At 42.8% G+C, this 144,179-nt stretch overlaps 4 protein-coding genes and 3 long non-coding RNA genes across 9 annotated transcripts; all 7 read left to right on the forward strand.

The window, feature by feature from the left end:
• The first annotated feature begins 5,237 nt into the window (after positions 1-5,237).
• LOC121844809 (B-cell receptor CD22-like) lies at positions 5,238-15,918 on the forward strand. Of its 3 annotated transcripts, XM_042315357.1 has the most exons (10): positions 5,238-5,306; positions 10,567-10,644; positions 10,927-11,031; positions 11,645-11,872; positions 12,485-12,754; positions 12,994-13,257; positions 13,462-13,543; positions 13,633-13,687; positions 13,781-14,015; positions 15,712-15,918. In XM_042315357.1, exons 2-9 carry the CDS (start codon positions 10,590-10,592, stop codon positions 13,985-13,987), a joined length of 1,266 nt encoding a protein of 421 aa, XP_042171291.1. In that variant the 5' UTR covers positions 5,238-5,306; positions 10,567-10,589; the 3' UTR covers positions 13,988-14,015; positions 15,712-15,918. The 3 variants fall into 3 exon arrangements, with proteins under 3 accessions (XP_042171291.1, XP_042171290.1, XP_042171292.1); XM_042315356.1 differs by lacking the exons at positions 5,238-5,306; positions 10,567-10,644; positions 10,927-11,031 and adding an exon at positions 11,038-11,271; XM_042315358.1 differs by lacking the exons at positions 5,238-5,306; positions 10,567-10,644; positions 10,927-11,031; positions 12,485-12,754 and adding an exon at positions 11,038-11,271.
• A 7,452-nt stretch (positions 15,919-23,370) lies between these two features.
• LOC121844808 (sialoadhesin-like) lies at positions 23,371-53,641 on the forward strand. Its single transcript, XM_042315355.1, has 7 exons — positions 23,371-23,423; positions 51,142-51,219; positions 51,316-51,663; positions 51,752-51,866; positions 52,093-52,394; positions 52,699-52,954; positions 53,171-53,641. The coding sequence occupies exons 2-7, from the start codon at positions 51,165-51,167 to the stop codon at positions 53,442-53,444; spliced, it is 1,350 nt and encodes a 449-aa protein (XP_042171289.1). The 5' UTR covers positions 23,371-23,423; positions 51,142-51,164; the 3' UTR covers positions 53,445-53,641.
• Positions 53,642-57,503: 3,862 nt separating this feature from the next.
• LOC121844806 lies at positions 57,504-58,791 on the forward strand. Its single transcript, XR_006082198.1, has 3 exons — positions 57,504-58,269; positions 58,451-58,544; positions 58,653-58,791. It is a non-coding gene; the product is annotated as an uncharacterized LOC121844806 (long non-coding RNA).
• A 9,794-nt stretch (positions 58,792-68,585) lies between these two features.
• LOC121844805 lies at positions 68,586-102,807 on the forward strand. Its single transcript, XR_006082197.1, has 3 exons — positions 68,586-69,055; positions 69,893-69,970; positions 102,762-102,807. It is a non-coding gene; the product is annotated as an uncharacterized LOC121844805 (long non-coding RNA).
• A 753-nt stretch (positions 102,808-103,560) lies between these two features.
• Positions 103,561-104,439, forward strand: LOC121844804. Its single transcript, XR_006082196.1, has 3 exons — positions 103,561-103,787; positions 103,943-104,275; positions 104,353-104,439. It is a non-coding gene; the product is annotated as an uncharacterized LOC121844804 (long non-coding RNA).
• A 354-nt stretch (positions 104,440-104,793) lies between these two features.
• On the forward strand, positions 104,794-107,738 carry LOC121844801 (B-cell receptor CD22-like). Its single transcript, XM_042315351.1, has 6 exons — positions 104,794-105,115; positions 105,801-106,064; positions 106,273-106,363; positions 106,467-106,521; positions 107,045-107,265; positions 107,605-107,738. The coding sequence occupies exons 1-6, from the start codon at positions 104,794-104,796 to the stop codon at positions 107,690-107,692; spliced, it is 1,041 nt and encodes a 346-aa protein (XP_042171285.1). The 3' UTR covers positions 107,693-107,738.
• A 22,836-nt stretch (positions 107,739-130,574) lies between these two features.
• Positions 130,575-133,037, forward strand: LOC121844802 (junctional adhesion molecule A-like). The gene is made up of 8 exons (XM_042315352.1): positions 130,575-130,704; positions 130,787-130,867; positions 130,993-131,028; positions 131,307-131,570; positions 131,890-131,980; positions 132,138-132,177; positions 132,307-132,387; positions 132,491-133,037. Exons 1-8 carry the CDS (start codon positions 130,575-130,577, stop codon positions 132,584-132,586), a joined length of 819 nt encoding a protein of 272 aa, XP_042171286.1. The 3' UTR covers positions 132,587-133,037.
• Positions 133,038-144,179: the final 11,142 nt, after the last annotated feature.

The following is a 144,179-nucleotide window of genomic DNA, read 5'->3' on the forward strand; positions in this document are numbered from 1 at the left end:
AGTGATCATAGCTTTCACCTGGATTCACCTGGTCATTTATGTTATAGAAATAGCAGGTATTCCTAATATTTTGTACACACAGTGTTCGCTCGGTGGACTAAAACATGTCTGTTCAGTGGACTAGTACATGTCTGTTCAGTGGACTAGTACATGTCTGTTCAGTGGACTAGTACATGTCTGTTCAGTGGACTAGTACATGTCTGTTCAGTGGACTAGTACATGTCTGTTCAGTGGACTAGTACATGTCTGTTCAGTGGACTAGTACATGTCTGTTCAGTGGACTAGTACATGTCTGTTCAGTGGACTAGTACATGTCTGTTCAGTGGACTAGTACATGTCTGTTCAGTGGACTAGTACATGTCTGTTCAGTGGACTAGTACATGTCTGTTCAGTGGACTAATTAAATTCAAGTGGACTAATACATGTCTGTTCAGTGGACTAGTACATGTCTGTTTAGTGGACTAGTACATGTCTGTTCAGTGGACTAGTACATGTCTGTTCAGTGGACTAGTACATGTCTGTTCAGTGGACTAGTACATGTCTGTTCAGTGGACTAGTACATGTCTGTTCAGTGGACTAATTAAATTCAAGTGGACTAAAGTGACAATATGAGGAGCACAGAATGACTGTTTCAGAGCATCAATGTAAAAAGACAATCTGTCTGTATCCTCTCAGCATGTGGGGGAGCTGAGTGTACAAATGACTTAGTGTTTTATTATGTCAATCAGTTGTATTCATTCATAATAAAATACAGTTTAATCAAATCGGATGAAGTTTCATTATTAAATGTAAATTTTATCTGCTGCCACGTGTTGTATATTTATATGTACGTTTCCCTCTGATTGGATTGTCTGAATTCACTTGTCGAGTGACAATTAAAGAAAAAAAACGACATTGATGAAAGATGTGAATCCCTCTACCCTGGCAAAGACAGACTGTATCTAGGAAAACGATTTAGGCTTTGCCTGTTCCTCTCTGCCCCTGTTTCTCTCTGCCCCTGTTCCTCTCTGCCCCCTGTTCCTCTCTGCCCCCTGTTCCTCTCTGCCCCCTGTTCCTCTCTGCCCCCTGTTCCTGTCTGCCCCTGTTTCTCTCTGCCCCTGTTCCTCTCTGCCCCTGTTCCTCTCTGCCCCTGTTTCTCTCTGCCCCTGTTCCTCTCTGCCCCTGTTTCTCTCTGCCCCGTTCCTCTCTGCCCCTGTTTCTCCCTGCCCCTGGCCCCAGTCCTTTTTTGACTGCGTCCCTTTTCTCCACCCTTCCCGAAGTGTGCACTAACAATCACCAATCACACACACACACAGAGGCAGTGTTAACTGAGTTGTCTCATTTCAGGTGGAGAGTTCAGACCCTGTGAAGAAGAAGGGAGCTTCACTAACAGGTGACATGAACACAATTGTCTCAGAATGATTATTTCTATTCACTGAAATGACCCCAGTTTAACACTGTATGTGTGTGTTCTCCTTCAGAGAAGGGTATTCAGTTGTTTAAGCAGGGCCAGTACTCTCAGGATGTGGACATGTTCTCTGAGGCTATCCACTGTGACCCCAAACACCACAGGCACACAACATAAAATACCACAATACTCACAAATTAGATTTGTGTAATCTTGTCCAAACTCTCTCTCTCTCTCTCTCTCTCTCTCTCTCTCTCTCTCACTCTCTCTCTAGTTCTTTGGGAATAATTGATACAGCTAAGGGTGTTTGGAGATCTACTCCTCTGACTCATCACATGCTCAGACGTCCATCCAGCTTTCTCCTGATTGGCCAAAGTGATGCTTCCACAAAGGGAGTGCACTAACAGTGTTGAAGGTCACTATCTGAGCTATCTACTGTGAATGTGCACAATGCTTTGTGTGTCTGTCTGTCAGAATTCTGACTCTCTCGCCATCTTTCTTCCTCTCCCCTCCCTCTTCTCTCCAGCGGTATGGTGAGGCAGAGAGGGCCATGTAACAGAGTGGAGGCTCCTCAGAGGAGGAAGGGGAGGGACATCCCCTTTAGTGAATTTAAAAAGTTATCCTTTTTAGATGAAACTATGTAATCAAATAAATGATTAAAACACACTATTTTGCAATGAAGGTCTATAGTAGCCTCAACAGCACTCTGTAGGGTAGCACCATGGTGTAGCTGGAGGACAGCTAGCTGCCGTGCCCTGGTACATTGATTTCCATACAAAACCTAGGAGGCTCATGGTTCTCGCCCCTTCCATAGACTTACACAGTAATTATGACAAGTTCCAGAGCATGTCCTCCAACCTGACATTTTGACATTTTGAAAGCATAAGCTGCAGCTAGCTAGCACTGCAGTGCATACAATGTGGTGAGTAGTTGACTCAGAGAGAAAGACAATAGTTGAACAGTTTTGAACAAACACAGAGCGATAGATCAAACACCCTGCTCAAACAGAGGGATGCTATATTAGCTAGCTGGCTATGATGATCCAACACAACACTGGAACTCTCCTTCATTTATTTGGCGTGGGCTACGGCCAAACTGTAGCCTGTGTGGAGTTGGGTTAATAAAACGTACATTCGTAAACTCAATCCTCTGTCTGGACAATTGTTCCTTTATGATCTAGCCAGGTCATTGCACTATGTTGACTAGGACATTACTTTAGCTAATATGGTGACAACGATATAGAGTGTGTGTAGTAGTTTGACTTGGAAAGGTTTTTCCGCCTGGTCACATACAGCTGGTGTGTTGTACATTGCTACTATAACAACCTCCACTCTTCTGGGAAGGCTTTCCACTAGATGTTGGAACATTGCTACAAGCATTTCGCTACAGCATTTGGCTAACACCCGCAATAACATCTGCTAAACACGTGTATTTGACAAATACAATTTGATTTGATTGCTGTGGGGACTTGCTTCCCTTCAGCCACAAGAGCATTAGTGAGCTTAGGCAGTGATGTTTGGCGATTAGGCCTGGCTTGCAGTCGGTGTTCCAAAGATCCCAAAGGTTTTCGATGGGGTTGAGGTCTGGGCTCTGTGCAGGCCATTTAAGATCTTCCACCCCGATCTCGCCAAACCATTTCTGTATGGATCTTGCTTTGTACACGGGGGCATTGTCATGCTGAAACAGGAAAGTGACTTTCCCAAACTGTTTCCACAAAGTTGGAAGCACAGAATCGTATAGAATATCATTGTTTGCTGTCGCGTTAACATTTCCCTTCACTGGAATTAAGGGATCTAGCCTAAACCAAGAAAAACAGCCCCAGACCATTATTCCTCCTCACCAAACTTTACAGTTGGCACTGTGCATTGGGGCAGGTAACGTTCTCCTGGCATCCGCCAAACCCAGATACGTCCGTAAAAATGGAAATCCATTTCATGAAGCCCCCGACGAACAGTTCTTGTGCTGAAGTTGCTTCCAGTCGCAGTTCGGAGCTCGGTAGTGAGTGTTGCAGCCGAGGACAGATGATTTCTACACGCTACGTGCTTCAGCACTCAGCGGACCCCATTCTGTGAGCTTGTGTGGCCTACCACTTCACGGCTGAGCCGTTGTTGCTCCTAGACGTTACCACTTCATAATAACAGCATTTACAGTTGACCAGGGCAGCTCTAGCAGGGCAGAAATTTTACAAACAGACTTGTTGTAAAGGTGGCATCCTATGAAGGTGCCATGTTGAAAGTCACTGAGCTCTTCAGTAAGGCCATTCTACTGCCAATGTTATGGAGTTTGCATGGCTGTGTGCTCGATTTTATACATCTGTCAGTAATGGGTGTGGCTGAAATAAACTAATCCGTTAATTTGAAGGGATGTTCACATACTTTTGTATTGTGTATGTGTCCCAAAAAAAAGCACATTTTGTTATATCTCCTAGATATAGGACAGCCACTTCAAAATATTACGTCTTTTTTAAATTTAGCCATTTATGAATGTGTTACTCAATGTGTTTATATGGGCTACAGCAGTAAAGGACTAATTCAATATTTTATCAAATCATTTTTATGTATTTTTTTTTACCTAAAGGGGTACTATATTTCAAAATCAAATAGCTAAATGATCCATGGTATGACCACCTTAAAACAATTCCAGATGTCAGCTAGTAGAACCCCCAAACGGCTCAGACATTTAGAGGTTCAGAAACCGAGTGTCAGAGGGAGCAATGACCAGCACCAAAACACACAAATCAAATCTAATTGTATTTGTCACATGCACCAAATACAACAGGTGTAGACCTTGAAGTGAAATGGTTTACTGACAAGCCCTTAACTAACAAAATAATAGATTTCTTAAATGATAAAAATGATTTAAAAAATGAATCACACAATAAAATAACAATAACGAAGCAGCAATAAACAACTACATGAAAGATTATTCATTGTCATTTAAAAACATGCATCAGTCAGACACAATAAGACTCAATAATCCCAGACAGACAGACAGGCAGACAGTTATATGCATGTCAGGGTTCACTTTGGGTCCATTGTTCTGAAGATCAGTGAGCTGAAGACATCTCTTTCACACAAGAACACAGTGGATATACAGAGCAGCTTGCCTTGGCCTTGGCATAATGACAGCTCACTGTTGTCTGTTGTTTCTAGCTAGCTAATGTTGGTAGCTAAATGACAGCTAACTAACTAGGTCACTAGCTAACTATGGGGTCTAGCTAACTATGGGGTCTTGCTGTAATTCAGTGGCAGCGCATCATATTGTTCACAATCCAGTACATTCAGAGTAGCTGTGTGATGCACAAAAATGCTTGTTTATCACTGAATAACAGCAGCTTCATGTAGCTAACAAGATAGCTGAGATCACTAATTTGCTCAATTCAAATAACACAGTATTTTTACGTGCATGCCTGGTTTATTCTATATAAATATTTTTAATTTTCAAATGTTATTTTACCTTCTATTTTAGATATTTTCATCGGACTAGTAGGGACATATGAAGCCTGGAGGCTGCAGTAATGATGAGATGTCAGTAGGGAGAGCTCTAGTCTAGAACACTGGTACCAAAGATACTCCCCTTTCATCTGTTCTGGAACCTTCAGTACCAGCTGATGAGGAGATGGGAATGGGTCACATGTTGTCTCTTGTAAAACATGTAGGTCCACTCCTCATATAAAGAAATGTAACTACAGTATTCTGACTTTAGACCATTTTCTATTTAGATACAGTAACATCCCTTATGTGACATGCTGTTGCTGCATGTTAATGACCTGACTAGGCTACTTTAAATGTGTCAACCACAGAACTCACACTTAGGCTACGCCTGTTTCTACTAACACTTACAGTAGATTACTTCTTGTTTCCTCACAGTGACAGTAAGTTGACTAACTGTTCAAGACCTCTCCCCTTCACTTCACTCTGTAAGTACACTTGATGATATCTTGGAATATAGTTTTAGTTTTGATGTTTTTATCCAAACATCACATGACTTCCTGTATCTTTGTACTTGTTGGTTTATTTTGAACTGTGTTTTGGTTGTTACATCAGGGCCTGTATTCATAAAGTGTCTCAGACGGTCCATATAATTATGATCTAAAAGGCTAAACTGATCCCAGATCAGCTCTCCTACTCTGATACACTTTGTGAATACTGACCCTGGACTGGGGTTTCATGGCAAATGCCAAACGTCCTGCACGGTGTTGGGCTGTAAGCACAACCCCCACCTGTGGACGTTGGGCCCCATACCACCTTCATGGAGTCTGTTTCTGACCGTTTGAGCAGACACATGCACATTTGTGGCCTGCTGGAGGTCATTTTGCAGGGCTCTGGCAGTGCTCCTCCTGCTCCCCCTTGCACAAAGGCGGAGGTAGCGGTCCTGCTGCTGGGTTGTTGCCCTCCTTCTGCCTCCTCTACGTCTTCTGATGTACTGGCCTGTCTCCTGGTAGCGCCTCCATGCTCTGGACACTATTTTGACAGACACAGCAAACCTTCTTGCCACAGCTCGCATTGATGTGCCATCCTGGATGAGCTGCACTACCTGAGCCACTTGTGTGGTTTGTAGACTCTGTCTCATGCTACCACTAGAGTGAAAGCACCGCCAGCATTCAAAAGTGACCAAAACATCAGCCAGGAAACATAGGAACTGAGAAGTGGTCTGTGGTCCCCATCTGCAGAACCACTCCTTTATTGGGGGTGTCTTGCTAATTGCCTATAATTTCCACCTGTTGTCTATTCCATTTGCACAACAGCGACAAGACAACACATTCTAATATATTATAAACATTCCATATAGAATAGTTAACATATAACATGTATTTAAATTAAAGTGGAAATGGGTGACATTTTGTCAATTTTAGAAATGTAGGGCCCATTTTAATACAGTAACCTCCCTTCTCTGACATGCTGTTCTGGTCCTCATGCATGTTAATGTATTAAAGAGGAAGGAAAGGACAGTTCTGTATCCGCTACTTGTGTCCTAACTACATAAATATGTATCAACCACAGAACTGACACTTACTGTCTGTCTCCACACACTATCTGTAAGTTAACTCACTGTACAAGACTCTCCTTCACTTCACTCTGTAAGTACTCTTGACAATATCTTGAAATACATTTTCTGGTTATTTGTTTTTAGTCATTTGTCATATACTTGAGGGTAATGTATAATTTTACTTGTCGTTGTGTTTTGGTTGTTACATCAGGGTCAGTATTCATAAAGTGTCTCAGTGTAGGAGTGTTGATCTACATAGTGATGAGATGATTAACCAGGGTAAAATAGACATGTAAACAAACATTTGAATGCCTGCTCAGTGTGTGGACTCCTGTGTGTGTGTGTGTGTGTGTGTGTGTGTGTGTGTGTGTGTGTGTGTGTGTGTGTGTGTGTGTGTGTGTGTGAATGACACAGTGGATTTAGCTGAGGGCCCTTCAGGACTGATGGGGAGGAGGGTTGACATCTATACTGTGTAGGATGTGTGTTTTAACTTTTCTACATCCATAACAACCAGCTCTCTAGACTTTAATACAGACCCCATGGGCCTTATGAGCCTTCCCTGCAGATGCTTGTTGTATATTTGTAAGTGTGTGTGTACGTGCGTGCGTGTGTGTGTCTGTCTGTGCCTACGTGTGTTTGTGTGCAAGTTTGTTGTGTGTGTGTGTGTGTGTGTGAGTTTGTGTGTGTGTGTGTGTGTGTGTGTGTGTGTGTGTGTGCATGTGTGTGTGAGTCACTTGCTATTCATTCTCACAGCTTGGGGATAGGAGCTGTTGAACCTGGACTGAAGTAAATAGTATTAACATGAGACACAGTGATGGTGGGTTGTGTTTAGGAGTAGTATTAACATGAGACACAGTGATGGTGGGTTGTGTTTAGGAGTAGTATTAACATGAGACACAGTGATGGTGGGTTGTGTTTAGGAGTAGTATTAACATGAGACACAGTGATGGTGGGTTGTGTTTAGGAGTAGTATTAACATGAGACACAGTGATGGTGGGTTGTGTTTAGGAGTAGTATTAACATGAGACACAGTGATGGTGGGTTGTGTTTAGGAGTAGTATTAACATGAGACACAGTGATGGTGGGTTGTGTTTAGGAGTAGTATTAACATGACACAGTGATGGTGGGTTGTGTTTAGGAGTAGTATTAACATGAGACAGTGATGGTGGTTTGTGTTTAGGAGTAGTATGAACATGAGAAAGTGATGGTGGGTTGTGTTTAGGAGTAGTATTAACATGAGACACAGTGATGGTGGGTTGTGTTTAGGAGTAATATTAACATGAGACAATGATGGTAGGTTGTGTTTAGGAGTAGTATTAACATGACACAGTGATGGTGGGTTGTGTTTATGAGTAGTATTAACATGAGACACAGTGATGGTGGGTTGTGTTTAGGAGTAGTATTAACATGAGACACAGTGATGGTGGGTTGTGTTTAGGAGTAGTATGAACATGAGACAGTGATGGTGGGTTGTGTTTAGGAGTAGTATTAACATGAGACACAGTGATGGTGGGTTGTGTTTAGGAGTAATATTAACATGAGACAGTGATGGTGGGTTATGTTTAGGAGTAGTATTAACATGAGACACAGTGATGGTGGGTTATGTTTAGGAGTAGTATTAACATGAGACACAGTGATGGTGGGTTATGTTTAGGAGTAGTATTAACATGAGACACAGTGATGGTGGGTTGTGTTTAGGAGTAGTATTAACATGAGACACAGTGATGGTGGGTTGTGTTTAGGAGTAGTATTAACATGAGACACAGTGATGGTGGGTTGTGTTTAGGAGTAGTATTAACATGAGACACAGTGATGGTGGGTTGTGTTTAGGAGTAGTATTAACATGAGACAGTGATGGTGGGTTGTGTTTAGGAGTAGTATTAACATGAGACAGTGATGGTGGGTTGTGTTTAGGAGTAATATTATGAGACACAGTGATGGTGGGTTGTGTTTAGGAGTAGTATTAACATGAGACACAGTGATGATGGGTTGTGTTTAGGAGTATTATTAACATGAGACACAGTGATGGTGGGTTGTGTTTAGGAGTAGTATTAACAAGAGACACAGTGATGGTGGGTTGTGTTTAGGAGTAGTATTAACATGAGACACAGTGATGGTGGGTTGTGTTTAGGAGTAGTATTAACATGAGACACAGTGATGGTGGGTTGTGTTTAGGAGTAGTATTAACATGAGACACAGTGATGTTGGTTTAGATAAAATGCATATTAGACTTTATAGAATATGGTCCTCTGTACCTCAGTTGGCACGTAATGGGATGCACATATAACTAACTGTAAGTCACTTTGGATAAAAGCATCTGCTAAATGACATTATTTATGGACAGCAGACTACAACACACTACACAGTCAATACAGCAGGCTATGGTGATGTTCATGGATGCCGCTGATAGATTAAGATACTACTAGTACTGTACAACAGAGGAGGCTGGTGGGCAGAGCTATAGGAGGAATGACTGGAATGAATGGAACAGTATCCATTCATTCTGTTCATATTACTGCACAAATGAATAAGGACATCAGGACTGGAGGCTGCAGTAATGTTGAGATGCCAGTAGGGAGAACTCTAGTCTAGAACACTGGAACCTTCAGTACCACTTTGATGCAGCTGATGAGGAGTGTAAATTGAATGTGTTTGTAGAATAGAATGAATGACATCATGGAACTGACCAAATGTAAATGGAACTTTTACCTGTTCCATGTAGAACTCAGAGGGACCAGGCCAACACATTCTAAGATATTATAAACATTCCATATAGAATAGTCAACATAGTGTTAACATGGTTCTGTATTTAAATGTAAATGGAACTTTGACCTGTTCCATGTAGAACTCAGAGGGACAAGGCAACACATTCTAAGATATTATAAACATTCCATATAGAATAGTCAACATATTAAGATGGTTCTGTACTTTTACTGAAAACTGGAAATGGGTGACATTTTGTCCATTATAGAAATGTAGGGCCCACTCTAATACAGTAACTGTTACGGTTTTCTTCCGTCGAAGGAGAGTCGGACCAAAATGCAGCGTGGTTAAATCGAGACATCCTTAATGACGATGAATACGAACAATACAAAACAACAAATGGAATGTGAAAACCTATACAGCCTGTCTGGTGACAACTAACACAGAGACAGGAACAATCACCCACAAAACACTCAAAGAATATGGCTGCCTAAATATGGTTCCCAATCAGAGACGACGAGAATCACCTGCCTCTGATTGAGAACCGCCTCAGGCAACCATAGACTTTGCTAGAACACCCCACTAAGCCACAATCCCAAAACCTACGAAAAACCCCCATATATAAACACAACACAAAATAAACCCATGTCACACCCTGGCCTGACCAAATAAATATATAAACACAAAATACTAAGACCAGGGCGTGACAGTAACCTCCCTTTCTGACATGCTGTTCTGGTCCTCATGCATGTTAATGTCTTAAAGAGGAAGGAGAGGACAGTTCTGTATCAGATACATGTGTCCTGACAACTTTACATATTAGTCAATCACTGAACTGCCACTCACTACCAGTAAGTTGACTAACTGTACAAGACCTCTCCCCTTCACTTCACTCTGTAACTACTCTTGACAATATCTTGAAATATAGTTTTGGGTTATTTGTTTTTGTAATAAGTCATATTCTTGAAGGTAATGTATCATTTTACTTCTTGTTTTGAGCTGTGTTTTGGTTGTTACATCAGGCCAGTATTCATAAAGTGTCTCAGTGTAGGAGTGTTGATCTACATAGGGATGAGATGATTAACCAGGGTAAAATAGACATGTAAACAAACATTTGAATGCCTGCTCAGTGTAACTGCACTGTTTGCGTGTGTGTGTGTGTGTGTGTGTGTGTGTGTGTGTGTGTGTGTGTGTGTGTGTGTGTGTGTGTGTGTGTGTGTGTGTGTGTGTGCATGTGTGTGTGTCACTTGCTGTTTAGCCTCACAGATTGGTGATAGGAGTTATCATTGAACCTGGTGGTCAGTCTTTAGGCTGCTGTACAGCTTGATGGACTGTAGAGGATTGAACATTTATCCTTCTATATTTGGGGTTCTGAGAATAAAACAGCTTCAGAATAATCAATGTAGAAATATGTGTTTACAGTAATACAATGTATCAGGTGGAGTTAATCAACAGCTATAGAGTGAGTTGTTGTTTATGTTTCTAAGACTGCAGGGTGGGAGATGCAACAATGTCCTTGAGAACAGCAGGAAGTGTATTGGTGGTATTTCTCTGGTCTGTGACAGGTATGGTCTCATTCATAACTTATATGTTTGTCAATCTACAGACTTTTGTAAAATATTAAAATGACATTTGTGTTTTATTATTCTGTTGTGTTCTGTTAGGAGTCTCCAGTTCACTTCAGTAGTTATCTTTCACACCTCTGTTACCTTACTGAGTGATGCGTATGTGTTTTCTCATCACACTCAACTCAACTCAGCAACTATGGCAACAAAGTATGGACAAAGCCTACAGTCAGTGTGAGCCAATGGCTTAATGTAATACCCTTGTGTTCTGTGACTGTTCAGTTGTACTGGGGCAGAATGGCTGGAGAGTGACTTACACCACTCAGAGTATCTGTACCTTGAAGGGGTCAACAGTGGAGCTGACCTGCTCTTACACATATCCCAGAGGTAAAGTCACAACAACCTTCTGGTTCACTAAAATGGAGGCTGGTAAAGGACCTAAAGATCTAGGTCAGGACCCAGAGTATGCAGGTCGTCTGGAGTATCATGGAGATAAGAAGAAAGACTGTACCCTGAAAATCACAGACCTGAGAGAGAGAGACTCAGCTACGTACAAGTTCAGATTATTAACAGATCAGACCAGAGGGAAATATTATGGACGTCCTGGAGTCACTCTGTCTGTCACAGGTACAGTTACATTCTATATACTGGTGACCCTGGAGTCACTCTGTCTGTTACAGGTACAGTAACATTCTATATACTGGTGACCCTGGAGTCACTCTGTCTGTCACAGGTACAGTTACATTCTATATACTGGTGACCCTGGAGTCACTCTGTCTGTCACAGGTACAGTTACATTCTATATACTGGTGACCCTGGAGTCACTCTGTCTGTCACAGGTACAGTTACATTCAATATAGTTAAACTGTTGAATTCCATTTAGTTCAGGAAAATTGTCTGGTTTGTTTTTATGTCTGTATAACATAGGATTTCTTCCTTATTTGTATTAGAGTGATAAGTCAGTGATAAAGGGATTTACAGTGATATTGTTTTTCTCCAGGTCTTCAGGTGAAGGTGACTGGTGGACATCAGGATAAGACACTGACCTGTAGCACCACCTGTACTCTGACTGACAACCCCACCTACATCTGGTACAAGAACGGACACAAAGTAAAGGAGGACACTTCCAGCCTGGACTCAGACTCAGACTCAGACTCAGACTTTAGTGATGCAGACAGTTACTCCTGTGCTGTAAAAGGCCATGAGGATCTCCTCTCTCCTGCAGTGTGTGAGTGTGGACTTTTTTATACACATTTCATATAAATACAATTTGCTTCAGGTCGAGACTTTTGTCAATAAATCAATAAATATTGATCATTATTTAAAAATGATGGTTTTCACTACTGTAAACTGGTTAACTAGTTGTATTCTACTTCATAAACAACATCAGTGTATACTGGAAGGTATTGTAATAAAATATTTATGAGATGTTATATTGTATTTTTGTATTTAAGGTCAGAAGTGTTGGAGTGTGACTTACACCCATCAGAGTATCTGTACCTTGAAGGGGTCAACAGTGAACATATCCTGCTCTTACACATATCCCAGTTATCATGAGATCAAACAAGCTTTCTGGTTTACTAAATGGTCTGGTATGGAGGCTGAAGATCTGAGCTCAGTGCCAGAGTATGAGGGTCATATAGAGTACCTTGGGGATAGTTTGGTATATTAACATTGTAGTGACAGATATTGGCTCCACATGATACTTGAATGGATCATCTTCAATAAGAGGATGGATCTAAAAGTCATTGTGTGGAAAAGTACATTTGTGGAAAGTTTGTAATATTTTTACCTGATTTCATTTGTACTATTTTTAAAAATCCACTGTCTTTTACATCAGATGGACCAAGGAACACCTCAGTGTCAGTTAGTCCCTCTGGTGAAATAGTGGAGGGCAGTTCAGTGACTCTAACCTGCAGCAGTGATGCCAACCCACCTGTCCAGAGTTACACCTGGTGGTACAAGAAGAATGGAGGTGACTATCAGAGTATGACAGGACCACAGCATGTCTTCAACCAAATCCAGTCATCTGACACTGGAGAGTACTACTGTGTGTCCCAGAATGAGATGGGGACAGACATGTCTAGGACCATAAACATGGATGTGAAGTGTGAGTAAAGTACAGCTCAGTGTTTGAATGAGAAGGTAGCTAAACAATTGTAATTAAATGAAGTCGTTTTAAAGTACAGGATCTCCAAATGTATATATGTTAACTTTTTGTGTTAGTCAGAGTTTCAGATCTCTGACTTAACATATCATTTATTTTTGACACGGCATGTCATTTGTAAATATACTACTGTCATAAATATGCTACTGTCCTTTCCCCTCTGACAAATTATCCTTTACCAGATGGACCAAAGAACACCTCAGTGTCAGTCAGTCCCTCTGGTGAAATAGTGGAGGGCAGTTCAGTGACTCTGACCTGCAGCAGTGATGCCAACCCACCTGTGGACAAATACACCTGGTACTTTCAAAATGAGACTTTTCTAAATGGATGTGGACAGATGTACAACATCAGTAACTTCAGGTCTGAGGACAGTGGACATTACCACTGTGAGGCCTGGAATAGAAGAGGATCTAGGAACTCTACAGCTCTGATGATCATTTTACCAGGTGAAGTTCCATCTTATATATTTCAATACAAAATTACATTTCAAGCTATTATTAATAGTAATACATTGGCTTATTGTACTTTGTTTAATAATTATATATACGTTGAGATTAGATCAGTTAACAAATGTTGTATTATTGTCCTGGACTATGTTTATTTTCACTTTATAAAATGCCAGTACTCATATCATCCATATTTTATTTTAGGGAAACAAACATCAGTTCTGACTGCAGCTGTAGGAATCATAGTGGTTGTTCTGGTTCTCATCCTCTGTTTCTCTGGCTTCATGTGAGTGATTCTTTTAAAGATTATTTCACCCCAACACTTTTTATTAACTTAACTTGTTTCAAGAATAAATTAATTCATGTACAAAACAGGAAGAAGAACTCCACATCCACCTCCAACACAAGAGACACAGCAGATGATGGACAGGTGAGTCTGTTGGAATCAGAAGGTGACTGTGATGACTGTATTCTTTGTGGAACATTTCTACTCCTCATGTTGTCTGTTCTCTCTCTCCATCAGGGAGACTCTAGTCCAGTGTATGACAACATCTCAAACATGGACATGACCCTACTGCAGCACAGACAGCTGACACAGATGACCAGGATGATGTTCACTACGCCAGCGTCCACTTTTCTCGCTCCAGATACCAGGAAATGCCTCTGTCCTCCACCGTCCAGCTGCCTCAACCCCAGATACAAGACGAAGATGTCCAATACGCCGCTGTGAAATTCAACCTCCCCGGTGCTGCCACCCAGTGAGCATATTCTGCCATTACAACAACATAGAGTAAATACTATAACATTGTGAACACCTAGCATTAAAGGAGAAGTTTGCTTGTTTACAACCAAATCTGGGTGTCCAGTATGCTGCTGGGGGGCATTATCACCTTGGCTGCTGTGGGTTATTTCACCTCAGACTACCTACAATCACATAGCCTATTAGTTATAATGTTGTAATGTTATACACCTGAAAGGGAGGAAATATGGGAATGATTCACACTGACACACTAATCACAGAAGACACAAAAACCTGTGACATTTTTAGAACTGTGTTGTTTGCATGTTGATAGTATTATAATGTAGGACGATAGGGAAGATAGGTCCTGTGGTGATGTTTTTTTATGTTCCTAAATTGTTTGATTAGATTAGTACAGACTTTCTCAGGGGACCCCATACGGGTCCCCGACCCCAAGTTTGGGAACCACTGTAATAACCTCTCCCTCTGCTTCCTTCCTTCCTCTCTCTCTCTGTCTCCTCTACTTCTGCCTGCATTGCAGCCTGCCTCAGCCTCTCCACTGATTGCCACATCACTGTCTGTCTCAGTAGCCTGCTCTCTGTAAAGGACTTAGCAGCGTATTTGTTTCTCCTGCTGAGGTCGGCTCCGTTTAACCTTAGCGTCTTACTTCATCCTTCTAGCTGGCTAAGTAACACTAACCAGACCCCTTCAATGTTACTGCAATAGAAGTGTCTTCCGGTAGCTATCCTCCAACCTGACTGAATCTATAAGAGACTATTTACCAGCTGTGATCTCATTCTCTGAGAGTGATGTTTTGATTGGTTGATGTCTTTAGGCACGGTGGGATGGTTTTAAAAATGGCCTTTTGTCCGGCATCTGGCAAACACACTGTTAGCAGAGCAACCTGCAGCCTGGTGGAGTGCGTTTCACGTCGCCCTCGGCCTGTGCCGCGAGAAGGGGAATTATTATCCTTCTGAGAAAATGGTGAATGTGCTGCTGAAAATCAAGGAGGCAAATCCAGGGGACGCAGGAGAACATAACAATCAAACCATTGTTCAGAATTCCACTCGTTCACAAAGAGGCAGGCGCGATTAGTCAGATCAAGAATATAAGAGTTCTGAGCTTTGACCATCACTGGGAGCAATATTTAGACGTTGATCCGTAATTCATTTTCTTTATTATATACATTATTTGTATTAGAATGTGATTATATTTAAATTAGAAAATAATTACTTGGTCTGAACCTCAGTGTTCTCATATGTAGTTATGGCCATATGCTCATTGGAGGAGTAGACAATGATGATGCCATCAATAATGCATATTCTGCATTAAGGTAATTCATGCCTCAACACCAGAAACAGGACAAGGATCTGCAATAAGCTGTTGTGAATTGTAACCGCCTCACTGCTGTCTCCCAGGTGATATTCTGCATTAAGGTCATTCATATGCTGCTGCTTATTGTAGGAGATGTCATCAATAAGCAAAACAGTTGACCCCTAGTGGCCACTTTTGATGTTATATCCTTAAACTATGAACCCGACAATGGACATCTCAAGACAATTACTATGACAATAGTGAGGGAGTGATGTCATGATGATTTTTAGAATGTGTTCTCTCTTTGCGTTCCAAATGGCACACTGTTCCCTATTTAGTGCGCTCCTTTTGACCTGAGTTGGGATGCGGATTTTGTTTAATTTCTGTTTCTCTCTCTTCAGACCCGTGGTGGCACAAACAGCTGAGAAGGACCCCTCTGAGATCTACAGTAGAATCAACAAACCCAGAACCAAGAAGACCTGAACACAACAAATTCAGAACCAAGAAGACCTGAACACAACAAACCCAGATCCAAGAAGACCTGAACTCAACAAACCAAGAACCAAGAAGACCTGAACACAACAAACCCCGAACCAAGAAGACCTGAACACAACAAACCCAGAACCAAGAAGACCTGAACACAACAAACCCCGAACCAAGAAGACCTGAACACAACAAACCCCGAACCAAGAAGACCTGAACTCAACAAACCAAGAAGACCTGAACACAACAAACCCAGAACCAAGAACACCTGAACTCAACAAACCAAGAAGACCTGACCTCAACAAACCCAGAACCAAGAACGCCTGAACACAACAAACCCAGAAGACCTGAACTCAACAAACCCAGAATCAAGAAGACCTGAAAACAAAAAGTTGAACAAAAACCATGTACACTATATATTCAAAAGTGGACATCCCTTCAAATTAGTGGATTTGGCTATTTCAGCCACACCCGTTGCTGACAGATGTATAAAATCGAGCACACAGCCATTCAATCTCCATAAACAAACATTGGCAGTAGAATGGCCTTAATGAAGAGCTCAGTGACTTTCAACGTAGCACCGTCAAAAGATGCCTCCTTTTCAACAAATCGTAAATTGTAAAATTTCTGCCCTGCTGGAGCTGCCCCGGTCGACTGTAGGTGCTGTTATTGTGAAGTGGAAACATCTGAGAGCAACAACTGCTCAGTTGCAAAGTGGTAGGCCACACAGCCGCAAAGTGGTAGGCCACACAGCCACAAAGTGGTAGGCCACACAGCCGCAAAGTGGTAGGCCACACAGCCGCAAAGTGGTAGGCCACACAGCCGCAAAGTGGTAGGCCACACAGCCGCAAAGTGGCAGGCCACACAGGTGCAAAGTGGTAGGCCACACAGCCGCAAAGTGGTAGCGCATAGCGTGTAAAAATCGCCTGTCCTCGGTTGCAACACTCCCTACCGAGTTCCAAACTGTCTCTGGAAGCAACGTCAGCACAACAACTGTTCGTAGGGAGCTTCATGAAATGGGTTTCCAAGGCCAAGCAGCTGCACACAAGCCTAAGATCACCATGTGCAATGCCAAGCGTCGGCTGGAGTGGTGTAAAGCTCGCCACCATTGGACTCTGGAGACATTGACTCTGTTGCACAAACACCATTGCACATTGACTCTGTACCGGTACCCCCTGTATATAGCCCCCGCTATTGTTATTTACTGCTGCTCTTTTATTATTTATTTTTCTTATCGCTTACTTTTTACTTTGTGCACGGGGGCATTGTCATGCTGAAACAGGAAAGGGCCTTCCCAAAATGTTGCCACAAAGTTGGAAGCACAGAATTGTCTAGAATGTCGTTCTATGCTGTAGCGTTATGATTTCCTTCACTGGAACGAAGGGGCTTAGCAAAAACCATGAAAAACAGGCCCAGTGTCATAGAGGTGTCACGCCCTGCCCCATGCCACAAGGCTAGGATTGTCCAGTGACAGTGAACTGACGGGGAGTTCAGCTGTTGGCTGGAAGTGGATCTTTACTCCGAATAGCTTGTTTCATCTCATCCTACAGATGCTCAATTGAATTGAGACCTGGTGACTGGCCAGGCTACTGAGTAAGCAGAACTCCCCGTCAGTTCACTGTCACTGGACAATCCTAGCCTTGTACCATGGGGCATTATCCTGCTGAAAAATATATATTTGCAGATGGATACACTGGTGCCATGAAGGAATGCACCTGATTGGCAATGATGAGGTTCAGATATCCTGTGGCATTGAAACATTGCTCCACTTTTATCAAGGGGCCCAATGTGTACTGTGAAACCACACCCCACACCATCACACCACCACCACCAGCCTGTGATGTTGACACGCAGCATGATGGCTGCATGTACTCATGTGGTTCTCTCCATACCCTAGTCCTCCCATCAGCGTGAAACAGCAAGAGCCAGGATTCATCAAACCCAGCAGCGTTGCAGTTCTTGACACACTCAAACTGGTGCGCCTGGCACCTACTACCCTGTTCAAATAAATATGTTGTCTTGCCCATTCACCCTCAATGGCACACATACACAATCCATGTCTCAATTGTCTCAAGGCATAAAACCCTTTTCCTCTCCTTCATCTACAAGTGACATCAATAAGGGATCATAGCTTTCACCTGGACTCACCTTGTTAGTCTATGTTTTGTACACTCAGTTTATACAGATATATGTAATTAAGCAATAAGGCCAAAGGTATATTGGCCAATTTACTGTCCCACGGTTAATGACTCCTCTTAGGCAACGTGACGTGAAGCAGAGTGCCTGGATACAGCCCTTAGCCATGGTATATTGCTATTATAAACTGGTTACCAACATAAATAGAAAAGTAAACACGTACACTAACCGGTTTACAATAATATATACCATTTTAGCAGACACTTTTATCCAAAGTCATTCACTCATTCATTACAGTCATGGGTGCATACATCTTTCATATGGGTAGTCCCAGCAGGAATGGAACCTCCGAGCCACGCTCTACCAACCGAGTCACACAGAACTACTCTATTGACACTCAGAGTACGAGTGCTGATCTAGGGTCAGTTTTGACGTTTAGACTACGATGAATAAGAAAGGCGATTGTAGATATTTAGAAAAGTCTATATGTATTGTATGAAGTATTTTTAAGTTACAGTAAACTCAACTAACGACTAGAACTTTCCACAAAAACTGTAGATGTCTGAATTAGGCAGCCTCGATGTCCAGTTATATTTTATACAACTATATTTTGTTATATGTTATCTGTCAGAAAGAATCATCAAACATATGAGACTATTGCGTTACAGGTAAGACCAAAATGCTGACTGTGTTGACGTAACAATGTTTACTACAGCAACAGGGGCAGGCAAACGTCAGGTCAAGACAGGCAGAGGTCGATAATCCAGAGTAGGGTGGGGCAAGGGTTACAGGACAGGCAGGCAGGGTCAGGTTCAGGTCAGGCAGGCTCAGGTTCAGGTCAGGCAGGCTCAGGGTCAGGTCAGGCAGGCTCAGGGTTCAGGTCAGGTCAGGTCAGGTCAGGCAGGCTCAGGTTCAGGTCAGGCAGGCTCAGGTTCAGGTCAGGCAGGCTCAGGTTCAGGTCAGGCAGGCTCAGGTCAGGCAGGCTCAGGTTCAGGTCAGGCAGGCTCAGGGGTTCAGGTCAGGCAGGCTCAGGTTCAGGTCAGGCAGGCTCAGGTTCAGGTTCAGGTTCAGGTCAGGCAGGCAGGCTCAGGGTCAGGTCAGGCAAGGGTCAAAACCAGAAGGGCGAGAAAAAGAGAGACTGGGAAAAGCAGGAGCCGAGACAAAACGCTTTTTGACTTGACAAACAAGAGGAACTGACAACAGACAAACAGAGAACACAGGTATAAGTACACAGGGGATAATGGGGAAGAAGAGCGACACCTGGAGGAGGGTGGAGACAAGCACAAGGGCAGGTGAAACAAATCAGGGAGTGACAGAGACTATATATGAAGTCTAACAACAATAGTTATTCTATCTGTTCTATTATATTGTAATAGTTTATATGGTATTGTTAGATGATACACATGATAACAATTAGCATTTCTAAAATTATTTTTATGACAAAGTTATGGCACAAATTTTCCTCAATGTCCCGGAAAAAGTTATGCTTGATCCAACGTTCCTTATTGCTTTAAAAATAATAATGTGTGACGTGTGATATTTTATGAAATAAACGTATAAGATTAAACTTAATTGTCACTGTTTTTACCTTGTTATAACAGTGTATTTAGTGGATAGAAAATTAAAAGCTTTCAACATCTCACCTCTTGTACTGTGCAGTACATACAGTAACTACAATTTAGACATTTACATTGGTTTCTAGAGCAATAATGGTTTATTCACCTTCATCATCATCATCATATTCATCAGTACAAACTATACACAGACACTTTCAGAAGGGCCAATGTCCAGCACCTAGACACACAACCAGTTACATGAAATATTATTAACCTCTGAACCACCCATCCTGGATCCGGAATAATTGTCATCAGCAACGCTGAATAGCATAGCGCCACAGTCAAATAATATTCCTAGAAAATATTCATATTCATGAAATCACAAGTGCAATATTGCAAAACACAGCTTAGACTTTTGTTAATCCACCTGTCGCCTCAGATTTTGAAATGATGCTTTACAGCGAAAGCAATCCAAGCGTTTGTAAATTTATCGATCGCTCGACAAAACAATAAATTCACTTAGCATCAGGTAACTTGGTCACGAAAATCAGAAAAGCAGTCAAATTAATCGTTTACTCTTGATCTTCGGATGTTTTCACTCACGAGACTCCCAGTTAGACAAATGTTCCTTTTGTTCCATAAAGATATTTTTTATATCCAAATACCTCCGTTAGTTTGATGCGTTATGCCCAGGAATCCACCGGAAAGAGCGGTCACGACAACGCAGACAAAAATTCCAAACTATATCCATAATGTCCACAGAAACATGTCAAACGTTTTTATAATCAATCCTCAGGGTGTTTTTCAAATATCTATTCAATAATATATCAACCGGGACAGTTGGCTTTTCACTAGGACCGGGAGTAACAATGGTAGCCTTTCTCTTTTGCCCACAACTCACTCAGAGCCCCTACCTATCCACTTACGCAATTGGGTCGTTCACGCTCATTCTTCAAAATAAAAGCCTGAAACTATGTCTGAAGACTATTAGGAAAAGGAATCTGGTTGATATCCCTTTAAATGGAGCAATGGGAGGCTATGGAACATGGAGTTTTCAAAATAGAAGCCACTTCCTGGTTTGATTTTTCTCTGGGTTTCTCCTGCAATATCAGTTCTGTTGAACTCACAGACAAAATTTTGACAGTTTTGGAAATTTTGGAAACTTATATGCATATTCTAGCATCTGGTCCTGAGAAATAGGCCGTATACTTTGGGAACGTTTTTTTTTTCCAAACATAAAAATAGTGCCCCTAGCTTCAAGAGGTTTTAACACATATTTTCCTTAAAAGTAAATTGTTGGTTAAGGGCTTGTAAGTCAGAATTCCACTGTAAGGTCTACATATGTAGAATTCTGCGCATGTGACAAATACTATTTCATTGGTTTCACATGAAAACATGTTGTGAACATGGTGTGACATTATTGAAACTGTGCTGACACCTAGTGGAAATCAAGAGAAACTACACCATACACACACACACTATAACCTTAACACAGATGGGATGCTTTACATACATTGCTCTTTCTTTATTAGACACGAATATATATGTCCAATAAACAGACGTTCAAAAGTCGGAATGTAAAACACAAAGGACTGAAGATATTCGAAAGCAGTTGTAGTGAATCAAGCATCTTGGGGTTACCTGAAATAGGTCAAAGTATATATTTTAAACGTTATATTTAATTTTATCTTTATTTAACTAGGCAAGATGAACTCAACACAGACAGTTTACCTAGTGAATCAAGCATCTTGGGGTTACCTGAAATTGGACAAAGTATATATTTTTAAATGTTATATTTAATTTTATCTTTATTTAACTAGGCAAGATGAACTCAACACAGACACAGTTTACTTGCTATATCTGGGAAACAGGATTAACACCGAAAGAACTTGGCAAAATACAATGCATGTTTCTGTAGTAAGAGTAGGTATATACAGTATTATCGGTAACAATTGTGTACAAGACACCTAGCTAATAAAAATACTGGGGCTTGCGGTCATTAGTTACATTTCAAACACAGCGATTCCCCAATTGAGGCGCAACAGAGTTCACCGGGAAATACAAGAACACCGGAAATAATAAATAAACCAACGAACGAGAAATGGTGGAGGCTACCAGAACGAAGAGAGACATTTTTTCCGAATAAACGTGGTGCATGAAAAACGTGATTACATAGCTCACTCCCTACTCATTCTACTGTTATACGACTCTGTATGCGTTGTTTGTTGGCAACCTTGATATTTATGAAGTTTTTGGAACGGATTCCTGTTGGAACGTTCCAGAAAGTATACCCACCCCTCCAGAGAAGGCATTGCGCGCAGTGTTGTTGTTCCTAGACGTTACCACTTCACAAAACAACATTTACAGTTGACCAGGGCAGCTCTAGCAGTGCAGAAATTTGACAAACTGACTTGTTGTAAAGGTGGCATCCTATGAAGGTGCCATGTTGAAAGTCACTGAGCTCTTCAGTAAGGCCATTCTACTGCCAATGTTATGGAGATTGCATGGCTGTGTGCTCGATTTTATACATCTGTCAGCAACAGGTGTAGCTGAAATGACCTAATCCACTAATTTGAAGGGATGTTCACATACTTTTGTATAGTGTATGTGTCCAAAAAAACATTTTGTTATATCCCCTAGATATTGGACAGTCACTTCAAAACTTTAGTCCTTATGATACATTTTTTCACTCTTTAAAAAAACTAACATTAATGAATGTGTTGTTCAATGTGTTTGTATTGTCTATAGCAGTAAAGGCCAAATTCAACATTTTATCAAATCATTTTTCAGTATTTAATTTTTTTCCCCTAAAGGGGTACTATATTTCAAAATCAAATAGCTAAATGATCCATGATACGGCCACCTTAAAACAATTCCATATGTCAGCTAGTAGAACCCCCCCCAAATGGCTTAGACTTTTTGATGTTCAGAAACCCAGTGTCAGAGGGAGCGATGTCCAGTACCTAAACACACAAATCAAATCTAATTGTATTTGTCACATGCGCTGAATAGAACAGGTGTAGACCTTACTGTGAAATGGTTACTGACAAGCCCTTAACCAACAATGCATTTGTTTTTATTTAAGAAAATATTCTATTTTTTAAATTATGAAAATGCTAAAAAAAAGGACCGACTTAGTTATATGCATGTCAGGGTTCACTTTGCGTCTGTTGTTCTGAAGATCAGTGAGCTGAAGACATCTCTTTTACACAAGCACACACTGGAAATTCAGAGCAGCTTGCTGTTGTCTGTTGCTTCTAGCTAGCTAACGTTGATAGATAAAAGTTAGCTAGCTCACTAGCTAACTATGGGGTCTTGCTGTAATTCAGCGGCAGCATATCGTATTGTTCACAATCCAGTGCATTCAGAGTAGCTGTGTGATCCACAGAAATGCTTGTTTATTACTGAATAACAGCCTCTTCATGCCTGGTTTATTCTATATATATATATTTTTTTAATTATGTTATTTTACCTTCTATTTTGTATATTTTCATCGGACTAGTAGGGACATATGAAGCCTGGAAGCTGCAGTAATGATGAGATGTCAGTAGGGAGAGCTCTAGTCTAGAACACTGGAACCAAAGATACTCCCCTTTCATCTGTTCTGGAACCTTCAGTACCAGCTGATGAGGAGATGGGAATGGGTCACATGTTGTCTCTTGTAAAACATGTAGGTCCACTCCTCATATAAAGAAATGTAACTACAGTATTCTGACTTTAGACCATTTTCTATTTAGATACAGTAACATCCCTTATGTGACATGCTGTTCCTGCATGTTAATGACCTGACTAATGTCAACCACAGAACTCACACATAGGCTATGCCTGTTTCTACTAATACTTACAGTAGACTACTTCTTGTTTCCATGACCACTTGATTCCACACAGTGACAGTAAGTTGACTAACTGTTCAAGACCTCTCCCCTTCACTTCACTCTGTAAGTACACTTGATGATATCTTGGAATATAGTTTTAGTTTTGATGTTTTTAGCCAAACATCACATGACTTACTGTATCTTTGTACTTGTTGATTTATTTTGAACTGTGTTTTGGTTGTTACATCAGGGCCTGTATTCATAAAGTGTCTCAGAAGGTCCATATAATTATGATCTAAAATGCTAAACTGATCCCAGATCAGCTCTCCTACTCTGATACACTTTGTGAATACTGACCCTGGACTGTGTTTTGATGTGTTTAGTTTAGTTCAGTTTATTCAGTTGCATGTTTAAAACATGATCAGTAGAGTTTGCCAGTAATACCCAGATCTCCATTCAATTAGGGTCAAGTTCACTGTCAAAGTATATCAGGGTCAAGTGTGTGTGTATGTGTGTGTATAAATTTCAACTTGCCTACCAGGTAGGCAAGTTGAGAACAAGTTCTCATTTACAATTGCGACCTGGCCAAGATAAAGCAAAGCAGTTCGACAGATACAACGACACAGAGTTACACATGGAGTAAAACAAACATACAGTCAATAATACAGTATAAACAAGTCTATATACAATGTGAGCAAATGAGGTGAGAAGGAAGGTAAAGGCAAAAAAGGCCATGGTGGCAAAGTAAATACAATATAGCAAGTAAAACACTGGAATGGTAGTTTTGCAATGGAAGAATGTGCAAAGTAGAAATAAAAATAATGGGGTGCAAAGGAGCAAAATAAATAAATAAATAAAATACAGTTGGGAAAGAGGTAGTTGTTTGGGCTAAATTATAGGTGGGCTATGTACAGGTGCAGTAATCTGTGAGCTGCTCTGACAGTTGGTGCTTAAAGCTAGTGAGGGAGATAAGTGTTTCCAGTTTCAGAGATTTTTGTAGTTCGTTCCAGTCATTGGCAGCAGAGAACTGGAAGGAGAGGCGGCCAAAGAAATAATTGGTTTTGGGGGTGACTAGAAAGATATACCTGCTGGAGCATGTGCTAAAGGTGGGAGATGCTATGGTGACCAGCGAGCTGAGATAAGGGGGACTTTACCTAGCAGGGTCTTGTAGATGACATGGAGCCAGTGGGTTTGGCGACGAGTATGAAGCGAGGGCCAGCCAACGAGAGCGTATGGTGAGATTCGAAATGGTCGGTAATCTGTTTGTTGACTTGGCTTTCGAAGACCTTATAAAGGCATTGTAGGATAGATATAGGTCTGTAGCAGTTTGGGTCAAGAGTGTCCCCCTTTGAAGAGGGGGATGACCGCAGCTGCTTTCCAATCTTTGGGAATCTCAGACGACACGAAAGAGAGGTTGAACAGGCTAGTAATAGGGGTGGCAACAATTTCGGCAGATCATTTTAGAAAGAAAGGGTCCAGATTGTCTAGCCTGGCTGATTTGTAGGGGTCCAGATTTTGCAGTTCTTTCAGAACATCAGCTGAACGGATTTGGGAGAAGGAGAAATGGGGAAGGAGAAATGGGGAATGGCGAGTTGCTGTTGGGGGTGCAGTGCTGTTGACCGGGGTAGGAGTAGCCAGGTGGAAAGCATGGCCAGCCGTAGAAAAATGCTTATTGAAATTCTCAATTATGGTGGATTTATCAGTGGTGACAGTGTTTCCTATCTTCAGTGCAGTGGGCAGCTGGGAGGAGGTGTTCTTATTCTCCATGGACTTTACAGTGTCCCAGAACTTTTTGAGTTAGTGTTGCAGGAAGCAAATTTCTGCTTGAAATAGCTAGCTAGCTAAATAGCTAGCTAAATACTGACCTATATACTGTGTGCTACAAAAGATGGGATGTAAATTGTACATGTTTCACATAAAGACTTGTGCATGCTATTTTAAGAGCTCCGAGAGCAATAGATCGTGGAAACATTTTGAAAATGGCCTAAAGTAAGAGTGACCGTAAGAGTAAGAGTGATTGAGTTGATGTTTCAAAAGAGCTTTAGAAGTAGCATTAACATAAAACACAGTGATGGTGGGTTGTGTTTAGGAGTAGTATTAACATGAGACACAGTGATGGTGGGTTGTGTTTAGGAGTAGTATTAACATGAGACACAGTGATGGTGGGTTGTGTTTAGGAGTAGTATTAACATGAGACACAGTGATGGTGGGTTGTGTTTAGGAGTAGTATTAACATGAGACACAGTGATGGTGGGTTGTGTTTAGGAAGTATTAACATGAGACACAGTGATGGTGGGTTGTGTTTAGGAGTAGTATTAACATGAGACACAGTGATGGTGGGTTGTGTTTAGGAGTAGTATTAACATGAGACACAGTGATGGTGGGTTGTGTTTAGGAGTAGTATTAACATGAGACACAGTGATGGTGGGTTGTGTTTAGGAGTAGTATTAACATGAGACACAGTGATGGTGGGTTGTGTTTAGGGTAGTATTAACATGAGACACAGTGATGGTGGGTTGTGTTTAGGAGTAGTATTAACATGAGACACAGTGATGGTGGGTTATGTTTAGGAGTAGTATTAACATGAGACACAGTGATGGTGGGTTATGTTTAGGAGTAGTATTAACATGAGACACAGTGATGGTGGGTTGTGTTTAGGAGTAGTATTAACATGAGACACAGTGATGGTGGGTTGTGTTTAGGAGTAGTATTAACATGAGACACAGTGATGGTGGGTTGTGTTTAGGAGTAGTATTAACATGAGACACAGTGATGGTGGGTTGTGTTTAGGAGTAGTATTAACATGAGACACAGTGATGGTGGGTTGTGTTTAGGAGTAGTATTAACATGAGACACAGTGATGGTGGGTTGTGTTTAGGAGTAGTATTAACATGAGACAGTGATGGTGGGTTGTGTTTGTAGTATTAACATGAGACACAGTGATGGTGGGTTATGTTTAGGAGTAGTATTAACATGAGACACAGTGATGGTGGGTTGTGTTTAGTATTAACATGAGACACAGTGATGGTGGGTTGTGTTTAGGAGTAGTATTAACATGAGACACAGTGATGGTGGGTTGTGTTTAGGAGTAGTATTAACATGAGACACAGTGATGGTGGGTTGTGTTTAGGAGTAGTATTAACATGAGACACAGTGATGGTGGGTTGTGTTTAGGGTAGTATTAACATGAGACACAGTGATGGTGGGTTGTGTTTAGGAGTAGTATTAACATGAGACACAGTGATGGTGGGTTGTGTTTAGGAGTAGTATTAACATGAGACACAGTGATGGTGGGTTGTGTTTAGGAGTAGTATTAACATGAGACACAGTGATGGTGGGTTGTGTTTATGAGACACAGTGATGGTGGGTTGTGTTTAGTATTAACATGAGACACAGTGATGGTGGGTTGTGTTTAGGAGTAGTATTAACATGAGACACAGTGATGGTGGGTTGTGTTTAGGAGTAGTATTAACATGAGACACAGTGATGGTGGGTTGTGTTTGTGTATTAACATGAGACACAGTGATGGTGGGTTGTGTTTAGGAGTAGTATTAACATGAGACACAGTGATGGTGGGTTGTGTTTAGGAGTAGTATTAACATGAGACACAGTGATGGTGGGTTGTGTTTAGGAGTAGTATTAACATGAGACACAGTGATGGTGGGTTGTGTTTGTGTTAACATGAGACACAGTGATGGTGGGTTGTGGTAGTATTAACATGAGACACAGTGATGGTGGGTTGTGTTTAGGAGTAGTATTAACATGAGACACAGTGATGGTGGGTTGGTTTAGGAGTAGTATTAACATGAGACACAGTGATGGTGGGTTGTGTTTAGGAGTAGTATTAACATGAGACACAGTGATGGTGGGTTGTGTTTAGGTAGTATTAACATGAGACACAGTGATGGTGGGTTGTGTTTAGGAGTAGTATTAACATGAGACACAGTGATGGTGGGTTGTGTTTAGGAGTAGTATTAACATGAGACACAGTGATGGTGGGTTGTGTTTAGGAGTAGTATTAACATGAGACACAGTGATGGTGGGTTGTGTTTAGGAGTAGTATTAACATGAGACACAGTGATGGTGGGTTGTGTTTAGGAGTAGTATTAACATGAGACACAGTGATGGTGGGTTGTGTTTAGGAGTAGTATTAACATGAGACACAGTGATGGTGGGTTGTGTTAGGAGTAGTATTAACATGAGACACAGTGATGGTGGGTTGTGTTTAGGAGTAGTATTAACATGAGACACAGTGAGTAGTATTAACATGAGACACAGTGATGGTGGGTTGTGTTTAGGAGTAGTATTAACATGAGACACAGTGATGGTGGGTTGTGTTTAGGAGTAGTATTAACATGAGACACAGTGATGGTGGGTTGTGTTTAGGAGTAGTATTAACATGAGACACAGTGATGGTGGGTTGTGTTTAGGAGTAGTATTAACATGAGACACAGTGATGGTGGGTTGTGTTTAGGAGTAGTATTAACATGAGACACAGTGATGGTGGGTTGTGTTTAGGAGTAGTATTAACATGAGACTCAGTGATGGTGGGTTGTGTTTAGGAGTAGTATTAACATGAGACACAGTGATGGTGGGTTGTGTTTAGGAGTAGTATTAACATGAGACACAGTGATGGTGGGTTGTGTTTAGTAGTATTAACATGAGTAGTATTAACATGAGACACAGTGATGGTGGGTTGTGTTTAGGAGTAGTATTAACATGAGACACAGTGATGGTGGGTTGTGTTTAGGAGTAGTATTAACATGAGACACAGTGATGGTGGGTTGTGTTTAGGAGTAGTATTAACATGAGACACAGTGATGGTGGGTTGTGTTTAGGAGTAGTATTAACATGAGACACAGTGATGGTGGGTTGTGTTCAGGAGTAGTATTAAATCAAATCAAATAAACATTTTATTTGTCACATGCACTGAATACAACAGGTGTAGACCTTACAGTGAAATGCTTACTTAAAAGCCCTTAATAAAATCAACAACGCAGTTTTAATGAAATACCCTCCAAAAAGCAAGAGATACGAATAATAAATAATCGAACCCACAAATACTGATGCTCCAGATACTCAACTAGTCTAAAGAAGGTGTGGTGGTTAATTTCTTTACTATCAAATAAGGAGACAGACTTATCACACCAGTCCGAGTTATACTTAAACTACATATTTAATAATAAGAGCTTTGCAATAGCAATGACTTTCAACGATTCACCATTTCTCATGAACCGTTGAGTGACAACACAATGGCTACTGAGATCTTTAATAGCAAAGATCCACCCCTAGTCGACATAACAAACCACAGATATTAGGAACAGTTCACAAAGTGAGACTTCATAATGAGAAAGGAGTATCCCGTAGCCAGATAGCATTCACTATAAATGATCGTTCAGTTTGGCCCCTAAGACGAGGTTCTATTCTCGTTCCTGGTACTTTATAGCACAAAAACACCAACTCATCCAATGGCATAACTCAATTGTCAACTCTAGATACTCCCATCTCAAGTAAAACCCTTTCTTGACGCCACTCCTGGACAAGCTCACTGAGGGAGTGAGCCTCTAGGTCATATACTATCCCAGGATAAGTGCAACATCAGAGAGGACATACAATGGTTCCAGACACTGCCATACACCTCCCCCAATGCCAAAGGAGGGAGTGACTTGCGACTTGCGCATATGTGAAAGACAACCCTGACCTCTCCCTCTCTGGGCCCCAAGTGACTGAGCCCCAGCTGAAGGAAGAAGTGCAACAAGTATATCACATAAGCATATTATGCAGATAAGACATCTTAATTATCTATGTTACCCAACTAATTCTGATTCATCTGCCACAAAGGCCAGTTTTATTGCTTCTTTAATCAGACAACAGTTTTCAGCTGTGCTAACATATTTGCAAAAGGATTTTCTAATGATCAAATAGCCTTTTAAAATGATAAACTTGGATTAGCTAACACAACATGCCATTGGAACACAGGAGTGATGGTTGCTGATAATGCGCCTCTGTACTCCTATGTAGATATTCCATTAAAAATCAGCCATTTCCAGCTACAATAGACATTTACAACATTAACAATGCCTACATTGTATTTCTGATCAATTTGATGTTATTTTAACGGACAAAAAGTTGCTTTTCTTCAAAAACAAGGCCATTTTATGTGACCCCAAACCTTTTCAACGGTAGTGTATATATGGATAGCAGGCTACATTATATTATGTACAGTTGAAGTCAGATGTTTACATACACTTAGGTTGGAGTCAGTAACTTGTTTTTCAACCACTCCACAAATTTCTTCTTAAAAAACAATAGGTTTGGCAAATCGGTTAGGACATCTATTTTGTGCATTACACAAGTAATATTTCCAACAATTGTTTACAGACATATTTTTCACTTATAGTTCACTGTATCACAATTCCAGTGGGTCAGAGGTTTACATACATTAAGTTGACTGTGCCGTTAAATTTCTTTGAAAATTCCAGAAAATGATGTGATGGCTTTAGAAGCTTCTGATAGACTAATTAACATAATTTGAGTCAATTTGAGGTGTATCTGTGGAAGTATTTCAAGGCCTACCTATAACATCAGTGTCTCTTAGCTTGACATTATGGGAAAATCAAAAAAAAACTCAGCCAAGACCTCAGGAAAGAATGGTAGACCTCCACAAGTCTGATTCATCCTTGGGAGCAATTTCCAAATGCCAAATGGTACCACGTTCATTTGTACAAACAATAGTACGCAAGTATAAACACCATGGGACCACGCAGCCGTCATACCGCTCAGGAAGGAGATGCATTCTGTCTCCTAGAGATGAACGTACTTTGGTGCACTTCACAAAGTAGATTGCATCATGAGGAGGAAAATGATGTGGATATATTGAAGCAACATCTCAAGACATCAGTCAGGAAGTTAAAGCTTGGTCGCAAATGGGTCTTCCAAATTGACAATGACCACAAGCATACTTCCAAAGTTGTGGCAAAATGGCTTAAGGACAACAAAGTCAAGGTATTGGAGTTGCCATCACAAAGCCCTGACCTTAAACCAACAGAAAAGTTGTTGGCAGAAATGAAAAAGCGTGTGCGAGCAAGGAGGCCTAAAAACCTGACTCGGTTACACCAGCTCTATCAGGAGGAATGGGCGAAAATTCACCCAACTTATTGTGGGAAGCTTGTGGAAGGCTACCCGAAATGTTTGACCCAAGTTAAACAATTTAAAAGCTACCAAATACTAATTTAGTGTATGTTAACTTCTGACCCACTGGAAATGTGATGAAAGGAATTAAAGCTGAAATAAATAATTCTCTCCACTATTATTTTGACATTTCACATACTTAAAATAAAGTGGTTATCCTAACTGACCTAAGACAGAGAATTTTTACAAGGATTAAATGTCAGGAATTGTGAAAAGCTGAGTTTAAATGTAGTTGGCTAAGGTGTATGTAAACTTCTGACTTCAACTGTATATGGATAGCAGGCTACATTAGACTATATGGATAACAGGCTACATTAGATTATTGGCAGGGTTGTGCGCTACTGGTGCAAAGTCAGGTGCAGGAGAACAGTAAGTTGTGATCAGGCACACTTTTATTTGGCAAAAGCACAGAATTCTCCAGCCACAGGTACAGTACACCCCCCTCCCCCTTGACGCGCGGCTCCAGCGGCGCGCCGACACTGGCCTCAGGGATGACCCAGAGGGCGAGGCACAGGGCAATCCGGCCCGCAATGAGGGGTTAATGTGGTAATCGGGGGGAAGCTGTAACCTGTAACACACCTCGTTCACTCTCCTCAGGACTTTGAATGGCCCCACAAACCGCAGGCCCAGCTTCCGGCAGGGCAGGTTTCGGGTCGAGAGCCAGACCTCGTCTCCCAGTGCAAACACCGGGGCCTCACTGTGGTGACAGTCTGCGCCCACTTTCTGGTGCAGCAAGGCACGCTGAAGGTGGACATTGGCGGCTTCCCATGTTTCCTCTGCGCGCAGGAACCAGTCGTCCACCTCAGGAGCCTCGTTCTGGCTCTGATGCCAAGGTGCCAGAACCGGTTGATAGCCCAGTATGCACTGGAAGCGGGAGACGTTAGTGGAGGAGTGTCGGAGCGAGTTCTGGGCCATCTCTGCCCAGGGCACGAATGCTGCCCACACCCCTGGCCGGTCCTGGCAATAGGACCTCAGAAACCTACTAGCATCATGGTTTACTCTCTCCACCTGCCCGTTACTCTTGGGAAGAAAACTTGAGGTAAGGCTGACCGAGACCCCCAGACGTTCCATGAACACCTTCCAGACCCAATCAGATAATATGACAATATATCCTCAGGCAACCCGTAGTGCCGGAAGACGTGTGTAAACAAGTCCTCCGCAGTCTGTAGGGCCGTAGGGAGACTGGGCAAAGGGAGGAGACGACAGTACTTAGAAAAACGATCCACAACAACCAGGATCACGGTGTTACCCTGTGAGGGAGGAAGATCGGTAATCAGGAAATCTACCGACAGGTGCAACCACAGCCATTGTGGAACGAGTAAGGGTTGTACCCTCACGTCCTTAACCAAGGTGGGCCACCAGTACTTCCCAGTCAGACAGCGCACCGTCCAACCGATCCCCAGATGACCCAAGGTGGGTAACGTGTGGGCCCAATAGATCAACTGTTCACGGACAGCAGACGGGACGTACAGACGCCCGACCGGACACTGGAGGGGAGCGGGCTCTGTACGCAATGCCTGCTCAATATCCACGTCCAGCTCCCACACGACTGGCGCTACCAGTCAGGAGGCCGGGAGTATGGGAGCCTGATCCATGGGCCGCTCCTCTGTGTCATACAGCCGGTACAGTGCGTCTGCCTTCATATTCTGGGAACCTGGTCTGTAGGACAGGGTAAACAGAAAATGGGTAAAGAACATGGTCCATTTTGCCTGACGAGGATTCAGTCTCCTCGCTGCCCGAATGTACTCCAGGTTACGGTGGTCAGTCCAGATGAGAAAAGGGTGTTTAGCCCCCTCAAGCCAATGTCTCCACGCCCTCAAAGCTTTAACCACAGCCAACAGCTCCTGGTCCACCACATCATAGTTCCGCTTCGCCGGGCTGAGCTTCTTCGAGAAGCTTTGGCGGCGTGCCTGAGCGCTGAGAGAACACAGCTCCTATCCCAGCCTCAGACGTGTCCACCTCCACTACGAACGCCAAAGAGGGATCCGGATGGGCCAGCACGGGAGCCGAGGTAAACAGAGCTCTTAGGTGCACAAAATCCCTGTCTGCCTCAACCGACCACTGAAGACGTACAGAACCCCCTTCAACAGTGAGGTAATGGGAGCAGCCACCTGGTCAAAACCCTGGATAAATCTCCGGTAGTAATGGGCAAACCCTAAAAACCGCTGCACCTCCTTTACCGTGGTGGGAGTTGGCCAATTACGCACGGCTGAAATGTGGTCACTCTCCATCTCCACCCCTGATGTGGAAATGCGATACCCTAGGAAGGAGACGGACGGCTGAAAGAACAGGAATTTCTCAGCCTTGATGTACAGGTCATGCTCCAACAGTCGTTCAAGTACCCTGCCCACCAAGTACACATACTCTCCGCGTGTAGCGGAGTATATCAGAATATCATTGATGTACACCACTACACCCTGCCCAAGCAGGTCCCTGAAAATCTCATCTGCAAAGGATTGAAAGACTGATGGCGCATTCATCAACCCGTACAGCATGACGAGGTACTCATAATGCCCAGAGGTGGTACTATTTGCGGTCTTCCACTCGTCTCCCTCCCGGATACGCACCAAGTTGTACACGCTCCTGAGATCCAGTTTAGTGAAGAAGCGCGCCCCGTGCATCGACTCAATCGCGTGGCGATGAGAGGTAGCGGGGTAACTGTACCTCACCGTGATTTGATTGAGACCTCAATAGTCAATGCACGGGCGCAGACCTCCCTCCTTCTTCTTCACAAAAAAGAAACTTGAGGAGGTGGGTGAAGTGGAAGACAGAATGTACTTCTGATGCAGGGATTCAGAGACATATGTCTCCATAGCTGCCGTCTCCGCTTGCGACAGGGGATACACGTGACTCCTGGGAAGTGCAGCGTCTACCAGGAGATTTATCGCAAAACCCCTCCCGTCGACGTGGTGGTAATTGAGTACTGAGCCAAATCGGCATATTCTGGGGGATGCGCACGGTGGAGACCTGGTCTGGACTTTCCACCGTCTTAGCACCAACAGAAGCCCCTACACACCTCCCCGAGCACTCTCGCGACCACCCTCGGGCGGATGGTCGAAGACGGGAACTCCTCAAAGTGGTCCAACGCCGCATCTCCCTCTCCCCACACGGCGTTTTCCCACTCCAGAGCTCTCCCTGAGAGGCACGAGACGAGGGCGGACACCCTCTCCCTTCCCGGGTGGCCAGGTATAGGTCCAGCTCTAATAGGAACTCCTGGCACCGTGCTGCTGTCCCATCATACTCCCTGGGAAGGGAGAGACGCATCCCACTTGGAATGGATCCAGGAGGGACGGGTAGAGGTAACCCCGGTTGCGCTGGTCAAGGCACTGGAGAGACTTCCTGTCTCTCCCAACGGTCCATGGTATGGTTAACGAGATCGATCGTGGCACCGAGATGTTGCAGCATTGCTGAGTGTTCCCGGATGCGCTCCTCGACTTCTCTGACCGGGGTACCTGCTCCTGCTGACTCCATGGGTGGTGTGAAATTCTGTCAGGGTTGTGTGCTACTGATGCGAAGTCAGGTGCAGGAGAGCAGTGAGTTGTGATCAGGCGCACTTTTATTTGGAAAAAGCACAAAAGACAGACGCAACTGCATCCAAAATCCTTCAGCCACAGGTAAAATTCAATAAGCGTGAACACACTCACAAATATACAAATGTATGACAAATAAATACAACGGGTCAAAATACGATACCCGGGGAAAAACCAATATGGCGCATCACACTAAACACATAACAAAACTATTTCACACAAAGACATTGGGGGAACAGAGGAATAAATACATGCAGTGTGATTAGGGAATGTAGCCCAGGTGTGCAGGGAACAAGACAAAACAAATGGAACAATGAACAAATGGAGCGGCGTTGGCTAGATAGCAGGTGACGTCGACCTCTGAACGCCACCAGAACAAGGAGAGGAGCCAAATTCGTCAGAAGTTGTGACAACTATATATGGATGACAGGCTAGATTAGACTATATATGGAGAACAGGCTGCATTAGACTATATATTGAGAACAGGCTACATTAGACTATAAATGGATAACAGGCTAAATTAGACCATATATAGATAACAGGCTACATTAGATTAATTATGCATAACAGTCTACATTAGATTATGTATGGATAACAGGCTACATTAGACTATATATGAATAACAGGCTACAATAGACTATATGGATAACATGCTACATTAGACTATACATGGATTACAGGCTACATTAGACTATATATAGATAACAGGTGTTGTAGAAAAGGCCCATGAAGTTGGTGGAATAATCCTTTAGTTCATTGCCATTTACTCAGCTGGGCCAGGGGCGCTTTAATTAGGTCAGGTGGAAATGTCCGTCAGATCTCAACTCCATAAAAGGAGGAAATTGCATCGCCTGATCTCGCTGCTTTCTCTTCCTTAACTCCGTCTGATCCAGAAGTTCTGTGCGTCCGTGAATCCACGTAAATCCACCGACTCTGTTACCTTTTCATCTGAATTATCTGTGGCGATCGGGAGAGTGGGCCAATCAGTTATTGCTTATCGTTTGGTGCGCACGCTTCAAACATATTGTGTATTGTGAATTGTCATTGATCATGGCCCTACGGATCCTCATAGGCCAATTATGCAATCGATATGGTTAATATGTAATGAAATTAATTATATGTACACATGAAAGGGTGAAATGAGAAACGTCATTGTTTGCTGAACTGATCAACTTTGATATCAAACTAATGCGGACTATAGATTGAATAACCATTCACTGTTTGTATTCTTTTATGATTTATGATAAATAGTTACGAGCCTAAATGACTCACTGATGATTACTATTAACTTCTTAATGAACTGGACTGTTGAATTCCCTAAGTTATGTTAATAATGAATGATATGATTTGATCTTTGATTATGAATTCGATTGGATACATGTTATTTTGTTTCCTTTGTTATGCAGCACAGACTACTCAGTAAATATACCACTTTATGGTTAAAGGAAATCCTGCCTCAGTCTCATCCATTCCTCTGTCACCTGACATGTGACCACCTGTTCACCTTCACTGTCAGTCATCCTACCTGTCCAGCTACCCACACAGATTTCACTTATCTTTCAATGGTCCTTCGAGCCGGATGTTGACTGAACCAAAGACAGGTGAAAAGGAAATGGAGGCGGAGAGGGAAGAATTGTCTCCACTGGAAGAAAGAAGAGAGGAGGAGAGAACAGCATGAGGGTAAGGTCTTGGAACAAAATAAATATCCAGGAGCTAAGCCTAAAGCAACAAAGGCTTCATCCTCAACCACCAGCAGCACCAGAAGAACCAGGCAAGCACCTGGTTATCTTAAGGATTATGTGGTCAAGTTTCCGACTTCAAAGGGCAAGCCCACCAGAGCTCAAAGTGGTGATGGATCAACTGTACGTTTCAGCCATCAACCATCCCCTTTGAGCCAAGGACCGGAAACTGCTTTGGAGCAGGAAAGTGGACTACAGGAAGAACCCATGAAGGTGACTCCCACAGCACAGGTCAACCAGCTTCCTGAAGCAGGCTCCGCTCACCCCTTAACTAATGGGAAATCGTCGAAGCACTCTAGACGGAGTGGGAGTTCGACCAGTGGGTACCCCTTTGGAAGTGGTCATGGCAGCCGCCATTCACTAGCCCTCAGCGATTCACCGACCACTGTTCTACAAGAGAGGATGAAACTATTAGCTTTGGAGGAAATTGAGCGTCATATTGAGGAGGAACGACAGGCTGACGAAGGATGTCACCAATTGGATGTGCAGGCCCGTAGAGCTCTACAGGAACGGGAATTCATTGCCAAGGACCTGGCACAGCAGCGACGGCACCGTCAAGCCAGAAGGGAATTGGAGGAGGCACGGATGGTCTCATCCTTCCTGGAGAGGAACGAACAGGGAGTTGACCTGACCACCCCTCTACATGGACCTGACCTGTCTACCTTTCTTTCCCAATCTGCCCCTCTGGTACCGCATGGCACACAGTCCCCGGAGGCTCCGGGGTCAACAGCTAACATGGAGCATGGGGACAGTCTGCTCCACCATCGCCCTCTATGCCAGTGACACAAGTTAGCATTCCTCCATCTGGACAAATCATTACTCCTTCGCCTTTCCGGCAAATTGTTCCTCTCGTACAGGGCCAGGCCAGTCCTCAAATATCAGATGGGAGGGCTCTCACCCAATTCCAGCTGCCACCATTGGAGGGTCTGGGACAGTAGGGGACCGGCCCAATGAGGCCACAGTGGGCTCATCAGAAGTCCCGGATTTCTCCTTCACGCACTCAGAAGAGGGAGCGAACATTATGAATCTTCTAGTAGCCTCAGCCTATGGAATTCCCAGACCCAAACTGCCATACTTTGAGAGAGGAAAGGAATTGAATTTGTCCTTTTGGAAATGGCATTGGAGAGCCTACTGGGTATTCTCAGTCATCTGTCAGAACGCTACAAATACCAAGTACTAATGGACCATTTGCGGTTTCCCAGTGCATATAGGCTGGCCCAATCCTTTATGCACTCCGCTACACCATACACTGCTGCTCTCCAGGTCCCGAAGCCCAGATATGGTGAGCCACACCAGCTAGTCCAGAATGAACTAAACAACATCCTGAACACGTCTCCAATTAAAATGGGAGACCATGCTGCCTTCCAAGAGTTCTCCCTGGCTGTCCAATCCCTGACCTCAATGCTCCAATCCGTTGAAGGAGAAGACGGGAACGAGCTGAAATGTGGCTCCCACGTGGACAGGCTTCTTAGCAAATTTCCAGTGTACCTCAAAGACAGTTTAATGGAAAATTGTTTGAACAAGGGCATCCTGAGAGAGGGCTCGAGAAGCACCTATGCTCTCAGAGACCTTGCCGCATTGTTGGAGGTGAAGGCAAAGGTGAAGAGCATCGCTCACCAGGCCACAATCTCAGCCATAGCCACTGGGGAAGGAAGGAGTTTTTAAAAAAAAAAAAATTTTTATTTTTTTATTTCACCTTTATTTAACCAGGTAGGCCAGTTGAGAACAAGTTCTCATTTGCAACTGCGACCTGGCCAAGATAAAGCATAGCAGTGTGAGCAGACAACACAGAGTTACACATGGAATAAACAATTAACAAGTCAATAACACAGTAAAAAACAAAGGGGGAGTCTATATACAATGTGTGCAAAAGGCATGAGGAGGTAGGCGAATAATTACAATTTTGCAGATTAACACTGGAGTGATAAATGATCAGATGGTCATGTACAGGTAGAGATATTGGTGTGCAAAAGAGCAAGTAAATAAATAAAAACAGTATGGGGATGAGGTAGGTGAAAATGGGTGGGCTATTTACCAATAGACTATGTACAGCAGCAGCGATCGGTTAGCTGCTCAGATAGCTGATGTTTGAAGTTGGTGAGGGAGATAAAAGTCTCCAACTTCAGCGATTTTGCAATTCGTTCCAGTCACAGGCAGCAGAGTACTGGAACGAAAGGCGGCCAAATGAGGTGTTGGCTTTAGGGATGATCAGTGAGATACACCTGCTGGAGCGCGTGCTACGGATGGGTGTTGCCATCGTGACCAGTGAACTAAGATAAGGCGGAGCTTTACCTAGCATGGACTTGTAGATGACCTGAGCCAGTGGGTCTGGCGACGAATATGTAATGAGGGCCAGCCGACTAGAGCATACAGGTCGCAGTGGTGGGTGGTATAAGGTGCTTTAGTGACAAAACGGATGGCACTGTGATAGACTGCATCCAGTTTGCTGAGTAGAGTGTTGGAAGCCATTTTGTAGATGACATCGCCGAAGTCGAGGATCGGAAGGATAGTCAGTTTTACTAGGGTAAGCTTGGCGGCGTGAGTGAAGGAGGCTTTGTTACGGAATAGAAAGCCGACTCTTGATTTGATTTTCGATTGGAGATGTTTGATATGAGTCTGGAAGGAGAGTTTGCAGTCTAGCCAGACACCTAGGTACTTATAGATGTCCACATATTCAAGGTCGGAACCATCCAGGGTGGTGATGCTAGTCGGGCATGCGGGTGCAGGCAGCGATCGGTTGAAAAGCATGCATTTGGTTTTACTAGCGTTTAAGAGCAGTTGGAGGCCACGGAAGGAGTGTTGTATGGCATTGAAGCTTGTTTGGAGGTTGGATAGCACAGTGTCCAATGACGGGCCGAAAGTATATAGAATGGTGTCGTCTGCGTAGAGGTGGATCAGGGAATCGCCCGCAGCAAGAGCAACGTCATTGATATATACAGAGAAAAGAGTCGGCCCGAGAATTGAACCCTGTGGCACCCCCATAGAGACTGCCAGAGGACCGGACAGCATGCCCTCCGATTTGACACACTGAACTCTGTCTGCAAAGTAATTGGTGAACCAGGCAAGGCAGTCATCCGAAAAACCGAGGCTACTGAGTCTGCCGATAAGAATATGGTGATTGACAGAGTCGAAAGCCTTGGCAAGGTCAATGAAGACGGCTGCACAGTACTGTCTTTTATCGATGGCGGTTATGATATCGTTTAGTACCTTGAGTGTTGCTGAGGTGCACCCGTGACCGGCTCGGAAACCAGATTGCACAGCGGAGAAGGTACGGTGGGATTCGAGATGGTCAGTGACCTGTTTGTTGACTTGGCTTTCGAAGACCTTAGATAGGCAGGGCAGGATGGATATAGGTCTGTAACAGTTTGGGTCCAGGGTGTCTCCCCCTTTGAAGAGGGGGATGACTGCGGCAGCTTTCCAATCCTTGGGGATCTCAGACGATATGAAAGAGAGGTTGAACAGGCTGGTAATAGGGGTTGCGACAATGGCGGCGGAAAGTTTCAGAAATAGGGGTCCAGATTGTCAAGCCCAGCTGATTTGTACGGGTCCAGGTTTTGCAGCTCTTTCAGAACATCTGCTATCTGGATTTGGGTAAAGGAGAACCTGGAGAGGCTTGGGCGAGGAGCTGCCGGGGGGGGCAGAGCTGTTGGCCGAGGTTGGAGTAGCCAGGCGGAAGGCATGGCCAGCCGTTGAGAAATGCTTATTGAAGTTTTCGATAATCATGGATTTATCGGTGGTGACCGTGTTACCTAGCCTCAGTGCAGTGGGCAGCTGGGAGGAGGTGCTCTTGTTCTCCATGGACTTCACAGTGTCCCAGAACTTTTTGAAGTTGGAGCTACATGATGCAAACTTCTGCCTGAAGAAGCTGGCCTTAGCTTTCCTGACTGACTGCGTGTATTGGTTACGGACTTCCCTGAACAGTTGCATATCCCGGGACTATTCGATGCTATTGCAGTCCGCCACAGGATGTTTTTGTGCTGGTCGAGGGCCGTCAGGTCTGGGGTGAACCAAGGACTGTATCTGTTCTTAGTTCTGCATTTTTTGAACGGAGCATGCTTATCTAAAATGGTGAGGAAGTTACTTTTAAAGAATGACCAGGCATCCTCAACTGACGGGATGAGGTCAATGTCCTTCCAGGATACCCGGGCCAGGTCGATTAGAAAGGCCTGCTCACAGAAGTGTTTTAGGGAGCGTTTGACAGTGATGAGGGGTGGTCGTTTGACTGCGGCTCCGTAGCGGATACAGGCAATGAGGCAGTGATCGCTGAGATCCTGGTTGAAGACAGCGGAGGTGTAGTTTGAACACCAGGAGGAACAGAAAAGGTCAAATCCCACTACCATGTACTTAAATAGTGAAGCCGGGGAGGAACCTGGGAAGAAGACCCCTCTCAAGAACAAGAACATCAAATTCCAGCCTTACTGCCCATATTGCAATAGTAAGGGGCACTTCCTTGGCTCATGCCCCAGGGTAAAAAAGCTCACTCAACCTCAATTAAAGGCCTGGCTCACTTCAGGCGAGCGACGCTACAAGTGTGCCCGTAGCATAAGGCGGAGACCTGCACATTTCGGAAACCCTGCAATTGCTGTAAGGAAATCTCACCGTGTTGCATAATGTAATTCCCCAAGCACAGAAGGATCATAGTTTGCTCATGGTAGGAGCTGCAAAGGAGCTGTACCTCGACCTGCAGAACCGGTCTCCAAGGGTTATGTTGAAGGTGGTCAAGGTCACTCTGCAAAGTGAAGGGAGAAGCATTGATACATTCGCCGTTCTAGATGATGGGTCAGAAAGAACAATCATTCTCACGGCGGCCACCCGTCAGCTGAACCTGGAGAGGGTCCCCGAGACCCTTAATCTCAGAACGGTGCGACATGCCGTTATCGAAATGAAAGGCTCTGCTGTGACCTTTAACATTTCACCTTCAGGAAACAGGGACGTGGCCTATAATATCATCAATGCCTTTACGGCAGATGGCTTGAATCTCGCAGAGCACTCCTGCCCGGTAAGTGTTCTACAGAAACAATATCCTCTTCTACGAGGATTGCCTCTTCCTAACCTGGCCAGAGTAGCGCCATTTATCTTGATTCGGTCAGACCACCCACATCTCGTCACCCCGACTGAGCCTATACGAGCTGGACCAGAAGGAGGGCCCATTGCTGTCCATACATCATTGGGTTGGGCTGTGCAAGGTCCAGCCCATCTACTTCTCTCCACCCAAGCTGTACAGTCACAGCAAGTTCTCTTCACCAGAAGCAATCCAGATCCATCCCCTGTGCAGCCACTGACCTCCTTTGGAATGTTGAGATGCTCTGGAAGATGGACACCTTCGCCCACCGGAAGCTACAGGAGGTCACTCGCTCGAAACATGACTCCTATGCATTCAGACCTCCTGGAGAAGAGCACCACCACCACTGAAATGGATGGCGTTCACAGGTATGCGACACCACTGCTACGGGTGCCCAACCATCCTCCTCTGGCAACCACAACACGGGCTGTACTCCCACTACTGCGTGGAACTGAGCGACGCCTGGTGAAGAATCCTGAGCTTGCTGAGAATCCTGAGTCATGAAGTTCATGACTGAGAGATTCATAACCTTGTGAAGGCAGGCTATGTCACAAAAGTGACCGCTCATGAAGAGGGAAACCCACTCAGCGAATCCTGGTATCTCCCTCACCATGTTATCCAGCAACACGGTGGGAAGTACCGACTTGTCTTCAACTGTTCATCCCAAGCTGCTGGTCAAAGCCTGAATGACTGTCTACTCCCGGACCAACTTTAGGTCCTTCCTTACTCGGTGTCCTTCTCCGGTTCCGGCAGCACTCTACAGCCATCAGTGGAGACATTAAAGCCATGTTTCATCAGATTTGTCTGCTGCCTTCTGACACCACACTGCTCCGGTTCATATGGTGAGATATGGAATGAGATGCAGAGCCCACAATCTATGAATGGCAGGTTCTCCCATTTAGCACCACCTGCAGTCCTTGCTGTGCCATATACGCTCTGCAGAGACACGCACGGGAGCATCCAGTCAGTGACCCAGAAGTATTGGATTCAGTGGAAAATGAATTCTATGTGGATAACTGCTTACAGAGCGTCCCATCCACGGCTGAAGTGAAAGCACTCCTTGATGAAGTACGGAATCTCCTGTCCAAAGGGGGATTTGAGGTCCGACAGTGGGCTAGTAACAGAGCGGAGGTTATCCAGCACCTCCCGCCAAAAGCTAGGTCCAGTAGCAGTGAACTATGGCTAATGCAGTCTGGTGCTAACCCAGAAGAGCCCACTCTAGGACTGAGGTGGAGCTGCATACCGGATTCCCTGGGGTATAAGCACAGCTCATCCCTGAGTACCGAAACCCCCACTCTGTGCACCATCTATCGGACCCTGGCCAGTCAATACAATCCCCTTGGGTATATCCTGCCATACACAACCCGGGCCAAAGTCTTAGTCCAGGACCTGTGGCAGACCAAGAGGACTGGGATGAACCGATCCACCCAGCTGACCTAGTGGAACGATGGATCTGTTGGGAAACAGAGTTATCGGAGCTCTCTGAAGTCCAAATGTCAAGATGTTCTGTACCACCCTGTGCTGACGAACTGGGATCATGCCTGGAACTGCATGCGTTCTGTGATGCTTCGGAGCAAGCTTATGGGGCTGTTTCCTATCTAAGAGTGGAGGATAAGGCAGGCCACACCCATGTCTCCTTTGTCATGGTCAGGTCCAGGGTTGCACCCAAGAAGCATTTGTCAATGCCTAGGCTGGAACTCAGTGCTGCCCTTTCCGGAGCCCAGTTGGCGCCTACCTTGCGAGCCGAGCTCACCTTGCCAGTCCAACGGGTCATCTACTGGAGTGATTCGACCACTGTATTGACCTGGCTCAAGTCGGAGTCCTGTTGGTATAAGGTGTTCGTCGGAACTCGCATTGCGGAAATCCAAGAGGTATGTTGATAGCATACTCTGTGAGTATAACAGAACTGATATTGCAGGCAAAATAATGAGAAAAATCCAATCAGGAACGCAGCGGTTTCTAAATAAGAGTCCCTTCCTATGCTTCCCTAATGAGCAGTGAATGGGATATCAACGAGATTCCTTTTTCTATGGCTTCCTTAATGTGTCTAGTATCACAAGACATAGTTTCAGGCTTTTATTTTGAAAATGAGCCTGAGCGACAACATTGCGTCAGTGTCCACCTGATGGCTCTTTGTGTATTTCTCGCGCAAAAGACAGAGGTAGGCATTTTTTCACCTGGTCTTACTGAAAAAGCTCTGTCCTGGTTGATATATTATCGAATATATATTTGAAAAACACCTTGAGGATTGATTATAAACGTTTGCCATGTTTCTGTCGATATTATGGAGCTAATTTGGAATATTTTTCGGTGTTGTCATGACCGCAATTTCCGGTCGTTTTCCCAGCTAAATGTGAAGAACTAACAGAGCTATTTTTGGCTACAAAAATAATTTTTCAGGAAAAAAAGGAACATTTGCTATCTAACTGGGAGTCTCATGAGTGAAAACATCTGAAGCTCATCAAAGGTAAACGATTTAATTTGATTGCTTTTCTGATTTTTGTGACCATATTGCCTGCTGCTAGCTAGGCATAATGCTATGCTAGGCTATCGATAAACTTACACAAATGCTTGTCTTGCTTTGGCTGTAAAGCATATTTTCAAAATCTGAGATGACAGGGTGATTAACAAAAGGCTAAGCTGTGTTTGAATATATTTCACTTGTGATTTCATGAATATAAATATTTTCTAGTAAGATTTTTTTGTCCGTTGCGTTATGCTACTTAGTGTCAGTTGATGACAATTCTCCCGGATCCGGGATGGGTAGTTACAAGAAGTTAAGGAACTGGCTCAACCCCATCGCTGGAGCTTGGGACCACACTTCTTGTCCCAACCAGAGAACGAGTGGCCGACAGCCCCCAGGCGTGCGGGCCCTCCACAACCAACTGAAGCTCATGAGTTAAGGAAGTCCGCCCAATGCTACAGCATCTTTACGGAACCAATGACAGCTCTCCCTGACCTAGCACAATCCCAAACACTGCCGGATCTGATCACCGCCACAAACCAGACAGATGGGGTGGCTTCTATATCCACCTCCCTCGCGGCAGAGACACTACTCCTCCATCAAGCACGAGCAGTTAGCTTCCCTGAGGAGTTAAAAGCTCCGAAAGCTGGTAGGGAAGTTGCTAAGGAGAGCCGTCTTCTCTCTCTCTCACCCCAGAATATGATCAAATCCCTGGAGTGATCAGAGTCGGAGGAGGCTGCGCCAAGCAGAAGTTTTGGACCCCGATGCTATCCACCCAATTATCCTTGACTCCAAGGAGACTTCTGGTCAATAGGAGTAGATTGCTTTGGCCCCTTGATGATCAAGCTAGGTCGTCGTGTGGAAAAGCGCTGGGGCATTCTATTCAAGTGTTTGACAACTAGATGTGTCCACCTGGACCTACTGGAGAGTTTGGATACGGAAGCCTTCTTTATGGCCATACGGCGGTTTATCTCCCGACGGGGGAAACCCTACGAGATCCTGGCTGACAGAGGTACGAATTTCAAGGCAGGAGAAGCCAGGTTGGAGGAAGCCTTCCAAGCCATGGAACACAGCCTCCAGGATCAGCTGATGGACCAACAAATCTCATTCAACTTTAACCCTCCAGGAGCTCCTCATTTTGGAGGAACATGGGAGCGAGAGATCAAATCTGTAAAGACGGCTTTACGAGTCGTACTAGGGGACCAAACTGTCACTGAAACTGTCTTGAGGACGCTCCTGATAGAGGTGGAAGGGATACTGAACTCCAAACCCTTGGGATATGTCTCTGCAGACATCACTGACCCCGATCCGGTTACACCGAATATGCTCCTGATGGGACGCCGAGATGCATCACTTCCTCAAGCCATGTATGGTGATACCAACCTCGTTGGCAGGCGCCGGTGGTGACACAGCCAGATCTTAGCTGACCTTTTTGGGATTACCCACCAAGTCTACAGCACAGAGAGAAATGGCCAGCCTGGAAATGGCCAGCCTGGAAATGGCCATAATGATGATGGACCTTCAGCTGCCTCGAGCCTCCTGACCGGTGGGCCGTATAACTAAGACCATGCCTGGAACCGATGGTCGTGTTAGATCAGTGGAGATCCAGGTGAAGAACCGGACATATATCCGGCCAGTTGCCTGATTAATTCCTCTCCCTGAGATGACAGAGGACGGGGAGCCTGACACGTGACCACCTGTTCACCTTCACTGTCAGTCATCCTACCTGTCCAGCTACCCACACAGATTCCACTAATCTTTCAGGTGTCATGACGTTGGCCTGGGGGATAGGTTTATGACAGCCATAAATACCTCTCCCCCCCTTTTTCCTCTCTCTAACCTACTGAGGTTACATAAAAAAAACCTTGGTTAACATAGAGATTCTGGGAACATCAGTAGGTGGGGGAAATGAACTATATTCTGGTAATCCGAACAATTGAACATATGCGTTGGTACTTAATGAATATGATGTCAGTTCGGTTGTCATCTGTGACATTCTCGTCAATGATAAGATGACAAACTCTACAGTGGAAAGTCTACACATCAGAGTTATTAGATTGACATGGAATTGTTGTTCAATTTAAATGTTTGAATATGAAATTATTTGTGATGGGATGAAATGTGATTTTAGCTTCTAAAATGTGAGATGTGGGTTTTTATAAGATATTGCTGCTCACTCAGTGGCCCGCCCACATGAAGAGACAGATATTGTAAACTATGACACACACCCCTTTTCTTCCTTCCTATATAAAGCCTTGACGACAACATTAACTTCCTGTTCAAATGAGGTAGGATGACGGTCCTATGTCGGAATGGTTCAGATAACTACAGAACGAAGCCAACATCAGCATGAGCTTTGGTTGCGAATGGTATGAACTTTGAACTCTTATTCACGACAGAAGTGATACCTCCTAGCCGTTGAGTTAGCGACTACAGCTGCAATTGCAGGTTAGGAAGGAACAGACAGAGTATCCCATCTACCACACAACGACATTACTACAATTTATCCAAGTGACCACCAGAGACATTCTTCAAAGGACAGAGGAGTCGGTTTGGCAACACGGTCTTCCATCTACCACCAACCTACTGAAGCACAGCTCAGAGTAAATATTTATTGCATTTTCCTTTTCCAAATGGGCGGGAATTTAGAATGCATAAGATACTGTATTTACCTCACATCTCAAAATAGGGCTACTTACTATTAGATCCCTTACTTCAAAGGCAATTATAGTCAATGAACTAATCACTGATCATAATCTTGATGTGATTGGCCTGACTGAAACATGGCTTAAGCCTGATGAATTTACTGTGTTAAATGAGGCCTCACCTCCTGGCTACACTAGTGACCATATCCCCGTGCATCCCGCAAAGGCGGAGGTGTTGCTAACATTTACGATAGCAAATTTCAATTTACAAATATATATATATTTTTTTAAATGACGTTTTGGTCTTCTGAGCTTCTAGTCATGAAATCTATGCAGCCTACTCAATCACTTTTTATAGCAACTGTTTACAGGCCTCCTGGGCCATATACAGCGTTCCTCATTGAGTTCCCTGAATTCCTATCGGACCTTGTAGTCATAGCAGATAATATTCTAATCTTTGGTGACTTTAATATTCACATGGAAAAGTCCACAGACCCACTCAAAAGGCTTTCGGAGCCATCATCGACTCAGTGGGTTTTGTCCAACATGTCTCTGGACCCACTCACTGTCACAGTCATACTCTGGACCTAGTTTTGTCCCATGGAATAAATGTTGTGGATCTTAATGTTTTTCCTCATAATCCTGGACTATCGGACCACCATTTTATTACGTTTACAATTGCAACAAATAATCTGCTCAGACCCCAACCAAGGAACATCAAAAGTTGTGCTATAAATTCACAGATAACACAAAGATTCCTTGATGTCCTTCTAGATTCCCTCTGTCTACCCAAGGACGCCAGAGGACAAAAATCAGTTAACCACCTGACTGAGGAACTCAATTTAACCTTGCGCAATACCCTAGATGCAGTTGCACCCCTAAAAACTAAAAACATTTCTCATAAGAAACTAGCTCCCTGGTACACAGAAAATACCCGAGCTCTGAAGCAAGCTTCAGAAAATTGGAACGGAAATGGCGCCACACCAAACTGGAAGTCTTCCGACTAGCTTGGAAAGACAGTACTGAAGAGCCCTTACTGCTGCTCGATCATCCTATTTTTCTAACTTAATTGAGGAAAATAAGAACAATCCGCAATTCCTTTTTGATACTGTCGCAAAGCTAACTAAAAAGCAGCATTCCCCAGAGAGGATGGCTTTCACTTTAGCAGTGATAAATTCATGAACTTCTTTGAGGAAAAGATCATGATTTTTAGAAAGCAAATTACGGACTCCTCTTTAAATCTGCGTATTCCTTCAAAGCTCTGTTGTCCTGAGTCTGCACAACTCTGCCAGGACCTAGGATCAAGAGAGACGCTCAAGTGTTTTAGTACTATATCTCTTGACACAATGATGATAATAATCATGGCCTCTAAACCTTCAAGCTGCATACTGGACCCTATTCCAACTAAACTACTGAAAGAGCTGCTTCCTGTGCTTGGCCCTCCTATGTTGAACATAATAAACCGCTCTCTATCCACCGGATGTGTACCAAACTCACTAAAAGTGGCAGTAACAAAGCCTCTCTTGAAAAAGCCAAACCTTGACCCAGAAAATATAAAAAACTATCGGCCTATATCGAATCTTCCATTCCTCTCAAAAATTTTAGAAAAGGCTGTTGTGCAGCAACTCACTGCCTTCCTGAAGACAAACAATGTATACAAAATGCTTCAGTCTGGTTTTAAACCCCAATCATAGCACTGAGACTGCACTTGTGAAGGTGGTAAATTACCTTTTAATGGCATCAGACCGAGGCTCTGCGTCTGTCCTTGTGCTCCTAGACCTTAGTGCTGCTTTTGATACCATCGATCACCACATTCTTTTGGAGAGATTGGAAACCAAAATTGGTCTACACGGACAAGTTCTGGCCTGGTTTAGATCTTATCTGTCGGAAAGATATCAGTTTGTCTCTGTGAATGGTTTGTCCTCTGACAAATCAACTGTAAATTTCGGTGTTCCTCAAGGTTCCGTTTTAGGACCACTATTGTTTTCGCTATATATTTTACCTCTTGGGGATGTCATTCGAAAACATAATGTTAACTTTCACTGCTATGCGGATGACACACAGCTGTACATTTCAATGAAACATGGTGAAGCCCCAAAATTGCCTTCGCTAGAAGCATGTGTTTCAGACATAAGGAAGTGGATGGCTGCAAACTTTCTACTTTTAAACTCGGACAAAACAGAGATGCTTGTTCTAGGTCCCAAGAAGCAAAGAGATCTTCTGTTGAATCTGACAATTAATCTTAATGGTTGTACAGTCGTCTCAAATAAAACTGTGAAGGACCTCGGCATTACTCTGGACCCTGATCTCTCTTTTGAAGAACATATCAAGACCATTTTAAGGACAGCTTTTTCCATCTACGTAACATTGCAAAAATCAAACTTTCTGTCCAAAAATGATGTAGAAAAAATAATCCATGCTTTTGTCACTTCTAGGTTAGACTACTGCAATGCTCTACTTTCCGGCTACCCGGATAAAGCACTAAATAAACTTCAGTTAGTGCTAAATACGGCTGCTAGAATCCTGACTAGAACCAAAAAATTTGATCATATTACTCCAGTGCTAGCCTCCCTACACTGGCTTCCTGTCAAAGCAAGGGCTGATTTCAAGGTTTTACTGCTAACATACAAAGCATTACATGGGCTTGCTCCTACCTATCTCTCTGATTTGGTCCTGCCGTACATACCTACACGTATGCTACGGTCACAAGACGCAGCCTAATTCTCCCTAGAATTTCTAAGCAAACGGCTGGAGGCAGGGCTTTCTCCTATAGAGCTCCATTTTTATGGAACAGTCTGCCTACCCATGTGAGAGACGCAGACTCGGTCTCAACCATTAAGTCTTTACTGAAGACTCATCTCTTCAGTGGGTCATATGATTGAGTGTAGTTTGGCCCAGGAGTGGGAAGGTGAACGGAAAGGCTCTGGAGCAACGAACCGCCCTTGCTCTCTCTGCCTGGCCGGTTCCCCTCTTTCCACTGGGATTCTCTGCCTCTAACCCTATTACAGGGGCTGAGTCACTGGCTTACTGGGGCTCTCTCATACCATTCCTGGGAGGAGTGGGTTGAGTCACTGATGTGATCATCCTGTCTGGGTTGGCGACCCCCCCCTTGGGTTGTGCCGTGGTGGAGATCTTTGTGGGCTATACTCAGCCTTGTCTCAGGATGGTGGTTGAAGATATCCCTCTAGTGGTGTGGGGGCTGTGCTTTGGCAAAGTGGGTGGGGTTATATCCTTCCTGTTTGGCCCTGTCTGGGGTTGTCCTCGGATGGGGCCACAGTGTCTCCTGACCCCTCCTGTCTCAGCCTCCAGTATTTATGCTGCAGTAGTTTATGTGTCGGGGGCTAGGGTCAGTTTGTTATATCTGGAGTACTTCTCCTGTCCTATTCGGTGTCCTGTGTGAATTTAAGTGTGCTCCCTCTAATTCTCTCTTTCTCTCTTTCTTTCTCTCTCTCGGAGGACCTGAGCCCTAGGACCATGCCTCAGGACTCCTTGCTGTCCCCAGTCCACCTGGCCGTGCTGCTGCTCCAGTTTCAACTGTTCTGCCTTATTATTATTGGACCATGCTGGTCATTTATGAACATTTGAACATCTTGGCCATGTTCTGTTATAATCTCCACCCGGCACAGCCAGAAGAGGACTGGCCACCCCACATAGCCTGGTTCCTCTCTAGGTTTCTTCCTAGGTTTTGGCCTTTCTAGGGAGTTTTTCCTAGCCACCGTGCTTCTACACCTGCATTGCTTGCTGTTTGGGGTTTTAGGCTGGGTTTCTGTACAGCACTTTGAGATATCAGCTGATGTACGAAGGGCTATATAAATACATTTTATTTGATTTGATTTCTATTTACGATAGCACAGCTTCACCTTTGTTCCAGTCTCCTGCTCTTTCACTCAACCCAGCCCCCTTTCCTTTGTGTAACAAGCTGTCAAATCTGTTCTGCCCACTAGGGACGTTTTCCTTTATGACGGCAATTTGTAATCAAGTTATGATTTAATTATGTGTATGTGTGATTCTGTGTGATTAGTTAGGTATTTAGTAAATAAATAATTAAACCCAATTTTGTATTGCTGATTCAACTTGTTAACCAGGGTTCGTGTAGATAACCAAGAATTTACAACTTTCAGATGAGACTGAAGTAAGATGAAGATTAATGTTGACTGCTATTGATGTAAAATATGACTAGTTCTTTAAGAGTTTATTCGGAAGACAACAGCTCTATAAATATTATTTCGTGGTGCCCGACTCTAGTTAATTACATTTACAATGATTAGCTCAATCAGGTGATATTAATTAAGGAGAAGTTATTTTATAGAATAGCATGTCTTAGCAATTAATCCGGCATAGCCAAAGACACGACACCACTCACTACCAGTAAATTGACTCACTGTACAGAACCTCACCCCTTCACTTCACTCTGTAAGTACTTTTGACAATATATTGAAGATTTGTTTTTGGTTATTTGTTTTTAGTCATAAGTCATATACTTGAAGGTTAATGTATCATTTTACTTGTTGTTATGTTTTGGTTGTTACATCAGGGTCAGTATTCATGAAGTGTCTCAGTGTAGGAGTGTTGATGTATGTAGGGATGAGATGATTAATCAGGGTAAAATAGACACGCAAACAAGTATTGTAACACTGCAGTGTGTGTGTGTGTGTGTGTGTGTGTGTGTGTGTGTGTGTGTGTGTGTGTGTGTGTGAGTCACTTGCTGTTTAGACTCTCAGCTTGGGGATAGGAGTTATCATTGAACCTGGTGGTCAGTCTTTAGGCTGCTGTACAGCTTGACGGACCGTAGAGGATTGAACATTTATCCTCCTATATTTGGGGTTCTGAGAATAAAACAGCTTCAGAATAATCAATATAGAAATATGTGTTTACAGTAATACAGACCTGTTCCATATGTGGTTGTTGTTGTTGTTGTTGTTGTTGATGATGGTGATGATCATGACTTTATTGAATTCTTGAGCAAATTATTTTTGCGTCATACATGTCATCTTAAATAGACAGATGTAGACAGACATGCAACACGTCACACACATTACATACAGACAGTATTCACATAGACAACCATATAGCACAATACAACACAACACAATATGAGCCTGGTTCATTTTCAGTAATGAGGCCCTGGACCCCATTTACAGTTTATACTTCAATGTATCAGGTGGAGTTATTCACCAGCTATAGAGTGAGTTGTTGTTTATGTTTCTAAGACTGCAGGGTGGGAGATGCAACAATGGTCTTGAGAACAGCAGGAAGTGTGTTGATGGTCTTTCTCTGGTCTGTGACAGGTATGGTCTCATTCATAACTTGACATGTTTGTCAATCTACAGGCATCAGTGTGAGCTAATTGGGCCTGGCTTAATTCTGATACCGTTGTGTTTCAGTGGTACTGGGTCAGTATGGCTGGAGAGTGACTTACACCACTCAGAGTATCTGTGTCTTGAAGGGGTCAACTGTAGAGCTGACCTGCTCTTACACATATCCCAGTGGTTATACAATCACAACAACCTTCTGGTTCACTAAAATATATGCTGAGGAGAATTATGTGAGTCTGAAGGATGACCCAGACTACAAAGGACGTGTGACGTACCGTGAGGATGAAGAGAATGGACACACCCTGACAATCACAGACCTGAGAGAGAGTGACTCAGCTACGTACATGTTCAGATTTACAGATCAGACTGGAGGATGGAAATATTTTGGCAAACCTGGAGTCACTCTGTCTGTCACAGGTACAGTTACATTCAATATAGTTAAACTGTTGAATTCCATTTAGTTCAGGAAAATTGTCTGGTTTGTTTTTCTGTCTGAATAACATAGGATTTCTTCCTTATTTGTACAAGAACGGACACAAAGTAAAGGAGGACACTTCCAGCCTGGACTCAGACTCCTTTAGTGATGCAGACAGTTACTCCTGTGCTGTAAAAGGCCATGGGTACCTCCACTCTCCTGCAGTGTGTGAGTGTAGATTGAACTACAGTATTCCTCTTCATTAGGCTATATTCATTCATGTTGGTGAATTACACATCTGAAACACTCATCACACAGAAAGATCTGAAAAAAGAATACAGAAAACACTATATTGTCATGTTATTGTTTAAGGTGTCCGTGGTCAGAACTGTTGGAGTGTGACTTATCCCCATCAGGGAGTCTGTGCCTTGAAGGGGGTCAACAGTGGATATATCCTCCACGTATGACAGTGGTGATGATACGATCACATCATCACACTGGTTTAGTTCTAAACAGAGTTCCAGCTGGAAGGATGAGTTGGTCCCTGAGGACCTAACCACAGACCCAGGGTATGAAGGTCGTGCGGAGTCTGTTGGAGAGAAGGAGAGAGGTCACTCCATCCTGAGAATCACAGATCTGAGAGAAGAGGACTCTGCTGAGTACAAGTTCATATTCAACACACAAACCTCAGGATGGGGGTACAGCTTCCCTGGAACAACTCTGACTGTCACAGGTAACACTGCACTCACAACCTTCAGGTGAATGTGACTCCTGCCTGGCGATTCAACACTTTGGGAACATTCCAGAAATCCTAGTTGGAGGATTAATTCGTTCTGATTCTGGGAATATTCTTGAAAACATGGGGATTTTGGGAGAGTTACCAGAATTGTTGAACCCTGTTCCTGCCACAGTGACAATGCAGCTGTGGGTGTTTTTTATTTTTTACATTGATACAATAGGAACCATCTGTGTAGGAAAGTCTTTGTTTATTGTAATAGATCAGGTGATTCAGGGTTTTAATGATGTTTTTACTCCAGGTCTTCAGGTGCTGTTTAAGGATCCAACCAACATCATAGAGGGAACGTGTCTTCGTCTGTTCTGTGAGTCCATATGCTTTCTGCAGGACAACCCGTCTTACATCTGGTACAAGAACGGACAACGTCTGTTCAGTCACGAGACCAAGTACCTGATCCTAGACCCAGTCTGCAGTGAGGATGCAGGCAGATACGCCTGTGCTGTAAACGGCCAGGAGGATCTCGCCTCTGCTGAAAAGACCCTCACTGTCAGATGTGAGTAGATGGGATATAATTCTAGAACTACACGCTGATTATACAAAACATTTAGAACACCTGCTTTTTCCATGACATAGACCAGATTTCCACAACTGGTGGTCCACAGGCCGAATTTGGGTTGCGGGTGGTTTTATTTGCCCCCGCAAGCAAGGTAAGAGTACACATTCTTGCATTATACTATGTGTACTCTTACCTTTTCTGTCATCCTCTTTACTAGATGGCCCAAAGACCACCTCCGTGTCAAACCCTCTGGTGAAATAGTGGAGGGCAGTTCAGTGACTCTGACCTGCAGCAGTGATGCCAACCCACCTGTGGACAAATACACCTGGTACAAGAAGAACGTAACCTCACCAAAAGCATCAGGACAGAGTTACAACATCACTAACATCATCTCTGAGGACAGAGGAGAATATTACTGTGAGGCTGAGAATAAATATGGACGTCTCATCTCTTCTTCTGTGTCTGTGGACGTTCAGTGTAAGTTCACCTAACCTTCATCTATTCATTGACAATCACACAGGTCAACAACAATAAAGAATCATTCGTAATGTTACACCCTTATCATACCATATGTTATAGAATTAGTAATGTTACACACTTATCATCCTATATGATATATAATTAGTAATGTTACACACTTATCATCCTATATGATATATAATTAAATAAATATTGTTTCATTTTCTTCCTGGTTTCTTCTGTCATATCTCCACCATGCATTTAGAATCTCATGATACTACAGCAGTGTTTCCCTGGTTTCCTCTATGTCATATCTCCACCATGCATTTAGAATCTCATGATACTACAGCAGTGTTTCCCTGGGTTCCTCTGTCATATCTCCACCATGCATTTAGAATCTCATGATACTACAGCAGCGTTTCCCTGGTTTCCTCTGTCATATCTCCACCTTGCATTTATAACCTCATGATACTACAGCAGCGTTTCCCTGGTTTCCTCTATGTCATGTCTCCACCATGCATTTATAAACTCATGATACTACATCAGTGTTTCCCTGGTTTCCTCTGTCATATCTCCACCATGCATTTAGAATCTCATGATACTACAGCAGCGTTTCCCTGGTTTCCTCTATGTCATGTCTCCACCATGCATTTATAAACTCAAGATACTGCAGCAGTGTTTCCCTGGTTTCGTGTGGTGGGGGTGGGGGCTGTCCTGACTGCTGGAGCTCTTCTAGTCAACATGTACTGCACTCTGAAGAGGTGAGTCTGACATTTACATGTACTTATCTTACACTAAGGTCAGTAGAGAGCAGAACTCACTCCGTCCTTCATTACAGGAGATCCACAGGAGGAAGTGATGCCACATCAGACACACAGGTAATAATGTCAACAACCAAAGTTATTTCAATAACAATACAGCAGAAACAGACAGGAAGCGAAATTAATTAAATGTATTTGTGTTTCTGTGTCTCTCTCCACAGAGTGTCCATCCTAATCCTAACAGTAAGACGTACACAGCTCTGAACATGAAGACCAGGTCACCAGAGTATGACACCCTGGCAGTAAGTCTCTTATAATGCAGTCTGTGTGTCCGTGTACATACAAGTGTTAGAGGGAGGGGTTTGTAAAGTGTTCATTCAATGTGTCTTCTATCAGAATGTGAGGACAGGGATTGTAGCTTAGTGGGGTATCTAGCAAAGTCTATGGCTGTCTGGAGTGGTTCTCAATCAGAGGCAGGTGTTTATCGTTGTCTTTGATTGGGAACCATATTTAGGCAGCCATATTCTTTGAGTTTGTCGTGGGTGATTGTCCTTAGTGTCCTTGTTCCTGTCTATGTGTTAGTTTACACAAGTATAGGCTGTTTAGGTTTTCGTTACGTTTATTGTTTTTGTAGTGTTTTTATATAGATTCGTGTTACGTTTGTTTATTAAATTATGGATCGCAATCTACACGCTGCATTTTGGTCCGACTCTCCTTCACACCTAGAAAACCGTTACAGAATCACCCACCACAACCGGACCAAGCAGCGTGTCAACAGGCAGGAGCCGCAGGAGAGGCAACAGAGGCAGCAGCAGCAGGAGCAGCAGCAACTACAGTGGGAGAGGCTGCACTACTTGGAGAAATGGACTTGGGAGGAGATTCTAGATGGGAAAGGACCCTGGGAACAGCCTGGAGATTATTGTCGCCCCAAAGCCGAGCTGGAGGCAGCAAAAGCAGAGAGGCGGCATTATGAGGAGCTAGCACGGCAGAGCGGATGGAAGCCCGAGAGTCAGCCCGAAAAATGTATTGGGGGGGGCTCACAGGGAGTATGGCTATGCCAGGTAGGAGATCAGCGCAAACTCCCTGTGCTTACCGGGGGCTAGAGAGACCGGGCAGGCACCGTGTTATGCAGTGGTGCGCACAGTGTCCCCAGTGCAGGTGCATAGCCCGGAAGCGGTATATTCCCGCTCCTCGTATCGGCCGGGCTAGAGTGGGCATCGAGCCAGGTAAGGTTGGGCAGGCTCGGTGCTCAAGAGCTCCAGTGCACCTGCACGGTCCAGTCTATCCAGTACCACCTCCACACCCCAGCCCTCCGGTAGCAGCTCCCCGCACCAGGCTTCCTGTGCGTGTCCTCGGTCCAGTACCACCAGTACCAGCACTACGCATCAGGCCTACAGTGCGCCTCGCCTCTCCTGCGCTGTCGGAGTCTCCCGCCTCTCCAGCGCTGTCGAAGCCTTTCTCCTCTCCTGCGCTGCCGGAGTCTCCCGCCTGTTCAGCGTAGCTAGAGCCTTCTTCCTCTACAGCGCTGCTGGAGTCTCCTGCCTGTTCAGCGCAGCCAGAGCTGCCCGCCTGCATGGAGCAGCCAGAGCTATCGGTCTGCATGGAGCAGCCAGAGCTGTCAGTCTACATGGAGCAGCCAGAGCTGTCAGTCTGCATGAAGCAGCCAGAGCTGTCAGTCTGCATGAAGCAGCCAGAGCTGTCAGTCTGCATGAAGCAGCCAGAGATGTCAGTCTGCATGGAGCAGCCAGAGCTGTCAGTCTACATGGAGCAGCCAGAGCTGTCAGTCTACATGGAGCAGCCAAAGCTGTCAGTCTGCATGAAGCAGCCAGAGCTGTCAATCTGCATGGAGCAGCCAGAGCTGCCAGTCTGCAAGGAGCTGCCAGTCTGCAAGGAGCTGCCAGTCTGCAAGGAGCTGCCAGTCTGCACGGAGCCGCCAGAGCTGTCAGTCTGTAAGAAGCCGCCAGAGCTGTCAGCCTACATGGAGCAGCCAGAGCCGCCAGTCAGCGTGGAGCAGCTAGAGCCGCCAGTCAGCATGGAGCAGCCAGATCTTTCAGTCTGCCAGGATCCGCCAGTCAGCCAGACTCTTCCAGATCCGCCAGTCAGCCAGACTCTTCCAGATCCGCCAGTCAGCCAGACTCTTCCAGATCCGCCAGTCAGCCAGACTCTTCCAGATCCGCCAGTCAGCCAGACTCTTCCAGATCCGCCAGTCAGCCAGACTCTTCCAGATCCGCCAGTCAGCCAGACTCTTCCAGATCCGCCAGTCAGCCAGACTCTTCCAGATCCGCCAGTCAGCCAGACTCTTCCAGATCCGCCAGTCAGCCAGACTCTTCCAGATCCGCCAGTCAGCCAGACTCTTCCAGATCCGCCAGTCAGCCAGACTCTTCCAGATCCGCCAGTCAGCCAGACTCTTCCAGATCCGCTAGTCAGCCAGACTCTTCCAGATCCGCCAGTCAACCAGACTCTTCTAGATCCGCCAGACTCTTCCAGATCTGCCAGCCAACCAGACTCTTCCAGATCCGCCAGTCAGCCAGGATCTGCCAGCTCCGCCAGTCAGCCAGGATCTGCCAGTCAGCCAGGATCTGCCAGTCAGCCAGGATCTGGTAGATCCATCAACCTGCCTGAGCTTCCTCTCACTCCCGAGCTTCCTCTCACTCCCGAGCTTCCTCTCACTCCCGAGCTTCCTCTCACTCCCGAGCTTCCCCTCCGTTCCGAGCTGCCCTTCAGTCCCGATCTGCTCCTCAGTCCAGTGGGGTTCTGGGTGAGGACTACTAGGCCATGGTCGGCGGCGAGGGTGGAATATCCAGGGACGCGAGGAGAGGGGACAAAGACATTGACTGAGTGGGGTCCACGTCCCGCGCCGGAGCCGCCACCATGGACAGACGCCCAGCCGGACCCTCCCTATTGTTTTGAGGTGCGTTCGGGAGCCCGCACCTTAGGGGGGGTTCTGTCACCCCCTGGTCGAAGTATTTTGTGTTTATCTTCATGTATTGGGTCAGGCCAGGGTGTGGCATGGGGTTTTTGTATTGTGGTGTGTTTTGTCTTGGGGTGTTGGTATTGGGATTGTAGCTTAGTGGGGTATCTAGCAAAGTCTATGGCTGTCTGGAGTGGTTCTCAATCAGAGGCAGGTGTTTATCGTTGTCTCTGATTGGGAACCATATTTAGGCAGCCATATTCTTTGAGTTTGTCGTGGGTGATTGTCCTTAGTGTCCTTGTTCCTGTCTATGTGTTAGTTTACACAAGTATAGGCTGTTTCGGTTTTCGTTACGTTTATTGTTTTTGTAGTGTTTGTATGTAGATTCGTATTACGTTTGTTTATTAAATTATGGATCGCAATCTACACGCTGCATTTTGGTCCGACTCTCCTTCACACCTAGAAAACCGTTACAGCTTTTAAATATTTGTATCTCTGGAGTTGTTCCTGATGTGTTAAAATATGTTATACTTTGTATTGCTGTCAGTCATTACTGGTCATTTTATATTTTATATTATGTAATACTATATTGTTCAGTGTCATGATATTCCTTGTTTCATTATCAAATTATTCATTATTAGGTATTTTAGATACATTGAATACATGTTGTAAATAAGCTCAAAGGTAGACAATAAAAAGACAACAAATGCATGTATGATTTTGTTAATTTACATTGAATCATAACTACATCCATTCAGCTCATTTCTTGTATTTCTGCCTATTGGATACATGATTGTGCTATTGAACCACATAACCATGAGTGGCTAGACACACACACACACACACCCTACACCTACCTAGACGTTACCAGATTCTTTCCCAGTAGTTGAGACAATGTACGGGTGTGTTGTTGTGGATGCCTATGTCAGTATGTATGGGTATGTTGCTCCCTAGACTACTGCAGGAGTACTCTAATGTAAGATGTCAAACAGATTTACTAGGTGGTAAAGATCTGGATGGACTATTTCTATTTTGATCTCATTTCTTTGATTCTTTGGGAATAGTTCATACTGGTGTCTGGAGCTCTACCCCTCTGCCCTATCAGACGCTCAGAAGTCCATCCAGCTCGCCCCTGATTGGCCAAAGGGATACTTCCTCAAGGAGAGTGCACTGATGGGGTTAAAGGTCAGTGTCTGAGCTCTCTACTGTGAAAGTGGACATTGCTGACTGTGTGTGTCTGTCGGTGAAATCTGACTCTCAATCTCTTCTTCCTCATCTTATCTCCCCCTCTCTTCCCCCTGCTCTTTCGCTTCATCTTTCCTCCCCCTCCTCCCTCCTCCCATCCCTCCCCCTCTTCTCTCTCCAGCTGTATGGTGAGGCAGAAAGGGCCATGGATCAGGTGTTAAAGCTGGATCAGGTCCTCCACTGAGGTCTTCAACTGCAAGGTCCTGCAGATCATGGTGAGGGGAGACAGGGGTCAGGCTCCAGCATAATGGAGTTGGTGGTAGTAGAGTTGGATAACTCAAGCTGAGGTTTGGTCTTCTGTCTCTCTCTCACTTTTTCATGAGAACCTGGGTTTTGAGGAGGGGCAGAGATTTTTGCAGGACTCCAGTGGTGGATCTCTCCTCCCCCAGGACTCCAGTGGTGGACCCTCCTCCCTCATGACTCCAGTGGTGGACCTCTCCTCCCCTCATGACTCCAGTGGTGGACCTCTCCTCCCCTCATGACTCCAGTGGTGGACCTCTCCTCCCCTCAGGACTCCAGTGGAGGACCTCTCCTCCCCTCAGGACTCCTCAGGACTCCAGTGGTGGACCTCTCCTCCCCTCAGGACTCCAGTGGTGGACCTCTCCTTCCTCTAAGGACTCCAGTAGTGGACCTCTCCTCCCCTCGGGACTCCAGTGTTGTACCTCTCATCCCCTCATGACTCCAGTGGTGGACCTCTCCTCCCCTCATGACTCCAGTCGTGGACCTTTCCTTCCCTCATTACTCCAGTGGTGGACCTTTCCTTCCCTCAGGACTCCAGTGGTGGACCTCTCCTCCACTCAGGACTTCAGTGGTGGACCTCGCCTTCCCTCATGACTCCAGTGGTGGACCTCTCCTCTCCTCGGGACTCCAGTGGTGGACCCTCTCCCCTCATGACCCTCATGACTCCAGTGGTGGACCTCTCCTCCCCTCATGACTCCAGTGGTGGACTCCAGTGGTGGACCTCTCCTCCCCTCATGACTCCTCCTCCCCCTCAGGACTCCAGTGGTGGACCTCTCCTCCCCTCAGGACTCCAGTGGTGGACCTCTCCTCCCCTCAGGACTCCAGTGGTGGACCCTCCTCCCCTCAGGACCAGTGGTGGACCTCTCCTCCCCTCAGGACTCCAGTGGTGGACCTCTCCTCCCCTCAGGACTCCAGTGGTGGACCTCTCCTCCCCTCCCTCCCAGGACTCCAGTGGTTGACCTTATAAACAGTTTGTTATTTTGTTATTGATCCAAATGGTTATGAGGACATGATTGGGACATATGAAGAGAGACAGGAGGCTGCAGTAATGTTGAGATGCCAGTAGGGAGCGCTTCAGTCGCACTTTGATGGAGATGATGATGAGTGATGGGTCACATTATGCGAGGCAACACATTAAGAAACCATATAGAACAGTCAACACTTTGTTGTGGATTTGTATTTAAAGAAAAGACTACATTGGAAATGGGCTGCATTTAGCCCCTTTAAAAAATGTAGGCCCACTCCTCAAATGAAGAAATGTAAATAGCTATGCAGTCTTTAGCAGTACATCCAGTACATCCCTTTCTGACATGCTGTTGATGCATGTGATTGTCTTAAATCCCTGACTAGGCTACTTTCACAATGTGTCAGTCACTAAAATCACACTTCTTGTTTCAATGCACTGCTACACCAGTAAGTTGACTCACTTACTCTGTAAGTATGGTTGACGAGATCATTAAATATATACAGTACCAGTCAGAAGTTTGGACACAACTACTCATTCAAGGGTTTTTCTTTATTTTTACTTTTCTCTGCGTTGTAGAATAATAGTGAAGACATCACAACTATGAAATAACACATATGGAATCATGAAGTAACCAAAAGGTGTTAAACAAATATATATATATATATATATATATATATATTTTATATATATATTTTATATATATATATATATATATATATATATATATATATATTTTATATTTGAGATTCTTCAAAGGAGCCACCCTTTGCCTTGATGACAGCTTTGCACACTCTTGGCATTCTCTCAACCAGCTTCATGAGGTAGTCACCTGGAAGGCATTTCAATTAACAGGTGTGCTTTGTTAAAAGTTCACTTGTGGAATAGATTTCCTTCTTAATGCTTTTGAGACAATCAGTTGTGTTGTGACGAGGTGGGCGTGGTATACAGAAGATGGCCCTATTTGGTAAAAGACCAAGTTCATATTATGGCAATAACTGCTCAATAAGCAAAGAGAAACGACAGTCCATCATTACTTTAAGACATGAAGGTCAGTCAATAAGGAAAATGTCAATAAAGTTTCTTCAAGTGCAGTCGAAAGAACCATCCAGTCCTATGTGCAGAACGACCGTACTATCGAACAAAACTTACTATATCCCTTCCTTCAGTTATATTATTTGTGGTAGAATTCATTACCAAGGTCATTTCGGGCCTTCTTCCTTCCTATCGATTTTGGTTACAACACAAAGTAGAAACCTCTATATTTACCTATCATTGATTAAATCCAAACTCCTTTAGAACATTCAATCAAAAATATCTTAAATAATTCCTCCCAAATTCGAGAATAAAGACTATTTACCATCGTCCTGTAGACTGGGAAAAGCAATGTCGGTTCGATTCCGTCACCTTCTCTGTCGCCCTTGGATCATATATCGGCCTGTTTTTTTAAAGGTCAATTCAGAGGCCGATTCTTTAAATAACGAGTCCAGGCCCGTTCGTGTGCGGCTTTCGGCTCTCCCTTCGGACGACAGAGACAAGTTTGTGGAATCCGCTCGAAGGACCAATTGTTACTGTAATTTAGTTATTCCAATATGTTCTCATTAATTGAATTCCCTTAATCGATTTTATGAGAATTTGTAAGATTCTTGTTCGCATAAAATAGACGGAGACCAGTCTTTTCAATAATAGGTAACAGAATATATTCTCGGAGCGCGCTCCCACATTACCACGAGCAACAGTTTATATACAATAACATGACGTCATTTCATTGCTTCTAAAATGAATCTCCTCCTCCAGACCGGGACAAAGGGAAGTTTAAAAGTTCATTCAAAGTTCATTCTGACCCCTAGCACATACACAGGACACACAACACAACTGAATTAACTTTTGACTCCTCACCATTATCGATCACCACTTAGCTGACAGTTCTAACTAACAGAAAACCTAGGAATGCACTCACTGTCTTATCTAAAACACCCCAGAGCTCAGTTTCGTCGGTTCAACCATAGGTTAACTACCTTATCTGCTTACTTAATCCACAACCCATTCCTTTCTGCCTAGTTGGAATAGTGTTCATTAACTTTAATTACTCCTTGTCCATGTCTCACAATCCCTTCTTATGAACTCATATTGTTAATCAGATATAATAAAACAGAGGATAAGTTTACTTAGTTACAGTTCCATTTAAAATGAGAATATTGTTTATTCATTTATTCATAATATTTCTAACAACAATGCATCACCGGTTGCAAACTACCTGCCCTCAAGGTCACCTACACCACCCGATGTCATCAAGGACAACAACCACCCGAGCCACTGCCTGTTCACCCTACTATCATCCAGAAGGCGAGGTCAGTACAGGTGCATCAAAGTGGGGACCGAGAGACTGAAAAACAGCTTCTATCTCAAGGCCATCAGACTGTTAAACAGCCATCACTAACATTGAGTGGCTGCTGCCAACATACTGACTCAACTCTAGCCACGTTAATAATGTAAAAATTGATGTTATCAATTTATCACTAGTCACTTTATATAATGTTTACATACCCTACATTACTCATCTCATATGTACACTGCTCAAAAAAATAAAGGGAACACTTAAACAACACAATGTAACTCCAAGTCAATCACACTTCTGTGAAATCAAACTGTCCACTTAGGAAGCAACACTGATTGACAATAAATTTCACATGCTGTTGTGCAAATGGAATGGAAGGTGAAAATTATAGGCATTTAGCAAGACACCCCCAATAAAGGAGTGGTTCTGCAGGTGGGGACCACAGACCACTTCTCAGTTCCTATGCTTCCTGGCTGATGTTTTGGTCACTTTTGAATGCTGGTGGTGCTTTCACTCTAGTGGTAGCATGAGACGGAGTCTACAACCCACACAAGTGGCTCAGGTAGTGCAGCTCATCCAGGATGGCACATCAATGAGAGATGTGGCAAGAAGGTTTGCTGTGTCTGTCAGCGTAGTGTCCAGAGCATGGAGGCGCTACCAGGAGACAGGCCAGTACATCAGGAGACGTGGAGGAGGCCGTAGGAGGGCAGCAACCCAGCAGCAGGACCGCTACCTCCACCTTTGTGCAAGGAGGAGCAGGAGGAGCACTGCCAGAGCCCTGCAAAATGACCCCCAGCAGGCCACAAATGTGCATGTGTCTGCTCAAACGGTCAGAAACAGACTCCATGAGGGTGGTATGAGGGCCCGACGTCCACAGGTGGGGGTTGTGCTTACAGCCCAACACCGTGCAGGACGTTTGGCATTTGCCAGAGAACACAAAGATTGACAAATTCACCACTGGCGTCCTGTGCTCTTCACAGATGAAAGCAGGTTCACACTGAGCACACGTGACAGACGTGACAGAGTCTGGAGACGCCGTGGAGAACATTCTGCTGCCTGCAACATCCTCCAGCATGACCGGTTTGGCAGTGGGTCAGTCATGGTGTGGGGTGGCATTTCTTTGGTGGGCCGCACAGCCCTCCAGGTGCTCGCCAGAGGTAGCCTGACTGCCATTAGGTACCGAGATGAGATCCTCAGACCCCTTGTGAGACCATATGCTGGTGCGGTTGGCCCTGGGTTCCTCCTAATGCAAGACAATGCTAGACCTCATGTGGCTGGAGTGTGTCAGCAGTTCCTGCAAGAGGAAGGCATTGATGCTATGGATTGGCCCGACCATTCCCCAGACCTGAATCCAATTGAGCACATCTGGGACATCATGTCTCGCTCCATCCACCAACGCCACGTTGCACCACAGACTGTCAAATCAAATCAAATCAAATCAAATTTTATTTGTCACATACACATGGTTAGCAGATGTTAATGCGAGTGTAGCGAAATGCTTGTGCTTCTAGTTCCGACAATGCAGTAATAACGAACAAGTAATCTAACTAACAATTCCAAAAAAACTACTGTCTTATACACAGTGTAAGGGGGTAAAGAATATGTACATAAGGATATATGAATGAGTGATGGTACAGAGCAGCATAGGCAAGATACAGTAGATGATATCGAGTACAGTATATACATATGAGATAAGTATGTAAACCAAGTGGCATAGTTAAAGTGGCTAGTGATACATGTATTACATAAGGATGCAGTCGATGATATAGAGTACAGTATCAACGTATGCATATGAGATGAACAATGTAGGGTAAGTAACATTATATAAGGTAGCATTGTTTAAAGTGGCTAGTGATATATTTACATAATTTCCCATCAATTCCCATGATTAAAGTGGCTGGAGTAGAGTCAGTGTCATTGACAGTGTGTTGGCAGTAGCCACTCAATGATAGTGGTGGCTGTTTAACAGTCTGATGACCTTGTGATAGAAGCTGTTTTTCAGTCTCTCGGTCCCAGCTTTGATGCACCTGTACTGACCTCGCCTTCTGGATGACAGCGGGGTGAACAGGCAGTGGCTCGGGTGGTTGATGTCCTTGATGATCTTTATGGCCTTCCTGTAGCATCGGGTGGTGTAGGTGTCCTGGAGGGCAGGTAGTTTGCCCCGGTGATGCGTTGTGCAGACCTCACTACCCTCTGGAGAGCCTTACGGTTGAGGGCGGTGCAGTTGCCATACCAGGCGGTGATACAGCCCGCCAGGATGCTCTCGATTGTGCATCTGTAGAAGTTTGTGAGTGCTTTTGGTGACAAGCCGAATTTCTTCAGCCTCCTGAGGTTGAAGAGGCGCTGCTGCGCCTTCCTCACGATGCTGTCTGTGTGAGTGGACCAATTCAGTTTGTCTGTGATGTGTATGCCGAGGAACTTAAAACTTGCTACCCTCTCCACTACTGTTCCATCGATGTGGATGGGGTGTTCCCTCTGCTGTTTCCTGAAGTCCACAATCATCTCCTTAGTTTTGTTGACGTTGAGTGTGAGGTTATTTTCCTGACACCACACTCCGAGGGCCCTCACCTCCTCCCTGTAGGCCGTCTCGTCGTTGTTGGTAATCAAGCCTACCACTGTTGTGTCGTCCGCAAACTTGATGATTGAGTTGGAGGCGTGCATGGCCACGCAGTCGTGGGTGAACAGGGAGTACAGGAGGGGGCTCAGAACGCACCCTTGTGGGGCCCCAGTGTTGAGGATCAGCGGGGAGGAGATGTTGTTGCCTACCCTCACCACCTGGGGCGGCCCGTCAGGAAGTCCAGTACCCAGTTGCACAGGGCGGGGTCGAGACCCAGGGTCTCGAGCTTGATGACGAGCTTGGAGGGTACTATGGTGTTGAATGCCGAGCTGTAGTCGATGAACAGCATTCTCACATAGGTATTCCTCTTGTCCAGATGGGTTAGGGCAGTGTGCAGTGTGGTTGAGATTGCATCGTCTGTGGACCTATTTGGGCGGTAAGCAAATTGGAGTGGGTCAAGGGTGTCAGGTAGGGTGGAGGTGATATGGTCCTTGACTAGTCTCTCAAAGCACTTCATGATGACGGATGTGAGTGCTACGGGCGGTAGTCGTTTAGCTCAGTTACCTTAGCTTTCTTGGGAACAGGAACAATGGTGGCCCTCTTGAAGCATGTGGGAACAGCAGACTGGTATAGGGATTGGTTGAATATGTCCGTAAACACACCGGCCAGCTGGTCTGCGCATGCTCTGAGGCGCGGCTGGGGATGCCGTCTGGGCCTGCAGCCTTGCGAGGGTTAACACGTTTAAATGTCTTACTCACTTCGGCTGCAGTGAAGGAGAGACCGCATGATTCCGTTGCAGGCCGTGTCAGTGGCACTGTATTGTCCTCAAAGCGGGCAAAAGTTATTTAGTCTGCCTGGGAGCAAGACATCCTGGTCCGTGACTGGGCTGGGTTTCTTCCTGTAGTCCGTGATTGATTGTAGACCCTGCCACATACCTCTTGTGTCTGAGCCGTTGAATTGAGATTCTACTTTGTCTCTGTACTGGCGCTTAGCTTGTTTGATAGCCTTGCGGAGGGAATAGCTGCACTGTTTGTATTCAGTCATGTTACCAGACACCTTGCCCTGATTAAAAGCAGTGGTTCGTGCCTTCAGTTTCACACGAATGCTGCCATCAATCCACGGTTTCTGGTTAGGGAATGTTTTAATCGTTGCTATGGGAACGACATCTTCAACGCACGTTCTAATGAACTCGCACACCGTATCAGCGTATTCGTCAATGTTGTTGTCTGACGCAATACGAAACATCTCCCAGTCCACGTGATGGAAGCAGTCTTGGAGTGTGGAGTCAGCTTGGTCGGACCAGCGTTGGACAGACCTCAGCGTGGGAGCTTCTTGTTTTAGTTTCTGTCTGTAGGCAGGGATCAACAAAATGGAGTCGTGGTCAGCTTTTCCGAAAGGGGGCGGGGCAGGGCCTTATATGCGTCGCGGAAGTTAGAGTAACAATGATCCAGGGTCTTTCCACCCCTGGTTGCGCAATCAATATGCTGATAAAATTTAGGGAGTCTTGTTTTCAGATTAGCCTTGTTAAAATCCCCAGCTACAATGAATGCAGCCTCCGGATAAATCGTTTCCAGTTTGCAGAGAGTTAAATAAAGTTCGTTCAGAGCCATCGATGTGTCTGCTTGGGGGGGATATATACGGCTGTGATTATAATCGAAGAGAATTCTCTTGGTAGATAATGCGGTCTACATTTGATTGTGAGGAATTCTAAATCAGGTGAACAGAAGGATTTGAGTTCCTGTATGTTTCCTTCATCACACCATGTCACGTTGGCCATAAGGCATACGCCCCCGCCCGTCTTCTTACCAGAGAGATGTTTGTTTCTGTCGGCGCGATGCGTGGAGAAACCCGCTGGCTGCACCGCTTCGGATTGCGTCTCTCCAGTGAGCCATGTTTCCGTGAAGCAGAGAACGTTACAGTCTCTGATGTCCCTCTGGAATGCTACCCTTGCTCGGATTTCATCAACCTTGTTGTCAAGAGACTGGACATTGGCAAGAAGAATGCTGGGGAGTGGTGCACGATGTGCCCGTCTCCGGAGTCTGACCAGAAGACCGCTTCGTTTCCCTCTTTTTCTGAGTCGTTTTTTTTTTTTGGTCGCTGCATGTGATCCACTCGGTTACACTGGTTGTAAGGCAGAACTCAGGATCCGCATCGCGAAAACATATTCTTGGTCGTACTGATGGTGAGTTGACGCTGATCTTATATTCAGTAGTTCTTGTCGGCTGTATGTAAAGAAACCTAAGATGACCTGGGGTACTAGTGTAAGAAATAACACGTAAAAAAAACAAAAAAGGAGGAGGAGTTGGCGGATGCTTTAGTCCAGGTCTGGGAGGAGATCCCTCAGGAGACCATCCGCCACCTCATCAAGAGCATGCCCAGGCGTTGTAGGGAGGTCATACAGGCACGTGGAGGCCACACACACTAATGAGCCTCATTTTGACTTGTTTTAAGGACATTACACCAAAGTTGGATCAGCCTGTAGTGTGGTTTTCCACTTGAATTTTGAGTGTGACTCCAAATCCAGACCTCCATGGGTTGATACATTTGATTTCCGTGTGATTTTGTTGTCAGCACATTCAACTATGTGGAAAAAGTGTTTCATAAGAATATTTCACTCATTCAGATCTAGGATGTGTTATTTTAGTGTTCCCTTTATTTTTTTGAGCAGTGTTTGGATAACTGGCTACATTAGACTATATATGGATAACAGGCTTCATTAGACTATATATGGATAACATGCTACATTAGACTATATATGGATAACAGGCTACATTAGACTATATATGGATAACAGGACATTAGACCATATTTGATAACAGGCTTCATTACATTTGGATAACAGGCTACATTAGACTATTTGTTGATAACAGGCACATTAGACATATATGGATAACAGGCTACATTAGAAATATGGATAACAGGCTACATTAGACCATATTTGATAACAGGCTTCATTAGATCTATGGATAACAGCTACATTGTTATTTTATGATAACAGGCTACATTAGACTATTTGGATAACAGGCTACATTAGACTATATTTGATAACATGCTACATTAGACTATATATGGATAACATGCTACATTAGACTATATATGGATAACAGGCTTCATTAGACTATATATGGATAACTGGCTACATTAGACTATATATGGATAACAGGCTACATTAGACTATATATGGATAACATGCTACACTATTATGGATAACAGGCATATTTGATAACAGGCTTCATTAGACTATATATGGATAACAGGCTACATTAGACTATATATGATAACAGGCTACATTAGACTATATATGGATAACAGGCTACATTAGACTATATATGGATAACAGGCTACATTAGACTATATATGGATAACAGGCTACATTAGACTATATATGGATAACAGGCTACATTAGACTATATATGGATAACAGGCTACATTAGACTATATATGGATAACAGGCTACATTAGACTATATATGGATAACAGGCTACATTAGACTATATATGGATAACAGGCTACATTAGACTATATATGATAACAGGCTACATTAGCTACATTAGCTACTATATATGATAACAGGCTACATTAGACTATATGTATAACAGGCTACATTAGACTATATATGATAACAGGCTACATTAGACTATATATGATAACAGGCTACATTAGACTATATATGTATAACAGGCTACATTAGACTATATATGATAACAGGCTACATTAGACTATATATGATAACAGGCTACATTAGACTATATATGATAACAGGCTACATTAGACTATATATGATAACAGGCTACATTAGACTATATATGATAACAGGCTACATTAGACTATATATGATAACAGGCTACATTAGACTATATATGATAACAGGCTACATTAGACTATATATGATAACAGGCTACATTAGACTATATATGCTACATTAACAGGCTACATTAGACTATATATGATAACAGGCTACATTAGACTATATATGATAACAGGCTACATTAGACTATATATGTATAACAGGCTACATTAGACTATATATGATAACAGGCTACATTAGACTATATATGATAACAGGCTACATTAGACTATATATGATAACAGGCTACATTAGACTATATATGATAACAGGCTACATTAGACTATACAGTATATAGACAGAAGCAGTCAATACAGCAGACTATGATGTCAACATTATATAATAATATGATTGTGGTATGTTGTCATACAGTGTTTGTGTGATGAAATGTGACTTTGTCAAGTAGCCAGTGTTGTGTTTCCCCACTCTATCTGATTCATTTCCAGTTTGTAGTGTTGTTGGTAGCCCAACATTATTGAGGACATTATTATTCGGATGGTGCAGTAATGTTGAGATGCCAGTAGGAGGAGCTCTAGTCTAGAACACTGGAACCTTCAGTACCACTTTGATGCAGCTGATGGAGGAGTGTAAATCGAATGTGTTTGTAGACGTCATGCATATTAATGACTTAAAGGAAGGAGAGGACAGTTTTGCATCAGCTACTTGTGTTCTGACTACTATAAATATGTATCAACCACAGAACTGACAATTACTAACAGTTCCCACACACTACCAGTAAGTTGACTCACTGTACAAGACCTCTCCCCTTCACTTCACTCTGTAAGTACTGTAATTACAATAAAATATATAGTTTTGAGTTATTTGTTTTTAGTAACAAGTCACATACTTGAGGGTAATGTATAATTTTACTTGTTGTTATGTTTTGAGCTGTGTTTTGGTTGTGACATCAGGGCCAGTATTCATAAAGTGTCTCAGTGTAGGAGTGTTGATCTACATAGTGATGAGATGATTAACCAGTGTAAAAAAGACATACAAATTAACACTGCTGTGTGTGTCTGTGTCTGTGTGTGTGTGTGTCTGTGTCTGTGTGTGTGTCTGTGTGTGTGTCTGTGTCTGTGTCTGTCTGTGTGTGTGTGTGTGTGTGTGTGTGTGTGTGTGTGTGTGTGTGTGTGTGTGTGTGTGTGTTTGATGGTTAGTCTTTAGGCTGCTGTACAGCTTGACGGACCATAGAACATTGATCCTCCTATATCTGGGGTTCTGAACTATCAATGATGAAATATGTGTTTACAGTAATACACATTTGTTCAATAAGTGCTTGTTGTTGTTAATGATGATGATGATGGTGGTGATGATGATGATGACTTTATTGTATTGTAAATTATATTTTTGCTCTGGCAATTATTTTACAATGTCAGGTTAAATAGACAGATGCAGACAGACATGCAACACGTCACACACATTACATACATAGTGATATAGACTTACAGACAGACAGTATTCACATAGACAACCATATAGCACAATACAACACAACACAATATGAGCCTGGTTCATTTTCAGTAATGAGGCCCTGGACCCCATTTACAGTTTCTACTTCAATGTATCAGGTGGAGTTATTCACCAGCTATAGAGTGAGTTGTTGTTTATGTTTCTAAGACTGCAGGGTGGGAGATGCAACAATGGTCTTGAGAACAGCAGGAAGTGTGTTGGTGGTCTTTCTCTGGTCTGTAACAGGTATGGTCTCATTCATATCTTTTAGTTGCTCTGTTTAATAATCTACAGACATTTCTAAAAGGATAAGAATCATAATGTTATTTTGGTGTGTTTTGTTAGGCGTCTCCACTTCACTTTAAATAGTTATCTTTCACACCTCACTGAGTGATGCTTATCTGTGGTTTCCATTCACACTCAAATCAGGAACTATGACAACAATGTGGACAAACCCTACTCAGTTTGAAATTGGTCCATCTTAAGGTGAAAAACTAAATGCACAACCCTCCACAGAGTTAATCATATTTTCACACGACTCTCCCCTTGTACTGTAAAACAAATTGCAGCCCTCCCCCTCACATAATTAACTCAAAATAATGTTTTCAACCACAGAGAACAAACGTAGCGACTACATTTTTGGGGTAATGCTGTGTTCAATTGGTTGTAATCTTGGACTGAGCAGACCTTCCCATACAATTCCGATCAACTCCATGAAATACATCATTCTACCATTCCAATTCACAATATAATTTAAAAAGAAAATACCCTTTTCAAACATATTTTCCATAAATACAGGTATTTTATCAACCAGCATATTTGAGTTAGAACCAATATTACAACAAATATTATGGTTTATCTTTTTTATGAAATTGAAATTGTAACCAGCTCTGCAATGCTTGTTTGAAAAAGACAGATACTTTGAAGGTTTCATTTTATATTCATCGAACGTTAGACATGGCAATCTGCACAAAGACAAAATGGCCATTTATCAACAAGGGATGAGCTGTTCTTAGTAATCTACTTGAGAACCATTTTGGGTTCAAGTAAAACTTTTGTATAAGTGAAGCTTTTGGAGAGTTTTAGTGCTTTTATATTTGACAATCTCAACCCACCCAGTTCATATTCATTATATAGTGACTGTGTGTTTATAAATGTGAAAATTGACTTCGCCACTTCAACATGTTTTTGTGGCACAGTTACCTCCACGCAGAGTTATTGGCCAGAAGGTTGAGGGTTCGCCGACTCAGATTTTCAACATTTTGACGCCATATTTGTATGTACAGTATATAAAATAGCATGCAACACATTTCCACCAACAGGTTTCTGTGCCAAAACACCACACAACCAAGACAGACACAAAAGTCTAATGACTTCGAGCACTTCAATATCATGGTTTTCATTTTTAAAGCCACAATCAATACTCGATCTCAGTCTGGACAAACAGAGAACACATCCCTCCTTACCTTGTAGGCCTACCCAGTATTGCAGGCTTGACAAACAGAGAACACATCCCTCCTTACCTTGTAGGCCTACCCAGTATTGAAGGCTTGACAATCAGAGAACACATCCCTCCTTACCTTGTAGGCCTACCCAGATTGAAGGCTTGACAAACATACATCCCTCCTTACCTTGTAGGCCTACCCAGTATTGAAGGCTTGACAATCAAGGCTTAGGACTACCCAAGGCTTGACAAACAGAGAACACATCCCTCCTTACCTTGTAGGCCTACCCAGAATTGAAGGCTTGACAAACAGAGAACACATCCCTCCTTACCTTGTAGGCCTACCCAGTATTGAAGGCTTGACAAGGCCTACCCAGAGAACACATCCCTCCTTACCTTGAATACATCCCTCCTTACCTTGTAGGCCTACCCAGTATTGAAGGCTTGACAAACAGAGAACACATCCCTCCTTACCTTGTAGGCCTACCCAGTATTGAAGGCTTGACAATCTCTGAATGTCATTCAACTTGTTGGTGTTTTGTGACAGGTTTCTCTTTCCATTAATGAAATGGCTGCTGCATAGCTTGGATTGATTGATTTTATTTGTCAGTTGAAAAAATACATATACATGTACACACAGTTTTTTAAAAGTGACCAGCATTGTTGTTTTAAAGGATTGCACAATAAAGTCGGGGATATATTTACATTGTGGTCCCTGTGTTTTACATAAATACATTTACAATTACAGAGATACAGACACATCACATAGATATAGACACATTACATAGATACAGACACATTACATAGATACAGACACATCACATAGATACAGACACATCACATAGATACAGACACATTACATACATTCAGACACATTACAGAGATACAGACACATTACAAAGATACAGACACATTACAGAGATACAGACACATTAAAGAGATACAGACACATTACAAAGATACAGACACATTACATAGATACAGACACATTACATTGATACAGACACATTAAAGAGATACAGACACATTAAAGAGATACAGACACATTAAAGAGATACAGACACATTAAAGAGATACAGACACATTACATAGATACAGACACATTACATAGATACAGACACATTAAAGAGATACAGACACATTAAAGAGATACAGACACATTAAAGAGATACAGACACATTACAAAGATACAGACACATTACATAGATACAGACACATTACATAGATACAGACACATTAAAGAGATACAGACACATTACAAAGATACAGACACATTACATAGATACAGACACATTACATAGATACAGACACATTAAAGAGATACAGACACATTAAAGAGATACAGACACATTACATAGATACAGACACATTACAAAGATACAGACACATTACATAGATACAGACACATTAAAGAGATACAGACACATTACAGAGATACAGACACATTACATAGATACAGACACATTACATAGATACAGACACATTACATAGATACAGACACATTACAAAGATACAGACACATTACATAGATACAGACACATTACAGAGATACAGACACATTACATAGATACAGACACATTACAGAGATACAGACACATTACAGAGATACAGACACATTACAGAGATACAGACACATTACAGAGATACAGACACATTACATAGATACAGACACATTACATAGATACAGACACATTACAGAGATACAGACACATTACATAGATACAGACACATTACATAGATACAGACATTACATTACAGAGATATAGACACAGAGATACAGACACATTACAGAGATACAGACACATTACAGAGATACAGACACAGAGATACAGACACATTACATAGATACAGACACATTACATAGATACAGACACATTACAGAGATATAGACACAGAGATACAGACACATTACAGAGATACAGACACATTACAGAGATACAGACACACACAGAGATACAGACACATTACATAGATACAGACACATTACATAGGTACAGACACATTACAGAGATACAGACACATTACAGAGATACAGACACATTACAGAGATACAGACACATTACAGATACAGACACATTACAGAGATACAGACACATTACAAAGATACAGACACATTACAAAGATACAGACACATTACAAAGATAGACACATTACAGAGATACAGACACATTACAAAGATACAGACACATTACAGATACAGACACATTACAGAGATACAGACACATTACAAAGATAGACACATTACAAAGATACAGACACATTACAAAGATACAGACACATTACAGAGATACAGACACATTACAGAGATACAGACACATTACATACAGATACAGACACATTACATAGATACAGACACATTACAGAGATATAGACACAGAGATACAGACACATTACAGAGATACAGACACATTACAGAGATACAGACACAGAGATACAGACACATTACATAGATACAGACACATTACATAGGTACAGACACATTACAGAGATATAGACACAGAGTTACAGACACATTACAGAGATACAGACACATTACAGAGATACAGACACATTACAGAGATACAGACACATTACATAGATACAGACACATTACATAGATACAGACACATTACATAGATACAGTACAGATACGCATTACAGAGGTGCAGACACATTACAGAGATACAGACACATTACAGAGATACAGACACATTACATAGATACAGACACATTACAGAGATACAGACATTACAGAGATACAGACACATTACATAGATACAGACACATTAAGAGATACAGACACATTACAGAGATACAGACACATTACACAGATACAGACACATTACATAGATACAGACACATTAAAGAGATACAGACACATTACATAGATACAGACACATTACAGATACAGATACAGACACAATTACAGAGATACAGACACATTACAGAGATACAGACACATTACATAGGTACAGACACATTACAGAGATACAGACACAGAGATACAGACACATTACAGAGATACAGACACATTACAGAGATACAGACACATTACATAGATACAGACACATTACATAGATACAGACACATTACATAGATACAGACACATTACATAGATACAGACACATTACAGAGATACAGACACATTAGAGATACAGACACATTACATAGATACAGACACATTACAGAGATACAGACACATTACAGAGATACAGACACATTAGGGGTACAGACACATTAGCAGAGTACAGACACATTAGAGTACAGACACATTACAGAGATACAGACACATTACATAGATACAGGCACATTACAAAGATACAGACACATTAAGAGATACAGACACATTAAAGAGATACAGACACATTACAGAGATACAGACACATTAAAGAGATACAGACATTACAGATACAGACACATTACAGAGATACAGACACATTAAAGAGATACAGACACATTACAGAGATACAGACACATTACATAGATACAGGCACATTACAAAGATACAGACACATTACAAAGATACAGACACATTAAAGAGATACAGACACATTACATAGATACAGGCACATTACAAAGATACAGACACATTACATAGATACAGACACATTAAAGAGATACAGACACATTACAGAGATACAGACACATTACATAGATACAGACACATTACATAGATACAGACACATTACAGAGATACAGACACATTACATAGATACAGACACATTACAGAGATACAGGCACATTACATAGATACAGACACATTAAAGAGATACAGACACATTACATAGATACAGACACATTACAGAGATACAGACACATTACATAGATACAGACACATTACAGAGATACAGGCACATTACATAGATACAGACACATTAAAGAGATACAGACACATTACATAGATACAGACACAGACACATTACAGAGATACAGACACATTAGAGATACAGACACATTACAGAGGTACAGACACATTACATAGATACAGACACATTACTTACAGACACATTACAGAGGTACAGACACATTACATAGATACAGACACATGACAGAGATACATACACATAGATACAGACACACATACAGACACATTAGAGATACAGACACATTACAGAGATAGACACATTACAGAGATACAGACACATTAGAGATACAGACACATTACAGAGATACAGACACATTAGAGATACAGACACATTACAGAGATACAGACACATTAGAGATACAGACACATTACAGAGATACAGACACATTGGAGATACAGACACATTACACAGATACAGACACATTAATACAGACACATTACATTAGATACAGACACATTACAGAGATACAGACACATTACAGAGATACAGACACATTACAGAGATAGAGACACATTACAGAGGTACAGACACATTACAGAGATACAGACACATTACGGTACAGACACATTACAGAGATACAGACACATTAGAGATAGAGACACATTACAGAGGTACAGACACATTACAGAGGTACAGACACATTACAGAGGTACAGACACATTACAGAGGTACAGACACATTAGAGGTACAGACACATTACAGAGATACAGACACATTACAGAGATACAGACACATTAGAGATAGAGACACATTACAGAGGTACAGAGACACATTACAGAGGTACAGACACATTATAGAGGTACAGACACATTACATAGACACAGACACATTAGCTAGATACAGACACATTACAGAGATACAGACACATTAGCTAGATACAGACACATTAGCTAGATACAGACACATTAGAGGTACAGACACATTAGCGGTACAGACACATTAGAGGTACAGACACATTACAGAGATACAGACACATTACAGAGATACAGACACATTACATAGACACAGACACATTACATAGACACAGACACATTAGCTAGATACAGACACATTACAGAGATACAGACACATTAGCTAGATACAGACACATTAGAGGTACAGACACATTAGCGGTACAGACACATTACAGAGATACAGACACATTACAGAGAAACAGACACATTACATAGATGCAGACACATTACAGAGAAACAGACACATTACATAGATACAGACACATTACAGAGAAACAGACACATTACATAGATGCAGACACATTACAGAGAAACAGACACATTACATAGATACAGACACATTACAGAGATACAGACACATTACATAGATACAGACACATTACATAGACACAGACACATTACATAGACACAGACACATTAGCTAGATACAGACACATTAGAGATACAGACACATTAGAGGTACAGACACATTAGTACAGACACATTACAGACACATTAGAGATACAGACACATTACAGACACATTACAGAGATACAGACACATTACAGAGATACAGACACATTACATAGATACAGACACATTACAGAGGTACAGACACATTACAGAGATACAGACACATTACAGAGATACAGACACATTACAGAGACACAGACACATTACATAGACACAGACACATTACAGAGATACAGACACCTTACAGAGATACAGACACATTACAGAGATACAGACACATTACAGAGATACAGACACATTACAGAGATACAGACACATTAGCTAGATACAGACACATTAGAGGTACAGACACATTACATAGGCACAGACACATTACAGAGATACAGACACATTACAGAGATACAGACACATTAGCTAGATACAGACACATTAGAGGTACAGACACATTAGCAGGTACAGACACATTACAGAGATACAGACACATTACAGAGATAGACACATTACATAGATACAGACACATTACATAGATGCAGACACATTACAGAGAAACAGACACATTACAGAGATACAGACACATTACAGAGATACAGACATATTACAGAGATACAGACATATTACAGAGATACAGACACATTACTGAGATAGACACATTAGAGGTACAGACACATTTACAGAGATAGACACATTACATAGATACAGGCACATTACAGAGATACAGACACATTACAGAGATACAGACACATAGATACAGTGGTAGGTAGACTATATTAACCTGTGGTAGGTAGACTATATTGACCTGTTGTAGGTAGACTATATTGACCTGTGGTAGGTAGACTATGCATGTGTAAAAGCGTAGTGTATAATGGAAGTACCAAAACACCTTGATATAGTGGAGGCCATGCAAGAAGATGAGGACATTTAGGTAGCATGGAAGAAATTAGAGTAAAACCTGCAAAATAGCGAATGTAAACCAGAGAAACAACACACTACCCTCCCCTGTGGCCAATACAAAACCACAAAACCCTCCCCAAAGCAATAACAACAAGTTTGACAACCCTCCCCTATTTTGGGGCCCCTCAGTATATTGCGATCTGTAGGATCACATTAGTGAAGGAAATGAAGAAATGTATTAAAATGTTGGAAATGAACGCTGAAATTAAACTATTAACTATGCAAATGAGTGAAAGCAGTGTGCACTAGTTAGGGATAGGCGGGACGCAAATGTCTCAACTGGCCAATTGCCAGGGAAAATGCAGAGCGCCAGATTCATATAAAAAAATAGACATACAATAAAATCAAACTTTCATTAAATCACACATGTAAGATACTCAATTAAAGCTACACTCAGTTGTGAATCCAGCCAACGTGTCAGATTTAAAAATGCTTTTCGGCAAAAGCATAAGAAGCTATTATCTGATAGCCTGCACCATCTGCACCATCTGCACCATCTGCACCATCTGCACCATCTGCACCAGCAGTAAACAAAGGAGTTAGCATATTTAAACCCTGCAGGCGCTACACAAAACGCAGAAATAAAATACAAAACATGCCTTACCTTTGACGAGCTTCTTTTGTTGGTACTCCAATATGTCCCATAAACATCACAATTGGTCCTTTTGTTCGATTAAATCCGTCCATATATATCCAAAATGTCTATTTATAAATCGCGTTTGATCCAGAAAAAAACAGCTTACAAAAAACGCAATGTCACTACAAAATATTTCAAAAGTTGCCGATGAACTTTGCCAAAATATTTCAAACTACTTTTGTAATCCAACTTTAGGTATTTTTTAAACGTTAATAATCGATAAAATTGTAGACGGGGAAATCTGTGTTCAATACAGGAAAGAAAACAAACTGGCTTAATTCTGATACCATTGTGTTGTGTGACTGTTTCAGTGGTACTGGGTCAGGATGGCTGGAGAGTGACTTACACCACTCAGAGTATCTGTACCTTCAAGGAGTCAACAGTAGAGCTGTCCTGCTCTTACACATATCCCAGTGGTACAGTCACAACAACCTTCTGGTTCACTGAATGGGGGACTGGTAAAGAACCTGAAGATCTAGGTCAGGACCCAGAGTATGCAGGTCGTCTGGAGTATCATGGGGATAAGAAGAATGGTCACACACTGAGGATCACAGACTTGAGAGAGAGTGACTCTGCTGAGTACAAGTTCAGATTTATAACAGATCAGACTGGAGGGAAATATATTGGCAGTCCTGGAGTCACTCTGTCGGTCACAGGTACAGTTACATTCAATATAGTTAAACTGTTGAATTCCATGTTCAGGATAATTGTCTTGGTTTGTGTTTATGTCTGTATAACAAAGGATTTCTTCCATCTTTGTATTAGAGTGATAAGTCAGTGATAAAGGGATTTACAGTGATATTGTCTTTTCTCCATGTCTTCAGGTGAAGGTGACTGGTGGACATCAGGATAAGACACTGACCTGTAGCACCACCTGTACTCTGACTGACAACCCCACCTACATCTGGTACAAGAACGGACACAAAGTAAAGGAGGACACTTCCAGCCTGGACTCAGACTCCTTTAGTGATGCAGACAGTTACTCCTGTGCTGTAAAAGGCCACGAGGATCTCCTCTCTCCTGCAGTGTGTGAGTGTGGACTTTTTAATACATATTTCTTATGAATACAATGTTGTTTAAAGTTGTGATACGGAATATTGATCATTATTCAATAATTCAGTTTTTTTCTCAGTTCTGTAAACTATTCAACATGTTGTTTTAACTGTTACAACATCAGTGTATAATAGTAGATATTGTAACTGAATACCTTGTAACTGAAGATTTATAAAGGTGTTCTATTGTCTTCTTGTCTTTCAGGTCAGAAGTGTTGGAGTGTGACTTACACCCATCAGAGTATCTGTGTCTTCAAGGGGTCAACAGTGGACATATCCTGCTCTTACACATATCCCAGTTATCATGAGATCAAAACAGCTTTCTGGTTTACTAAACGGGAGTCTGGTATTGGTCCTAAAGATCTAAGCTCAGTGCCAGGGTATGAAGGTCATATAGAGTACCTTGGGGATAAGGAGAGTGACTGTACCCTGAGAATCACAGACCTGAGATTGCGTGACTCTGCTGGGTACAGGTTCAGATTCATAACATCTGGAGAAAAGTTCTCTGGCTCACCTGTCTCCCTGACTGTCACAGGTAATCAGTCACACATTTCACACACAGTTGAAGTCAGAAGTTTACATACACCTTAGTCAATGTAAAGGTTTTCCTCCTCTTCGTCTGAAGAGGAGAGGCGAGAAGGATCGGAGGACCAATATGCGGCGTGTTAAGTGTCCATGGTTTTTTAATAAGAAATACTCCAAATGAACACAACTGATACAAAAACAATAAACGTGAAACGAACGAAAACCAAAATAGTACCGTGTGGTGAAAAACACAGACACGGAAACAAACACCCACAAACAAAACAGTGAAACCCAGGCTACCTAAGTATGATTCTCAATCAGAGACATCTACTGACACCTGCCTCTGATTGAGAACCATACTAGGCCGAAACATCGAAATCCCCAAATCATAGAAAAACAAACAGATTGCCCACCCCAACTCACGCCCTGACCATACTAAATAAATACAAAACAAAGGAAATAAAGGTCAGAACGTGACAGTCACATACATTTAAACTCAGTTTTGAACAATTCCTGACATTTAATGCTAGTAAAAATTCCCTGTTCTAGGTCAGTTAGGATCACCACTTTATTTTATGATTGTGAATTGTCAGAATAATAGTAGAGATAATTATTTATTTTAGCTTTGATTTCTTTCATCACATTCCCAGTGGGTCAGAAGTTTACATAAGGTCAATTAGTATTTGGTAGCATTGCCTTTAAATAGTTTAACTTGGGTCAAACGTAGCCTTCCACAAACTTCCCACAATAAGTTGGGTGAATTTTGGCCCATTCTTCCTGACAGAGCTGGTGTACCTGAGTCAGGTTTGTAGGCCTCCTTGCTCGCACATGCTTTTTCCAGTTCTGCCCACAAACTTTCTATAGGATTGAGGTCAGGGCTTTGTTATGGCCACTCCAATAACTTGACTTTGTTGTCCTTAAGCCATTTTGCCACAACTTTGGAAGTATACTTGGGGTCATTGTCCATTGAGAAGAGCCATTTGCAACCAAGCTTTAACTTCCTGACTGATGTCTTGAGATATTGCTTCAATATATCCACATAATTTTCCTACTTCATGTTGCCATCTATTTTGTGAAGTGCACCAGTCGCTTTTGCAACAAAGCACCACCACAACATGATGCTGCCACCCCCGTGCTTCACAGTTGGGATGGTCTTCTTCGGGTTGCAAGCCTCCCCTTTCCTCTAAACATAAGATGGTCATTATGGCCAAACAGTTCTGAGAGCTATGACGGCTGCGTGGTCGCATGGTGTTTATACTTGCGTACTATTGATTGTACAGATGAACGTGGTACCTTCAGGCATTTGGAAATTGCTCCCAATGATGAACCAGACTTGTGGAGGTCTACAATATTTTTCTGAGGTCTTGGCTGATTTCTTTAGATTTTCCCATGATGTCAATCAGAGGCACCGAGTTTGAAGGTAGGCCTTGAAATACTTCCACATGTACACCTCCAATTGACTCAAATGATGTTAATTATCCTATCAGAAGCTTCTAAAGCCATTACATCATTTTCTGGAATTTCCAAGTTGTTTAAAGGCACAGTCAACTTAGTGTATGTAAACTTCTGACCCACTGGAATTGTGATTCAGTGAATTATAAGTTAAATAATCTGTCTCTCACACAATTATTGGAAAAATCACTTGTGTCATGCACAAAGTAGATGTCCTAACCGACTTGCCAAAAATATAGTTTGTTAACAAGAATTTTGTGGAGTGGTTGAAAACGAGTTTTAATTATGAGTCCAACCTAAGTGTATGTAAACTTCCAACTTCAACTGTAGATGACTAATTACCTTATTAAGGGCAGTAATACAGGCTTAGTAGTGGTATGTAACAGAAAAATAACATTATAATAACATTATTAATAACAATATTGTATTTCACATCAGAGGACATAGAGTTGAAGTCGGAAGTTTACATACGCTTAGGTTGGACACCAATCCCGAAGAAGTTAAAACTTTCCACCTTCTCCACGACTGTCCTGTCGATGTGGATGGGGGGGGGTGCTCCCTCTGCTGTTTCCTGAAGTCCACGATCATCTCCTTTGTTTTCTTGATGTTGAGTGAGAAGTTATTTTCCTGACACCACACTCCGGGGGCCCTCACCTCCTCCCTGTAGGCCGTCTCATCGTTGTTGGTCATCAAGCCTACCACTGTCGTCTGCAAACTTGATGATGGAGTTGGAACCGTGCATGGCACGCAGTCATAGGTGAACAGGGAGTACAGGAGGGGGCTGAGAACGCACCCTTGTAGGGCCCCAGTGTTGAGGACCAGCTGGTTGGAGATATTGTTTCCTATCTTCACCCCCTGGGGGCAGCCCGTCAGAAAGTCCAGGACCCAGTTGCATAGGGGACCCAGGGTCTTAACGACGAGTTTGGAGGACACTGAGCTGTAGTCAATGAAGTGTAGTCATGTTTCCGTTCTTACGTAGGTATTCTTCTTGTCCAAATGGGATAGGGCAGTGTGCAGTGTGTTGGCGATTGCATCATCAGTGGACCTATTGGAGCGGTAAGCAAATTGGAGTGGGTCTAGGTCTATCACCAAGTCAGGTGATATGAGACTTGACTAGTCTCTCAAAGCACTTCATGATGACAGAAGTGAGTGCAATGGGGCGATAGTCATTTATTTCAGTTACCTTAGCTTTTTTGGGAACAGGAATAATGGTGGCCCTCTTGAAGCATGTGGGGAGAGCAGACTGGGATAGGGATTGATTGAATATGTCCGTAAACACACCAGCCAGCTGGTCTGCGCATGCTATGAGGACTAGGCCAGGGATGCCATCTGGGCCGGCAGCCTTGCGAGGGTTAACCCGTTTAAATGCTTCACTCATGTCAGCCATGAAGAAGGAGAGCCCACAGTCTATGGTAGTGGGCCATGTCAGTGGCACTGTATTGTCCTCAAAGCGAGCAAAGAAGTTGTTTAATTTGTCTGGGAGTAAGACATTGGTGTCTACAACGGGGCTGATTTTCTTTCTGTAATCCGTGATTGACTGTAGACCCTGCCACATACGTCTCGTGTTTGAGCCATTGAATTGTGACTCTACTTTGTCCCTATACCGACGCTTTACTTGTTTGATTGCCTTGCGGAGGGAATAGCTGCACTGTTTGTATTCGGTCATGTTTCCAGTCGCCTTGCCATGGTTAAAAGCGGTGGTTCGCACTTTCAGTGTTCAATTCTGCCATCAATCCACGGTTTCTGGTTAGGAAACGTTTTAATAGTCACAGTGGGTACAACATCTCTGATGCACTTGCTAATAAACTCGCTCACCAAGTCAGCGTATACATCAATGTTATTGTCTGATGCATATCCCAGTCCACGTGATCGAAGCAATCTTGAAGGGTGGAATCCGATTGGTCAGACCAGCGTTGAATAGACCTGAGTATGGGAGTTTCCGGTTTCAGTTTCTGTCTATAGGTGGGAGCAACAAAATAGAGTCATGGTCAGATTTGCCGAAGGCAGGGCGGGGAGGGTTTTGTATGCATCACAGAAGTTAGAGTAGCAGTGATCCAGAATGCTACCAGCTCGAGTCACGCAGTCGATATGCTGGTAAAATTTAGGAAGGCTTGTTAACAGGTTAGCTTTGTTAAAATCCCCAGCTACAATAAATGCAGCCTTGGGATGTATGATTTCCAGTTTGAAGTTCTTTCAGGGCCGACGAGGTATCTGCTTGGGGGGGGATATACACGGCTGTGACTATAATCTAAGATAATTCTCTTGGAAGATAATGCTGTCGGAATTTGATTGTAAGGAATTCTAGGTCAGGTGAACAGAAGGACTTGAGTTCCTGCATGTTGTTATGATTACACCACAAGTATTTAATCATAAGGCATACACCCCTCCCTTCTTCTTACCAGAGAGATGTTTATTTCTGTCGCGTGATGCATGAAGAAACCGGGTTGCTGTTCCGACTCTGACAACGTGTCCATAGTGAGCAATGTTTCCGTTAAACAGAGAATGATACAATCTCTGATATCTCTCTGGAAGGCAACTCGTGCCCAAATCTCGTCCACCTTGTTGTCTAGAGATTGGACATTGGACATTGGAGTAATATGCTCGGAAGCGGTGGATGGTGTGCTCGCCTTCTGCGTCTGACCAGTAGGCCGCTCCATCTGCCTCTCCTGCGGCGACCGCGTTGTTTTGGGTCGGCCTCTGGGATAAGATCTAATGTCAGGGTGGAGTTCAGAACAAGGGATCCGCTTCGGGAAAGACATATTCCTGGTCGAAATGTTGGGAAGTTGACGTCGCTTTTATATCCAATAGTTCTTCCCGGCTGTATCTAATAACACTTGAGATTTTCTGGGCTAACAATGTAATAAATAATACATTAACAAAACAAAGAACTGCATCGTTTTCTAAGGACCTGAAGCGAGGTGACCATCTCTGTCGGCGGCATCTTGTGTCGCCGCTTGGCATAGCTCATGGTGATCTTAGGTTTGTGTACGGCTGCTCGGCCATGGGAACCCATTTCATGAAGCTCCCGACGAACAGTTATTGTGTTGAAGTTACTTCCAAAGGCAGTTTGGAGCTTGATAGTGAGTGTTGCACCCCAGAACAGACGATTTTAAAGTGCTAAGCGCTTCAGCACTCGGCGGTCCTGTTCTGTGAGCTTGACTTGTGTTGCCTACCAATTTGCGGCTGAGCCGCTGTTGCTCCTAGATGTTTCCACTTCACAATAACAGCACTTACAATTGAATGGGGCTGCTCTAGCAGGGCAGAAATTTGATGAACTGACTTCTTGGAAAGGTGGCATCCTATGACGGTGACACGTTGAAAGTCACTGAGCTCTTCAGAAAGGCCATTCTACTGCCAATATTTGACTATGAGGATTGCATGGCTGTGTGCTCGATTTTATACACCTGCCAGAAACGGGTGCGGCTGTAATAGCTGGATCCACTAATTTGAAAGGGTGTCCACATACTTTTGAATATATTGTGTATTTAGGAGGATATTAATGATTTGTTTCCTTTAACTCCAGATGTTGTGTTGGAGATGGATCCTACATCTGTGTCAGAGAGGGAGAATGTGACACTGACATGTAGAACCAAATGTACACTGGACCCCATCACAGTCTACAGTTGGTATAAGAATGGACAGCCTATACCAAACAGCAACACCTACTCTTCTGTCTACATCCTATTCTCAGTCAGCAGTGAGGATACAGGCAGATACTCCTGTTCTGTAGAAGGCCATGAGGATCTCCCCTCTGCTGAAGAGACTCTCACTGTCAGATGTAAGTACATGGGGTTCAAATCATTAGCTTGGTATATTAACATTGTAATTATTTTGTTTCTATCTCCAGTTGTATTCTTTATTAAGTAACATCATGTTGGAACGTCAGAGCATGTGGTTTTAATTTTTCTCAATGTAATTATTTGAATCTGTCTTGTAAAATGCACCGATGTACTTTATTTGCTAAATCTAATGTCTTCAGAAAGCCAAGATAATATATACTATAACCAAGATGTTAATGTCTTTTTAATGGTCCTTTACCAGATGGCCCAAAGGACACCTCAGTGTCAGTCAGTCCCTCTGGTGAAATAGTGGAGGGCAGTTCAGTGAATCTGACTTGCAGCAGTGATGCCAACCCACCTGTGGAAAACTACACCTGGTACAAGAGGAATGTAACCTCACCAAAAGCATCAGGACAGAGTTACACCATCCATAATGTCAGCTCTGAGGACAGAGAGGGATACTACTGTGAGGCTCTGAACATTATAGGGAGAGAGACTATCCCTGTCCATATTAATGTTATATGTAAGTATGACACATTCTGTCCATTTTTGGTGCTCTGTAATTTTACAGATTTCATTCTGACATCATGCATTTATAAACTCATGACCCTGCAGCAGTGTTTTCCTGGGTTCCTGTGGTGGGGGTGGGGGCTGTCCTGACTGCTGGAGCTCTTCTTGTCACCATCTACTGCTATATGAAGAGGTGAGCCATCCATTTACATCTACTGTATTAGTAACATATCAACCTCCACTAGAGTTCAGTAGAGAGCAGAACTCACTCTGTCCCTCTTTACAGGAGATCCACAGGAGGAAGTGATGCCACAGCAGACACACTGGTAATAATGTCAACAACAGAAGTTATTTTAATCCTAATAACATAGACAGTAAGAACATTAATTTACATAAAAATGTAGAGGGAGTGGTTCGTAAAGTGCTAATTCAGAGTGTCTTCTTTCAGATTCAGGGACTCCCCTGTGACAAAGCCCCTCAGATAGATGCTGAGCCCCCGATTATGAGAACTGGAGCGAACCACCAAAGAACCTGGAAAGTGACACAGCCCCTCAGATAGATGCTGAGCCCTCCGATTATGAGAACTGGAGCGAACCACCAAAGATCCTGGAAAGTGACACATACCCTCAGAGACTGAGCCCTCCGATTATGAGAACTGGAGCGAACCACCACAGAACCTGGACTGAAGAGAACCACCACAGAACCTGGATTGAAGAGAACCACCACAGAACCTGGACTGAAGAGAACCACAACAGAACCTGGACTGAAGAGAACCACCACAGAACATGACTGAAGAGAACCACCGTAGAAACTGGACTGAAGAGAACCACCACAGAACCTGGACTGAAGAGCAACAGCATCAAACCAAAGCTAGGCCTCACAATGCTATTCTCTTACTATCATTATGCTTTCTTATCTATTAGGTTTTCCAGACAATGACCTTTAACTTTTGAGTGAATGCTGGAATTTAGATTGTTATCCTAATGATAAATACCGAATGTATATAGATGATAAATACAGTTTGTATATAGATGATAAATGGGATAGATTATGCTTCTGCTATTTTTCTATAAGATTTTGCCATTTCCAGATTTGATTACATTTCATGTAGAAATATGTTGAACTATTCATTAGCTCTGCTCCTTCAGGTGTTTAGTAAGCCCACCGCATGCTAGATAATGCTAGTATCAACATGCCATCCAACACAGCAGAAACTATAGTAAGCCCACCACATGCTAGGTAATGCTAGTATCAACATGCCATCCAACACAGCAGAAACTATAGTAAGACCACCACATGCTAGATAATGCTAGTATCAACATGCCATCCAACACAGCAGAAACTATAGTAAGCCCACAGCATGCTAGGTAATGCCAACACAGCAGAAACTATAGTAAGCCCACAGCATGCTAGGTAATGCTAGTATCAACATCCCATCCAACACAGCTGAAACTATAGTAAGACCACCACATGCTAGGTAATGCTAGTATCAACATGCCATCCAACTCAGCTGAAACTATAGTAAGACCACCACATGCTAGATAATGGTAGTATCAACATCCCATCCAACACAGCTGAAACTATAGTAAGACCACCACATGCTAGATAATGCTAGTATCAACATGCCATCCAACACAGCTGAAACTATAGAAAGACCACCACATGCTAGATAATGGTAGTATCAACATCCCATCCAACACAGCTGAAACTATAGTAAGACCACCACATGCTAGATAATGCTAGTATCAACATGCCATCCAACACAGCTGAAACTATAGTAAGACCACCACATGCTAGGTAATGCTAGTATCAACATCCCATCCAACACAGCTGAAACTATAGTAAGACCACCACATGCTAGATAATAGTATCAACATGCCATCCAACACAGCTGAAACTATAGTAAGACCACCACATGCTAGATAATGCTAGTATCAACATGCCATCCAACACAGCAGAAACTATAGTAAGACCACCACATGCTAGATAATGAGGACTAACTATGTAAAGATGGACCGACAGGGAGGACTAACTATGTAAAGATGGACCGACAGGGAGGACTAACTATGTAAAGATGGACCGACAGGGAGGACTACCTAGCTAATAGCTAACATTCGCCAAAACAAGCTAGCTACTGACAGTGCAACCCTAGTAACAGTACAAATGAAAATAAAAATGATCAGGCCTACTTTACATCTTACTGTAGAAATTATTTTTGAAAACGAGTCTAGGTTGGAACTGTTGCTAAATACAACAATAATTGTTATTCTTAACTGGAATTAACTGATTGAAGCAAGATGCTTTTTGAGGCAAACACACTCAGTTCTGGGTTGTTCATCTACAGTAGGAAGTGGTCTCCTGCCTGACTGAGAAAGCAGTAGATGTTCTGGGTTGTTCATGTACAGTAGGAAGCGGTCTCCTGCCTGACTGAGAAAGCAGTAGATGTTCTGGGTTGTTCATGTACAGTAGGAAGCGGTCTCCTGCCTGACTGAGAAAGCAGTAGATGTTCTGGGTTGTTCATGTACAGTAGGAAGCGGTCTCCTGCCTGACTGAAAAAGCAGTAGATGTTCTGGGTTGTTCATGGACAGTAGGAAGCGGTCTCCTGCCTGACTGAGAAAGCAGTAGATGTTCTGGGTTGTTCATGTACAGTAGGAAGCGGTCTCCTGCCTGACTGAGAAAGCAGTAGATGTTCTGGGTTGTTCATGTACAGTAGGAAGCGGTCTCCTGCCTGACTGAGAAAGCAGTAGATGTTCTGGGTTGTTCATGTACAGTAGGAAGCGGTCTCCTGCCTGACTGAGAAAGCAGTAGATGCTCTGGGTTGTTCATCTACAGTAGGAAGCGGTCTCCTGCCTGACTGAGAAAGCAGTAGATGTTCTGGGTTGTTCATGTACAGTAGGAAGCGGTCTCCTGCCTGACTGAGAAAGCAGTAGATGTTCTGGGTTGTTCATCTACAGTAGGAAGCGGTCTCCTGCCTGACTGAGAAAGCAGTAGATGTTCTGGGTTGCTCATCTACAATAGGAAGCGGTCTCCTGCCTAACTGAGAAAGCAGTAGATGTTCTGGGTTGTTCATGTACAGTAGGAAGCGGTCTCCTGCCTGACTGAGAAAGCAGTAGATGTTCTGGTCCAGTTTGGCACCACATCCCTATGTGAGTCAGGGTTCTCAACTCTGACACTTAAAAAACATGTACAGAAACAGTTTCAAGGCTTGACCTCAGTGTTGCACTGTCAAAAACAGAGGCCAGAATAGACCTGCTCTCATTAGGACTGTGTGGGGGTTTTCTGGTCTACAGATGTGATCAATCACTTTATTCCAGTTCAGAATATAAACATATGTATTGTATTTTAACAGCAACAGTTCCAACCTTGACTTTCAACAAGCATTTCTACAGTAAGATGTACAGTAGGCCTAATCATTTTTCATCTGTACTGCTACTTAGGGATGCACTATCAAAAGCCTGTGTGTGTGTTCTGTTATTCATCTGTGTGATGTGATCAATCCTTTTATTCCAATTCAGAATTAAAATGATTTATTGTATTTTAACAGCAACAGTTCCAACCTAGACAGATATGTGTTTTCAATGGGGGAAAATAAACATGAATAGATATTTAATGTCATTGTTATTTGTTTTTGTCTATATTGCATTTGTTTTAGGCATAAGGGCAATGAAATGTACTGATATTTATGTATAGTTGCATATTTTCCTAAGTTTGGGTCCCAGGAAAACACTGAATGTTGCATTCGGGTCCCAGGCTGAAAAGGTTTAAAAAAGAGCGTGTGATTTTTTCAGCTTTTTGTTAAAAATCGCGCAATATTTCAACGTCCTGCTACTCATGCCAGGAATATAGTATATGCATATGATTAGTATGTGTGGATAGAAAACACTCTGAAGTTTCTAAAACTGGTTAAATCATGTCTGTGACTATAACAGAACGTGTGTAGCAGGCTAAACCCCAAGGAAAAACTGTTCACAAAAAACAAAAAAATATCCCTCCGCCAGTTCCCTGTATTGTCTATGGCAAAGGAAAATAGATAGCGCCCAGTTTACAGTTCCTACAGCTTCCACACGATGTCGCCAGTGTTGGGAATTGGGTTGAACTTAATCCTTGGAGAAATGAGGAATAGGCACTTCCTGTCATCGGGTACACCGGGGAAGTTATGAAAGAGAGAATATCGACCATGATTTCAAGACTTGCTGCTATTGAATACAGATCGCCCCGTGATCAATTTGATCGATTATTAACGTTTACTAATACCTAAAGTTGGATAACAAAAGTAGTTTGAAGTGTTTTGTCAAAGTTTATAGGCAACTTTTTTAATAAAAAAAAATGACGTTGCGTTTTGGAAAGCTGTTCCTGGATCAGACGGGCTTTTTGGGTATACATGAACGGATTTAATCAAAAAAATACCCAATTGTGATGTTTATGGGACATATTGGAGTGCCAACAAAGAAGTTCGTCAAAGGTAATGAATGTTTTATATTTTATTTCTGCGTTTTGTGTAGCGCCGGCTACGCTAATTATTCTGTTTACGTCCCCTTTGGGTATTTCGGGTTTTGCATGCTATCAGATAATAGCTTCTCATGCTTTCGCTGGAAAAGCATTTAAAAAATCTGACATGTTGGCTAGATTCACAACGAGTGTAGCTTTAATTGAGTACCCTGCATGTGTGTTTTAATGAAAGTTTGAGTTTTATCGAGTACTATTAGTTGTCACTCTGAAATTTCCCTGATGTTGATCCCTGTACAGGGACAGCAGCCATAACAAGTTTTAAGAACCCCTGCACTAATGAGCTAGCAGACGCTCTGAGCAAATCAGAGTAGAAGTGCAGCAATAGTGTAACTATACAAATGCACTAGTCCAGACCAGTTTGCAAGTTCATTTAAAGGCTTCTAGTTTAAACTGTGTAAGGGAATAGGGTTCCAAGAATAATAACCAGAAACATTTTGGACAACATTTGAATTGTGACTGTCGGCGAAAGTCACACCGACTAATGTGACCGGGATGACCTGTAAAATGTAAGCTATAGCTGATCGTGTGAATTGATTGCAGCGATTTCGTGAGCTGGCGACATGCTGTACTAAACTAGTTAACGTCCACAGACTGAAATACTACTGAATCACTGTGATAAACAGTATCTCCTGCTCATGATCAGAAAACATTGCTTCTCACTCACTGTATAGCAACACATAGCCTGTATGCTAGCCTAGCACAGGCTTCTTCCTCCTTGTATGGATGAAGGACTATTCTCTATGATGGTTCACTGAGCGCACTGACTCAGCTCGAAAGCTGGTATTGGGAACAAACAAGTAGGCTATACGATTGACTACTCCTGAGGCTAATTCTACTTAGCTAATTCTACATGTCGCCGGCTATTGACTGAAAACAGAGCAGCAACAAGGTTGATCCTCACAATCAATCACATCACCGCAGCAGCCAAACATTGCAACATGAGCATATTGAACGATGCGGGTGAGGTTCAAACACAGCTAGTGAGCACTTACAAAGAAAACATTATATCAGAAATCAGTAGCATAGCGAGAAACAGCTAGTTACAGCAGCAGAGTCAATGGAGAAAAGAGCCAGCGCTTAGTAGCAGCAAGCGGCAGAAGGATGTAAGAGCAGACCAGGTCAATAAGGAAGTCGTGAATGATACTAGCCTCTAATTGGTTCCATTCTCAGTTGAGGCGGGCACTCGGGGTTTCCTTTCTGAACTTGCTCCGCTTAATAAATTGCCTACCTTTCTTGTGTACTTATCTGTTTTTGATCTTTTTCTATGGGATTTAGCCAATTCCAGATTTTTTATAATAGATAAAGTATTGGCTTGTTTTAGTGACACAAAATGAATAATATTGATAAGAGTGTAACGGATGTGAAACGGCTAGCTTGGGCAAGGGGACGGTCTAAAGTTATACTGTTACAAGAGCTTTTAAATCATTTTAGCTCTGGAGTTTCTCCTGATTTGTTTTAATACGTTTTACTTTGTATTGGTGTCAGATATTATTGGGTATTTTATATTTTATATTATGTAATACCATATTGTTCAGTGTCATAATATTGCTTGTTTTATTACCAAATGATGAATTATTACCTATTTTAGATACATTACATTTTGCAGATTTTTTTACATTGAATACCGTACAAGTATCATGTTGTAAATAAGCTCAAATTTAGACAATAAATAGACAACAAATAAATCAATGATGTTTCTTGTATTTCTGCCTATTGTACACATGGTGGCGCCATTGAGCAACATAATGCATGAGTGGCTAGCCTATAGGCCAGCCAGGGATACTCCATTACTGTCAGCAGATAAACTGTAATAGATCAACAATCAGAACTGTTCATCAACAAACACACACACGAACATGCACGCACACACGCACACACACACACACATGTAAACACACACTGAGTCTGAACTTGCCAGAGTCTTTCCTGGTAGTTCAGACGTTGTATGGGTGTGTGTGTGTGTTAATATGTGTGTGTGTGTGTGTGTGTGGTATGGGTATGTTGCTCCCTAGACTATTGCAGGAGTACTCTAGTGTAAGTGGTACAACAGATTTGCTAGGTGGTAAAGATCTGGATGGACTATTTCTACTTTGATCTAATTTCAAGTATTTCTTTGATTCTCTGGGAATATGGTTTATACTGCTACTGGTGTCTGGAGCTCTACCCCTCTGCCCTATCAGACGCTCAGAAGTCCATCCAGCTCAACCCTGATTGGCCAAAGGGATACTTCCTCAAGGGGAGTGCACTGAAGGGGTTGAAGGTCAGTGTCTGAGCTCTCTACTGTGAACGTAGAAATTGCTGATTGTGTGTGTCGGTCTGTCTTCTCCCTCTCCCCATCCTTTCCCCCTTCACTCTCTCACTTCATCTCCTCTACCTCCCCTCCCCTCCCCTCAGTTTTCCTTAAATGGCCTTCTGAATAGGAATGGACCAGGGTTTGAGGCTGCGTGTTGCTACTGATGTCCACCTGACAGCACTGTCGAGACCACAATGGTGAGTTAGACGTCTCTGCACGATACACAGAGTCAAGAGCCTTCAGTGTAGAGCTTCAGTTTAGAGCTTTAAATAGTATCACCATCGTTCAACACAGAGAGAAAAGTACAACGATTCAACTCCTTTCTGGCAGTAAAGGAAAAACAAGCTTTGTTATTGGTTCCATTGTACTTTTGGGACTATGCTATTGGTCCCATTGCATGTATTTGGACTGTGCCTGCTGCTTGTCCTCCGGTCCAGGGGTGGAGCTGGAGAGCACCAGGCTGGTGATCAGGTACCCAGACCGCTGGATGCAGAGAACCCCACCCTCTCCTCAGAGGACCAACTCTATAGGCCTCAACACCTCCTCAGTCTCCCAGTACGCCTCCACAGGGTAAAGACATCCACCTGTCATTCAAAACATCATTATGAGTTATTCTAAAGTGTTACCAATCAACTCATATTAACTAAATGTACAAAGTGATGGAAGGAGGAAGCAGGAGCTCAGGTACAGTTGTTTGTGTTTTCATACTGTTTGTCTCTCTCTCTCCCAGGACCAGGAGGATGTCTCCCATCAATGATGACGAGTGTTTCTTCGGGAGGACCAACGGCTGTTTCTATGGTGACAAGTGTTGCTTCAAACACAAGCCTGACCAGAGAGGGAGAGACAGGAAACCCTGACAACCCTTACAAGCCTGAACACCACGTACCGTCCGGATATGACAGAGTAAGGAAGAAGAGAAGGAATGACAGAATAATGAATATGAAGATTGAGGAAGAGGAGGAGGGACCGTGTAGCTACCTGAAAAGGGAACAGGAAGCTTGGAGAGAATGGAGCTGTTGGGGGGGTGTCACCGCTTTTGTATTCCTCTGACACACAGCACAGACAGCACACGGGACACACAGTAGGAGTAAGTGTCAATCAAAGTGAAGAGGAGTGCTCCTCTGATTTCCTTCCCCGCCCCTCGGCCTGAGCTGTGAAACATGTTTGGTTATTGATGTTAGATGATGGAGATGATGTCATCATTAGAATCTTGAGGGGTTGTTGCCCAGGCCAACGCCTCTACAACAACCATGTTGTAGACACTAAAGGGGGTCAGTGCAGGGTCTTTGATGCAGCTGATGAGGAGTGTACATTAAATGGGTTAGTAGAATAGAATGAATAGAATGACATCATGACCAAATGGAAATGGAACTTTGACCTGTTCCATGTAGAACAAGGCAACACATTCTAATATATTATAAACATTCCATATAGAATAGTCAACATATTAAGATGGTTCTGCACTTTCAATGAAAAGTGGAAATGGGGGACATTTTGTCCATTATAGAAATGTAGGGCCCACTCTAATACAGTAACCTTCCTTTTCTGACATGCTGTTCTGGTCCTCATGCATGTTAGTGTCTTAAAGAGGAAGGAGAGGACAGTTCTGTATCAGCTACTTGTGTTCTGGTCCTCATGCATGTTAATGACTTAAAGAGGAAGGAGAGGACAGTTCTGTATCAGCTACTTGTGTTCTGGTCCTCATGCATGTTAATGACTTAAAGAGGAAGGAGAGGACAGTTCTGTATCAGCTACTTGTGTTCTGGTCCTCATGCATGTTAATGACTTAAAGAGGAAGGAGAGGACAGTTCTGTATCAGCTACTTGTGTTCTGGTCCTCATGCATGTTAATGACTTAAAGAGGAAGGAGAGGACAGTTCTGTATCAGCTACTTGTGTTCTGGTCCTCATGCATGTTAATGACTTAAAGAGGAAGGAGAGGACAGTTCTGTATCAGCTACTTGTGTTCTGGTCCTCATGCATGTTAATGACTTAAAGAGGAAGGAGAGGACAGTTCTGTATCAGCTACTTGTGTTCTGGTCCTCATGCATGTTAATGACTTAAAGAGGAAGGAGAGGACAGTTCTGTATCAGCTACTTGTGTTCTGGTCCTCATGCATGTTAATGACTTAAAGAGGAAGGAGAGGACAGTTCTGTATCAGCTACTTGTGTTCTGGTCCTCATGCATGTTAATGACTTAAAGAGGAAGGAAAGGACAGTTCCGCATCAGCAACTTGTGTTCTGACAACATAAATATGTATCAACCACAGAACTGACACTTACTGTCTGTCTCCACACACTACCAGGAAGCTGACTTGCCGTATACGACCTCTCCCTTCACGCTGTAAGTATGCTTTATGATGTCTTGAAATATTGGTTTTGGTAATATGGTTTTTAGCCATAAGTCATGTACTTTTTCATTTATTTTGAGCTGTGTTTTGGTTGTTACATTAGGGTGAGTATTCATTAAGTGTATCAGAGTGTAGGAGTGCTGATCTAGGATCAGGGCCCCTGGTCCATTTAAGTAGGATATAAAAGGTGTGTGTGTGTTTGTGGACATGTTTAACTATAGTTGTGGGAACCAGATGCCCCAAGAATAGTAATCTACAAGAATTTGACCAACTAGGAACATTTTTGTTTGGGGTTTAGGGTTAAGATTAGAATAAGGGTTAACATAAGAATTCGGTTTATGTTTAGGAGCTAGGGTTAGGGTTAAGGTTCGGTTTTGGGGTCAAGGTTAGGGTTAGGGTTAAGGTTAGGGTTAGGGCAAGTGTTAGGGAAAATAGGATTTTGAATGGGACTGAATTGTGTGTCCCCACAAGGTTAGTTATACATGACTGTGTGTGTGTGTGTGTTTGTTTGTCAGTCACTTACCCTCACAGATTGTGGATAAGAGCTATCATTGAACCTAATAGTCAGTCTTTAGGCTGCTGTACAGCTTGATGGACCGTGGAGGGTTGTACATTTATATTACAATAGTTGGGGTTCTGAGAATGAAACAGCTTCAGAACAATCAATGTAGAAATATGTGTTTGTAGTACTACAGATCTGTTCTATAAGTTATTGTTGTTGTTGATGTTTGTGTTGTTGTTATTGCTGTTGTCGTTGATGATGATGATGATGACTATTGTATACATTAGGAAATTGTTTTTGCATCATACCGCATCTCAGTTTAAACATACACAATGTCCATGTTTACATGCGCACAGTATTCCAGATAGTATAACTTTAGACTGTCCCCTCGCCCATACTCGGGCGCGAACTAGGGACCCTCTGCACACATCAACAACAGTCACCCACAAAGCATCGTTACCCATCGCCCCACAAAATCCGCGGCCCTTGCAGAGCAAGGGGAACTACTACTTCAAGGTCTCAGAGCAAGTGGCGTCAGAGAGGCGCCGATTGAAACACTATTGAAACGCTATTTAGCGCGCACCACCGCTGACGAGCTTGCTATTTCACATCCGTTACACATGCACCTTTGATATCTCGCTCACCAGTATCCCTGTACCCATGAATACACAGAACATGTATAATTGAAATTCACATGGGCTAAATGGAATAGTAACTGAAATATGGACACTGTCTGTAGGCCTATATCCTATTAATGCCAGTAGAATTGTGCTTTTTCCCCCAGTAAAATGAAACAACAAATGTTAATTTTGTATCAGGAACAGGAGTGGAGAAATATGACTTCTTTCTTTCAGCATCTCTTGAGAAAATGGAATGGCGTGTCATGTGTTATCTTTGACACTGTTATGCAAGCCGACAGTATTTCAACCACATATAATATGCACCCACGACTGAAGTCCAATCAGAAACTTGTTTCATAATTTCCTTCAAACTGGTCAAACTGATGACATTTGGCACAGGATGACACTTTCCACTGTTTTGGAGTTATTGTGTTTTCTCCCTGGTCCCTAAATGATACACAGAACTTTACTGGTGTTAATTACTAATGCACACTAATGCTCACTAATGCATTCGTTCTTTCTATGTAAGACATTATTCTGGTTAGCACTACTTTATTTAGTCCTCTGGGGCAACAAGTTACGACAGAAGAGAAGCTGCTAACTGTAGTTGAATCTATATATATATATACAATGCATACTATATATACATAGAATGCATACTATATATACAAAAGAATGTGGACACCCCTTCCATTAATTTGATTTGGTTATTTCGGGCCAAACCCAATGCTGACAGGTGTATTAAATCGAGCACACAGCCATGCAATCTCTTATTGGCTGTAAGTTTGGAGCAATACTGGCTGTATCCAAGGCTTAGCCAATCATTCACATTACATAGCAACAGAATGCAGCTCAGCACACAACTGAAGAAAGAAGAGACAACCAACTTACTAGTTACAGCATCAGCGTGCGCCTTGGAAAGGCATTTTCTCAATTACAGCAGCGCGTCCCCTGAATGATAACAAAGAGGTAACATTAGGTGAGAAGCCTGACCACGGAGACAGGGGTGAGAAGGTGATGAAATGTACTTCATGAACCGAAAAACAGCTGTAACCGAAAAACAACTGATATTTGGAAAGTTTGAGGATAGGGAGAAAGTGGTGGAACAAGTATTTTTCAGTATCTTGCTAGCTGGATCGAATTATCCGTTAGTTAGCCAGAGAAATGTTGAACAACATTCAAATAATATATATTTTATGAAATATATTTTCATATGTTTAAAACTTTGTTGGTTACTACATGATTCCATATGTGTTATTTCATAGTTTTGATGTCAAACTACAATGTAGAAATAGTAAAAATGAAGAAAAAACCTTGAATGAGTAGGTTTGTCCAAACTTTTGACTGGTATATTTGTAAGTCCAAAAATGGATGTAGCAACTACAGATTGCCTCTTTAAGTCTATCAAAAGTGTGTGAGTTTGAGCAGTTGTCCATTAGGCCTATGGGTAAAAAAACTATTATCAGCATGAATTAGATTGAGCAATAAAAGCTCCACTTTTATTCCATAGGCTGGGAACCACACTATGCAGCTGTTGCAAGAGCGCATTTTTCACTGTCTGTCCACTGGTTTAAAAAGCAATGATTGATAGGCAGCTTAAACTTCCTGAATTCAACCACTATTGGGTTCAAATATATTTAGATTTATGAACAGCCACCCACAACAACCACAATCCGTAAGGCGCAGATAGCTAAATGAGAGAGCAGCAGTATGATTCACATCAATGCGCTATGTAGATATCAATAATAAGAAACATACGTATCACCGTAGACTACACCACTGCTGTCATCTTTACCTCCAAGCGTTTACTCAAGTTGGATAATCTTTGGATGCCGACAGCAGTCGCACCATTGGAAGACATAGCTTGGACTGAAGCCTACAAAAGCCCATTCCTGAGCTTTTCCCACCATCGATCAAACACATTTGGTGTGTCATCACAGTGGTGTCTGACTTGAGCCTTTTTCAATGCTGATTTGAATGGCATTGAGAAAACAGGGAAGTGTCAAAGATATTTTTGCAAACATCCTTTCTGAATTTAAAAGTCGTCCTCGACGTAATCATCTAGTTTTTCAAAAGTATCCGTAATCTGATTGCAATATTTTTGCTGGTAACGTAACGGATTACAGTTACCGTCTTTGTAATCCCTTACATGTAACCCATTAGTCCACAACCCTGTTTATTTATATAACTATTCAGACCCTTTGCTGATAGACTCGGAATTGAGCTCAGGTGCATCATATTTCCATTGATCATCCTTGAGATGTTTCTACAACTTGATTGGAGTCCACCTGTGGTAAATCCAATTGATTAGACATGATTTGGAAAGGTACACACCTGTCTATGTAATGTCCCACGGTTGACAGTGCATGTCAGAGCAAAACCAAACCATGAGGTCGAAGGAATTGTCCGTAGAGCTCAGAGACAGGACGGTGTCGAGGGGGAAGGGTACAGTACCAAAACATTTCTGCTGCATTACCCAAGAACACAGTGGCCTCCTTCATTCTTAAATGGAAGAAGTTTGGAACCACCAAGACTCTTCCTAGAGTAGGCCGCCTGGTAAAACTGGGTAATCGGGGTGAAGGGCCTTGGTCGGGAAGGTGACCAAGAACCCAATGGTCACTCTGACAGAGCTCTGTGGAGAGGGGAGAACCTTCCAGAAGGGCAACCATCTCTGCAGCACTCCACCAATCAGGCCTTTATGGTAGAGTGACCAGACGGAATCCACTCCTCAGTAAAAGGCACATGACAGCTCAATTGGAGTTTGCCAAAATGCACCTAAAGGCCATGAGAAAAAGATTCTCTCGTCTGATGAAACCAAGATTAAACACTTTGGCCTGAATGCCAAGCGTCACATCTGGAGGAAACCTGGCACCATCCCTACGGTGAAGCATGGTGGTGGAAGCATCATGCTGTGGGGATGTTTTTCAGTGGCAGGTACTGGGAGTCTAGTCAGGATCGAAGGAAAGATGAACGGATCAAAGTACAGGTAGATCCTTGATGAAAACCTGCTCCAAATCGCTGAGGACCTCAGACTAGGCCGAAGGTTCACCTTCCAACAAGACAAAGACCTTAAGCAAACAGCCAAGACAACACAGAACTGGCTTCAGGATAAGTCTCTGAATGTCCTTGAGTGGCCCAGCTAGAGCCCGGACTTGAACCTGATTGAACATCTCTGGAGAGACCTGAAAATAGCTGTGCAGCAATGCTCCCCATGCAACCTGACAGAGCTTGAGAGGATCTACAGAGAAGAATGGGAGAAACTCCCAAATACAGGTGTGCCAAGCTTGTAACATCATACACAAGAACAATTGTTGATGCAATCACTGCCAAAGGTGTTTCAAAAAAGTATTGAGTAAAGGGTCTGAATACTTATGTAAATGTTATATTTCATTTTTTTATTGTGAATAAATTAGCAAATATTTATAAAAACTGGTTTTTGCTTTGTCATGAGGTTATTGTGTGTATTTAATCAATTTTATAATAAGACTAATGTTACAAAATGTGGAAAAAGTCAAGGGGTCTGAATACTTTCCAAATGCTGTAACGGGATTCTTCCGTCGATGGAGAGGCGGACCAAAACGCAGTGTGGTAGGTGTCCATGGTTTTAATAGGAAAACTCAACATGAACACAACCAGAAAAACAAGAAACGTGAAAACCCGAAACAGTCCCGTGTGGCACAAACACTGACACAGGAAACAACCACCCACAAAACCCAACAACAAACAGGCTACCTAAATATGGTTCCCAATCAGAGACAATGACTAACACCTGTCTCTGATTGAGAACCATATCAGACCAAACATAGAACTAGACAAACTAGACAAACAACATAGAATGCCCACCCAGCTCACGTCCTGACCAACACTAAAACAAGGAAAACACACAAGAACTATGGTCCGAACGTGACAGTACCCCCCTCCCAACACAACCTAAACCTATAGGGGAGGGTCTGGGTGGGCATCTGTCCGCGGTGGCGGCTCTGGCACTGGACGTGGACCCCACTCCATCATTGTCTTAGTCCACCTCCTTAGCGTTCTTTGAGTGGCGACCCTCGCCACCGACCTTGGCCTAGGAACCCTAACAACGGGCCCAACCGGACTGAGGGGCAGCTCCGGACTGAGGGGCAGCTCCGGACTGAGGGGCAGCTCGGGACTGAGGGGCAGCTCAGGACTGAGGGGCAGCTCAGGACTGAGGGGTAGCTCAGGACTGAGGGGTAGCTCAGGACTGAGGGGGTAGCTCAGGACTGAGGGGTAGCTCAGGTCTGAGAGGTAGCTCAGGACTGAGAGGTAGCTCAGGACTGAGAGGTAGCTCAGGACTGAGAGGTAGCTCAGGACTGAGAGGTAGCTCAGGACTGAGAGGTACCTCAGGACTGAGAGGTAGCTCAGGCTGGTTGACGGCTCTGGCAGCTTCTGGCTGACTGACGGCTCTGGCAGCTCCTGGCTGACTGACGGCTCTGGCAGCTCCTGGCTGACTGACGGCTCTGGCAGCTCCTGGCTGACTGACGGCTCTGGCAGATCTTGGCTGAATGGCGGCTCTGGCAGATCCTGGCTGAATGGCGGCTCTGGCAGATCCTGGCTGAATGGCGGCTCTGGCAGATCCTGGCTGTATGGCGGCTCTGGCAGATCCTGGCTGAATGGCGGCTCTGGCAGCTCCTGGCTGAATGGCGGCTCTGGAAGATCCTGGCTGACTGCCGGCTCTGGAAGATCCTGGCTGACTGGCGGCTCTGGAGGATCCTGGCTGACTGGCGGCTCTGGCGGATCCTGGCTGACTGGCGGCTCTAGAAGATCCTGGCAGACTGGCGGCTCTGGCGGATCCTGGCAGACTGGCGGCTCTGGCGGATCCTGGCAGACTGGCGGCTCTGGCGGATCCTGGCAGACTGGCGGCTCTGGCGGATCCTGGCAGACTGGCGGCTCTGGCGCATCCTTGCAGACTGGCGGCTCTGGTTGCTCTGGACAGGCGGGAGACTCTAGCAACTCTGGACAGGCGGGAGACTCTAGCAGCTCTAGACAGGCGGGAGACTCTAGCAGCTCTGGACAGGCGGGAGACTCTAGCAGCTCTGGACAGGCGGGAGACTCTAGCAGCTCTGGACAGGCGTGAGACTCTGCTAGCACTGGAGAGGAGAAAGGCTCTGGCAGCGCTGGACAGACAAGGCGCACTGTAGGCCTGGTGTGTGGTGCCGGCACTGGTGGTACTGGGCCGAGGACACGCACCTCAGGGCGAGTGCGGAGAGCTGCCAACGGAGGGCTGGTGCGTGGAGGGGGTACTGGATAGACCGGACCGTGCAGGCACACTTGAGCTCTTGAGCACCGAGCCTGCCCAACCTTACCTGGTTGAATGCTCCCGGTCGCCCTGCCAGTGCGGCAAGGTGGAATAGCCCGCACTGGGCTGTGCAGGCGAACCGGGGACACCATGCGTAAGGCTGGTGCCATGTACGCCGGCCCAAGGAGACGCACTGGAGACCAGATGCGTAGAGCCGGCTTCATGACACCTGGCTCGATGCCCACTCTAGCCTGGTCGATACGAGGAGCTGGTATGTACCGCATCGGTTTTATGCACCCGCACTGGGGACACCGTGCACTCCATAGCATAACACGGTGCCTGCCCGGTCTCTCACGCCCTCCGGTAAGCACAGGAAGTTGGCGCAGGTCTCCTACCTGGCTTCGCCACACTTCCTGTGTGCAACCCCCAAGAGATTTTGGGGCTGACTCTCAGGCTTCCATCCGCGCCGCCGTGCTGCCTCCTCATACCAGCGCCTCTCCACCTTCGCCGCCTCCAGCTCTTCTTTGGGGCGGCGATATTCTCCTGGCTGTACCCAGGATCCTTTACCGTCCAATTCGTCAACCCATGTCCATTCCTCCTGGCGCTGCTCCTGCTGCCGCTGCCTGTCACCACGCCGCTTGGTCCTGTTGTGGTGGGTGGTTCTGTAACGGGATTCTTCCGTCGAAGGAGAGGCGGACCAAATCGCAGCGTGGTAAGTGTCCATGGTTTTAATAGGAAAACTCAACATGAACACAACTACAAAAACAAGAAACATGAAAACCCGAAACAGTCCCGTGTGGCACAAACACTGACACAGGAAACAACCACCCACAAAACCCAACACAAAACAGGTTACCTAAATATGGTTCCCAATCAGAGACAATGACTAACACCTGCCTCTGATTGAGAACCATATTAGACCAAACATAGAAATAGACAAACTAGACACACAACATAGAATGCCCACCCAGCTCACGTCCTGACCAACACTAAAACAAGGAAAACACACAAGAACCATGGTCAGAACGTGACAAATGCACTGTAGTTGACAAACAAATGGTCTACCAAATGTCGTTAATTACAAGCATAAACTTGTGTCACACCCTGATCTATTTCACCTGTCTTTGTGATTCTCTCCTCCCTCCTCCTGGTGTCGCCCATCTTCCCCATTATCTCTTGTGTATTTATACCGGTGTTCTCTGTTTGTCTGTTGTCAGCTCCTGCTTTTCCCCAGTCTCTCTTTTCTCATCCTTCTGGATTTTACGCTTGCCTGTCCTGACCCTGCCTGCCGTCCTGTACCTTTGCCCCTGTTGCTGTACTTAACATTGTTTCTTCGACACGGTCTGCATCTGGGTCTTAACATATCCTGATAACTTGTCTAAATTAGGGGTGAAAGTAGCCAATTATACCAGTCCAGAATGGAGTATCAGCAAAATAAATTATTTTGCAATTATGGTGGATCGAACTGTGAAGGTAGCCTAGTGTTTGAAGTGACTTATTTGACAATCAGATGAAAACATCATCACACAACACCCATGATATGAGAAACTGAGCCTGACAGCACAGACCACGAAAAACAGTAAATGGGATGAGATGTTTACCTGCCACAGTATCCTGTCTAAAATCCTCATATCCCAGGCATCTTATCCAGGTTTCTCATAACCGGAATACAAGCTTTTGGGTTATTGTAAATGGGATAGGAAGTTTATTTGCGTCAAATCCAAAACAGAATACTTGAGTATCCCAAATAATAATGGAATATTGGTGTGCATGGAAACATAGTCAGTATGAGCCTGGTTCATTTTCAGTAATGAGGCCCTGTCCCCCATTTACAGTTTATACTTCAATGTATCAGGTGGAGTTATTCACCAGCTATAGAGTGAGTTGTTGTTTATGTTTCTAAGACTGCAGGGTGGAAGATGCAACAATGGTCTTGAGAACAGCAGGAAGTGTGTTGGTGGTCTTTCTCTGGTCTGTAGCAGGTATGGTCTCATTCTTATCTTTTAGTTCTCTGTTTATCAATCTACAGACATTTCTAAAAGGATAAGAATCATAATGTTATTCTGGTGTGTTCTGTTAGGCGTCTCCACTTCACTTTAAATAGTTATCTTTCACACCTCACTGAGTGATGCTTTTCTATGGTTTCCATTCCTCAGCAAATACAGTATGGCAACAAAGTGTGGACAAACCCTACTGTCAGTGTGAACCAATAGGTTTGTTCTTAATGTAATGTGCTTTCAGTGGTACTCGGGCAGTATGGAGGGAGTGTGACCTACACCAAGAATAGTATCTGTGCCTTGAAGGGGTCAACCGTGGAGCTGTCCTGCTCTTACACATATCCCAGAGGTCATAGAGTCACAACAATTGAATGGTCTTATTGGAATAGTGATGCGGGTCAATTTGTTGAAATCCAATCTAATAATGAGGGTCGTGTGGAGTACCTTCAGACAACAGAGAAGGACTCTACCCTGAGAATCACAGACCTGAGACAGAGTGACAAAGATACATATTACTTCAGATATAAAACAGACAAGTCCGATTGGGAAACTGCCCACCCTGGAGTCACTCTCTCTGTCACTGGTACTGTAATGTTTCATATATAGTATAGTACTCTACCATCTTAGTTATGTATTCAATGTTCTATGAGAACAGTGACGTGGTGGTGACTGACAGACTTACTCTGTTGTTGTTTCCATAACCTCTCTATGCAGAACTGCAGGTGGAGGTGACAGGACAATGGAATGAGAAAACACTGACCTGTAGAACCAGCTGCAGCTTGCCTGGTAACCCCACCTACATCTGGTACAAGAATGGACAATATCTAGCGCAGTGGACTTCCTCTATAAACTCTAAATATGTCTACAGTGAGGATGCAGGCAGCTACTCCTGTGCTGTAAAAGGCCAAGAGTATCTCCGCTCTCCTGCAGTGTGTGAGTATGGATTAATTTAGTTATAATTTCACAATATCAATTAACAGCTAAAACTGATATTGATTTACAAAATACAAAAAATGGTCAAGTTGTTTACTAGCACAAAAGTAAACAGAAATAGTTTAAAACTAACAGATATCTTCATAATGTTTCAGGTGTTCATAATTCAAACTGCTGGAGGGTGACTTACACCAAGAGGAGAATCTGTGTCTTGAAGGGCTCCACAGTGGACATATCCTGCTCTTACACTCATCCCACTAGTTATATAGAACAAGGTTCATTCTGGTTTACACAGAAACACCCTGTAGATGTCAGGTCATATCCAGGGTCTGCAGGTCGTGTGGAGTACAGTAGGAACACAGAGAACCACCACACCATGACAATAACACACCTGACAGAGAAGGACTCGGCTGAATACATATTCAGAATAATAACAACAACCGAGGGGAGATTTTCTGGTCTTCCTGGTGTGATGTTGACTGTCACAGGTAATATTACACATTATGCTACAGGACAAGTCTAGTTACATTACAAAGACTAGAGTCAAATACATATTTCCTCTTAGATATCCTGTTGGAGATGGATCCTACGTCTGTGTCAGAGGGGAGAGAGTCACACTGAGATGTAGAACCAAATGTACAGTCGGTCTCAACCCCACCTGCATCTGGTACAAGAACGGACAACGTCTGACCAACACAATCACCAGTTATAACAGTCTGATCCTAGAACCAATCAGCAGTGAGGATGCAGGGAACTACTCCTGTGCTGTAGAAGGCTTTGAGAGAATCCTCTCTCCAGAAGAGACTCTCACTGTCAGATGTGAGTACATGGAGTGTTGATATATCTACAGTGAAAGTCATTGATATCATCTCTGTAATACATGGTTCTACATGTCAGTGTAATATACTAATCTATACTAATTTACATCATCTCTGTAATACATGGTTCTACATGTCAGTGTAATATACTAATCTATACTAATTTGCATAATCTCTTGGTGCGTTACATGTTATATGACTTGTTATTTTTTCTGTCATCTTCAACACCAGATCGTCCAAAGAACACCTCAGTGTCAGTCAGTCCCTCTGGTGAAATAGTGGAGGGCAGTTCAGTGACTCTGACCTGCAGCAGTGATGCCAACCCACCTGTGGACAAATACACCTGGTACAAGAAGAATGGAGGTCACTATCAGAGTATCTCCAATCAGAACACAGGACCACATCATACCTTCAATCAAATCAAGTCATCTGATACTGGGGAGTACTACTGCGAGGCCCAGAATGAGTTGGGGACAGACAGGCCTGAGTCTATCAACATGGATGTGAAATGTGAGTAAAATACATCTCAGTGTTTGAATTAGTGTTTGAATGAGACTTACATTTCCCTCACTAACTTTAAACATCAGCTATCTGAGCAGCTAACTGATCGCTGCAGCTGTACATAGTCCATCTGTAAATAGCCCACCCAATCTACCTACCTCATCCCCATATTGTTTTTATTTACTTTTCTGCTCTTTTGCACACCAGTATCACTACTTGCACATCATCTGCTCATCTATCACTCCAGTGTTAATCTGCTAAATTGTAATTGCTTCGCTAATATGGCCTATCTATTTCCTACCTCCTCACGCCATTTGCACACACTGTATATATTTTTTCTATTGTGTTATTGACTGTACCCTTGTTTACTCCTTGTGTAACTCTGTGTTGTTGTTTGTGTCGCACTGCTTTACTTTATCTTGGCCATGTCACAGTTGTAAATGAGAACTTGTTCTCAACTGGCCTACCTGGTTAAATAAAGGTGAAATATATATATATATTTCTTTAAATGCCAAGGTTGCAAACAAGTATTAATGAAACAAAGTAGTCATTAAGCATCTCTAAATGTGTTCTTGTTAATGTTTTGTGTAAGTTATAGTTTTAGTTCTCTGATCATTTCATTTTCATATGACATGTAATGTGAAGTTGTAATAAAACTACTGTCTTAATAATCTGACAAATTATATTTTACCAGATGGCCCAAAGAACACCTCAGTGTCAGTCAGTCCCTCTGGTGAAATAGTGGAGGGCAGTTCAGTGACTCTGACCTGCAGCTGTGATGCCAACCCACCTGTGGACAAATACACCTGGTACAAGAAGAACGTAACCTCACCAAAAGCATCAGGACAGAGTTACAGCATCACTAACATCATCTCTGAGGACAGAGGAGAATATTACTGTGAGGCCCAGAATAGAAGAGGATCTATGAACTCTACAGCTCTGATGGTCATTGTAGCAGGTAAAGTTACATCTCAATACTTCAATACAAACCTACATGTTTCAATCTAATGTTAATCATTACACATCGTCTTATTACACCTTAGTCTATATCTATACACTGGGTTATAAGATCCCTTAACAAGTATTGTATTAATGTAATGTATTTACTTTTATTTTTAGTTTATTATATCATGCCATGTACTCATACCATCCATATTTTATTGTAGGGAAACAGACCTCAGTTCTGACTGCAGCTGTAGGAATCACAGTGGTTGTTCTGGTTCTCATCCTCTGTCTCCCTGGACTCATGTGGTTCAGGTGAGTTAAAATGCTTATTTTGTGGTTGTGGATTATTTAAATGTAGCACTCTGATTAATTATTAGCTTCATTAATTCATTAATACATTTTGTTTATAAAACAGGAAGAAGGACTCCAAACCCACCTCCAACACAGGAGACACATCAGAAAATGAACAGGTGAGTTGTAACGGTTCTCTTGTGGTGAAGGAGAGTCGGACCAAAATGCAGCGTGTAGATTGCGATCCATGTTTAATAAACAAACGTAAAACACAAATCAATTACAAACACTACAAAACAAAGAACGTAACGAGAACCGAAACAGCCTATACTTGTGTAAACTAACACAGAGACAGGAACAAGGACACTAAGGACAATCACCCACGAAACACTCAAAGAATATGGCTGCTAAATATGGTTCCCAATCAGAGACAACGAGAATCACCTGCCTCTGATTGAGAACCACTTCAGACAGCCATAGACTTAACTAGAACACCCCACTAAGCTACAATCCCAATACCAACACACCACATACAAAAACCCCATGCCACACCCTGGCCTGACCAAATAAATGAAGATAAACACAAAATACCTTGACCAGGGCGTGACATGAGTGTTGGAATCAGAAGGTGACTATGATGACTGTGTATTGCTTTGTGGAACATTTCCACTCCTCATGTTGTCTGTCCTCTCTCTCCATCAGGGAGACTCTAGTCCAGTGTATGACAACATCTCAGGCATGGCCATGACCCCTACTGCAGCACAGACAGTAGCCACAGATGACCAGGATGACATTCACTACGCCAGCGTCCACTTCCAGGAAGTCCTTCTGTACTCGACCGTCCAACAGTCTCAAGCCCAGGAACAGGACGAGGATATCCAGTACGCTACTCTGAAATTCAACCTCCTGAGTGATGCCACCTGGTGAGCATATTCTGCCTTAAGGTCATTCATATGCTGCTGTTTATTGTAGGAGATGTCATCAATAAGCAAAACAGTTGACCACTAGTGATGTAATCTACCAATCCAACAATGGACACCTCAAGACAATTACTATGACATGTCTATAATGAGGGAGTGATGCGATGATGGTTTTGAGGAACTGTTCTGACTGTATTCCAAATGGCACCCTATTCCCTATTTAGTTCACAACTTTTGTTGTGAGCCCCATAGGCCCTGGTCAAAGGTAGTGCACTATAAAGGGTATAGGGTGCCACCATTTGGGGCGCATACTTTGTTTAATTTCTGTTTCTCTCTCTTCAGCCCAACAGCAGCAGACCCTGGTGCTGCTGAGGAGGACTCCTCTGTTCTCTACAGCACAGTCAACAAATCCAGAACCAAGAAGACCTGAGCATTACAATACCAGAACCAAGTAGACCTGAACACAACAAACCCAGAACAAAGTGGACCTGAACACAACAAACCCAGAACAAAGTGGACCTGGACACAACAAACCCAGAACATAGTGGACCTGGACACAACAAACCCAGAACAAAGTGGACCTGAACACAACAAACCCAGAACCAAGAGGACCTGACCACAACAAACCCAGAACAAAGTAGACCTGAATACAACAAACCCAGAACCAAGAAGACAAGAACACAACAAGTTTGACAAAAACCTTGAATATCTGTATATTTAAACTAAGTGATATAATGCCTGTGGAGGTGTGGAATATTGACCAATATAAACTGGGTGGTTTGAGCCCTGAATGCTGATTGGCTGAAAGGTGTGGTATAACATGGGTATGACAGGAAATGACTACTGGTCTAATTACGTTGGTCACCAGTTTATAGAAGCAATGAAGTATTTTTCTCTTCTGAAATGCGGTTTCAGCCAATCAGCATCGAGAAACCAAATTTCCCAGTTTATAATAGTATATAATAATATACGCCATCTACCAGACACTTTTATCCAAATTCATTCACTCAGTCATTACAGTCATTACAGTCATGTTTGAATACATTTTTCATATGGAGGTCCCAGCAGGAATGGAACCCAGGAGCCATGCTGTATCAACTGAGCCACACAGGACTACTCTATTCAACAAAACAAAACAATCACTAGACTTGTGAGACTATATATGAAGTCTAACAACAATAGATATTCTGTTTCTATTATTTGTATTACTTCATATGGTACTATTAGTTGATACGCAAAGTATACGTTTGCTTATTTTTTTTATATATATATACTTTTTTAAGACAAAGTTCTGGCACATTTTTGCCTCAATGTCCAGGAAAGAGTTCTGCTTGATGCAACGTTTCTTATTGCTTTTATCAAATGTTTTTGCTGTTGTAAACTACTGTGTGAGGTGTGACATTTTGAAAAGCTTTCAAAATCACGCCTCTTGTACTACACAGTATATGCTGTACAGTAACTACAAATAAGACATTTACAGTACATTGGTTTGTATGGCAATAGTGTTTTTTTCATCTTCATCATCATCATCATCATGTCTGTAAAAAATATACACAGACACTTTCAGAAGGAGCAATGTCCAGCACCTAGACACACAACCAGTTACATTAAATATTATTCATTGTCATTTTTAAAACGCACAGACACAATATAACATAACATGGATGTTTGGAGTGTGGAGGGTAATTCAGTCAGAGAGGGCATTCCATTCCAGAACACAGAGATGGAACATTCTGGAATGTTCTATGATTGATAATAATACATCTCACAGTTAACACATTCAGACCAGGCATTGAGATTAAAGCTTGTGTTAAAGCCTTTATAACAGTCCACCATTTTGTCCAACTAGTAGTTAGAGAATATAATACATCATTGTTTAGTGAGAATAAAACACATCATTGTTTAGTGAGAATGTGATGTCATATAGAATGAGTGCTATGGTCTCCAACATGGTGTGGTTCTTAACCCCTAACTGTTGTCTGACCTTCCCAGGTAGGTAGGTGTCTCTCTTTGGGGACAGAGAGGGCCTAGGGGTGGATGGGAAAGTGGAGATCCCATGGAGAAGTATTTTTTTACCTCCCTGACATCTTCACTCTCTGTTTTTTTGATAGAGCTAGGGGGGGGCAGTGGGGGTCAATATGGGCGTCCTTCTGTTAGGCCACACCCATAGGAAGTGTCACTAAATTATGTTGTCGAACAGATGCATGGACTGCATGATGTTCTCATCCTGGACGGGAGGCAGGAAGGGACAAAAAGCACAACGGGTAAGAAGCAGAAGTTTGAAGAAAACATAGAAGTTTTAAACAGTAGAATAGCAGAAGCAGGTTCTTAAAGTAACTGTCCAGTGAAATTCTTACTTTTAAAAGTTCATATTATTTTAACTCATACTCAAGTATTGTTGTTGACTTGTCCTATACTCATCTTTGTGGCCAAAACATAAATTGGAGAAAGAACACTTAATATGATGTCATACTCTTGAGGAGGATGAGCTGGCCAATCAGCGGTTTAGAGGAGGATGAGCTGCCCAATCAGCGGTTTAGAGGAGGATGAGCTGGCCAATCAGCGGTTTAGAGGAGGATGAGCTGGCCAATCAGCTGTCTACAGTACATTACATTAATGTTGTTATGACCAGTATACACCCACAGTATTCTGTTGTTGGGGTATGCCCAAGCTATTCCAACACAGAAAAGCTGCTTTTTAACATACTTAATGATATTTTTTTGGAAGTAAAACTATTTCATTCATATTGTAAGTATTATACGTCATATTTCATAGAAATCTGAAAACACTGGACAGTTACAATGAATTGTGATGTTTTAGACGCCATCAAATCATGTCATTCATAATGATATCTTATAGAATCATGCTACAATATCAGACTCACAAACTCACAAACGCACGCACAGACACACAGGAACTCTTCCATGGTGACCACTCCGTCATTGTTATTGTCCATTTTCTGACAGGGTGAGATTAGAGAGTAAAAGTTTAAGGTATAGTCTAACTCCCAAATGGCACCATATTCCCTATATTGTGCACTACTTTGGTGTTTTTAATTGTGATTGATAGTCGTTGTGACTATTCCTTACTAAACAGCTTGGTGAAGAAATTATTTAGAAATTGAATCATAGATCTGTAGTTAGTAGTTACCCATCCAGCTTCAGAGTTTGTTCTGTTAGGTGACCTAAACTGGGATATGCTTAACACCCCGGCAGTCCTACAATCTAAGCTAGATGCCCTCAATCTCACACAAATCATCAAGGAACCCACCAGGTACAACCCTAAATCTGTAAACAAGGGCACCCTCATAGACGTCATCCTGACCAACTGGCCCTCCAAATACACCTCAGCTGTCTTCAACCAGGATCTCAGCGATCACTGCCTCATTGCCTTTATCCGCTACGGAGCCGCAGTCAAACGACCACCCCTCATCACTGTCAAACGCTCCCTAAAACACTTCTGTGAGCAGGCCTTTCTAATCGACCTGGCCCCGGTATCCTGGAAGGACATTGACCTCATCCCGTCAGTTGAGGATGCCTGGTCATTCTTTAAAAGTAAACTTCCTCACCATTTTAGATAAGCATGCTCCGTTAAAAAAATGCAGAACTAAGAACAGATATAGCCCTTGGTTCACTCCAGACCTGACTGCCCTCGACCAGCACAAAAATATCCTGTGGCGGACTGCAATAGCATTGAATAGTCCCCGCGATATGCAACTGTTCATGGAAGTCAGGAACCAATACAAGCAGTCAGTCAGGAAAGCTAAGGCCAGCTTCTTCAGGCAGAAGTTTGCATCCTGTAGCTCCAACTCCAAAATGTTCTGGGACACTGTGAAGTCCATGGAGAACAAGAGCACCTCCTCCCAGCTGCCCACTGCACTGAGGCTAGGTAACACGGTCACCATCGATAAATCCATGATTATCGAAAACTTCAACAAGCATTTCTCAACAGCTGGCCACTTCCGCCTGGCTACTCCAACCTCGGCCAACAGCTCCGCCCCCCGCAGCTACTCGCCCAAGCCTCTCCAGGTTCTCCTTTACCCAAATCCAGATAGCAGATGTTCTGAAAGAGCTGCAAAACCTGGACCCGTACAAATCAGCTGGGCTTGACAATCTGGACCCTCTATTTCTGAAACTATCCGCTGCCATTGTCGCAACCCCTATTACCAGCCTATTCAACCTCTCTTTCATATAGTCTGAGATCCCCAAGGGATTGAAAGCTGCCGCAGTCATCCCCTCTTCAAAGGGGGAGACACCCTGGACCCAAACTGTTACAGACCTATATCCATCCTGCCCTGCCTATCTAAGGTCTTCGAAAGCCAAGTCAACAAACAGGTCACTGACCATCTCGAATCCCACCGTACCTTCTCTGCTGTGCAATCTGGTTTCCGAGCCGGTCACGGGTGCACCTCAGCCATGCTCAAGGTACTAAACGATATCATAACCGCCATCGATAAAAGACAGTACTGTGCAGCCGTCTTCATCGACCTTGCCAAGGCTTTCGACTCTGTCAATCACCATATTCTTATCGGCAGACTCAGTAGCCTCGGTTTTTCGGATGACTGCCTTGCCTGGTTCACCAATTACTTTGCAGACAGAGTTCAGTGTGTCAAATCGGAGGGCATGCTGTCCGGTCCTCTGGCAGTCTCTATGGGGGTGCCACAGGGTTCAATCCTCGGGCCGACTCTTTTCTCTGTATATATCAATGATGTTGCTCTTGCTGCGGGCGATTCCCTGATCCACCTCTACGCAGATGACACCATTCTATATACTTCCGGCCCGTCCTTGGACACTGTGCTATCTAACCTCCAAACGAGCTTCAATGCCATACAACACTCCTTCCGTGGCCTCCAACTGCTCTTAAACGCTAGTAAAACCAAATGCATGCTTTTCAACCGTTCGCTGCCTGCACCCGCACGCCAACCAGCATCACCACCCTGGATGGTTCCGACCTTGAATATGTGGACATCTATAAGTACCTAGGTGTCTGGCTAGACTGTAAACTCTCCTTCCAGACTCATATCAAACATCTCCAATCAAAAATCAAATCAAGAGTCGGCTTTCTATTCCGCAACAAAGCCTCCTTCACTCACGCCGCCAAACTTACCTTAGTAAAACTGACTATCCTACCGATCCTCGACTTCGGCGATGTCATCTACAAAATTGCTACCAACACTCTACTCAGCAAACTGGATGCAGTTTATCACAGTGCCATCCGTTTTGTCACTAAAGCACCTTATACCACCCACCACTGCGACTTGTATGCTCTAGTCGGCTGGCCCTCGCTACATATTCGTCGCCAGACCCACTGGCTCCAGGTCATCTACAAGTCCATGCTAGGTAAAGCTCCGCCTTATCTCAGTTCACTGGTCACGATGGCAACACCCATCCGTAGCACGTGCTCCAGCAGGTGTATCTCACTGATCATCACTAAAGCCAACACCTCATTTGGCCGCCTTTCGTTCCAGTTCTCTGCTGCCTGTGACTGGAACGAATTGCAAAAATCGCTGAAGTTGGAGACTTTTATCTCCCTCACCAACTTCAAACATCTGCTATCTGAGCAGCTAACCGATCGCTGCAGCTGTACATAGTCTATCAGTAAATAGCCCACCCATTTTTACCTACCTCATCCCCATACTGTTTTTATTTATTTACTTTTCTGCTCTTTTGCACACCAATATCTCTACCTGTACATGACCATCTGATCATTTATCACTCCAGTGTTAATCTGCAAAATTGTAATTATTCGCCTACCTCCTCATGCCTTTTGTACACAATGTATATAGACTCCCCCTTTTTTTCTACTGTGTTATTGACTTGTTAATTGTTTACTCCATGTGTAACTCTGTGTTGTCTGTTCACACTGCTATGCTTTATCTTGGCCAGGTCGCAGTTGCAAATGAGAACTTGTTCTCAACTAGCCTACCTGGTTAAATAAAGATGAAATAAAAAATAAATAAATAAATAAAAAACCTAGAAGAAGTTGTCGACGTGCTCCTTGGGGGCGTTGTTCAGTGTACAGGGGTATATACACGTTCCCATCTTATCATAGAGCTCATGATATCAGTCATCTCCTGGAACGTACACACACGTGCACACACACACACATATACACATGCACGCACGAACACACACAGTCACGCACATGCGCACACACACACATACACATGCTGTTATCTTCATATGGGAAGGTGGGATGGTAGCGTCCCACCTGGCCAACATCCATGAAATTGCATAACGCGAAATTCAAACTACAGTATTATATATATTTAACTTTCATAAAACCACAAGTTTAATACATCAAAATAAAGCTTAACTTCTTTTTAATCCAGCCGCGGTGTCAGATTTCCAAAAGGCTTTACGGCGAAAGCACACCATGCAATTATCTGAGGACAGCGCCCGCATACAAACACATGAAAAACATATTTCAACCAGGCAGGTGCGACATGAAAGTCAGAAATAGCGATATAAAAATTCCTTACCTTTGATGATCTTCTTCTGTTGGCACTCCAAAAGTTCCCAGTTACATCACAAATGGTCCTTTTGTTCGATAATGTCCTTTATATCCATGAAGACTCAGTTTAGCTGGTGCGCTTCAGTCAACAATCCACCCAGTTTCTCTCCATCAAAATGCATACAAAATGAATCCCAAATGTTAATAGTAAACTTTTCCAAACAAGTCAAACAAAGTTTATAATCAAACCTTACGTACCCTAATACGTAAATAAACTATAACATTTAAGACGGAGAATAGGTATTGTCTTTACCGGAGAAAAATACCAAAGAAAGCACTCTCTTCCACGCGCTTGGAAACACTACAGCCAAAATGGGAGCTACCTAGAAAAATTATAATTTCTGGCTCATTTGTCTAAAAACCAGCATGAAACTCTTTCTAAAGACTGTTGACATCTAGTGGAAGCCCTAGAAACTGCAATCTGGGAGGACAAGACCTTATAATAAAAGTGATAGCCATTGAAAATAGTGGTAGGCTGAAATCTGCCAATTACAGTATATGCATTTCCTAGCTTCTGGGTCTTAGTAAACGGCAGTTTACTTTGTTCTCGCTTTTCATCCGGACGTCAAAATACTGCCCCCTACCAAAGAGAGGTTATAAAGGCCCTTACGATTTACCAGCCGACGAGCCAATCGATGCTCCTGTGTGTCCTCTAATTACCTTGCTAGATCCCTCCTACTGGGCAAGGCTAATCTGATAAAGAGGGAAACATGGGAGTAGAGCTAACAACAAGGAAGTTGTTACTAGGGTCACTGTATGGTAAAATATGTAAGTAGCCCTAGTTGAGCATTGATAGTAAAGTCTGTTTGCAGGGACTGATGTTTATATGTGTCTTTGCTGATCATTTGTTAGCATGACCTGGCCTGCAAAATTTTTGTTTAGTAGAGGTCATCTAGAGGTCGTCCAGACCGTTGCAGCTTTTTCCCATCTCAATCAGCTAGCTTGAGCTCGTCTGATCAGTTAGCTGGATATGCCGAGATCCAATACGTACTTAATGCTGAGTGGTTTAGGTTCTGTCCACTATAGTGCTGTCTGGTTAGAACATGGTGTTGAGGCCCGTCACTCTACTCTTGATGGTCACCACCACCACATACATGCAGACACATCTGTTTCCATTTGAAGATGTTTTATATTATTGTGTGGTTATATTCGCTGGTCTCACACTTCAGTAACGAACTGCATGTCAAAAGTCTATCAGCAACACAACACTTCTTCTCAAGACTGACGATGCCGTGCACTAACTAAAGGTGAGGGGAAGCGGTGTCCTGCAGCGCATCCAAGCACCCTGATTGGTTGGATGAACAGCGGTGCAAAGGGTGATTGACAGGGTTGCACAGTAATATGCTTTATTCTGCTAGTCTGTTGAATTAATATATATGTCCATTTAGGTCTAGAGGGATGATATTTAGACACCATCCACTCAAGGCTGTGATGATGTGAGTTATATCTGCATCCCAAATTATACCTTATTCCCTACAGAGTGCACTACTTTTGACTAGAGCCCTACCTGCTGCCCCTGATGGTATGTATGTAGTTATTCACCAGCTATAGAGTGAGTTGTTGTTTATGTTTCTAAGACTGCAGGGTGAGAGATGCAACAATGGCCTTGAGAACAGCAGGAAGTGTGTTGGTGGTATTTCTCTGGTCTTTAGCAGGTATGGTCTCATTCTTATCTTTTAGTTGCTCTGTTTATCAATCTACAGACATTTCTAAAATATTAATAATCATAATGTTACTCTGGTGTGTTCTGTTAGGCGTCTCCACCTCACTTTAAATAGTTACACCTCACTGAGTGATGCTTATCTGTGGTTTCTATTCACACTCAGCAACTACGACAACAAATGATGGAAAAACCCTACTGTCAGTGTGAGCCATTAGACTTTTGCTTAATGTAATATCATTGTGTTGTGTGAGTGTGTATTTCAGTGGTACTGGGTCAGGATGGCTGGAGTGTGACTTACACCCCTCAGAGTATCTGTGCCTTGGAGGGGTCAACAGTGGACCTGTCCTGCTATGACACATATCCCAGTTGGCATAAAGTCACATCAACCTTCTGGTTAACAAAAAGTGATGCTGATTGGAATTATCTGTCTGAGTGCTGAACCAAAATTTCAAAGGTAATGTGGAGTTCAGCGGGGATAAGAAGAAGGACTCCACCCTGAGAATCACACACCTGAGAGAAAGTGACTCAGCTGAGAACAAGTTTAGATTCATAACAGATCAGACCATAGGACAATTTATTGGATATCCTGGAGTCACTCTGTCTGGCAGAGTAATATGCTTTATTCTGCTAGTCTGTTGAATCAATATATAATGTCCATTTAGGTCTAGAAATTCGATTTGCGTATATGAAATAGATTGAAGAATTAAAAGCGTTTGAGAATGTCTTGCATCATGTGATTAAATTTAACAGGTTATTCATGGTTTTAATGTTGTGATCTACTCCAGGTCTGCAGGTGACTCCTTCAAGTTGGCAAAATTGGGTGACACTGACCTGTAGCACCACCTGTACTCTGACTGGTAACCCCAGCCCCACCTACATCTGGTACAAGAACGGACAGTCTCTTGCTTCATTCACTTCCCAACAACACTCTATCTGGAGTTCTGAAACAGAGACTTACTCCTGTGCTGTTAAATGTCATGAGGATCTCCACTCTCCTGCAATGTGTGAGTGTGGATTCAACTCAGTATTCTAGTATAACTGTTCAAGTATAACTCTTCTGTCTACTAAACAGCCCTCACAGTTGTGTAGGAAAACTGATACACTTTGACAAGACAGAACGGCATAGCTACTTTGGATTACTGAAACTCACAATTCCATTATGTAAATAATGCCCTCTTGATAGTTTCAGGTGTTCAGGATCAGAGCTGCAACAGAGGGAATTACCATAAGATGAGAATCTGTGTCTTGAAGGGTCAACAGTGGACATATCCTGTACTTATGTTGGTTATTATTCCACCAGATCAGCATTCTGGTTTAGAAGTGATAGGTCTTCAGGGATCAACTTAATCACAGACCCAGGGTATGCAGGTCATGTGGAGTACACTGGAAAACAGAGAATCTCAGATATCAGAGAGGAGGCTGTAACGGTTTTCTAGTGGTGATGAAGGAGAGTCGGACCAAACTGCAGCGTGTCGATTGAGATTCATGTTTAATCAAACAAAGAAACACGAACACTACACAAAACAATAAACGTAATCAAAACAGCCTATCTAGTGCAAACTAACCGAGAGTACACATAGGACACTAAGGACAATCACCCACGACAAACTCAAAGAATATGGCTGCCCAAATATGGTTCCCAATCAGAGACAACGATAAGCACCTGCCTCTGATTGAGAACCACTCCAGACAGCCATAGACTTTGCTAGATAACCCACTAAGCTACAATCCCAATACCACCACCAAAACCCCAAGACAAACACACCACAATTACAAAAACCCCATGCCACACCCTGGCCTGACCAAATACATAAAGATAAACACAAAATACTTTGACCAGGGCGTGACAGAGGCCTCAGCTGAGCATCACTTTACTTTTAAAACATAAAACTTTGAATGGGATATTATTCTCTGGAGCAACTCTGACTGTCACAGGTAATACTACACTTACAGAACATGATGATATACTGGTAATACTACACTTACAGAACATTATGATATACTGGTAATACTACACTTACAGAACATATATACTGGTAATACTACACTTACAGAGCATTATGATATACTGGTAATACTACACTTACATGATGATATACTGGTAATACTACACTTACAGAACATTATGATATACTGGTAATACTACACTTACAGAACATTATGATATACTGTAACTACTTTATCTCTAGTAGTAGTAGGTGAAAATTATGAGGGTTGCTGTCACGTTCTGACCTTTATTTCCTTTGTTTTTCTATTTATTTTAGTATGGTCAGGGCGTGAGTTGGGTGGGCAGTCTATGTTTGTTTTTCTATGTTTTGGAGGTATTTCTATGTTTCGGCCTAGTATGGTTCTCAATCAGAGGCAGGTGTCATTAGTTGTCTCTGATTGAGAATCATACTTAGGTAGCCTGGGTTTCACTGTGTGTTTGTGGGTGATTGTTCCTGTCTCAGTGTTTTGCACCAGACAGGGCTGTTTTTGGTTTTCCACGTTTATTGTTTTGTAGTGTTCGTGTTTATCTTTGTTTATTAAACATGAATCAAAATAATCACGCTGCGTTTTGGTCCGCCTCTACTTCACCCCAAGAGAACCGTTACAGTTGTACTTTAATGTTTTTATTCTCTCTTCATTCAGACCTGCAGGTGAAGGTGACTCCTGCTGCAGAGGGACATAGAACACTGACCTGTAAAACCACCTGTACTCTGACTGACAATCCCACCTACATCTGGATACGTCTAGATGAGCCCACTTCCCAACACTCCAGTAATATGCTGGTGGTCTGGGATTCTTCTGTCAACAGATACTCTTGTGCTGTTGAAGGTCATGAGGCTCTCCACTCTCCTGTTTGTGAGTATGAATTAAACTAGTATTCTTCCCAATCCAGAGCCTCCGGCGACGATCTGCAGTCCGGAGCCTCCAGTGGTGGTTCCCAGTTCAGAGGCAGCTGTTTATCGTTGTCTCTGATTGGGGATCATATTTAGGTTGCCATTTCCTAATTTGTGTTTGTGGGATCTTGACTATGTGTAGTTGCCTGTCAGCACTATTTTTTTATAGCGTTTCGTTTGTTCATTTTGTTGGTTTGTTCGGTGTTCATTCATTAAAAGAGAATGTACGCATACCACACTGCTCCTTGGTCTCATTCTAAGGACGGACGTGACACTTATGCTGTAGACAGCTACTCCTGTACTGTAAACGGCCAAGAGTATCTTCACTCTAATGCAGTGTGAGTGTTTATTTAATAGATCATTGTTATACTGTATAATCTGTGTGTTGGTTTCACTTTGTCATTTGAGAACTTTTAGCATTTTTAGAAAGAACTGAGAATATGATCCAGTTGACCTCTTGTTATGTCACTGTTTCAGGTGTTCAGGGTTGATTGAACTCAGCCAGCAGCTCCTGAAGAGGAAGATCACCATGGTTGGCACAGTTAGAAAGAACAAGCCTGAGCTCCCCCTGCACTCCTCGCAACAAGGGGAGAGAGGCCTTCTCATCAAAGTTTGCCTTCACCCCCACCACCACTAGTTTCTTACCTCCCAAAGTCAAACAAGAATGTGGTCTTCCTGAGCACACTGCACAAAACGGCTGTAATCAGTGATTATGAGGACAGGAAACCAGCCTTCATCCTGGACTACAACCACAACAAGGGAGACATGGACAACCTGGACAAGGTGATTGGAACTTACAGCTGCAGGAGGATGACTGCCCGCTCGCCCCTGGTCATCATCCATAACATAATTGATGAGTCCTCATACAATGCCTTTGTGATATGGAACATTATCAACCCTACCTGGATGCCTGATAAGTGGAACAAGAGGGTGTTCCTGGAGCAGCTGGGAAAGGCACTTGTAACCTCGCAGCTTTCAAAGAAGGGAGCGCCTCCACTGCACAGCAGCCTCTGCAGCGCTTGTGAAAGCAGTTCGGGGCTGAATCTTGCCCTGATCCACCTGAGGCTGCAGCTGAGACAGGCAAAAGGAGGAGATGCCAATTCTGGCCCCAAAGAAGGACTGTAAAACAAATACTATGTGCTGCACATATGAGAAGTACATCTGCAAAGTCCATGCACACCCACTTGCATACTGTCCTACATGTGCTAATTAGAGTTGATTGATTGATGTTCTTCATTAGATACAAATCAAAACATATCTTATTTTATTATTTTTCATTGTTTATACACTTGTGGGTGGGGGCAATGGTTAAAAAATGGGGAAGACTAGTATTTTGTAGTTGAATTCCTCATTGTACAGTATGTAAGTTTATAACACTATGTTGCCAAAAAGTTCAAGATTGTTATTGTTTCCTTTCAATAAAATGCATTAAACTTTTTTTCTGCACATTCTTATACTATACAAGTGCTATCTCTTGCTAAAAAATGTGTTTACACCTATGCAGTACCTCTAGCAATAATAAACCTCTACTTTAGAAAAAGAAAACAATTATAACAGGTGTGTTGTAATAAAAACTAGTAGTGTCCACTGATTAAATCCAGTCTTTCTGCATTGTGAAGAGGGAAAACCCTCACAATGTTTGTGAATGACAGGCTGTTTCTTCATGTTAAATAGATTTGGGGTTTAAAATTCAATTAAGCTGCTTTATTTTAGGGGATTAGAGAAGGCAGGTCCTTTTTGACCCTTAGGAGAAGTAAAGTATACAGAATGTTAAGAATACACAAGGGCTCATTTGTGCTGGAACCTTCAGTAGCCTTGTTCAGGGACAGAACAACAGATTTCTACCTTGACAGCTCAGAGATTTGAACTTGCAACCTTTTGGTTGCTAGTCCACCACTCTAACCACTAGGCTACGCTGCCACCCCATTGATGCAGCTGTTGAGTGATGGGAATGGGTCACATTTTGTCTCTTGTAAAACATGTAGGTCCACTCCTCAAATAAAGAAATGTAACTACAGTATTCTGACTTTAGACCATTTTCTATTTAGATACAGTAACATCCCTTATGTGACATGCTGTTCCTGCATGTTAATGACCTGACTAGGCTACTTTAAAATGTGTCAACCACAGAACTCACACTTAGGCTACGCCTGCTTCTACTAATACTTACAGTAGACTACTTCTTGTATCCACGCACTACCAGTAAGTTGACTAACAGTACCAGACCTCACCCTTCACTTCACTCTGTAAGTACGCTTTAAGATATTTTGAAATATTGTTTGGTTATTTGTTTTTAGTAATACATCAAGTACTTCAGGGTAAAGTATCATTTTACTTTTTGTTTTATTTGACATGTGTTTTGCCTGTAGGAGAGTTGACCTAGGATCCATAAAATTATGATCTAAAAAGCTAATCTAATCCTGGAACAGCACTCCTACTGTAAGATACTTTCTGAATATGGGCCCTGGACTGTGTTGATGTGTTTAGTTGAGTTTATTCATGTGCATTTATTTTTTTGGTTTCTTTGTTTAGGATTAGTATTCATATGAGGAACAGTGATGTTGGGTTGTGTTTAGGAGTAGTATCAACATCAGACACAGTGATGGTGGATTGTGTTTAGGAGTAGTATTAACATGAGACACAGTGATGGTGGGTTGTGTTTAGGAGTAGTATCAACATGAGACACAGTGATGGTGGGTTGTGTTTAGGAGTAGTATCAACATGAGACACAGTGATGGTGGGTTGTGTTTAGGAGTAGTATCAACATGAGACACAGTGATGGTGGGTTGTGTTTAGGAGTAGTATTAACATGAGACACAGTGATGGTGGGTTGTGTTTAGGAGTAGTATCAACATGAGACACAGTGATGGTGGGTTGTGTTTAGGAGTAGTATTAACATGAGACACAGTGATGGTGGGTTGTGTTTAGGAGTAGTATCAACATGAGACACAGTGATGGTGGATTGTGTTTAGGAGTAGTATTAACATGAGACACAGTGATGGTGGGTTGTGTTTAGGAGTAGTATCAACATGAGACACAGTGATGGTGGATTGTGTTTAGGAGTAGTATTAACATGAGACACAGTGATGGTGGGTTGTGTTTAGGAGTAGTATCAACATGAGACACAGTGATGGTGGGTTGTGTTTAGGAGTAGTATCAACATGAGACACAGTGATGGTGGGTTGTGTTTAGGAGTAGTATTAACATGAGACACAGTGATGGTGGGTTGTGTTTAGGAGTAGTATTAACATGAGACACAGTGATGGTGGGTTGTGTTTAGGAGTAGTATCAACATGAGACACAGTGATGGTGGGTTGTGTTTAGGAGTAGTATTAACATGAGACACAGTGATGGTGGGTTGTGTTTAGGAGTAGTATTAACATGAGACACAGTGATGGTGGGTTGTGTTTAGGAGTAGTATCAACATGAGACACAGTGATGGTGGGTTGTGTATAAGAGTAGTATTAACATGAGACACAGTGAGAAACTATACCGAATATGATCCTCTGTAGCTCAGTTGGTAGAACATGGCACCTGCAATGTAATGGATTTGGTTCCCAGGACCAGCTATATGTAAAATACATGCACACATGACTATATTACTTTGGATAGTTGAGTCTGCTAAATGCCATTATTTTTGGACAGCAGACTACAATAGACCACACAGTCAATACAGCAGGCTTTGGTGATGTTGATTGATGCCTCTGCTAGATAAAGCTACTACCAATACTCAACAACAGAGGAGGCTGGTTAGTAGATATATAGGAGGATGGACTCATTGTATTGGCTGGAATGAAGGAACACCCTCCATTTTATTTTGTTCCTATTACTGCCCAACTGAATGAGGACATCATATGAGGACTGGAGGCTGCAGTAATGTTGAGATGCCAGTAGGTGGCGGTCTAGAACACTGGAACCTTCAGAGGCACTTTGATGCAGATGATGAGGAGGGATGGGAATGGGACATATCTTGCCTCTTTTAAAAATGTAGGCCCACTTCTCAAAATAAGAAATGCAACTATTTTCTGACATGTTGTTTATGCATGTTAATGTCATAAAACCCTGACTAGAATATGTTTCAAATGTGTCAACCTCAGAACTCACACTTTCAGTAGGATACTTCTTGTTTTTTCTGCACTGCCAGTAAGTGTTGTTGGTTTAGATGAACTGACTCAGCATCACCTTCCTGTCATCCATAGACCTCTACAGCCTGAACCATATGAGAGTTCTTTATATGGACATTATAGTGTATGCACTTCATTAGCACTTTATATTCACAGAATAGTATATGAACTACATGCTACATTAGACTATATATGGATAACAGGCTACATTAGACTATATATGGATAACAGGCTACATTAGACTATATATAGATAACAGGCTACATTAGACTATATATGGATAACCTGCTACATTAGACTATATATGGATAACAGGCTACATTAGACTATATATAGATAACAGGCTACGTTAGACTATATATGGATAGCATGCTACATTAGACTATATATGGATAACATGCTACATTAGACTATATATGGATAACAGGCTACATTAGACTATATATGGATAGCATGCTACATTAGACTATATATGGATAACATGCTACATTAGACCATATATGGATAACATGCTACATTAGACTATATATAGATAACAGGCTACATTAGACTATATATGGATAACAGGTTACATTAGAATATGTATAGATAACAGGCTACATTAGACTATATATGGATGACATGCTACATTAGAATATGTATAGATGACATGCTACATTAGACTATATATGGATGACATGCTACATTGGACTATATATGGATAACATGCTACATTAGACTATATATGGATAACAGTAGACACATTGTTTAAATGGTTCTCTGTGTAGTCAAAATATCACGTTGGAAATATGACACATTTAGCTATTTTTAAAAATGTAGTCCCACTCCTCAAATGAAGAAAAGTACATATAGATATGCAGTCTGTTGCACAATTTCTGTTGAAATACAGTAACATCCCTTTTCTGATGTACTGGTCTGGTCATCATGCATGTTAATGACTTAAAGAGGAAGTATAAGGGCAGTTAAATATGTGTGAACAAAATAACTCACACTAACTGACAGCAAGTTGACTCACTGTACAAGACTTCTCCCCTTCACTTCACTCTGTAAGTACAATTGTCAATATCTTGAAATATAGTTTGGGGTTATTTGTTTTTCGTCATGTAATTTAAGGTAATGTATCATTTTACTTGTTGTTCAGTTTTGAGCTGTGTTTTATGGCCAGTATTTATAAAGTGTCTCAGTGTAGGAGTGTTGATCTACGTAGGGATGAGATGATTAATCAGGGTAAAAAGACATGCAAACAAACATTGTAGCTCTGCAGTGTGTGTGTGCATGTGGGCCTAAGTGTGTGTCTGCGTGTGACACAGTTGATTTATCTGAGGGCCCTTCAGAACCAGACTGATAGGGAGTAGAGTTGACATCTATACTGTGTAGGATGTGTTTGAACTTTTCTACATCCATAACAACCAGCTCTCTAGACTTTGATACAGACTCCATGGGCCTTATGGGCCTTCCCAACAGATGCAGGGTACCTACACTACATGATCAAAAGTATGTGGACACCTGCTCATCAAACAAATCATTAAAAAGTCATGGGCATTAATATGGAGTTTGTCCCTGCTATAACAGCCTACACGTTTGGGAAGGCTTTCCACTAGATGTTGGAACATTGCTGCTTGGACTTGCTTCCATTCAGCCACAAGAGCATTAGTGATGTTGGGCACTGATGTTGGGCGATTAGGCCTGGCTCGCAGTCAGCATTCCAATTCATCCCGAAGGTGTTCGATGTGGTTGAGGTCAGGGCTCTGTCAGTTCTTCCACACCGATCTCGACAAACCATTTCTGTATGGACCTCGCTTTATCCACGGGGCATTGTCATGCTGTAACAGGAAAGGGCCTTCCCCAAACTGTTGCCTCAAACTTGGAAGCACATATTTGTCTCGAATATCATTGTATGCCGTATCGTTAAGATTTCCTTTCAAAGGAACTAAGGGGCCCGAACCATGAAAAACAGCCCCAGACCATTATTCTTCCTCCACCAAACTTTAGTTGGCATTTTGGGGGGCTGGTAGTGTTCTGTCATCCACCAAACCCAGAAATGTCTGTCGAACTGCCAGATGGTGAATCGTTATTCATCACGACAGAGAACGCATTTCCACTGCTCCAGAGTCCAATGGTGACGAGTTTTACACCTCTCCAGCCAACGGTTGGCATTGCGCATGGTGATCTTAGGCTTGTGTCCGGCTGCTTGGCCATGTAAACCCTGTTCTAGCAGGGCAGAAATTTGTCAAACTGGAAAGGTGTCATCCTTTGACAGTGCCATGTTGAAGGTCACTGAAGTCTTCAGTAAGGCCATTCTACTGACAATGTTTGTCTATGGAGATGGCATGGCTGTGTGCTCGATGTTATACACCAGTCAGCAATGGCTGTGGCATAAACAGCTGAATCCACTCATTTGAGGAGGTGTCCACATTATTTTGTATATTTCGTTTCCCCACAGGAATAGTAAACCAACAAACATTTGACCAACTGGGGACATTTTGTTGGTCCCCACAAGGTCAAATGCTATCTCTAGGGGTTTAGGGTTAAGGTTAGAATCAGTGTCAGGTTTAAGAGGGTTTCTGTTTATGCTGGTTTCAACCTTTGTGTTGCACGGGCCTATTGCAACTTTCTGCCCTGTTTCTATATTGAACATCCAACCGGTCTGGAGACAGTGGGAGAACATGACAGGCCGAAGTTCAACAGGAGGAAGACAATTATTGATTAAGTGCTGAAGTTAAAAAGGTTTAACTTTAAAACAAATGTTCTAATAAAATCATAATAAAACATGCAAACTGGATCAATTAAATAAATAATCCCACCAAGTGTCACGATCGTCGTAAAGATTGGACCAAGGTGCAGCGTGAGTAGAGTTCCACATCTTTTAATAAATTAAAACTCACAAAACAAGTGAACCGTGACACTACTGGTATGCACACAGGAAACTGTCTGTAGACAAGATCCCACAAAACACAATGAGGAAATGGCTGCCTAAATATGATCCCCAATCAGAGACAACGATAAACAGCTGTCTCTGATTGGAACCAATACCCAGCCAACATAATTCATTAATCACCTAGATGACCCACCTTAATCACTATCACGCCCCAACCAACATAGAGAATAAACAGCTCTCTATGGTCAGGGAGTGACAACAAGAGATGAAGGGATTAGGTGCTCAAAAAATAAGTGCTAGGTTAAAGTGCATGGTATAATAAAATTCAATATTAAATATAAGACTAAACCAGTTAGAATCAGTGTTACGGTTAGATTTAGGGTTTGGAGCTAGGGTTCGGGTTAGGGTTAATAGGTTTTGGGTTTAAGGTAAAGGAAAATAGGATTGTGAATGACTCTGAATTTTGTGTCCCTGCATGGTTAGCTTTACAAGACTGTGTGTGTGTGTGTGTGTGTGTGTGTGTGTGTGTGTGTGTGTGTGTGTGTGTGTGTGTGTGTGTGTGTGTGTGTGTGTGTGTGTGTGTGTGTGTGTGTGTGTGTGTGTGTGTGTGTGTGTGTGTGTGTGAGTGAGAGAGTCACTGGCTGTTTAGCCTCATAGCTTGAGGATAGGTGCTGTCATTGAACCTGGTGGTCATTCTTTAGTCACTGGCTGTTTAGCCTCACTGCTTGGGGATAGGTGCTGTCATTGAACCTGGTGGTCAGTCTTTAGTCACTGGCTGTTTAGCCTCACAGCTTGAGGATAGGAGCTGTCATTGAACCTGGTGGTCAGTCTTTAGGCTGCTGTACAGCTTGATGGACCGTAGAGGATTAAACATTTATCCTCCTATATTTGGGGTTCTGAGAATAAAACAGCTTCAGAACAGTCAAAGTAGAAATGTTTGTTTGCAGTTTTACACATCTGTTCAATAAGTGATTGTTGCTGTTGTTGTTTTGATGATGATGGTGGTGATGATGATGATGATGATGATGATGATGATGATGGTGGTGATGACGACAATGATGATGGTGATGACTATTGTATCCATTAGGAAATTATTTTTGCATCATACATCATGTCAGGTTAAATAGACAGACGTAGACAGACATGCAGCACATTACATACATAGTGCAATAGACTTACAGACAGACAGTATTCACATAGAGAACCATATAGCACAATACAACACAACACAATATGAGCCTGGTTCATTTTCAGTAATGAGGCCCTGTACCCCATTTACAGTTTATACTTCAATGTATCAGGTGGAGTTATTCACCAGCTATAGAGTGAGTTGTTGATTATGTTTCTAAGACTGCAGGGTTGGAGATGCAACAATGGCCTTGAGAACAGCAGGAAGTGTGTTGGTGGTCTTTCTCTGGTCTGTAGCAGGTACGGTCTCATTCTTATCTTTAAGTTGCCCTGTTTATCAAACTACAGATAGTTCTAAAAGCATGACCATTTTTATGTTCTACTGTCGACACATTTGGCGTCTCCACTTCCCTTTAAACAGTTGTCTTTCTCACCTCACTGAGTGAATATTATCTGTGGTTTTCATTCACACTCAACCAAAGAATATCTATGTCTCAACTCAGCAACTATGGAACAAAGTGTTAGTGTGAGTCAAAAGACATTGAACTTAATGTAACGTCCTTGTGATGTCTAACTGTGTTTCAGTGGTACTGGGTCAGAATGGCTGGAGTGTTACATACACCACTCAGAGTATCTGTACCTTGAAGGGTCAACAGTGGAGATGTCCAGCTCTTACACATATCCCAGTGGTACAGTCACAACAACCTTCTGGTTCATAACAAATAATGCTGAGGGGAATCCTGTTTGTCTGAGTGATGACCCAGACTACAAAGGACGTGTGACGTATCGTAGTGATAAGATGAATGGACACACCCTGACAATCACAGACCTGAGAGAGTGACTCAGCTGAGTACAAATTCAGATTTATAACAGATCAGACTGGAGGGAAATATTATGGCAAACCTGGAGTCACTCTGTCTGTTACAGGTACAGTGATATTATATATAGTGTTGATCTGTTTAATCACTCTGTCTGTTACAGGTACAGTGATATTATATATAGTGTTGATCTGTTTAATCACTCTGTCTGTTACAGGTACAGTGATATTATATATAGTGTTGATCTGTTTAATCACTCTGTCTGTTACAGGTACAGTGATATTATATATAGTGTTGATCTGTTTAGTCACTCTGTCTGTTACAGGTACAGTGACATTGTATATAATCCTAATCTGTTTAATTGGTTCTGGAAAATGTTATTGATTTGTACAGAAATAATATAATTAATATGAATGTTGGTATAATAGGAATGTCTGAATTAATAATTTGAGAACGTCCACTCCTGCCTCATTTGAACTAGACAACAGGTCATTGATGGTTTTAACATTGTTATCTACTCCAGACCTGCAGGTGAAGGTGACCACTACATGGTGGTCAACGACACTGACCTGTAGCACCACCTGTACTCTGACTGGTAACCCCACCTACACCTGGTACAGGAACAGTAAGATTGTACAAAAGGACCCCTCCCCTCATACACAATCCACTTTAAAACTGAAGACAGCTTCTACTGTGCTGTAAAAGACATCAATTCTCCTGCAGTGTGTGAGTGTGACTAATACACTTTTAAAGTCTGTCAAAATCATCCAATACATCATTGGTCAGTGTTGATGTTTAGTGAAACAGACATGAGATAGAGCTACTATTCCATTTAGATTAATGGTGGTTGATGTTTAGTGAAACAGACATGAGATAGAGCTACTATTCCATTTAGATTAATGGTGGTTGATGTTTAGTGAAACAGACATGAGATAGAGCTACTATTCCATTTAGATTAATTTGATGTTTAGTGAAACAGACATGAATAGAGCTACTATTCCATTTAGATTAATGGTGGTTGATGTTTAGTGAAACAGACATGAGATAGAGCTACTATTCCATTTAGATTAATGGTTGTTGATGTTTAGTGAAACAGACATGAGATAGAGCTACTATTCCATTTAGATTAATGGTGGTTGATGTTTAGTGAAACAGACATGAGATAGAGCTACTATTCCATTTAGATTAATGGTTGTTGATGTTTAGTGAAACAGACATGAGATAGAGCTACTATTCCATTTAGATTAATGGTGGTTGATGTTTAGTGAAACAGACATGAGGTAGAGCTACTATTCCATTTAGATTAATGGTGGTTGATGTTTAGTGAAACAGACATGAGATAGAGCTACTATTCCATTTAGATTAATGGTTGTTGATGTTTAGTGAAACAGACATGAGATAGAGCTACTATTCCATTTAGATTAATGGTGGTTGATGTTTAGTGAAACAGACATGAGGTAGAGCTACTATTCCATTTAGATTAATGGTTGTTGATGTTTAGTGAAACAGACATGAGGTAGAGCTACTATTCCATTTAGATTAATGGTGGTTGATGTTTAGTGAAACAGACATGAGATAGAGCTACTATTCCATTTAGATTAATGGTGGTTGATGTTTAGTGAAACAGACATGAGGTAGAGCTACTATTCCATTTAGATTAATGGTGGTTGATGTTTAGTGAAACAGACATGAGATAGAGCTACTATTCCATTTAGATTAATGGTTGTTGATGTTTAGTGAAACAGACATGAGATAGAGCTACTATTCCATTTAGATTAATGGTGGTTGATGTTTAGTGAAACAGACATGAGATAGAGCTACTATTCCATTTAGATTAATGGTGGTTGATGTTTAGTGAAACAGACATGAGATAGAGCTACTATTCCATTTAGATTAATGGTGGTTGATGTTTAGTGAAACAGACATGAGATAGAGCTACTATTCCATTTAGATTAATGGTGGTTGATGTTTAGTGAAACAGACATGAGGTAGAGCTACTATTCCATTTTTATGGTGGTTGATGTTTTGAAACAGACATGAGGTGGTTGATGTTGATAGTGAAACAGACATGAGATAGAGCTACTATTCCATTTAGATTAATGGTGGTTGATGTTTAGTGAAACAGACATGAGATAGAGCTACTATTCCATTTAGATTAATGGTGGTTGATGTTTAGTGAAACAGACATGAGATAGAGCTACTATTCCATTTAGATTAATGGTGGTTGATGTTTAGTGAAACAGACATGAGATAGAGCTACTATTCCATTTAGATTAATGGTGGTTGATGTTTAGTGAAACAGACATGAGATAGAGCTACTATTCCATTTAGATTAATGGTGGTTGATGTTTAGTGAAACAGACATGAGATAGAGCTACTATTCCATTTAGATTAATGGTGGTTGATGTTTAGTGAAACAGACATGAGATAGAGCTACTATTCCATTTAGATTAATGGTGGTTGATGTTTAGTGAAACAGACATGAGATAGAGCTACTATTCCATTTAGATTAATGGTGGTTGATGTTTAGTGAAACAGACATGAGATAGAGCTACTATTCCATTTAGATTAATGGTGGTTGATGTTTAGTGAAACAGACATGAGATAGAGCTACTATTCCATTTAGATTAATGGTGGTTGATGTTTAGTGAAACAGACATGAGATAGAGCTACTATTCCATTTAGATTAATGGTGGTTGATGTTTAGTATTGAGAAACAGACTACTATTCCATTTAGATTAATGGTGGTTGATGTTTAGTGAAACAGACATGAGATAGAGCTACTATTCCATTTAGATTAATGGTGGTTGATGTTTAGTGAAACAGACATGAGATGAGCTACTATTTAATATAGATTAATGGTGGTTGATGTTTAGTGAAACAGACATGAGATAGAGCTACTATTCCATTTAGATTAATGGTGGTTGATGTTTAGTGAAACAGACATGAGATAGAGCTACTATTCCATTTAGATTAATGGTGGTTGATGTTTAGTGAAACAGACATGAGGTAGAGCTACTATTTAATATAGATTAATGGTTGTTGATTTTACAGTTCTAAATACTGACACCATTTGAAAAATGCACTTGTGTTTCAGCTGTTGAGGGTCACAGTTATTTCCACGTGACTTACACCCATCAGAGGATCTGTACCTTGAATGGGTCATCAGTGGACATATCCTGCTCTTATACTTATCCCAGTGGTCATACAGTCTCTGAAACAATCTGGTATACAAAAGGAAAACTTAATGAGGCGTCTCAAATCCTGAGCCCGGGGTATGGAGGTCGTGTGGAGTACCTTGGAAATATGCAGAGTGACTCCACCCTAAGAATCACAGACCTGAGAGAGGAGGACTCAGCTGAGTATAAGATTAGATTCAGAACAGATCAGACAACCTGGGAGCCCACCTTCCCTGGAACAACTCTGACTGTCACAGGTAACACTACAGGTCACATCCTATCAATACTGGAAACGATTACTTTATGATGAACTCAGTGTTTTAATCCTCTTTCATTTAGGTCTGCAGGTGAAGGTGACTCCTGCCACTGTGACAGAGGGACAGAAGGTGACACTGACCTGTAGCACCACCTGTACTCTGGGTAACAACCCCACATACGTTTGGTACAAGAATGGACATGTAACCAACCAATCTACCAGTCTGTTCCTAAACCCAGTCAGCAGTGAGGATGCAGGCAGATACTCCTGTGCTGTAGAAGGACATGAGGATCTCCCTCTGCTGAAGAGACTCTCACTGTCACATGTGAGGATGTGTGATCCATCTCCAGTTGTTTTCTTTTCGTAACATCTTCTCTCATCTATTATATCCATTATTTCAATCTATGTCCCAGTTCGATGATTGTACTCATCTCATTACTGTAGTAACTACAAGTACTTCACAAACACTGTATTGTTACATTAATGTCTAAGTTCCACATATTTATATTCATATTTAATTTATTTTAATCATAAGTCCAAGTTCCATGATGCTCCTCATGTAAAGCTCTATGTATGAACAATGTGTTACATATTGTCCACCAGACGGCCCAAAGAACACCTCAGTGTCAGTCAGTCCCTCTGGTGAAATAGTGGAGGGCAGTTCAGTGACTCTGACCTGCAGCAGTGATGCCAACCCACCTGTGGACAAATACACCTGGTACAAGAAGAACGTAACCTCACCAAAAGCATCAGGACAGAGGTACAGCATCACTAACATCATCTCTGAGGACAGAGGAGAATATTACTGTGAGGCCCAGAATGGAAGAGGATCTATGAACTCTACAGCTCTGATGATCATTGTAGCAGGTAAAGTTACATCTTCAATACTTCAAAACAAAACTACATGGTTCAGTCTAATGTTAATACTTTGAATTTGGCTTTTTGTAAACTTTGGTTTATAATTAAACATTGGGTGTACAAAACATTAAGAACACCTGTTCTTTCCATGACATAGACAGACTGACCAGGTGAATCCAGGTGAATCTTTGATCCCATATTGATGTCACTTGTTAAATCCTCTTCAATCAGTGTGGATGAAGGGGAGGAGACACATTTTACCAAATTATATTTGTTTTTAGTTCATTATATCATGCCATTTACTCATATCATCCATATTTTATTATAGGGAAACAAACCTCAGTTCTGACTGCAGCTGTAGGAATCACAGTGTTAATTCTGGTTCTCATCCTCTTTCTCCCTTGCTTCATGTGGTTCAGGTGACATTCTTTTTGTTTTACCTTAGCACCCTGATGTGTTATGAATGCATTAATATATGAATTCATTCATTCATTAATGTGCAAAACTTTATTTGTAACATGTCAACTTCCATTAGAGGTCAGTAGAGAGCAGAACTCACTCTGTCCCTCATTACAGGAGATCCACAGGAGGAAGTGATGTCACAGCAGACACACAGGTGATGATATCAGCTATGCCTCCACCACCACACCTGGTGACATGAATTTACCATGTCACGACAGTCTCTCTCATACTATTTTCACTGTTACCATGACAACTCTCTCTCTCTCTCTTTTTCTCTGCACAGAGTGCCCATCCTGATCCTAACAGTGACACGTACACAGCACTGAACATGAAGACCAGGTCACCAGAGTACGACACCCTGGCAGTAAGTGTGTGTTTGTGTTTGTGTCTGTGTGTTTGTGTGTGTGTTTGTGTCCATACAAATGTTATAGAGTGGTGTGTAATGTGACCATTGTGTTTTCTTTCAGAATGTGAGGGATTCCTCTAGTGACACAGTCCCTCAGATAGATGCTGAGCCCTCAGATTATGAGAACTGTAGAGAACCACCACATAACCTGGACTGAAGGGAACTACCACATAACTTGGACTGAAGAGAACCACCACAGAACCTGGACTGTAGAGAACCACCACATAACCTGGACTGAAGAGATCCACCACAGAACCTGGACTGAAGAGAACTACCACATAACCTGGACTGAAGGGAACTACCACATAACCTGGACTGAAGAGATCCACCACAGAACCTGGACTGAAGAGAACCACCACAGAACCTGGACTGAAGAGAACCACCACATAGCCTGGACTGAAGAGAACCACCACATAACCTGGACTGAAGAGAACCACCACAGAACTTGGATGAAGAGCTTCAGCACCAAACCAAAGCTAGGATTTACACCTCTATTCTCCCGATATCATACTGCTAACATATCTAGAAGGCTTTCCAGATAATGAGCTTTAACGTTTTAGAAAATCATGTCATTATTTTTATTTTCTTGCAAAGTTAAGGAAAGGGAAACTCTCCTCAACCTTGTCAACCTTGTCTTATCACTCCAAAGGGAAACTCTCCTCTCAACCTTGTCTTATCACTCCAAAGGGAAATCTTATCACTCCAAAGGGAAACTCTCCTCTCAACCTTGTCTTATCACTCCAAAGGGAAACTCTCCTCTCAACCTTGTCTTATCACTCCAAAGGGAAACTCTCCTCTCAACCTTGTCTTATCACTCCATTCCTAGTCAATTGTACATCTGAATGCATTCAACTGAAATGTGTCTTCCGCATTTAACCCAACCCCTCTGAATCAGAGCGATGCGGGGGCTGCCATAATCGACATCCTCATCTTCGGTGCCCGGTGAACAATGGGTTAACTGCCTTGCTCAGGGGCAGAACGACATATTTTTGTAATTATGCTTATTGGTGACATGTCTTTCCTAAGCTTTAACTTCTGAGTAAATGCTGGAGTTGAATTATCTTTCCTTGTAATGATAATTGTGTATATTGATGAGAAATAAGATCGATTATACTTCTGCTCTTTTTCAATGAGATTTGACCATTTGTAGATTCTCTGTAACACATAAAGCCTATCTGTTTACTCTCTGTAGATTAATATTATGTTTCTGCTCTTTTTCTATGGGATTTGACCATTTGTAGATTCTCTGTAACACATAAAGCCTATCTGTTTACTCTCTGTAGATTAATATTATGTTTCTGCTCTTTTTCTATGGGATTTGACCATTTGTAGATTCTCTGTAACACATAAAGCCTATAGATTAATATTATGCTCTTTTTCTGTTTACTCTGTAGATTAATATTATGTTTCTGCTCTTTGTTTTTTTTCTATGGTCAGGGCGTGATTTGATGTTTGTTTTTCTATGTTGGGTTTTTGTAGATTGTTCTCTCAGAGGGAGCTGTCAATTGTTGTCCCTGATTGAGAATCATAAAGCCTGGGTTTCTACTTTTGGTTGGTGGGTGTTTGTTTTCCGTGTGAGTGTTTGGTCCACACGGTACTGTTTCGGTTTTCGTTATTTCACATTTATTGTTTTGTATTTCGTAGTGTTCAGTTTATGTCTTAAAATAAACATTATGGACACTTACCACGCTGCGCATTGGTCCTCCGATCCTTCTCGCTACTCCTCCTCAGAAGAGGAGGACGACATCCCTTACACTCCTAATTATTTACTTTGTATTCCTGTCAGACATTATTGCACATTTTATATTCATTATTATTTTATATTAGGTAATACCATATTGTTCAGTGTCATGATATCACTTATTTTATTATCAACATTGTTCATTATTACCTATTTTAGATACATTAAATACGTTTACCTTTGCAGTTTTTACAATTTGGTTTTGTGTCAATACAGTATAAGCGCCAAGTTGTAAAAAAGCTCAAAGTTCAAGATAAGAAATACATTGATTATTTGATCAACTATTAATACATTGATTCATAACTATTTTCCTCTCTGCTGTCGTTTCTTGTATTTCTGCCTATTGGACACATGATAGAGCCATTGAACAGATCAACACCCAGCACTGTTCCTCACAAAGGACATGCAAGCACACACGCTAGTGGTGCGCCGGTCAGCTGTTTGTTAACCCGCAGTCGCCCACAACTGCTAATAACCCATCTGCAACCTCATGACTATGTGATAAAGTGAAAGTCTGAGGCCCTCACCACCTAACACTAACCCGCAAATATAGAACATTCGCTACAGGCTACAGTCAAAGACTGTGAAGGATTTTTGACAGGGGGCAGGATATATTTGACAGGGGGCAGGATATATTTTGACAGGGGGGCAGGATATATTTTGACAGGGTGGGCAGGATATATTTTGACAGGGGGGGCAGGATATATTTTGACAGGGGGGCAGGATATATTTTGACGGGGTGGCAGGATTTATTTTGATAGGGGGCAGGATATATTTTGACAGGGGGCAGGATTTATATTGATAGGCGTGCAGGATATATTTTTTGCCTGATTTAGACATGTTTCTGATTATAATTTCAGAAATTTTGGTGGGCAATTTGTTCGTCAACTTGTCCGTAATTTCTACATACATGCAGCTCCATCTGTTTTGAGCCCCACCTGTTTAGCTTTTTTGTGCTTTTTTCCCATGTTATTTTGGTATTAATACATGACACATTTCGGTTTGCAAACAATGTAAAAAATAAATAAAGCATTGAGTTAATAAAGTCACATACAAACATGGTCTCTTTTTCCTTTCTTGAGTTAAGGCAGCTCCAAAATGCAGGTGTTGCAGCCTAACTCAGTGCTTTCTGTGGTGGTGGGGCAACGGAAAATACGGAGCGTAGGGGTTGGTAATGTTCTCTAATTATGCTGTGATTGGCTCAGTGTTCTGTCATTCATGGGGACACTACGTCACCGCAAAATCTATGGGGAGAGCTCGGAAATTCAAGCCCTTTGAAGTGCACATCCAAGAAGGCTCAAGGTCATTGGCCACAGACCGTAGCTTTGATCGGACTGATCATGTCAACATCATACTTTCAAAATCTTAGCTAGCAAGCTAGACAAGCAGTCATCGTCATGCATTAAGTTGGCAATCTACTGGGAAATCCTTATCAATCCTTGTCATATGAAGAGAAATTATAGAGCAAACCTATTGGTGCTCATCGGCCATTGGACATAAACATTACACAACAAATTGGAAATTGCAAATTCAACAATGAATCCCAGGCTGTGTTACAGCTGGCTGTGACCGGGAGACCCATGAGGCGGAGCACAATTGGCCCAGGGTCGTCCGGGTTAGGAGAGGGTTTGACCGGCCGGGATGTCCTTGTCTCATCGTGCTCTAGCGACTCCTTGTGTCGGTCAAGCTGACTTCGTTCGTCAGTTTGACACTGTTTCCTCCGACACATTGTTGCCTGCTGTTTGTCCTACTGTCCAGGGGTGTAGCTGGAGAGCACCAGGCTGATGAGTTCCCAGTTCATATGTCTTTGTCAAAACATCAGCTATCATTTATAAACATATACAAGCAAGTTTTACCAATCAACACATATCATAACTTTTGACAGTAAAAAATTAAAATTACAGACTAATGCCGGATTGTGCAGGCGGGAGCAGGTGTTTTCAAATGTCCTCCATAGAGATAGATAGGGGACTCCAGTGCCCAAAAGACAGTTTTAGCACGGGCCCAACATGCGACGACCATGTTGTAGACACTAAAGGGGGCCATTGTAGGGTCTGACCTGCAATGACCCCTTCCCCACCCTCTCCCCATTGATGAAATTAGTGAGAGTCTCATCTTTATACATATTAGTGTGTAGCTCAAATTGTTTGGATGCTACAGATCGACTGGACCGACTTCAGACGAGTCCCAAGACCGATTTTCGGGATGTCTCATGGTCTGACAAACACGGCTCTAGCTCGGGTCACGTTTCACCGCAGATGCAGAAGTGCGACAAAGAAGGATGAAGTGGATTGAGATGCATCCAGTGCAAATTTTATTTTAAACTGACAGATTTGCATGGATCAAAGACATTGACCTTAAGGGGTCATGAACATTGACCTTAGTGTGTTAACATGGTTCTGTCCTAAAGAAAAGTGGAAATGGGGGACATTTTGTCCATTTTAGAACTGTAGGGCCCATTTTAATACAGTAACATCCCTTCTCTGACATGATGTTCTGGTCTTCATGCATGTTTATGTCTTAAAGAGGAAGGAAAGGACAGTTCTGCATCAGCTACTTGTGTTCTACTTTAAATATGTATCAACCACAGAACTGACACTAACTAGCAGTTCCTACTCACTGCCAGTCAGTTGACACACTGTACAAGACCTCACCCCTTCACTTAACTCTGTAAGTACTCGACAATATCTTGAAATACAGTTTTTGGTTATTTATTTTTAGTAATAAGTCATATACTTGAGGCTAATGTATCATTTTACTTCTTGTTATGTTTTGGTTGTTACATCAGGGCCAGTATTCATAAAGTGTCTCAGTGTAGGAGTGTTGATCTACATAGTGATGAGATGATTAACCAGGGTAAAAAGACATGCAGACAAACATTGCAGTATGTGTCTGTGTGTATTTGTATGTGTGTGTGTGTGTGTGTGTGCGTATGTGTATGTGTGTATGTGTATGTGTGTGTGTGTGTATGTGTATGTGTGTGTGTGTGTGTGTGTGTTTTGGGGGGGAGTTGTGCATTGCTAGACATGACCACCTTGTTGACCTGATAGCCAGTAGTCTCACCAACAGCACATAAACAGCGCATAAACATTCTTGTGTAAAGGGAAGCTGGTTTAATGTTGATGATGATGTGTTTTCCTGTGTGCCAAATACTCCAGATATTGTTGTTGGGGGGGGGGTGTTCATTGCGGAAGTGGGCTGCTCATTTAACATCAACATAGAGCAGGTCTTTACAGAGAATCTGCTTAAATAACAGCCCCTAGTGGTGCTTGGACAGCCTGGGTGGAGGTGCTAGCTGGTGGAGTTGATATTTGGCAGTCTCGGTCACTCACACAGGCTTGCAGTACGTGGTCTCCAGATTGAGGGCCTGATAAAAACTAGGACAAAGCAATTGGCTAGGTACTGCTCTGTTTCAGCTGTCGTAGGCAGTCTAGCTGTTTGGAGAAGGAGGTGCTTTCTGTACCCTTGAGTACCCTGAATACAGGGACTTTTGAAATGTTTGGATGCTTTTTATTTAAAATTAGATTTTTGTGCATTCAAATAAAGTTTTTAAAATGTGTGTGACGGTGGATTTATCTGAGGGCCCTTTAGGACCAGACTGATAGTGAGTAGGGTTGACATCTGTACTGTGTAGGATGTGTTTGAACTGTTCTACATCCATAACAACCAGCTCTCTAGACTTTGATACAGACTCAATGGGCCTTATGGGCATTCCCTACAGATGGTGTGTGTGTGTGGTGGGGGCTTGTGTGTGTGTGTGTGTTGTGTGTTGTGTGTTGTGTGTGTGGTGGGGGCTTGTGTGTGTGTGTGTGTGTGTGTGTGTGTGTGTGTGTGTTAGTCACTTCCTGTTTAGCTTGGGGATAGGAGCTCTCATTGAACCTGGTGGTCAGTCTTTAGGCTGCTGTACAGCTTGACATCAGTGTATAATAGTAGATATTGTAACTGAAGATTTATAAAAGGTGTTCTATTGTCTTCTTGTCTTTCAGGTCAGAAGTGTTGGAGTGTGACTTACACCCATCAGAGTATCTGTGTCTTCAAGGGGTCAACAGTGGACATATCCTGCTCTTACACATATCCCAGTTATCATGAGATCAAAACAGCTTTCTGGTTTACTAAACGGGAGTCTGGTATTGGTCCTAAAGATCTAAGCTCAGTGCCAGGGTATGAAGGTCATATAGAGTACCTTGGGGATAAGGAGAGTGACTGTACCCTGAGAATCACAGATCTGAGATTGCGTGACTCTGCTGGGTACATGTTCAGATTCATAACATCTGGAGAAAAGTTCTCTGGCTCACCTGTCTCCCTGACTGTCACAGGTAATCTGTCACACATTTCACACACAGTTGAAGTCAGAAGTTTACATACACCTTAGTCAATGTAAAGGTTTTCCTCCTCTTCGTCTGAAGAGGAGAGGCGAGAAGGATCGGAGGACCAATATGCGGCGTGTTAAGTGTCCATGGTTTTTTAATAAGAAATACTCAAAATGAACACAACTGATACAAAAACAATAAACGTGAAATGAATGAAAACCAAAATAGTACCGTGTGGTGAAAAACACAGACACGGAAACAAACACCCACAAACAAAACAGTGAAACCCAGGCTACCTAAGTATGATTCTCAATCAGAGACATCTACTGACACCTGCCTCTGATTGAGAACCATACTAGGCCGAAACATCGAAATCCCCAAATCATAGAAAAACAAACAGATTGCCCACCCCAACTCATGCCCTGAAGCGGTCTTCGGTCTTCTGGTCAGACTCCGGAGACGGGCACACCGTGCACCACTCCCTAGCATTCTTCTTGCCAATGTCCAGTCTCTTGACAACAAGGTTGATGAAATCCGAGCAAGGGTAGCATTCCAGAGGGACATCAGAGACTGTAACGTTCTCTGCTTCACGGAAACATGGCTAACTGGAGAGACGCTATCCGAAGCGGTGCAGCCAGCGGGTTTCTCCACGCATCGCGCCGACAGAAACAAACATCTTTCTGGTAAGAAGAGGGGCGGGGGCGTATGCCTCATGGCCAACGTGACATGGTGTGATGAAAGAAACATACAGGAACTCAAATCCTTCTGTTCACCTGATTTAGTATTCCTCACAATCAAATGTAGACCGCATTATCTACCAAGAGAATTCTCTTCGATTATAATCACAGCCGTATATATACCCCCAAGCAGACACATCGATGGCTCTGAACTAACTTTATTTAACTCTCTGCAAACTGGAAACGATTTATCCGGAGGCTGCATTCATTGTAGCTGGGGATTTTAACAAGGCTAATCTGAAAACAAGACTCCCTAAATTTTATCAGCATATCGATTGCGCAACCAGGGGTGGAAAGACCCTGGATCATTGTTACTCTAACTTCCGCGACGCATATAAGGCCCTGCCCCGCCCCCTTTCGGAAAAGCTGACCACGACTCCATTTTGTTGATCCCTGCCTACAGACAGAAACTAAAACAAGAGGCTCCCACGCTGAGGTCTGTCCAACGCTGGTCCGACCAAGCTGACTCCACACTCCAAGACTGCTTCCATCACGTGGACTGGGAGATGTTTCGTATTGCGTCAGACAACAACATTGACGAATACGCTGATTCGGTGTGCGAGTTCATTAGAACGTGCGTTGAAGATGTCGTTCCCATAGCAACGATTAAAACATTCCCTAACCAGAAACCGTGGATTGATGGCAGCATTCGTGTGAAACTGAAGGCGCGAACCACTGCTTTTAATCAGGGCAAGGTGTCTGGTAACATGACTGAATACAAACAGTGCAGCTATTCCCTCCGCAAGGCTATCAAACAAGCTAAGCGCCAGTACAGAGACAAAGTAGAATCTCAATTCAACGGCTCAGACACAAGAGGCATGTGGCAGGGTCTACAGTCAATCACGGACTACAGGAAGAAACCCAGCCCAGTCACGGACCAGGATGTCTTGCTCCCAGGCAGACTAAATAACTTTTTGCCCGCTTTGAGGACAATACAGTGCCACTGACACGGCCTGCAACGAAAACATGCGGTCTCTCCTTCACTGCAGTCGAAGTGAGTAAGACATTTAAACGTGTTAACCCTCGCAAGGCTCCGGGGGCCCTCACCTCCTCCCTGTAGGCCATCTCGTCGTTGTTGGTCATCAAGCCTACCACTGTGGTCTGCAAACTTGATGATGGAGTTGGAACCGTGCATGGCACGCAGTCATAGGTGAACAGGGAGTACAGGAGAGGGCTGAGAAGGCACCCTTGTAGGGCCCCAGTGTTGAGGACCAGCTGGTTGGAGATATTGTTTCCTATCTTCACCCCCTGGGGGCAGCCCGTCAGAAAGTCCAGGACCCAGTTGCATAGGGGACCCAGGGTCTTAACGACGAGTTTGGAGGGCACTGAGCTGTAGTCAATGAAGTGTAGTCATGTTTCCGTTCTTACGTAGGTATTCTTCTTGTCCAAATGGGATAGGGCAGTGTGCAGTGTGTTGGCGATTGCATCATCAGTGGACCTATTGGGGTGGTAAGCAAATTGGAGTAGGTCTAGGTCTATCACCAAGTCAGGTGATATGAGACTTGACTAGTCTCTCAAAGCACTTCATGATGACAGAAGTGAGCGCAACGGGGCGATAGTCATTTATTTCAGTTACCTTAGCTTTTTTGGGAACAGGAATAATGGTGGCCCTCTTGAAGCATGTGGGGAGAGCAGACTGGGATAGGGATTGATTGAATATGTCCGTAAACACACCAGCCAGCTGGTCTGCGCATGCTCTGAGGACACGGCCAGGGATGCCTTCTGGGCCGGCAGCCTTGTGAGGGTTAACCTGTTTAAATGCTTTACTCATGTCAGCCATGGAGAAGGAGAGCCCACAGTCTATGGTAGCGGGCCATGTCAGTGGCACTGTATTGTCCTCAAAGCGAGCAAAGAAGTTGTTTAATTTGTCTGGGAGTCAGACATTGGTGTCTACGACGGGGCTGATTTTCTTTCTGTAATCCGTGATTGACTGTAGACCCTGCCACATACGTCTCGTGTTTGAGCCGTTGAATTGTGACTCTACTTTGTCCCTATACCGACGCTTTACTTGTTTGATTGCCTTGCGGAGGGAATAGCTGCACTGTTTGTATTCGGTCATGTTTCCAGTCGCCTTGCCATGGTTAAAAGCGGTGGTTCGCACTTTCAGTGTTCAATTCTGTCATCAATCCACGGTTTCTGGTTAGGAAACGTTTTAATAGTCACAGTGGGTACAACATCTCTGATGCACTTGCTAATAAACTCGCCCACCAAGTCAGCGTATACATCAATGTTATTGTCTGATGCTATCCGGAACATATCCCAGTCCACGTGATCGAAGCAATCTTGAAGGGTGGAATCCGATTGGTCAGACCAACGTTGAATAGACCTGAGTATGGGAGTTTCCGATTTCAGTTTCTGTCTATAGGCTGGGAGAAACAAAATAGAGTCATGGTCAGATTTGCCGAAGGCAGGGCGGGCGAGGGTTTTGTATGCATTGTATGCAGAAGTTAGAGTAGCAGTGACCCAGAATGCTACCAGCTCGAGTCACGCAGTCGATATGCTGGTAAAATTTAGGAAGGCTTGTTAACAGGTTAGCTTTGTTAAAATCCCCAGCTACAATAAATGCAGCCTTGGGATGTATGATTTCCAGTTTGATGTTCTTTCAGGGCCGACGAGGTATCTGCTTGGGGGGGGATATACACGGCTGTGACTATAATCTAAGATAATTCTCTTGGAAGATAATGCTGTCGGAATTTGATTGTAAGGAATTCTAGGTCAGGTGAACAGAAGGACTTGAGTTCCTGCATGTTGTTATGATTACACCACAAGTATTTAATCATAAGGCACACACTCCCTCCCTTCTTCTTACCAGAGAGATGTTTATTTCTGTCGCGTGATGCATGAAGAAACCGGGTTGCTGTTCCGACTCTGACAACGTATCCATAGTGAGCCATGTTTCCGTTAAACAGAGAATGATACAATCTCTGATATCTCTCTGAAGGCAACTCGTGCCCAAATCTAGTCCACCTTGTTGTCTAGAGATTGGACATTGGCGAGTAATATGCTCGGAAGCGGTGGATGGTGTGCTCGCCTTCTGCGTCTGACCAGTAGGCCGCTCCATCTGCCTCTCCTGCGGCGACCTCGTTGTTTTGGGTCAGCCTCTGGAATAAGATCTGATGTCAGGGTGGAGTTCCGAACAAGGGATCCGCTTCGGGAAAGACATATTCCTGGTCGAAATGTTGGGAAGTTGACGTCGCTTTTATATCCAATAGTTCTTCCCGGCTGTATCTAATAACACTTGAGATTTTCTGGGCTAACAATGTAAGAAATAATACATTAAAAAACAAAGAACTGCATCGTTTTCTAAGGACCTGAAGCGAGGTGACCATCTCTGTCGGCGCCATCTTGTGTCGCCGCTTGGCATAGCTCATGGTGATCTTAGGTTTGTGTACGGCTGCTCGGCCATGGGAACCCATTTCATGAAGCTCCCGACGAACAGTTATTGTGTTGAAGTTACTTCTAAAGGCAGTTTGGAGCTTGATAGTGAGTGTTGCACCCCAGAACAGACGATTTTAAAGTGCTAAGCGCTTCAGCACTCGGCGGTCCTGTTCTGTGAGCTTGACTTGTGTTGCCTACCAATTTGCGGCCGAGCCGCTGTTGCTCCTAGATGTTTCCACTTCACAATAACAGCACTTACAGTTGAACGGGGCTGCTCTAGCAGGGCAAAAATTTGACGAACTGACTTCTTGGAAAGGTGGCATCCTATGACGGTGACACGTTGAAAGTCACTGAGCTCTTCAGAAAGGCCATTTTACTGCCAATATTTGACTATGAGGATTGCATGGCTGTGTGCTCAATTTTATACACCTGCCAGAAACGGGTGTGGCTGTAATAGCTGGATCCACTAATTTGAAAGGGTGTCCACATACTTTTGAATATATTGTGTATTTAGGAGGATATTCATTATTTGTTTCCTTTAACTCCAGATGTTGTGTTGGAGATGGATCCTACATCTGTGTCAGAGAGGGAGAATGTGACACTGACATGTAGAACCAACTGTACACTGGACCCCATCACAGTCCACAGTTGGTTTAAGAATGGACAGCCTATACCAAACAGCAACACCTCCTCTCCTATCTATATCCTATTCTCAGTCAGCAGTGAGGATACAGGCAGATTATCCTGTGCTGTAGAAGGACATGAGTATCTCCCCTCTGCTGAAGAGACTCTCACTGTCAGATGTAAGTACATGGGGTTCAAATCATTAGCTTGGTATATTAACATTGTAATTATTTTGTATCTATCTCCAGTTGTATTCTGTATTAAGTAACATCATGTTGGAACCTCAGAGCATGTGCTTTTAATTTTTCTCAATGTAATTATTTTAATCTGTCTTGTAAAATGCACCGATGTACTTTATTTGCTAAATCTAATGTCTTCAGAAAGCCAAGATAATATATACTCTAACCAAGATGTTAATGTCTTTTTAATGGTCCTTTACCAGATGGCCCAAAGGACACCTCAGTGTCAGTCAGTCCCTCTGGTGAAATAGTGGAGGGCAGTTCAGTGAATCTGACCTGCAGCAGTGATGCCAACCCACCTGTGGAAAACTACACCTGGTACAAGAGGAATGTAACCTCACCAAAAGCATCAGGACAGAGTTACACCATCCATAATGTCAGCTCTGAGGACAGAGAGGGATACTACTGTGAGGCTCTGAACATTATAGGGAGAGAGACTATCCCTGTCCATATTAATGTTATATGTAAGTATGACACATTCTGTCCATTTTTGGTGCTCTGTAATTTTACAGATTTCATTCTGACATCATGCATTTATAAACTCATGACCCTGCAGCAGTGTTTTCCTGGGTTCCTGTGGTGGGGGTGGGGGCTGTCCTGACTGCTGGAGCTCTTCTTGTCACCATCTACTGCTATATGAAGAGGTGAGCCATCCATTTACATATACTGTATTAGTAACATATCAACCTCCACTAGAGTTCAGTAGAGAGCAGAACTCACT

Source organism: Oncorhynchus tshawytscha, unplaced genomic scaffold, assembly GCF_018296145.1.
Source record: "Oncorhynchus tshawytscha isolate Ot180627B unplaced genomic scaffold, Otsh_v2.0 Un_contig_1861_pilon_pilon, whole genome shotgun sequence".
Lineage (NCBI taxonomy): Eukaryota > Metazoa > Chordata > Actinopteri > Salmoniformes > Salmonidae > Oncorhynchus > Oncorhynchus tshawytscha.

What these genes read in the sequence shown, in the direction of transcription:
- LOC121844809 (XM_042315356.1), top strand. Translation starts at nt 11,064, where the DNA reads ATGGAGGCTGGTAAAGGACCTAAAGATCTAGGTCAGGACCCAGAGTAT. An exon ending in CATAAACATGGATGTGAAGT is followed by an intron (nt 12,755 to 12,993) that starts GTGAGTAAAGTA and finishes ATCCTTTACCAG; the next exon opens with ATGGACCAAAGAACACCTCA. An exon ending in CTCTGTTTCTCTGGCTTCAT is followed by an intron (nt 13,544 to 13,632) that starts GTGAGTGATTCT and finishes TGTACAAAACAG; the next exon opens with GAAGAAGAACTCCACATCCA.
- LOC121844808 (XM_042315355.1), top strand. Translation starts at nt 51,165, where the DNA reads ATGGTCTTGAGAACAGCAGGAAGTGTGTTGATGGTCTTTCTCTGGTCT. An exon ending in CTTTCTCTGGTCTGTGACAG is followed by an intron (nt 51,220 to 51,315) that starts GTATGGTCTCAT and finishes GTTGTGTTTCAG; the next exon opens with TGGTACTGGGTCAGTATGGC. An exon ending in TGTGCTGTAAAAGGCCATGG is followed by an intron (nt 51,867 to 52,092) that starts GTACCTCCACTC and finishes GTCTGTGCCTTG; the next exon opens with AAGGGGGTCAACAGTGGATA.
- LOC121844801 (XM_042315351.1), top strand. Translation starts at nt 104,794, where the DNA reads ATGTTATATGACTTGTTATTTTTTCTGTCATCTTCAACACCAGATCGT. An exon ending in TATCAACATGGATGTGAAAT is followed by an intron (nt 105,116 to 105,800) that starts GTGAGTAAAATA and finishes ATATTTTACCAG; the next exon opens with ATGGCCCAAAGAACACCTCA. An exon ending in TCTGATGGTCATTGTAGCAG is followed by an intron (nt 106,065 to 106,272) that starts GTAAAGTTACAT and finishes ATTTTATTGTAG; the next exon opens with GGAAACAGACCTCAGTTCTG.
- LOC121844802 (XM_042315352.1), top strand. Translation starts at nt 130,575, where the DNA reads ATGCAGAGTGACTCCACCCTAAGAATCACAGACCTGAGAGAGGAGGAC. An exon ending in AACAACTCTGACTGTCACAG is followed by an intron (nt 130,705 to 130,786) that starts GTAACACTACAG and finishes TCTTTCATTTAG; the next exon opens with GTCTGCAGGTGAAGGTGACT. An exon ending in TAGCACCACCTGTACTCTGG is followed by an intron (nt 130,868 to 130,992) that starts GTAACAACCCCA and finishes GAAGGACATGAG; the next exon opens with GATCTCCCTCTGCTGAAGAG.